At 39.8% G+C, this 144,179-nt stretch overlaps 3 long non-coding RNA genes and 9 other non-coding genes across 13 annotated transcripts; 7 read left to right on the top strand and 5 right to left on the bottom strand.

Moving 5' to 3' along the window:
* Positions 1-34,009: 34,009 nt before the first annotated feature.
* Positions 34,010-34,103, bottom strand: TRNAI-UAU (transfer RNA isoleucine (anticodon UAU)). The gene is made up of 2 exons: positions 34,066-34,103; positions 34,010-34,045 (listed from the first exon to the last, which is right to left on the bottom strand). It is a non-coding gene; the product is annotated as a tRNA-Ile (tRNA).
* A 21,181-nt stretch (positions 34,104-55,284) lies between these two features.
* LOC129038081 (uncharacterized) lies at positions 55,285-91,599 on the top strand. 2 transcript variants are annotated; one of them, XR_010126612.1, is made up of 5 exons: positions 55,285-55,439; positions 79,181-80,984; positions 82,241-82,442; positions 87,455-91,010; positions 91,508-91,599. It is a non-coding gene; the product is annotated as an uncharacterized LOC129038081 (long non-coding RNA). The 2 variants fall into 2 exon arrangements; XR_008503070.2 differs by lacking the exons at positions 79,181-80,984; positions 82,241-82,442; positions 87,455-91,010; positions 91,508-91,599 and adding exons at positions 56,031-56,239; positions 56,989-57,126; positions 57,608-58,457.
* On the top strand, positions 75,463-75,535 carry TRNAM-CAU (transfer RNA methionine (anticodon CAU)). The gene has a single exon. It is a non-coding gene; the product is annotated as a tRNA-Met (tRNA).
* TRNAA-AGC (transfer RNA alanine (anticodon AGC)) lies at positions 79,322-79,394 on the top strand. The gene has a single exon. It is a non-coding gene; the product is annotated as a tRNA-Ala (tRNA).
* A 2,965-nt stretch (positions 91,600-94,564) lies between the features above and the next one.
* On the top strand, positions 94,565-107,117 carry LOC134739698 (uncharacterized). Its single transcript, XR_010126610.1, has 4 exons — positions 94,565-95,436; positions 101,704-101,794; positions 103,939-104,066; positions 106,689-107,117. It is a non-coding gene; the product is annotated as an uncharacterized LOC134739698 (long non-coding RNA).
* On the bottom strand, positions 94,887-94,960 carry TRNAI-AAU (transfer RNA isoleucine (anticodon AAU)). Its single transcript has one exon. It is a non-coding gene; the product is annotated as a tRNA-Ile (tRNA).
* On the top strand, positions 104,387-104,459 carry TRNAA-AGC (transfer RNA alanine (anticodon AGC)). Its single transcript has one exon. It is a non-coding gene; the product is annotated as a tRNA-Ala (tRNA).
* A 2,289-nt stretch (positions 107,118-109,406) lies between the features above and the next one.
* Positions 109,407-109,479, bottom strand: TRNAM-CAU (transfer RNA methionine (anticodon CAU)). The gene has a single exon. It is a non-coding gene; the product is annotated as a tRNA-Met (tRNA).
* A 10,561-nt stretch (positions 109,480-120,040) lies between these two features.
* On the top strand, positions 120,041-120,113 carry TRNAM-CAU (transfer RNA methionine (anticodon CAU)). The gene has a single exon. It is a non-coding gene; the product is annotated as a tRNA-Met (tRNA).
* Positions 120,114-122,404: 2,291 nt separating this feature from the next.
* Positions 122,405-134,584, bottom strand: LOC134739699 (uncharacterized). The gene is made up of 4 exons (XR_010126611.1): positions 134,092-134,584; positions 127,734-127,824; positions 125,460-125,587; positions 122,405-122,833 (listed from the first exon to the last, which is right to left on the bottom strand). It is a non-coding gene; the product is annotated as an uncharacterized LOC134739699 (long non-coding RNA).
* On the bottom strand, positions 125,067-125,139 carry TRNAA-AGC (transfer RNA alanine (anticodon AGC)). Its single transcript has one exon. It is a non-coding gene; the product is annotated as a tRNA-Ala (tRNA).
* On the top strand, positions 134,568-134,641 carry TRNAI-AAU (transfer RNA isoleucine (anticodon AAU)). Its single transcript has one exon. It is a non-coding gene; the product is annotated as a tRNA-Ile (tRNA).
* The last annotated feature ends 9,538 nt before the right edge of the window (positions 134,642-144,179 follow it).

Genomic DNA, 144,179 nt, shown 5'->3' with positions numbered 1-144,179 from the left:
ATAATTCCAAATTAATTATATTATTACATTGCTTTTTGAATGCTACAGCTTTCACACTGCTTTTGTTTTAATTGAAAAAAAAAACCTTTGAGTGTCATTCCATGTCAATATATTTTGAACTCCACCACTTCTTTTAAGTATGATAAAATCCCTTTGTATGAACGGATACATATCAATATCTTTAAATAGCCAAAAATAGCTCTTTTTGCTAGATATTTTGTTGTATTTTAAAAATAATGTATCATAATGTGTATTTTTCCTACTCTAATTCTTAAATGCGCAAGTATGTCTGAAGGATTAGGCCCTAGACATGGAATTCCCGAGTCAAAAGGTGACTGCACCAGTAATTTTGATAGATTTTACCAGATTGTTCTACTGTTTTTTACTCCTGGAAGCCTGGTGGTGAAAGAGCCATCATAAATACACAGAATTTCAGCTACTTTTTGAAGGGTGGAAGGATAGAGAATAAGAAGAGCGCTGAGTCTCTCTAGGATTTCTATGATCTCTTGCATCTGCTGGCCACCAGGTTTGTTGCATGAGAATTTATCCTTATATGTTTAAGCAATTCTTCTTATTTTTAAAAATACACAGCATAGCAAAACTAGCAAGTTTATTTCAAACTTGCTTACTGAAGAGATCAATAAAACAGACATTTTCTGAAGTCTTACTGAACATGCCAACATTCAGCCACACGTCTATCTCTGTGAATCAGCACAAATGGGCTGAGAGTTGCATAACCAAGAGTTAAACATTCTTGAATATTTGATATTATGAAATTATTCTCTAAGGATAAAGTTAAATATAAAGAAATAATACAATCTGTCCAATAAAAGAAAACAAAACAGATCATCAGAAGTAGAACACTTTGAGCAGCTCTTATCTCGGGGGGAGTTTTGTACAGGAATTTGGAGTTCTGAATGTGAAGAACATGCTTGCGATGCTGGTGGAGAAGAAATACTATGTAGGTGCTGGCCTAGCCCATGAGACCCTGAAACAGGGCATCTTGCAAGACTATCAGTGTGAGAAAAATCCGTCTTATTACGCATCTACCTGCTAGAAAATAACAGTAGTTATCCTTTTCACTAATTTGTGATCTGTTCATGTTGCTATTTGTGATGGAATGAAGTAAGTTCATGGTTATCAAGGAACTGAATGTCCAAAAAAAGAGAAACAAGGGAAGGACTTGCCATGCAGACCTCAGCTTGAGCCTCCCCCTCATGGAGGCTCTGGGACTGATGGTGATGGCATGGACCACAGTGAGGAGACTGCTGGTGCAGATGGAAAGGTCTCGAGCCACCCTCTCCAGATAAGCAACAATTTTACAGCCTATATCATCTAGGAAGTTTCTCAAACCAAAAGCTGCTATCGTCTTGGGCATTCCTTTGGAAAATAGAAGTATGATACTTGTAAAAGCTAAGTGGATAAGAATAAAGTGTAAAGACTTCTTCTCAGTCCCCCAAAAGAAAATGCACATATAGTTTACAAAAACAAAAACATTCCCCACAATGCCAAGTCCAGTTAGAAACAGGAATATTGTTCCCTTGATAATATTCAAAGCCATTTCTAACTTCATGGGCAGAAAATGTTTAGATCAAGGAAACACTGTATGAAGAAAGTGCCAGTTATGATGATATATATGTATCTGCAAAAAAAAAATCATATCATAGCACATTTCTAGTGGATAAAGGAAATCATAATATATGTAACAGAGCAGATTTTTGTCCAAAGAACTGTAATCCTTTCCCTGTGACACTCTTTGATGAACATTCCATGTGACCTTAAATGTCATCTTGGAAGAGGATAGAAAAATCTAAATTTGGGAAACAGATTTTGTTTTCCTGATCTCCATAGCTGCAAGACCAACTTGCTTGTTCAAATTCTGATATATCACACATATTTTAAGTCTCAGCATATGCTGAATTGAACTAAAAAAATTCCCCCAACCTGGATGTCTCCATTTTCTACTTAATTCTTCATATTCCTATCAGCCAATTTCAAAAACCTGGTGCTCACCCTTAACCCCTCTACCTCTTCCACATTCAACAGACAGACACTCATAAAATCATGTTGCTTCAAGATCTTTAACATTTCTAAAGTTTAACAATGTTTTATCTTCTGTGATACTTCTTTTATTCATTATGCCTATATGTCTATCATTTTGATTAGTATAACAATTTCTGGTTTATCTCTTCTAATTTTCATATCTTTGATTTACATTCCTTAATATTTCAGAGTTGTCTTTCAAGATCCCGAACTGAATCTGTGATTTCAGTACTTACAAGTTTTCAGTGGGTTTTCCAAGTACTCCGTATAAAGTCAAATTGCATAGCATTTCACTGTAGGACCTCAACTGTTAATGGTTAATCAGCCAAAGACCTTCAGGAACAAGCCTGTTGGCTGAAAAACAATGAGATACGTGGACTGGATGTAGCCAGAGAAGGTGCTCTAGAGGAACCATGGAATGTCACTCTACGAGGGCATTTAGGAGAGGTCTGAGTTCCCACTGATGGATCTGAGGGGCCCGTAAGGGGAGTTGTTGATGTGTTGATGTTTCTCAAAGGGGATTAGGAGAGGTAGATTAATTAGCTATTGCATACTGTCACGAGATGAAGGCAGTTTATAAATTAGAGATCTCTGATGTCTGGATATACAAAGCAGGTTGGGGCTACATTGGTAAGAAAAGAGTCATCACTCAAATGGTGCAATTATGGCAGTTTACAACTGCTGTGTAACCAATGAGTTGACTCTGTAACCAGATCTACCTGTGTCTGTTCTCCCAAACATTGGTAACAGGAGAGCTACTTTGATCTTTACCAATCCAAGCTGATTTTTACTCTTTTCGTCTGAACAGGATTTTACTCTTTCACAATTAACCTCTCCAGTCTCACTTCTTATCCAGAACTTACATCAAACTACAAATAAATCCCCCAAAACAAAAGAAACCAGGATGTTTGATCTCACCAGGATTGACCTCTATCTATATATGTGGAATGCCTTTCTATAAGCCTTGTCCCCTTTCATTTTCTACTAATCACTAAGAGATGCCTTAGATTTATCTTAATTTGTCTTAAAGATCTCTGGCAGTGTGAACTGCCTGAATTTAGGCTTGTACTCAGGTCTTATACCAGGAAACTTTATAACTTTTGGAATATTAGTTATTGCCTTTCTGCCTCAGTTTCCTCCTCTGCCAAATGAAGAGACTAACATCTATATCAATGCATTAAACAAAGCATTACATGATCTGAACTGGATAGCCTATAGTGAAATGAACTACAGGCTTTAATAACAAACAGAGCAGTATGGACTAATAGGTTTGGAGTAAGAACTGGTTACATATTTAGTCAGAAACCTGGAATTTGTCAAAAATGAATGTCCTGCACACACTTCACCACCCTGATGCCCTTATCAAATATTTTTATGTTTGTTTCTTCCTATCTTTTTCTAGGGTTTCAGTTTTCTGGCCCTCTCTTCATCTTCCCAAGGTTCCAAAACTCTGATTCAGATTAGAGATTAGCTTCTGTAATACTAATAAGACATTTCCATTTTTTTGACTGAATAATAAGAAAAATATCAGAGGAGGGAAGGGTGACTGGTCTTCCAAGCTGTTTTTGGAATCATGATTGAAAACTATTTGAAAAAACATGCTTCACATTCAGATAGATGTGTAGTGCTCCATCCGGGTCTAATACCTAATAGCTTAGGCAGGTAAGGAAGTGCACCCATTTCAGCTCCAGTTTTCTCAACTAAAAATGAGATTAGTGCTCCCTGCTACATAATGCCAGGGTAAATTTACAGGGTTAAATCAGGTTATACTTACTTATAGCCTGGCCAAAAATAAAAGTGGAAAATTTCTGAAGAGCAACTATAATTTTTAATCATAATGATTGTTAATAGATGCTTCCATTAAACTGGCATATGGTTAATGAAGTTGACTTCTGTATATGATACAATATTACATATTGGATTAGGAGACTTTAAGGATGGATGCAGAAAGAAAACCTTCAAGATACACACACACTCTCTCTCTCTCTCTCTTTCTTAATGAATTAACAACTTAATAGGTAAAGACAAAGTTGGCCCACATGCAAATCACAGAAGTGCACCAAAAACGATATGAAGAAATTTTATGAAAGCTAATAATGCTGATAGAGTTATAATGCAGGTGAAAATGGAAGCTTAAAAAGAGTTTTTTCTAGAAACCTGAAAAGCTTTTTTATCTTTCTGATTTTTGGATGAAACCAAAGAGGGAATCTTATAGGAAGACCCACCCCAGACCTCTCTTACAGTACAAGATCCTGAACATAGGGATAAAGATGCTCAAGCATTTCTAGGGTCACCTCCTGGAAATGGTCCCCTTCATGTTTATGACCCCAGGTAAAGATTAGATGCAGAGTCAAGGTCCTCTGGCTCACATAAACTCCCTTGCTTGGTCAAAGAACAAAGCAAGATGCATACTTCTGAGGGAAATTTTATATGGCATATGTGAATAAATAAAAGAATTGTCAGGTCTACTCACCTTGGTAGCTATGGTGTAGTAAAGCTCTGGGTTAGTCCTTCTGGCAAGGTAAGGCTCCCCAAGCCATATTTGTGCCTTCTGGATTTGTACAGTTCTTGGTTAACAAACTATTACCAGGACTCAAATTTTCAAAGTTGTTGTTCTGTCAGGAAGACGGAAACCCTCTGCAGGATCTTAGTCCCTGAAGTACATTTTCCCCTCTCTCTCCACAATTACGTTTCTTTGCCTCAGGAGTTATTTCAATCTTAATTGGGGTTTAACTATTGAAGTAGAAAGATGTACAGTGAAAAAGTAAACAGCTAGCCAAGTTTCTGTATCTAGGGTTTCCCATTTTTCTGGTCTTCTCTTCATCTTCCCAAGGTTCTAATGTTATGAATAAAAATGAGAACCAGCTTAGAAGACGCATAATAAGTCACTTCTTTTCTTTCTCAAGGCCTTCTTTATACACAGGGTTATGATAGATGATGACCAGCCCTGGAGACTCTGCTTTCTGAGCTTATTCCAACCACAGGCCTGGACAGGACTAGCGTCACCTTGCTCTACCGATGGACATTGGCAGTTTGCGGTCTTTGCCATCAGTGGTTGTTTTATTCTTTGTCTGTGGAACAACAAATGGGACTGGAAAAGCAAAAGAATCCTCCATTTTTATGAGCTAATCCTGCCTTATAAAGCTTCATAATACTTCTTTAATTCATTATACCCAAGAATGACCCTTCTATAGGTTATTCATTCTGCCCTCAAAAATGACCTTTCCAGACACTAATGCAAAGGACTATACATAAATGGTGACACAGGGTTAAGATTAGAGGTGAGAATGGAATTATTTTTCTCACCGAGCTGGGCTGTGAGGCAGGCTTCTGGTCACTGGTCTTCACTTCATTCAATGTGACAGTATCCTCATCTAGAGGTGCACCTGGTACATATCAGATGCCAAATTACTTGTGCAATAAGTGAGCAAATAGCCCTTTGAGATAAGTACTCTTTTCATCCCTGATTTTGAATGAGGATATTCAGGCACAGAGAGATTGAGTAAATTGCCCAGTGATACACAGATAATGAAGAGCAAAATCAGGATTTGAACCCAGATAATCTAATTCAGGTCATGTGTTCTACTGCCCACTGTTTTGTATGTGTCTTTCTGGGTCAGCCTCTCTTGCAATCTGTCTCACTGTCTAGGAGAGGTGGCTAACCCAGTCTCAGTATCAATCCCATCTCGCACAGCCTCTGTCTCCGTCTTTTTCTCTGCATCCCTGGTTGTGTGTCCTTCAGCCTCTCCTTCTATTTGGAGTAATTGCCACATGGTGGCAGTGTTGTAGGACTTTCTCCTTAGTTCAGCTAAAAATCGGGTTCTTGTCACATAATCAGGAAAGATTAGGCTTGAGGATGCATAGAAGGGTGAGAAAAATGGAATTTATTGCGCTAAAAAGGAAAAAGAAAAACTTTCAGCGGAGTGAGAGGGAGGCCTGTTAACCTGCTCCTGCCCCACCACACAGGAACACAAGAGGCTGGGCTCCTCTCCTCTGCAAACCATGCTAACTTCGTGGCTCCACCCCCTTTTCCCAGTGCACAGGTGGGTCGGAGGTTCTCCGGGAGCCCTTTTTACAAGACTGTCTCAACAGTTTTGGGGTTTACACGTGAACTTTAATGATTTCTGGCTGGGTTACATTGGATGGGCAATGTTTGATGAATTACTTGGCCTCTCCATTGCTATACTTTCTCTTATGTAAAATGACAATGAAAACAAGATGCAAGATGAGCCTAGAGAATTTTGTTGTGTCAAAAAGTAAGGAAGTGCTCAAAGAATGGTGAGAATCTGTCAAATAGGGAGCCAGCTTGAAGGGACTCCCTCCAACCAAATTTGAGAAAATTTGAGAATCAAACTGAATAATGATTTTAAATGATTGTTACCTATTGAATACTATAAGAATCCATTAGTCCACAATTAAAATGAATAAATGAGGGAGAAGGAAAAGACCTAACTTTCAATGAAAAAGCAACTAGTAAATGTAAAAGAAATAATGAAATTAGAATATCACCACTTGATGACTATCATAATAATAATTTCTTCAGGAAGGAATCATCAATGGGTGCTAAAACTAATAGGTGGAAGTTTAGGTGAGCAGGTATCAATATTGCCTCAAAGTGTCTTTCCCAAAGATTTACTAATGACAAAGGTTAAAACAGTAACATTACATTGGACACCAAATAGATACCAGTAGACACCAAGTGATGGCAGCTAACACTGCCTGGAATGAGACACACCAACAGCATGTGAGCCTTGACATCATGCACTGAGAACTCATAATCAGTTCTACCGTATTCCTGCCAAAGGGGTCAACCTGAATCTAATTACAAGGAAAAATCAGAAAAACTCAAATTGAAGCACATTGTAGAAATGTCTCAAGCTTTTATGACATCAACATCATAAAATACAAAGACTCAGGAACTTTTACTGGATGAAGGAAGCCACAGAGAGATGACAACTGCATATTAATGTACCATTTGACCTTGGATTATCTTTTACCATAAATTGTATCACTGGGACAATTGTTGAATCTAAACATGTTCTATCAAGTGAATAGTACCATTGTATTAATATTAATTTCCTGATTTTAATCATTGCACTGTAGTCATGTAAAAGAATATTCTGCTTTTAAGAAATAAACCCTAGGGTATTTATGATTAAAACATCAACAACCATGACAAATGTTAATAATTTCAAGAAAAAAATATTTGGCCAAAAATGTGAATTGCTTAGTAAGATACCATTCACTGAATATATTAAATCCTGTAAAACAACGCTATTTATTATTTTTAATATTTCCATAAGTAGTAAAACTAGAAAACTCTGAATGGGGGAGAAAAGTAGTAAAATTAGAAAACCGAATTGGGGAGAGAGTGAATATGACTGAGGAGAAAGAAAAGATAGTAGAGTTAGGGACTACTATATCTTTTTTAATTATTTCAATTTTTTTTTTTTTTTTTTTTTTTGAGATGGAGTTTCACTCTTGTTGCCCAGGCTGGAGTGCAATGGTGCAATCTCGGCTCACCGCAACCTCCATTTCCCAGGTTCAAGCAATTCTCCTGCCTCAGCCTCCTGAATAGCTGGGATTACAGGCATGAGCCAACATGCCCTGCTAATTTTGTATTTTTAGTAGAAACGGGGTTTCTCCATGTTGGTCAGGCTGCTCTTGAACTCCCGGCCTCGGGTGATCCACCCGCCTCGGCCCCCCAAAGTGCTGGGATTAAAGGCGTGAGCCACCGCGCCCGGCCTATTTCAATTTTTTAAAACAAGAAACAGGTGTGGTAGACTATAGAAATTTGGAAAGGCTGTTGGCTGTTCATGGGTTTCCAATATCATTTCAGGTGAATGGATAAACAAACTGTGGTATATGCATACAGTGGAATATTATTCATCAATAAAAGGAAATGAGGCATGAAGACACAGAAAACACGGGGAAACTTAAATGCATATTGCTAAGTGAAAGAAGCTAGTCTGAAAAGGCTGCATACTATATGATTCCTACTATATGACATTTTGGAAAATGCTAAACTATAAAGATAGTGGAAAGATAAGTGGTTACCAGGATCTAGGGTGGCAGGAAGAAGAGAAGGATGAACAGGTAGAACACAGAGGACTTTCAGGGTTATGAAACTATTCAGTATGATCCTGTAATGATCATTGTATATTTGTCAAGACCTTTATAATGTACAATACAAAAAGTGAACACTAATATAACTATGAACTTTAGTTAATAAAAATGCATCAATATTTTCTCATCAACTGTTGCAAATGTATCACACTATAAGGACATATATGGGAACTGTCTGTACTTTCTGATCAATTTTTTTTGTAAATGTAGAACTCTAAAAATAGTCCAGAAAATTAAAAAAAGATAAAATGGAAGGTATTATGTAGAAAGTAGCACAGATGTGAAAACAATGGAAAACATTTTTAAAACACTGAGAACTTGCAGGATAGGAAGAGGCAATATTTACAAAGATAATGGCTGATAATTTCTCTTAACAAAGGAAAGATATGATTTCACATACACAGAAAGCACAACATATTCCAGCAGATCAAATAGAAAGCAATCTCACCAGACACACTGTAGCGCAATTAACAATACTAAAGACTAAAGGAAGATTTTTAAAGCAACAGGAAAGAAAAAAAAAGATTGCTGAAGAAATAACATTCAGATTGCCATAGGTTTTTGAAACCACAAAGTGAAAGTCCAATCTGAGAAAAAGTGTACCTTCAAACTGTTAGAGAAACATGTCAACTCAAAAGTTTATACAAAGAAAATGTCTTGGTTCATTTTCTGTTGCTATAACAGAATACCTTAGACTGGGTAATTTGTAAAGAAAAGAAGTTTATTCTGGAGGCTGGGAAGTCCAAGGTCATGGGACTGGCTTCTGGCAAGGGTTTTTGTTCTGCATCACGACATGGTGGAAAAGCAACTCGACAAGAGAATGTGGATGAAAGAGGGAAAAAGAAGCAGGCTGACTGGTTTCACCACAACTCACTCTCATGAGAACTAACCCAGTTAGCCAGAACTGCACGAATCTCTTCATGAGGGCAGAGATAACCCAAATACCTTCCACCAGGCCCTATCTCCCAATCCTTCCACTTTAAGTAATTAAGGTTCCAACATGTGAACTTTTGGGGGATACACTTAAACCATCGTTTCAATAATGAGGATAAAATACAGTTTAAGGGTGAGGGAAAGCAGAGCAATATTGCCACTAAAAAACTTTACTATGGAATCTTTAAGTTTGTACTTGAACAACAAAAACATAACCCTAGAAGGGACAAGCTGTAAGAAAAAAATTAAAGAAAATAAATTGGGAAACAGATAAGCCTAAGAAAATATTGCCCGTATAAAATAATAATAATAATAATCATCATCATCATCATAATCATAATCATAATAATAATGTCAAGTTTGTTTCGGGGGTTGAAAAAAGCCAGAACTAAAATAACAGATAAGAATAGTTTAACAGATGAGAGTAATTAGATTTAAGCTATTTAAAAATATTGTTGCTGGGAATGATGGCTACAATAGCAGGACTTTGGGAAGCTGAGGCAGGAGGATCGCTTAAGCCCAGGAGTTTGAGACCAGCCTGGGCAACATGGTGAGATCTTGTCACTACCAATTTTTTTTAATTAGCCAGGTGGTCTAAAATTAGCCTAAAAAAATTAGGATCATTAGGATCATTTAAGTCCAGGAGGTCAAGGTTGCAGTGAATCCTGATAGCACCACTGCACTCCAGCCTGGGTGACAGAGAAAGATCCTGTCTCAAAATATGTGTGTGTAAACATATGTTAATGGTTGGAATATGTTATAGATTAACTTTACACTTTGTAAAGTTAACTATTAATAATAAAATTTTGATAGTAAGCACACAAAGAATAGATAAATATATAGATTAGTAGAAGAAAAAATTATTCACATGAGTAGAGCAATAAGGGGAAAAAATAGCAAAATAAAAAATCCAATTAAAAAGACAGTAAAGAAAAAAGATAATAAAAAAGAAATAAACTCAAATGTGGGAAAAATACAAACCAAAGAGATGTTAGAAAAAAGTCCAAGTATATCAGTGCTGGTATAATAACAGGTTGCAGCCTAAGCAGCTTTAACCAGGAGCCACTAAACCACTAGAAACAAACCTGTAATCTGACAAAATCAGATTAATGAGTCAAGTAATGGAAGGAAGATGTTTGAGAGGAATCTTGAAATGGTAGCTCTACAGAAGAGAAGAGAGAAGTACTTTTTATAAGGTTTGAGTTACTGCTGAAAGATTCTGAAGAGAGACAAGGAGAAGCAGGTATTCTTCAACCTTGGTTCTGATTGGTTGATGTTTCTAGGACAGGACTAGAAAGTAGAAGAAGGATTAACTAAAGATTTAGTGCAGTAATGAGTTGGGGGTGCTTTAGTAGCTGGGTATCCCCTGTAATAAATGGATATAGCAAGGCAGGCCTGGGGCATCACTGGAATGAAAGCAGAAACCTTTCAAAGAGGAGGCTGTTAGGGAGTTTTACAGTTATTCCACGATCTTGGTAGAAAAACAATGTTTCCTCTAAACTTTCAGCCTTCTTTAATCTGTGTATGTTTTCCTAGTGAGAAAAATCACAATGCTGCTTTTTTTCTTTTACAATGTGAGCTGATTTTTATTCTTTCATTCCTGGACAGATTTTTACTCTTTCAAACATCAAAAATGTATATAATCCTTCCTAAATATTTAATTTTACTATTATTAATTTACTGATGAAAAAACACCAAGAAACTAAATAACTTTTCCAAGATTTCAAAGCTAGCAATTGATGGGCATAGACACCAAATTCAGGAAAAGTAACTCCAGAAGCCATAGATCAAATTATTATTCTTGGTCATCTATGAATATTGTATTAGATGAAACTAAATACTAACTACTATTTTTCCTTTTCAAGAGACCTATCCAATACATAATGACCACTTTGAAAGGAAAATTATGAAATAAGTTATCTTAGCTAATATTAAGCAAAAAGTATTTTGGAGAACCCATATTAATATAAGACTAATTGTTGTTAAGACAAAAAGCATTATTACCACTAAAGAGGGTTTCTACATGTATTAGTCCAGGGTTCTCCAGAGAGATAGAACAAATAAGAAATAAATAGGTAGATAGATAGATAGATAGATAGATAGATAGATAGATAGATAGATAATAGGTAGATAGAAAGGGATTTAATAAGGAAATTGGCTTGCATGATTATGGGGGTGGAGAAGTCCCATGAGAGGCTGGCTGCAGGCTGGAGACCATAGAATGCTGGTAGTGTGGCTCAGTCCATGTCTGAAAGTGTCAAAACCCAGAAAAACCAACGGTATAGCTTTCAATCTGTGACCAAAGCTTTGAGAATCTGGGGGCCTCTAGTCCTGGAGTCTCAGGCTGAGAGAGTCTGCGCAGGAGAAGAAGAGTGTTCCAGCTCCAGGAGAAAGATACAACAACTTGCCTTTCCTCTGCCCTTCTGTTCTCTCCAAGCAACAGCCAATTCAATGGTGCGCATCCACATTGAGGGCAGAACTGCCCTACTAGGTCCACCCACTCGCACACCAATCTCCTCTGGAAACACCTTCACAGACCAGAAATAATGCTTTACCAGTTCTCTAGATATTACTTAATCTAGTCAACATCTAAAATTAGCCATCACGCTACATGATAAAAGTTCCAACTTGTATAGTAAAACAATTCTCAATTTTATGCAATTTGAAAAGCCTCAGATATGTAAAGCAAGTGATAGAACTATAAGGGGAAATACAGATATCCAGCATCATAAAATTTTAATATATCTTTTCATTTAGTGATAGATGATACTGATCTTTTCATTTTCTGATGTCAGAAATAAAGATGATTAGAACAATATAACTAATAACTGAACATATATAGAATTTTATGTTCCTCAAATTTAAAATATGTATATTATTAAGAAAGTTTACAAAACATCACAGACCATAAACTAAGTCTCAAAATGTGTTTTAAAAGCATAATTAAAACTACATTATAGGACTGGGTGCCGTGGCTCACACCTGTAATCTCAGCACTTTGGGAGGCCAAGGTGGGGGGTGGATCACCTGAGGTCAGGAGTTCGAGACCAGGCTGACCAACATGGCAAAACCCTGTCTCAACAAAAAACACAAAAATTACCCGGGAGTAGTGGTGCATGCCTGTAGTCCCAGCTACTCGGGAGGCTGAGACAGGAGAATCTCTTGAACCTAGGAGGCAGAAGTTGCAGTGACCCAGGATCGTACCACCGCACTTCAGCCTGGGCGAAAGAGCAAGACTCCATCTCAAAAACAAAAAACAAAAAACAACAACAAAAAAACTTTACGTTAAAATACCATTAAATAAGAAATAAATATTAAAATAATTTAAAAATTAGCATTTCTCTGCTTTATTTTCGTTTTATCACATATGCATGCATTTCAAAACAATGTTTATTTTAGTTTTGCTTGAAACTCTTAAAATAGTATCATAACTTATATAACTCTGCCATTTGATCCAACCATGTTGTGGTTGCAGATGCAATTAATTGTTTTAAGTGCCATAAATACTATGTCTTTATTCATTCTCTTATCAACTTAAATTTCAGTTAATTATAGTTTTTTGTTCTTGTTGTTCTTTGTGCTCTAAAAGCAATTCTATTAATTCTTTGTCTCCTGTGCAAATATGCAAGAGGAATATTTTCAACTTCTGTGTGCATCAGAATTACCTGGAGGGCCTGTTCAACACAGATTGCTGGGCGCCACCTGCAGAGTCTTGAAATTCAGTAGGTCTGGGGTGGGTCATAGCATTTTCATTTCTAACATGTTCCCAGGTGATGCTAGTGACTCCGGACTCAGGACCACATTTTGAAAGCTAATATTCTAAAGTATACATAGTATAGTCATGCGTCGTATAACAACATTTTGGTCAATGATGGACTGCATACACAAGGGTGGTCCCATAAAATTATAATATCATATTTTTACTGTATCTTTTCTATATTTAGATACGTTTAAATACACAAATACTTACCATTGTGTTTCAGTTGCCTACTGTATTCAGTGCACTAACGTATTTGTAGCCTAGGAGCAACAGGCTATACCAGACAGCCTAGGTATGTAGTAGGGTATACCATCTAGGTTTGTGTGAGTATACTCTATGATGTTCCCACTAAACGACAAAATTGCCTAATGACACGTTTCTCAGAACATATATCCTTCATTGAGTGATACATAAGTGTAATAGTAAAGTATATATGTAGTAATTTGTTGCATAGTCATAAGATATGAGTTGTTCAAACATACTAGTTAATAATTAGTCAGATTATTTCCCCTGATGTTCCAAATAACACTATCAGCCATAAGTCCCTATTGTTCTATATGCTCACCAACACCTGGTATTCTGTCTGTTTAAATTTGAGAAAAGGTATTTATTTTGGTTTTAATTCACATTGCCATAAAATTATTGAAATTGAGTGTATCTGTGTTTTTTTATATTCCATTCATTTTTTTATCCTTCTATGAAATGGCCATGTTTTTTGCACTTTTTTAGTTTTCTTCTTTTCTGGTCTATTTTAAGCCAGTTTTAATATATATTCTGAATACTAATTCAGAATACTTTGTTGTAAATATATTTTGTCAGTTTGTGGCTTGTTGTTTTACTAATTTAGGGAGACTTCGATGAACATAAGTCATGAGATCTAGGTTGGCGTCTTATTTATGCATCCTTGAGGAAGCAATTTAGCCCACCTGGCCTCAGCATCTTATTTCCGTGGTTATCATGAAGTTCAAATAATTTACATGAAATTCTCTAGATGTATAATACGTTATTAAATATTTGTGTTCATCTTCTCACATGCACTTAGCAGAAAATTTGAAAAATCTGTTGTGCATCTAATGGAATTACTTATGCCTAGATTTTTTTATATACTGATACAAGAGCTCTGCAAATAGTAGATAATGTGTGGTTGTGATACACACACACACACACACACACACACTTGAGTTTGGAGGTAGCTCAAATATCACATTGAGAGGTTGTAAGAATTGAATAAAAATGTAAGTGAGGGAAATTATGTCTCTTCAGGCTGCAATAGCAGAGGAGACTGCAGTGATCATGCTGCATCATTTAGGATTGTGAAAGAAACCGCACCCCCGCCCTGACCCCAGCCTCTGCTACCAGGTCAATTCCATTCCTTTGGAGTCCTCCTCTCTTACCTGTTTTTTTTTTTCTTTGGTTTGTTTGTTATTGTTGTTTTTTTAAACTACCACTTACCTAACTCAGCTGACATAAGCACAGGTGCTCTTGTGTCTAGAAAAATATTTACCTGAACTTTAGGTCTCAGCTGGAATTCACTTTAGTGCATTCCTTCGCATCAAGAACTACACTGGCCACTCAAAAGGGAAGGGTATGCGTGAAGAACAGAGAAAGATTATTTAGGCTAAGCCGTATTGCTAGATGGTGGATATCAAAATCAGCTGTCTTCCTCTCCTTGAATCCCTTTATTGTCTAATGGAACCATTTCTGGAAAAGCTATTAGGGACCCAGCATGAAGGTTTAACTCTGATAGCCAGGGCTACACACATCCTACTCAGCTAGTCTGGGCGGTGACTCCAGGGCATGAGCTTCCAGAGCCAGTGGCAGTACATTTTATTTGGCAGTAAACTTTTAAGTGAAATATACATACAAAGAAGTGCAGAAATCATTAATGAATATCTCAGTGAATTGTATAAACTAATTTATATGCATAAAACTAGCACCTAGATCAAGAAACAGACAATACCAGCAACCAGAGGCCCCATTTCGGCCGTGTTTTAGACACTGTACTCCAAGAGAAGCCCCTGGTTCTGGCAATCAAGGATCTTTCATTATCAACGTAGAATACATTTGTAAAATGTTCGGAAAGTGACCACTCTAGATTCTCAGGTTTTTTTTTTTTTTTTCCAAATTGGTTCCTGAGCTTTGGTGGTGAATGGAGGAGATGGGATGAGAATATAGTAAAAATGAAGAAACCCAGATTCCTTAGTAAACTGTTCCTCATTACAGTGCCTTCTACTCGTTACAGTACATTTACTATAATTAGGATCAAGATGTTTCTGGGCTCAGCAAATTATGGAGCTGCAGGGAGAGGGCAGAGTTGTACCCAGGGATTGACATTGTGCAGAAGGACCCCTTTTCCCTTGGCAAAGTCAGAAATTATGATGTTGACATTGTGACACCAGTGGGAGTTGCCCATGAGCATTGGGACTTGGGGAAATATAAACAGGCCCTGGTTGGTGCTGCTCTGCCGGAACAGCCACCCAGAGGCATGCTGCATAGACTCCCCAGGTGAGTGTACCTGACAACTGTGGATTGGGGCTGCCTTTGGCTTTGGAAGGGGGCTGTCCAGGGCAGAGCTGGTCAGGGGTAGGCAGTGAAAGAGAAGAGTCTGAGGTCCTTTGTCACTTGTGGAAGAGGAAGGTGCCAGGGCCCAGGAAGAAGGTGGCTGATCATTTCCCAACTCCCATCCAGAAACATCTGCTTCTTTCTGGTCCACAAGGGAGCCAGAGCCATTGTACAGCAGTGTTTGATGCACTGTGCCTGGAGCTGCCCCTTCTTATACAAGGAAGAGAGGTACAGGTGACATCAGACATCAGTGACATGTCAGCCTGGATGTGTGGGAGCACTTATCCTCTGTATTCTTCCCTCAGCATTTGTGCAGTTTCTCTCCTAGCAGGGGGAATTTTTACTTAAGCTGTGTATCTAATTTCTCCTGTCCTTCAGTCTTTTCAAGATGGAGTACTCTTGCCTTCTTTATTAAGATTTCATTTTTTTCTGAATTTTTCCTTTTTCATCTCCAAAATATAACATAATATGTCATTATAGAGAATTGGAAAAATAAAGCTGGCATGGGGACACATAATAACATTAACAGTTGCTTTTAGAAAATGGTTCTTTGAATACTTGCTAGGCACTGACACAGCATTACCTATATCAGCTCATTTAATCCTCACAATAGGCCTGTATAGCACAAAGCACCATTTCTATTTTAGAGAGCATTGGGCCTCAGAGAGGTCAAGGTCATACAGATAGGAATTGAGAATTGGGAAAGCCAGGATTTGAAACACAGAGTGGCTGATTCCAAAGCTTATTCCTATGAATCCTGAACTGTTTTACTTTTCAGATTTAATGATACTGCTCAAGCATCTGGAATATCTGCCCCTCCCCACCATTTTCTAGAGAAAACAATGATGTGATTAGATTCACACAGATGACATTTTTTTAATCCTTAAATGCTGAAAATAAGCTTGTGAAAGCTTTCTAAAATGTATATAAATATATTTTAATATACATAACATTATATATGTTATATATAATATATAATACATATTATATAATGTTATATATAATATATAATATATGAATATTATATTATAATTTAAAATATAAAATATATTGATATATTTAGGCAGCTTTCACAAATTTCTAAATTTTCAGCATTTAAGGATCAACAAAATGTCATCTGTGTGAAAAGATTTAAAATATATTTATATATACTTTTTAAAAGATTATATATAATATATATTATATATAAATATATTTTAAATATTTTATATATAAAGGAATCTCTCTCTCTCTCTCTCTCCCTTTCTCTCTCACCAGTAGCTCCCAGAGTAAATATAAGCATGTAGCTTTTCCCATCTGGGTATGATGCTCTTCAGGAAAGCAAAGACAATTTCCATATTCCAAAATCTATTATTGGCGTCTAAGATATCAGAAAACTATATCCTAAAAGAAAATTCAGTCAGAAGCAGGTCAATACAGAGATGTAACAAGTGAAAATTGAACATAATTTATGTCTCTTAAATAATGGTCCATGTCATTCTCTGGATTAAGGGAAGTCTTGAATTTTGACTTATTTATACATCTGAGGAGACACTAAAGTTGCTACTGAATGTATCATCCAAAGTGGATTGACTCCTCCATGCATTCAGTTTTGACATTCATAAGGAAACATAAAGCCAACTCAAATCTCTCTCCAAATTGCCTGGTAAATTCATTTCTGTGATTAATGTGCAGTTTTACAACCATAAGCCTCATCTAATAATTCATTCGTAAACAATTTTTTGAGCATTTAATAGCAAGCACCATGATGCTGGGTGACTTAGATACTAGACAGACAGGCAGTATCACTGAAGTGTTCCCACTATCAAGTGGAGGAAGGAAACAAACAAAGCAACACAGACTGATAGGCTCCAGGAAAGTGTACTGGACAACACAATTCTAAGCTGCTTTGTGACAGATGGGTTGCAATTAGCTATGTGAAGGGCAGTGGTTGGGCAAGAGATCAGTTTAGGGAGCTTATGCATATTCTTCTGGCAAGATAAGTTCCAATCTTATTCTTGTTTGAGGAGAGTTGAAAGTAATTCAAAAATAAGCTTGATAAGGAAAGGATGTCAAATTGTGAAGGACAAATAGAGTTAAGGTTGACATGTGAAGCTATATGGAAGCAAAGCAGGCCAGGCACAGTGGCTCACACCTGTAATTCCACCACTTTGGGAGGCCAAGGCAAGCAGATCACTTGAGGTCAGGAATTCGAGACTAGCCTGGCCAACATGGTGAAACCTGTCTCTACTAAAAATACAAAAATTAGCCAGTGTGGTGGTGCGTGCCTGTAACTCCAGCTGCTTAAAAGGCTGAGACAGGAGAATGGCTTGAACCTGGGAGCCGGAGATTGCAGTGAGCCGAGATCCTGCTACTGCACTCCAGCCTGGGCAACAGAGCAAGACTCCGTCACAATGTCTACCATTGTGGAAGACAGTGTGGTGATTCCTCAAGGATCTAGAACCAGAAATATCATTTGACCCAGTAATCCCATTACTGGGTATATACCCGAAGGATTATAAATCATTCTACTATAAAGACACGTGCACACGTATGTTTATTGCAGCACTATTCACAATAGCAAAGACTTGGAACCAACCCAAATGCCCATCAATGATAGACTGGATAAAGAAAATGTGGCACATATACACCATGGAATTCTATGCAGCCATAAAAAAGAATGAGTTCATATCCTTTGCAGGGACATGGATGAAGGTGGAAATCATCATTCTTAGCAAACTAACACAGGAACAGAAATCCAAACACCGCATGTTCTCACTCATAAGTAGGAGTTGAAAAATGAGAATATATGGGCACAAGGAGGGGAACATCACAACCGGGGCCTGTTGGGGGGTCAGGGGCAAGGGGAGGAGTAGCATTAGGAGAAATACCTAATGTAGATGACAGGTTAATGGGTGCAGCAAACCACCATGGCACATGTATACCTATGTAGCAAAACTGCACGTTCTGCACATGTATCCCAGAACTTAGAGTATTAGAAAAAACAAAACAAAACAAAACAAAAAACAAAAAAAAAAGAAGAAAGCAAAAGGAATAGATTTCTATTTCAAAAACTCATTCTGACTATAACATAGGAGAATAAACAGAAAAGGAGATACCATTTATAAAGTGGTTATACAAATCACAATGTGAGTTATTAGAGTGGTTTGACCTACAGGATGGGGCATTTCTAATTGAGAAATTTGCTAGGTTTGACAACAGTCAGAAGATAGAATCAGTAAGACATGTGTCTTTGCCTGGAGTCCATAGAACCAGAGCCTGAGATGGGGACTCTTTCTGATGATTTATTGGAGGAGTGCTTTTTTGAATGAAACCCTTAGAGTTTCTCCATCAACTTAGCTGGTAGCCACTGTCCCCAGCAGCCACTAGAAGCCTGGACAAAAGAGCACCAGCAGGTGATCCACCTGCATGGGTCCCTTTCGGCAGCCTTCCTGTCAGGAGTCAGATTGCAGGCATGGCTTCAATGACACAACCACAATGTGAAAGTGTAAGAAGTTTTGGTTCTTATACCTCTGAGGGATACATGGTACACCTGGAGGCCACACACACAAAGATCAGGGAGCAAAGGAAGGGAGAGAGAGAAATGTACCTGTGGACCAATGCCTTTATTGGGTCCAGGGTGTTACCTCAACAGATTTTTTTTTTTTTGGAGAGTTTTAATTGATGGGTTTAAAGCAGGTAGGAAAGAATTCCAGGAGATGAAGTCATAGTGACTGAAAGGTGGTCACTGGGCATATCTGTACAGTCTATGCGAGGTGTGAGGGTCAGTGGTGCCAGTGAAACAGGCTGCATTTAGCTGTCCCATCGGGAGGTGGTCACCGGGCAGCAGTTGTATAAAGCAGATATCTGGAGAAACCACACTGAGGAACTGGGCATGGGGAGGGGATAGATAGAGCTGGAAACTGTGTCAAGGGTGACTAAACCCTGCTAGTATAAGAAGGTCTAACTTATATTTTAAATGGATGGCAAGGCAACATAAAATTATAAGGATTCACTACAAGTGTTCTCAGGAGAAGTGGAGAGTAAAACAGGATAGGCAGGAGAAAAAATAATTAGCTTCCATCTGATCCCATCCACATGGGAGATGGGAGGACAAATGTTACCACGGAGTTAGTCCCACCTTCAGGCAAGGGACTGGACTTTTCTACTCCCCTACTTCTGTGTTAGTTATTGGCCAAGGTCTACCCAAGAGGTTTGGGGAGAAGAGTAAGCCACATGGCCTTTCCTGTGAAACTCCTCTCATTTGGCCAAGTACAATTCTTTGGAGAAGCTGTGATTCTTGGTTTGCTCCTCATTTGAGGGATGACTGTCTTCAGGCTGGTGAAGAGGATCTAGGTGGGGCAGAAATGCAGTCCACTAGAGCAAGGTAATTTATCAAATGTACGTAATGAAAGGGAGGCGACATGGAAGATGATACCCAGGATCATGGCTTAGAAATGGACAAAGTGATGTTGCCCTTTGCTTAGCTCTTGTCTGGGAAAAAGTTGTGTAAATTTTAGACATGAGGAATACATAGAAGGATCTCTTGGAAAGGCAGGTGAATGTGTACGAGTATGGAGTTTATGTTTAAATTGTAGTTATCTCTGTATCAATGGCAGCAAGAAGAAAAGAAGAAAGAGATCAAAAAATGAGATGAGGGGTTTGCTAGGACAGAATCATGTACACCTATATATTTCATGATTGAAACTGTTCTTTTCACTGAAATTAACACAGAGAAAAGCCACAGACCTGAAATACGTCATCTTTATTTATTTGTGTTTCTCAAAAGGTTTTTTTCTGGCTCTGTCCATGATGTCAGAAGATGATTTAGAGTAACCTCATCCAGGGAATAGTCTTCCTTTTCCTTACTGGACCTGGATTTGTGGGAAACCTCCTTATATTTGTAAGACATGTATATACTTTTGTCATGGGTTCTGAGAAAAAACACGTAGAACTTATCCTTCTTCATTTGGTTTTCTCAAATGTAATCATTGTTTATAGTATAAGTAGCAGAAATATAACTGCAGTTTTTAATTTCGGAAACTTCCTAGGTAATGTTGGTTGTAAAACTTCAATTTATTTAGGCAGGGTCGCTTGGGGCCTTTCCATCTGCACCACCTGTCTCCTCAGCATGGTCCAGGCCATCACCATCAGTCCCAGGACCACCTTGTGGAGAAAGCTCAAACTACGGACTGCATGGCAAGTTCTTCCTTATCTCTTCCTCTTTTGGATCTTTAATGTTCTGATAAGCTCCAACTTGCTCTACTACATTAGAGCAGTTAATAGCATGAATAGGTCTGAAATTAGACCACATATTAGTTATTGCTATATGCTACCATCTAAGCAAATAGTTAGGTGGTTTTTCTCACTCTTATAGCTCTTCGGGATATCATCTTTCAGAGTCTCATGGGCTGGAGCAGTGGGTACATGGCTTATCATCTGTATAAATATCACAAGTGTGTCTCCTACCTTCAGAGCTCCAGGTTTGCAAATAATTCCAGCCCAGAGGTCAGAACTACTTAAAGTACTTTCATTCTCATGACCTGTTTCCTTTTCTTTTATTGGGCTGATTTTATTTTCTCCTTCTACATAGGTTCCATCTTGACAAATGATTCTGCTGTATTAATTATTAAACCATTTCTAATGTTTGGTTATGCCAGTCTCAGCCCCTTTGTGCTGATCAGCAGAGATGTCTGCATTGCTAAATGCTGGAGTGCTCACCTAGGAAACTGGGGGAAATTACTTTCTGCAATGATTCCTCCAGGAACTAAGGGTGTATACTTTAGGGATTGCTTTTGTCTGCGTATGTCAGAGTATTAACTTAATCAAGGTTTTAAAAATAGATTTACTTTTTATTTTAAGAAGAATCCTGGTACTAGGCAATCTAAGGCTTGTTCAGGGGTTCCAGGAAATTGTAAAGACAGATTCTTTCTGGCCTCCCATTCCGTCATTCCTGTCATATGGCTTTTATCTTCTGGCTGGCACAATTATTGCTCAGTTATTTAAACAGCATTCTAAGTACAGAGAAAAAGGGTGAAGTAACAAAGAAAAAGAGATTATAAAGAGGGACTACAAACATACATAATTTAGGAAAACAAAACTTTTGCAGACATCCCCGTAAAATATTTGAATAGATTGGTAAAATTATATTACTTGGCCATCTCTAAATGCAAAGTTGACTAGGGAATATTACTTTTACTGGGACACATTCCTTTCCGCAAGATAATTTAATCAGGTAACTAGCTGTTTACATGGAGAATTATGTGATGGATAAGTCTCATTTGATCAGTCACTTCAGAATGAATAAGACTTTGAGAGAAAATACAAGGGTAAAGACTGTTCTCCATCTGTGTTCCTGGAATACAAAAACCTGTCCTCAAAAGCTTTTCTTTATCTGAGTTCTGTCTAAAAAAAAAAAAAAAAAAAAAAAAAAAAAAAAAAAAAAAAAATCTAAATTTTCTGGCAGAGTGACTGATCTATCATGATACTGAATTAATTATTTAGTCATTAATACGGACTCAAGTTAGACACGAAGGATAAGGAAATGAAGCTTAGCTGCAATAAATACTTACATCAAAAGCCATGATGAAGGTGTGTGTAGACAGGAAGGTATGAGGTGAGTTGGGGAATGTTGCTTGAGTTGAGACAGGAGCAAGTGAAGTATTGCCATGGACTTGAATCCTCAGGGCTGAGCAGGCATTGTGAAGTTATGGTTTTCTACTACTTCTACAGGGTACTACTTCTTTTGGCACAGTTGGGGTAGACCTGGGGTTTCTGGGCACTGTGCTCTCTGGACATTGAAGGAATGTCAGTATCAGATGGAAATTACTGACTTTAGGCCAGTATCTCAGTGCTCATAAAACATTCCCAGCCAACTTTCTTTAGTCAGAGCACTATAGCAATAATAAATGACCCTGCATTTTATTAGTTTAATTTTCAATCTCTTAGGACAATAATTTCCTTGAGGAAAGGACAGTTGTTCCACAATGATATGACATTGCTTCTAATGACACTATGATTAATTCTTCATAAATTAGGGCAAAGATAGGTGTGACCCTTGGCATGAAGCATATCATGAACTTGTGGCAGAAAACAACCATAAGAAAAGACATAAATGCAGACTCTTTCATCTTTACGAATCAAGATAATGCTGACAGGAAAGAAAATACACAAAAGGTCCCACTTTTGTTTCTGTATATGAAGAATAGTGTAATTCTGCACTGTTCCTCTTTGTGTTAAACTCAAACTGCAACCTTAGGAAAATTTCAATATAATAATACATGTGCCCTGATCATTTACAAAAAATATTTTAAAAATAATATTCTTTAAGTTCATTACTAAATTTTACCCACTATTACTTTTAGTCTATAAAATTAAAGGCCTGTCAGTTGAAGAAGGCTAAAAACATATTTATTCCTTTTTTCCCCTCATAATCCACATTAAAATGGTAGTAATGGAACTAAAAAGCAATCAACAGTAAAAGGTAAGGATAATGGAGTAGCAGTAGGGTAGGTAAGATATTTCAGTAATTCTTTTGAAAACAGAGAGCAGGTGCATCTAATAGAGTGAGATGGAAAACATAGCAGCAATCTGAAGTGTGAGAATAAGAGAGTACTGATAAGCGGAAAGCGTGTAGTCACATCTCAATGCCTGTGGAGGCTCAGGAATTGCAATGTAAGCAATGATAGACAGTCAAATGAACAATTATGAGTCATTGAGGGAATTCCCTACTTATTCTCCAGATTGGTAGGGAAGCCTGCATTAGATGCTTATTTCAGGATTCTATGAAAACAATAAGAATTAGTATTTCTGTGCTTGCAAGGAGATGGATTATATCCTGTTTACCATCCTCTATATTGTGCTCACCAAAATTTTGGGTTAAATTAAATGAAATTCTTTTATAAGTTTAGATATTTCTTGATGTTTTGTGGAATAAATACTGTAGACAATCCCCAAATTGAAACAGCCTAATTTTGGATAAAAATGTAAGTTTTTTTGCATACTTTTTTGGCTTTGTATAGAAGAGATAATCCTTAGGACCCACAAAAGAAGTAAAATCAGAAAGTTTGGAAGAAAATGAGGGCAAAAGACAAGTGTTACCCTGAAGGTTTCTACCTAACACTGTAGTCCCATGAAGTCTGTGTTTTGGGAACTACATAGTGTATAGTCGAATGAAGATAAATTAGGGAACACTAAAGAAAGAGAATTTAAAAGGGGAATCCCACAAAAATCTGCAACTTCAAAGGGATATTATTGTAGAATAAGAATGAATAAAGATAACCTATTGTACAGAAGGGGATATAAAGGAAACTTTATCTTGACTCATTTGCTTGTTTGAGAAGAAAAATCTCCCCCCTAAGTTTTTGTATGCATAAGCTAGCTATTACAGGCTGAATTGTGTTCCCCAAAATTCACATGTTGAAGTCCTAATGCCCAGTACCTCAGAATGTGACTATACTTGGAGATAGGTAGGGTCTTTAAAGAGATAATTAAGGGCTGGATGCGGTGCTTCATGCCTGTAATCCCAGCACTTTGGGAGGCTGAGGCGGGAGGATCATCTTAGGTCAGGAGTTCAAGACCAGCCTGGCCAACATGGTGAAACCCCATCTCTACTAAAACACACAAAAAATTACCTGGGCATGGTGTGGGGGCCTGCAATCCCAGATACTTGGGAGGCTGAGGCAAGAAAATTGCTTGAACCCGGGAGGCGGAGGTTGCAGTGAGCAGAGATCATACCACTGCACTACAGCCTGGGTGACACAGTAAGACTTTGACTCAGAAAAAAAAAAATAGTAATTAAGGCAAAATGAGGTTATTAAGGTGGGCTCTAATCCAATATAAATGATGTCCCCTTATAAAAGAGATTACGACACAGACACCCAAAGAGGGAAAACCACATGAAGATACAGGAAGGAGGGGACAACCATCCATAAATCAGAGAGACGCTTGAAAAGAAACCAATCCTGATCCCAGACTTCTAGCCTCCAGAATTGTGAGAAAATAATTTCTATTGTTTAAGCCACCCAGACTGTGGTACTTTGTTATGGCAACCCTAGTAAACCAATACACTGGCCTTAATCGGATTTCATGATTTTTGTTTTTTATTTTAAATTTTGTTTTATTTTTATTTTTTGTATGGTGTACAATACCTTAAGCAAAGGAAATCCTTTTTGAAGCATGAAACTTCAACCCAGGTATTAGAGAATTTCCACAGATATAGTGCAATGGTAGATGCTCACATTCAAAAATTCAAAATACACAAGGAAATAGAGAAGCCAGAGTAAAAGTGAAGAGAAAGAGTGTCAATAGGAAATCCATAAATATTCATATATTTATGCATTTAGAATACAAAATATTTATATTAAATATGGAAAAGCTCGCTGGGCACATTGGCTTATGCCTGTAATCCCAGCACTTTGGGAGGCCAAGGCGGACAGATCACCTGAGGTCAGGAGTTAGAAATCAGCCTGGCCAACACGGTGAAAGCCCTTCTCTACTAAAACACACAAAAACGATCTGGGTGTGGTGGCAGACACTTGTAATCCCAGCTACTCAGGAGGCTGAGGCAGAAGAATCACTTGAACCCAGAAGGCGGAGCTTGCAGTGAGCCGAGATCACGCCACTGCACTCCAGCCTGGGCGACAGAGTGAGACTCTGTCTCAAACAAACAAACATATATATACATATATATGTACACACACATATATGTATATATACACATATATACGCACATATATATACACATACACACACACACACACACACATATATATATGGAAAAGCCACAAAGACCTAATTAAAAAAAAAACTACAGGCTAATATTCTTCATGAAGATAAGTGCAGTAACTATCAACTGAACATTAACAAAATCCAGAAATATATAAAAAGTATTATACACCACGATTAAGTGGAACATGTTTAAGTGGAATTTATTCCAGGAATGTAAAGTTGGTTTAATATCTGAAAATAAAGCACCATATTAATAGAAAGCTAAAAAAAATCACTGATCATCTCAACAGATACAAAGCACTTAGCAAAATCCAATCTCTATTCCTTGTAAAAAATCTCATTAAACTTGGAATATAAGGAAATTCTATAACCTAATAAAGGGCTTGTATGAAAAACCTGAAGTTAATGTCATACTTAATAATAAGAGACTGAATGCTTTCTCCCTAAGATTGAGAACAAATCAAGTATGTCTCCTCTTGCCACTTTTGTTCACTATGCACTGTATATTCTAGCTTGTACAATCAGGAGAGAAAAAGAAATGAAAGCATACATACTTGAGAGAAAGAAATTAAGTCAACTATATTCACAGATGACATGATCCTATATGCCAAAAATTTCAGGAAATACACACATACACACACACACTCACACATGCACACACACACATACATTGAACAAATAAAATAGTTTTAGCAAGGTTGAAAGATACAAGATCAATATCTAAAAATCAACTGTATTTCTATATACTATCAATGAACAACCTAAAAATGAAATTAAGATAACAATTCTATTCACAATAGCATTAAAAAGAATATAATTCTTAAGAATGAATATAACAAAATATGTATAAAGCCCTTTGCTGAAAACTATAAAATATTGCTGAGAGAAATTATGAAAGATCTAAATAAATGAAGAGGTAGTCCATGTTCATGGAACATGAACACAGATTAAAGGACTCAGTATGACCCATATTGTTAAGGTGGCAATTCTCCTTAAATTATCCTATAGATTCAATGCAATTCTTATAGAAATCCTGCAAAAACTGGCAAGTGTATCTTAAAATTTACTTAAAACTGTGGAGGATCCAGAAGAGTAGAAGCAGCTTGCAAAAAGAAGAACAAAAGCTAAGAACTTAAACTTCCAGGTTTTAAAATGGAAGGTCATCTGCTGAGGGAATCAAGACAGTATAGTCCTAGCATAAAGGTAGATAAATGGAACAGAATTGAGAGTCTAGAAGTAAACTCTTACCTTTGTGTTCCATTCATTTTCAACAAAGTTGCCAAGGCAGTTGGGAAAAAACAAAACAAAATAAAAACAGTTGTTTTGTTTTGTTTTGTTTTAACGAACACTGCTGGGATAATTGGATATTCACATGCAACAACAACAACAAAAAAGATAAATTTAGACCCTTAACTCACACCACATAAAACATTAACTCAAAATGGATAGAAGACCTAACTATAAGAGTTTATGAAACATTTAGAAGAAAGAATAGGAGAAAATCATCATGATGTTAAATTAGGCAGAAAGGTCTTAGATATATACTAAAATCACAATTCATAAAAAACCAAAAATTGATAAATTGGACTTCATCAAAATTAAAACCATTTGCACTTTTAAAAGCACCATTAAGAAAATGAAAAGCCATGCCACAGACTAAAGGAAAACATTTAAAAATCATATATCTGATAAAGAACTTGCATCCTGAATATATAGGGAACTCTTATAACTCTATAAGAAAAACGCTAAATTTAAAACTGGGAAAAATATTCTAATAGCTCACCAAAGAAGACATACGAATGGGTATTAAGCACATAAAAAAAAAATCTCAACATCATTAGTCATTAGGGCAATGCAGTTCACAACCACAATGAGTACCACTTCATACCCACCTGCATGGCTATTTTTTAAAAAACACAAGACAGACAATAACAAGGTTGGTGAGAATGTGGAAAAGCTGGAACCCTCATCTAGTGCTTGTGGAAATGTAAAATGGAGCAGCCTATTTGGAAAGCAGTTCCTTTAAGATAATCATAAATTTATCATATGACTCTGCAATTCTATTCCCAGGTATCCAAGAGAAATGAAAACATGTCATACAAAAATTTGTATGCAAATGTTCATAGCAATATTATTCATATAAACCAAAATATGGATGGATGCAATCCAAATGTCCATCAACTGGTAAATGGATAGGTAAAAGGGGTATATCCATATAATGAAATACTGCCTAGCAATAAAAAGTAACAAATTACTAATACCTGCTACAACATTGACGAACTTCAAAAACATTATGTTAAGTGAAAGAGTCCAGATGCAAAAGACCACATATTACTTATTTCATTTACACAAAATGTCCAGAAAATGCAAATCTATAGAGACAGAAAGTAGATTAAAGCTTGCCTGGGGTTGGAGGTAAAATTGACTGTAAATGGGCATGAAGGACAGATTGGAAATCTCTCTTTTGGGGAGATGTAAGTGTTCTAAAACTGACTCATAATGATAATTGCACAACTCTGTAAGTTTACTAAAAATCATTAAATTGTACAGTTAAAATTAGTGAATTTTATGGTATGTAAATTATACCTCAATGAAGCTGTTAACAAAATAAGGAGTAGTCAGTAAAGGCCTCTCTAAAGAGGCGACAGTTGAGCTATGACTCAAATGATTAAAAAATTCTGACATGTTAGCACCACCTTTGTAATAGGATAAGGCTTGAAAGCACAGGGGATACCAACACTAAAGGGCCTGAGGCAGGAATGAGCTTGGGGTGTTAGAAAAACAGAAAGAAGGAATGTATGGTGGTGACAAACCTAGGGAGAAAAGAATGGCAGAAGATAACCTCAGACTGGGCGTGGTGTCTCATGCCTGTAATTCCAGCACTTTGAGAGGCTGAGGCAGGAGGATCACTGGAGGCCATGAGTTCAAGATCAGCTTAGGTAACAAAGCAAGACTCCGCCTCTCTGTGGCACAGCTCTGTAGTCCTAGCCATTGGGGAGGCTGAGGCAGGAGGATCATGGGAGCCCAGGAGTTGGGGGTTATAGTGAACTATGATTGTGCCCCTGAACTCCAGCCTGGGTGGCAGAGTGAGACCTTGCCTCTGGGGAAAAAGAAAAAAAAAGATAACCTCAGTGAAGAAAGTAGGAATGACAGAATTTAGTGAACAATTGAATGTAAAGGAAGAGGGCTGTGGAAGGTCTAAGTTTCCATCTTCAGTGGTAGGACTGTGGTAATTTACTGAGGAAATGAATAGTGGAGAAGAGCAGGTTTCAGGGAGAATATTATAGGTAAAGTTTAGACATATTAATTTTGAAATACATGTATGTGATGGTTCATTTTACACTTCAACTTGGCTGGGATATGGTACCCAGACATTTGGTTAAATGCTAGTCTAGACGTTGCTGTGAAGACATGTTTTAGATGAGATTAACATTTGAATTAGTACACTTTAAGTAAAGCAGATTACCTTCTATAACATGGGCAGGCTTCATCTAATCAGTTGAAGGCCTTACGAGAAAGAGACCTGAGTTTCCCGAGGAAGAGGGAATTCTGCTTCCAGGATGCCTCCAGGCTCAAGCTGCAACATTAACGCTTTCCTGAGTCTTCAGTCTGCTGGCCTACCCTGCAGATTTTGTACTTGCCAGCTCCCACAATCATGTGAGCCACTATCTTGAAATAAATGCCAATCTATCTATTTATCTACCTATCTCTCTATACGTATATATAAAATCTCCAGTTGGTTCTGTTTCTCTGGAAAACCCTTAGTAATACAATGTGGAATGTGCAAGTGAAGATATCAAGAAGTGAGTCAGAAATAAGAATTTGGAGCACAGGAAGATGACTCTCCTGAATATTGGTATAGAATGTAACTTAAACAATGAATATTATGTAATATAGATTCATGATTCTTAATCTTGTGCAGTGGTTTACATACATAAAAGAAATACACAAAATTTTAGCAAGTTACATATCTCTGAAATTCATCAGTATAGATTTAATTTAGCTTAAGATGAAAAAGCAGACCAATGACTAAATCTTGGGGGAAAACTCATATTTACAAAGGAAAGGGGAGAGCTGAAAGAACTGGAGAATTGGAGATACCAAGAAGTAAAATCTCACCTACAAAAGATTAGTCAACCATCAAACACAGTTGAGTACAATTTAGAAAAAAAGTCTAAAAATGTCTTGGTGAGGATGTCATCTCAGTAGCCTTAACAAAGCAGTTTGGTAAAATGGTGGGTGGATGCCAGATTGCAGTGGGTTGAAGACTGTAAGGAAAGGAAAGGCATTCACTCAGGTTTCTCTTTCTGGAAGTACATGTTGAAGGGAAGGAGTAAAAAAGAGCAGTCTCTTGAGGGTAGCCATGTAGATCTTTGGATCATGCAAAGTGTGAGTGTGTATGTCCATTTAAAGATGACAGACTGTCTGTTTATACATATTTTATTTTAAGGTTAAGTCATCATGGGGCGTTGGCATTTGGAGGTGCAGATGAAAAGTTTAGTCTTTAATGAGCAGAGAGACATCTCTAAAAAATCAGGCAAGCAATAAAGCTGGTAACCGATGCTGATGAATTATAAATGTATGTAAAGAAGGGGGAAATAATGTAAATCAGAGGAGGTTCTAGATTCTTTGTGAAGTAAAAGGTAAGATTATCTGCTGAGAATGAAGCATTACCATGCAGTTTGGCTATTAAAGAGATGGGGAAATTATGCAAAAACAGCCCTGGGTGGATGAGGAAGTTGTTAGGCCTAAGGTTACCCATAGGCTTTGAGGTTACAGACCACAATCTTGCAAAGGACATGAAATTTGCTTGCTTCCCTTTTATTCTCCAGAAAGGGTAGGGTAAATATTGATGGGAAAATATGGATAAAGTGATATTGGTGTGTTGGAAACTTGATCCCCAGTGGGGCAGTATTGGAAAGTGGGACCTTTAAAAAGTGTTTAAATTATGAGGGCTCCACCCTCATGAGTGGATTAATGCCATTATTTTAGGACTGAGTTTCTTATAAAATGAAGAGTTCTGCCCCCTCTTGTTCTCTCCCCTGCCCCCCACAACCCACTCTTTGACCTTCTGCCATAACGTGAGGCAACAAGAAGTCTCTCGCCAGATGCTAGTCCCTTGATTTTGAACTTCCCTGCTTCCAAGACCATGAGCCAATAAATTTATGTTCATTATAAACTTCCCAGTCTTAGGTATTTTGTTATAGCAGCACAAAATGAACTAAAACAGATGCTTTTCATATTCTCTGTTCTATTCCTAATGAGTTTGTGATCATGCCTGAATAACTGAATTGTGAACTCCTATTAAGATGTCTATAATAGTTCAACAAAGACAGGGTGAAAGAATCAACAATTACTGCATAACAAACTATCTTCAAAACTCAAGGTCACATAACAATAAGCATTTATTTCATACATGCTTATTGGAGAAGTCAGCTGGTCTAGGCTGGGCTCAGCTGGATGGATCTTCTTCAATCTGTAGGCAGCAGAGGCAGCCAGACAACTTTTTTTTTTGTCTCTCATCCTCCTCTTCAGACCGGTGGGTGACCTGGGGTCTGCTTTTCTTATGACAATAGCAGAGGTACAAGAAGGCAAGTGGAAATAGGCAAAGCCTTTTAAGGCCCAGGCTGGGAATAAGCACACCATCACTTCTACCCCATTCCATTGGCCAAGCAAGTTGAGTGGCCAAGTCTAAGTCAAGGGACTTGTTTTTTAGTTATCTATTGCTGTATAACAAACCATCTCAAACACAGTGGCTTAAAATACTATGCCCAAATGTAGTAACTTGAAGCAACTGTGATTATTTATTAGCTTATGATTTTACAGTTTTGACAGAGAATGACAGAGAGAGCTTATCTCTACACTGTGTGGCATCTGCTAGAGTTGTTAAGGTATGAGATGGCTTTTTCACTCACAGGTTTGATGTCTTAGAATAGTTGGAGTAGTTGAGGGTTTGCAAGGAATATCTCTCCATGTCTTTCCATGTGGTTAGCTTGAGCCTCTGCACACCATCACAGTCTCTAGGTATTTGAACTTCTTACATGGGAGCTGGCTTCTCCTTAAAGGTAAAAGTGGAAGCTGATATGTTTTCTTACTGCCTGGGCTGAGAAATCACAAAATGTTATTTTTACTGCATTCCATTGCTCAAAGTAGTTACAAACCCAAACCAAATTCAAGGTGAAGGGAAACAGACTCTACTTCTAGCTGAGGAGGTGCCAAGCTCACATTGCAGAAGGGAATGAGGGATACTGTTTCAGTCATTTTCAGGAATCCAGTCTACCACAAGTGAAGACAAACTCTCCACCCACAAAAAGGGTGTGGATATAGAGAAGGAGTAATAATTTAATCAACTGTGCTGTATAATACGAAGGTGTATGTTAAAATGATTTTAAATGATTCTAGAGTCAGTCCCTTGCCCTGGTATCACAATCTGGAGGATTGTCATTTAACATAATAAACAAAACCACACTGCTGAAGTGGCCACCAAAAGTACTTCAGTTTTCTTTATTTTTGATAAACACCAGAGGCTGTCATAATTAGTATAATGGAATATTGGATACTGGTTTTCTTTGATGAAATTTGTCCTTGTTAATTAGTTAATTAATATATTAGAAACAAAGATCCCATGGGGTGAAGGGAAAAAACATTAGAAATATAGTCTCCCTAGGTAAATTAGTGGTTCCCAAAATGAATTAAATATTTAAGAGATACTGTTCAAAGGGAATAAAAATTAAATGAGCTCTAGCCTTTAACTTGAGGGATGGTGCCCTAGGCTGGAGATTTCAGTATTTCTGTGTCCTGCTGTGTCCAGAGGTTTTCTTCTTAGAGATGTTTGGCTGAATCCTCACTCTGAAATATTGTTGCATTTGCCTCAAGCAAAGCTTTCATGAAAGGTAGTTTTGGAGTTAGTAAAACAACAATGACAACATCAAAAACAAATGACAAAACCGTGGGAACTTCATTGAGCTTAGAGAACAGGTTTTATGACTGTTTTTTGCTTGCTTTCTAATAAATGACTATATATGTACAAAATTTTGTTGAAGATCTGCTATCACTATAACTCGTTGGTATGTTGTAGCTAACTATCCCTTTCCTTATACTATAAAGTAAGGTATAGTATAAAGTACTATAAAGTAAGCTGCCTACAGACATCTACCAAAAGCACCCAAAGTTGTGTATCACAAAACTGGCTTAAGACAGTTCACAAAAATTCTTTATGGCAAAGGTCACCATTTTTTAAACACTGTCTGCAGATACTCAATAATACCTTCAACTGATCAGGAACAGAGATAAAATAATTGAATTAAGGTGCTAAATCTATTCAGAAAAAATATCCAGAAGTTAATATAAGACAAAAAAAAAAGATATTAGTACTCTTTCAAACTAATACTAGAGCATTGTCTAACAAGCCCACTGAAGGGCCAAGTAATCCTCTGAGTTAATGCAACTTTTGGACGTCACTATTTACTAATGATTAGAAAATAGATTACAAGGTTAAATGTCATTATGTAGAAGATTAAGTTTTGAATGATTTTTACCCAGTAAAGATGCAACTAGTTTCTGTCTTTTAGATAAAAATAATCCCAAAGGCCATAGTTTTCACTGCCCCGTAGGACATTAGCTAGTTTTTTACTTAAACTTGCAATCTCATGTCAGCATTATTTTTCCCCCACTGACTATATACCTTTACCAGCCTTTTCTATTGCCATTGCAATCAGTTTACCATACTCCTCCTTTTCTCATTAGTGACTTAAATAAATATTTGATGATGAGTTACTATATATATATTTGAAGATTATGCTTTGATAGCTTTTAAGGTACTCCAGTGGCTTAGCAAGAACTACAAAGTGAGAAGGTGTTCACTTTATTATCATCTGGTGCATTCCTGAATGGGACCTCCCTAACCTTTCTCAGGAGATACTCTGTGAGTGGACAATGTCCAGATCCATGCAAGACCCATTTAGGAATACAGACCTCAAGAGAGAGTTATCTGTGCTCAGCTTAATTCCACTCAACTCCGTATCCCAAGTGGGACACATGTGCTTTCAGGTTTGTGGCAATCTTTATAGCTAGGAAAACAACTCCCAATTACTCAGTTCAATTCCCTCTCTTGGTGAAGAGTTGGGAAGCATATGATAAAAGCTATGTCCAGGCAAACTGCAGGTGTCATAGGGAGAGGAAGCATATTTTAAAGTCAAAATCCCTATCTACTTCCTACCCACCTCAGCCACAACAATATGCTTATTCTTGTAATGCTGTTCTAAAGATTTCAGGCTTCTGGGTCTATTATCACTCATCCTTTTCCAAGTCCAGGTAGTTGAATGCCTGAGGACACCAGGTGCTGTTTCTCAGTTGATAAAAGCTGCTAGATCTTCTATGACTGTTGATTTTTATCAGGGTAAAATTAAGTGGGGGAAAAATACTGGAGGGGACACTGTCGTCAGAAATCAGTCCCCCCACACCCCTCCCAATCAGAGCTTTAATCAGACAGGAACCTTTTACTATTTCCCACTTTTGAGTTTCCTTAAATGGAGTTCAATGCTTATCACCTGATGGGAGTTTCTTAGCACTAAGTATGTGCCAGGGGCTCCCCGAGAAACGATGATCGATGATCCTAAGAGCAAAGTGGAAAGAAGGATGTAAAGAGATGATGGTCTTTACCTGAGATCGACATGCAGGACAAAGTGGAGATAGACGGTAGCTAACTCACTGTGGCGCAACGGATTTTGTTGGTAATTGGCGTTGCTTGGTTCTAAAAGGGCTAAGGAAACCAATAGCAATAAACTGTGTACACAATTCCAAACACGTTAAAGACGGTGGAGTCGGATTACAGGGGGAAAGGCACTTCAAGTGATGCTATTTTGGGTTGGAAAACAATGCTCCAGGTGAGGCTCGAACTCACAACCTCGGCATCACTCGCACACATACTGCCATATAAGTACCGCGCGCTAACCGATTGCGCCACTGGAGCACCCAGCTCCTACTTCCGGTCACTCGTTACACTGCCTACACAGGAACATCCGGCGTGTTTGCTCTGGTCGTCACAGCACCGGTTCCTCGGGCGCGCGCCCTGAGTCCCGGGGCCGCCTCTCCCCCGGACGCGTGCGAAGGCGGACTGGGTTCCGCTGCTGTCTCCACGAGAGCCACCGGTCCTGAAAGAGCGGAGCATGCTTTGTTTGCGGAAACGAAAGCGAATACTTCTTTCCAAGGAGACTTGGGAAAGGGCGGACGCTCCTACTGCCTCAGGCTTCCCTGGAGGACCTTCTAGTGGCCGCCGTGTGGGCGGGCTAGCGTCCCGCTGCTGCGCTGGTTCCGGAGCCCTTCCCTTGCCTCTCCCAGGGTCCTTCTCCCAGCGTCGGAGGAAGGCCCGCCGTCTGCGAGTGGAGTGCGGGTGGTGGGAATCCCTGGGAGGATTACGAAATCCTTCAAGTGGGATTTACCAAAAGCGTTCCTTTCCGCTCGCTTCCGTTCCCGCTTAACAAACGTGTTGGAAACGTGTTGCTACTGAAAGGAAGTGGCGCTGGGCTGCATTTTCTGTGGCTGGTCTGCGAGAAACAGCCCTGGAATAGGGCCTCTATTTCTTCCTTGGAGCATCCCTCCGCGGGACCTGGGAGTTGAAACTCTCTAGGCTAAAGCAACTGAAGCAGGCCCAGGACTGGGTCTCTGAAATTCTGGGTGTCTCTACGCTGGGTTAAACTAAGTTTTTCAGAAAATGTCTAACTAGGCTAAAGACCTTGTGCTTCAGAGTGTTTTGAGAGGAGAGTTTGGGGAAAAGGGCTCTCTCTAGAAGGTAAATTTGTATGGGAGATGGGGAGTATGTGTTTACACGGAGTATCGGGCGTCTTTCTTATGGGTGGACATTGTGGATGAGAATGAGAGATTAAGGCAGAATTAGCTGGGCTTTTAATCCCAAACAGTGTTTTAAAAATAAAAACTATATATTTAAGGTGTACAACATGATGTTTTGATACATGTACACAGTGAAATGATTTCTACAGTCAAGCTAATTAACATAATACATCTCTTCACAGTTATTTTGTGTAAGTGGTGAGAGCACATAAAATGTACTCTCCGCAAGTTTCCAATGCACAATGCAGTATTAACTATAGTTATGCTATGCATTACATCTCTAGACTTATTCATCCTACAGAACTGCAACTTTGTATCCTTTGATCAACATCTCAACCATTTCCATACATCTCCACCTCTGGTAACCACTGTTCTACTCTGCTTCTATGTATTTGACTTTTTTAGAATCCACATAAGAGATCGTGCAGTATTGTTCTTTCTGTGTCTGGCTTGTTTCACTTAGCATAATGACATCGAGGTTCATCCATGTTGCAAACAGCAGGATCTTCTTTATTAAGGATGAATAATATTCTATTGTGTATATAAACCATATGTGCTTTATCCATTCATTGGTGGACAGACACTTAGGTTGATTCCATATCTTAGTTATTGTGAATAATGTTTCAACGAAGATGGGCATGCAGTTATTGCTTTGAGATCCTGATTTCATTTCCTTTGGGGATGTGAACCCTGAAAATCTGAGACATGTCTCAGTTAATTTAGAAAGTTGATTTTGCCAAGGTTGAGGACACACCCCTGTGACACAGCCTCAGGGAGTTCTGACTACCTGTGCCCAACGTGATCAGGGCACAGCTTAGTTTTATACATTTTAGGGAGACATGAGACATCAATCAATATATGTAAGAAGTACATTGGTTCCATCCAGAAAGGCGGGGACAAAGCAGGGAGGGGGCTGCCAGGTCTCACTTTTGAGTTTCTGATAAACCTTTCCAAAGGAGGCAATCAGAGTATGCATCTATCTCAGTGAGCAGAGGGATGACTTTGAATAGAATGGGAGGCAAGTTTGCGATGAGCAGTTTCCAGCTTGAATTTTCCTTTTAGCTAGGATTTTGGGGGTGCAAGATATTTTACTTTCACAGTATATACCCAGAAAAGGTACTGCTGGATCATGTGGTAGTTCTATTTGTAATTTTCTGAGGAACAGCCATACTGCTGTTTTCCGTAAAGGCTGTACTAATTTGCATTCCCACCCACAATGTAAAAGGGTTCCCTTTTCTCTACATTGCCAACACTTGTTATTTTTTATATTTTTAAATTGGTTATTATAACAGGTGTGAGATGATGTCTCATTGTGGGTTTGATTTGCATTTCCATGATGATTAGAGATGTTGAGCATTTTTTCTATTGGCCATTTTTTATGTCATCCTTGGGAAAATATCTGTTCAGATTCTTTACCTATTTTTTAATTAGATTTGGTTTTCTTGCTATTGAGTTGTATGTGTATATATATATATATATACCTTATATATTTTGGATATTAACTCCTTATCAGATACATGGTTTACAAATATTTTCTCCCAACCAATAGTTGCCTTTTCGTTTTGCCCATTGTTTTCTTCTCTGTGCAGATTTTTCGTTTGATGTAGTCTCACTTATTTACTTTTGCTTTTGTTTCCTGAGCTTTTGGTGTCCTGCCCAAGAAATCATTACAAAGGCCAGTGTCAAGGAGGTTTTCCCTTACATTTTCTTCTAGGAGTTTTACAATTTCAGGTCTTCTGTTTAAGTCTTTAACCTATTTCTAGTTGAATTTTATGTAAGGTGTAAGATAAGGGTGTAATTTTTTTATTTTGTATGTGGGTTCCCAGTTTTCCCAACACCATTTATTGAAGAGGCTGTCTTTTCCCCAATGTGTATTTTTGTCACCCTTGTCAAAAATCAGTTGACTCTAAATGTGTAGATTTATTTCTGGGCTCTCTATTTTGTCCCATCGGTCTATGTGTCTGGTTTCATGTCAGTGCCATGCTGTTTTGATTGTATGGCTTTGTATAGTATATTTTGAAGTCAGGTAGTGTGATGCCTCCAACTTTGTTCTTTCTCAAGATTGCTTTGGCTATTTAAGGTCTTTTTTGGTTTTATACAAATCTTAGAATGTTTTTATTTCTGTGAAAAATGTTGGAATTTTGATATTGTGTTGAATCTGTATATTGCTTTGAGTATTATGGACATTTTAACAATATTAATTATTTTGATCCATAAACCTTTTCATTTACTTTGTCTTCTTCAGTTTCGTTCATCAGCGTTTTATAGTTTTCAGTGTACAAATCTTTTACCTCCTTGGTTAAATTTATTCCTAAGTATTTAAATTTTTGTACCAATCGTAGTATTTTTAAAACTTTCTTTTTAGATAGAGTGTTGTTTGTGTAAAGAAACACACCTGATTTTGTATGTTAATTTTATATCTTACAACTTTATTTAATTATTAATTTTAATAGCTTTTTGGGTGGAGTTTTTAGAAATTTCTACATATAGACTCATGCCATCTGCAAACAGTTTTACTTCTTCTTTTCCAATTTGGATGCCTTTTATTTCTTTTTCTTGTCTAATTGCTTTTGCTAGTATTTCCAGTGCTATGTTGAATAGAAATGGAGATAGTGGTAATCTATACCTTGCACCAGATCTTAGAGGAAAAGCTTTTAGTTTTTCCCTATTGATTATGTTAGTTGTGGGATATTAATAAATGGCCCTCAATGTGTTGAGGTTGTTTTCTTCTGTACCTATTTTGTTGAGAGTTTTTATCTTGAGTGGATGTTGAATTTTGTCAAATGCTTTTTATGCATCTATGGTGATGTGGTTTTTATCTTTCACTCTGTTAACGTGATATATTGCATTGATTGATTTGGGTATTTTAAGCCACCCTTGTATCCCAGGGATAAACCCCACCTGGTCACAGTGTATAGTCTTTTTGATGTGTTGTTAAATTCAGTTTGCTATTATTTTATTGAGGATTTTTGCATCTATGTTCACCCAGAGATATTGGCCTGTAGTTTAGTTTTCTTGTGGAGTCTTTGTCTGGCCTTGATATCAGAGTGATGCTAGCTAGCCTCATAAAATGAGTTTGGAAATATTACCTCTACTTCTATTTTTGGAAGGGTTTAAGAAGGATTGGTATTAATTTTTCTTTAGATATATGTTAGATATATGTGCTCAGCTGTGAAGCCATCTGGTCTTGGACTTCTCTTTTTTGGGAGGTGCTATATGGTTTGTATGTGGTTTGTCCCCACAAAAACTCACACTCAAATTTAATTGCCAATGTAATGGTGCTAAGAGGTGGGACTTTTAAAAGGCATTGGATCATGTAGGGATTAATGCAGTCATGAAGGGTTTAATGCAGTCTCAGTTCTCATGAGAGCAGGTTATTATAAAGTGAGGCTGCCTCTTGTGTTTCATCTCTTTGTACACACCCATTTCCCCTTTTTTCTGCTTTACACCATTAGTTGAAGCAGCACAAGGCAGATGGGATGCTTGATTTTGAATTTCCCAGCCTGCCAAACTGAGCTACATAAACCTCTTTTTTTGTCTTAAAATAAATTACTCACCCTCAAGTATTCTGTTATAGCAACACAAAACAGACTATGACAGGAGGTTTTTAAATTATTATTACTTCAATCTCCATATTTGTTATTAAAATGTTTAGGCTTTGTATTCTTGATTCAGTCTTGGTAAGCTATTTATTCTAGGAATTCATCCATTCGCTCTAGGTTATTTAATTGGTTGACATATAATTGTTCATAATAATCCCTTATGATGTTTTCTGTTTCTGAGGCATCTATTGTAATGCCCTCTTTCATTTTTTAATTTTATTTATGAGTTTCTCTTTTTTTCCTTAGTTATCTAGCTAAGGGTTTGTCAATTTTGTTTATATTAAAAAAAACCTTTTGGTTTTTTTTCTTATTTTTCTATTGTTTTCTAGTCTCTGATTTATTTCTGTACTAATCTTTATTATTTTCTTTCTTCTGCTAACTTTGGGTTTAGTTTGTTCTTCTTTCTAGTCCCTTGAAATATAGTTTATTTATTTAAGAGCTTTCTTGTTTTGTAATGTGGTATTTGTCACTATAAACTTCCCTCTTAATATTGCTTTTGCTATATCTGATAAGTTTTGATAAGTTGTATTTTCATTTTTATTTGTCTGGAGTTTTTTTTTTTTTTTTAAATTTTGTTTTGATCTGCTACTGAGCCCAGTGGTTGTTCAAGATTATGTTATTTAGTTTCTACGTGTTTGTAAATTTTCCCATTTTCTTGCTGTTAATGATTTCTGGCTTCATTCCATTGTGATTGGAAAAGGCACTTGGTATGATTTCTATCTTTTTGAATTTGTTAAAGACTTGTTTTGTGACTTAGCATATGATCTATCCTGGAGAATGTTGCATGTGTGCTTCTGAAATATTCTCCTGCTATTGAGTGAAAAGTTCTAAATATGTCTGTTAGGTCTATTTGGTGTATAGTGCTTTCCAAGTTAGCTGTTCATTGATTTTTCTGTCCACATGCCACATGTTCTATCCATTATTCAAAGTGCGGTATTGAAATCTATTGCTATTGTATTGCTGTCAGTTGGTCCACTTGCTGGTATATCATAAGTCCCTTAAGCTATGTTGACTCTTTTTCAGTTTTTCTTTTTTTTCCCTCTGATTGTATGATTTCTAATGACCTGTCTTCAAGTTCACTGATCCTTTTCTTCTGCTAGATCTAGTCTGCTGTTGAACCCTGCTATTGAATTTTTTAGTTCCATTATTGTATACTTTAGCGCTGTGATTTCTGTTTGTTATTATTTAATTTTTAAATCTCTTTGTTGAAATTCTCATTCTGTTCATGAATTTATCTCTTGACCCCAGTGAACATCTTTTTTTTTTTTGGATTGTCCATCATTTCTTATTGTTTCGTAAGAGTTTTTCTTTCTTTCTTTCTTTTTATTATACTTTAAGTTCTAGGGTACATGTGCACAATGTGCAGGTTTGTTACATATGTATACATGTGCCATGTTGGTGTGCTGCATCTATCAACTCATCATTTACATTAGGTATTTCTCCTAATGCTATACCTCCCCCTCCCCCAACCCCATGACAGGCCCCAGTGTGTGATGTTCCCCATTCTGTGTCTAGGTGTTCTCGTTCAATTCCCACCTATGAGTGAGAACACACGGTGTTTGGTTTTCTGTCCTTGCGATAGTTTGCTCAGAATGATGGTTTCTAGCTTCATCCATGTCCCTACAAGGGACATGAACTCATCCTTTTTTATGGCTGCATAGTATTCCATGGTGTATATGTGCCACATTTTCTTAATCCAGTCTATCACTGATGGACATTTGGGTTGGTTCCAAGTCTTTGCTATTGTGAATAGTGCCGCAATAAACATACATGTGCATGTGTCTTTATAGTAGCGTGATTTTTAATCCTGGTATATACCCAGTAATGGGATCGCTGGGTCAAATAGTATTTCTAGTTCTAGATCCTTGAGGAATCACCACACTGTCTTCCACAATGGTTGAACTAGTTTACACTCCCACCAACAGTGTAAAAGTGTTTCTATTTCTCCACATCCTCTCCACACCTATTGTTTCCTGACTTTTTAATGATCGCCGTTCTAACTGGTGTGAGATGGTATCTCATTGTGGTTTTGATTTGCATTTCTCTGATGGCCAGTGATGATGAGCATTTTTTCATGTGTCTGTTGTCTGCATAAATGTCTTCTTTTGAGAAGTGTATGTTCATATCCTTTGCCCACTTTTTGATGGGGTTGTTTGATTTTTTCTTGTAAATTTGTTTAAGTTCTTTGTAGATTCTGGATAATAGCCCTTCAGCAGATGGGTAGATTGCAAAAATCTTCTCTCATTCTGTAGGTTGCCTGTTCACTCTGATGGTAGTTTCTTTTGCTGTGCAGAAGCTCTTTAGGTTAATTAGATCCTATTTGTCAATTTTGGCTTTTGTTGCCATTGCTTTTGGTGTTTTAGACATGAAGTCCTTGCCCATGCCTGTGTCCTGAATGGTATTGCCTAGGTTTTCTTCTAGGGTTTTTATGGTTTTAGGTCTAACATTTAAGTCTTTAATCCATCTTGAATTAATTTTTGTATAAGGTGTAAGGAAGGGGTCAAGTTTCAGCTTTCTACATATTGGTAGCCAGCTTTCCCAATACCATTTATTAAATAGGAAATCCTTTCCCCATTTCTTGTTTTTGTCAGGTTTGTCAAAGATCAGATGGTTGCAGATGTGTGGTATTATTTCTGAGTGCTCTATTCTGTTCCATTGGTGTATATCTCTGTTTTGGTACCAGTACCAAGCTGTTTTGGTTACTGTAGCCTTGTAGTATAGTTTGAAGTCAGGTAGCATGATGCCTCCAGCTTTGTCTTTTTTGCTTAGGATTGTCTTGGCAATGCAGACTCTTTTTTGGTTCCATATGAGCTTTAAAGTAGTTTTCTCCAATTCTGTGAAGAAAGTCATTGGTAGCTTGATGGGGATGGCATTGAATCTATAAATTACCTTGGGCAGTATGGCCATTTTCACGATATTGATTCTTCCTGTCCATGAGCATGGAGTGTTCTTCCATTTGTTTGTGTCCTCTTTTATTTCATTGAGTAGTGGTTTGTAGTTCTCCTTGAAGAGGTCCTCTACATCCCTTGTAAGCTGGATTCCTAGGTATTTTATTTTCTTTGAAGCAATCGTGAATGGGAGTTCAGTCATGATTTGGCTCTCTGTTTGTCTGTTATTGGTGTATAGAATGCTTGTGATTTTTGCACATTGATTTTGTATCCTGAGATTTGCTGAAGTTGCTTATCAGCTTAAGGAGATTGTGGGCTGAGATGATGGGGTTTTCTAAATACACAATCATGTCATCTGCAAACAGGGACAATTTGACTTCCTCTTTTCCTAATTGAATACCTTTTATTTCCTTCTCCTGCCTGATTACCCTGGCCAGACCTTCCAACACTATGTTGAATAGGAGTGGTGAGAGAGGGCATCCCTGTCTTGTGCCAGTTTTCAAAGGGAATGCTTCCAGTTTTTGCCCATTCAGTATGATATTGGCTGTGGGTGTGTCATAAATAGCTATTATTATTTTGAGATACGTCCCATCAATACCTAGTTTATTTAGAGTTTTTAGCATGAAGGGCTGTTGAATTTTGTCAAAGGCCTTTTCTGCATCTATTTATCATGTGGTTTTTCTCTTTGGTTCTGTTTATTTGATGGATTATGTTTATTGATTTGCATATGTTGAACCAGTCTTGCATCCCAGGGATGAAGCCAACTTGATCATGGTGGATAAGCTTTTTGATGTGCTGCTGGATTCAGTTTGCCAATATTTTATTGAGGATTTTTGCATTGATGTTCATCAGGGATATTGGTCTAAAATTCTCTTTTTTTGTTGTGTCCCTGCCAGGCTTTGGTATCAGGATGATGCTGGCCTCATAAAATGAGTTAGGGAGGATTCCCTCTTTTTCTATTGATTGGAAAAGTTTCAGAAAGAATGGTACCAGCTCCTCTTTGTACCTCTGGTAGAATTCGGCTGTGAATCCGTCTGGTCCTGGACTTTTTTTGGTTGGTAGGCTATTAATTATTGCCTCAATTTTAGAGCCTATTATTGGGCTATTCAGGGATTCAGCTTCTTCCTGGTTTAGTCTTGGGAGGGTGTATGTGTCCAGGAATTTATCCATTTCTTCTAGATTTTCTAGTTTATTTGTGTAGAGGTGTTTATAGTATTCTCTGATGGTAGTTTGTAATTCTGTGGGATCGGTGGTGATATCCCCTTTATCATTTTTTATTTCGTCTATTTGATTCTTCTCTCTTTTTTTCTTTATTAGTCTTGCTAGCGGTCTATCAATTTTGTTGATCTTTTCAAAAAACCAGCTCCTGGATTCATTGATTTTTTTGAAAGGTTTTTTGTGTCTCTATCTTCTTCAGTTCTGCTCTGAACTTAGTTATTTCTTGCCTTCTGCTAGCTTTTGAATGTGTTTGCTCTTGCTTCTCTAGTTCTTTTAATTGTGTCGTTAGAGTGTCGATTTTAGATCTTTCCTGCTTTCTCTTCTGGGCATTTAGTGCTATAAATTTCCCTATACACACTGCTTTAAATGTGTCCCAGAGATTCTGGTATGTTGTGTCTTTGTTTCCTTGGTTTCATAGAAAATCTTTATTTCTGCATTCATTTCGTTATGTACCTAGTAATCATTCAGGAGCAGGTTGTTCAGTTTCCATGTAGTTGAGCGGTTTTGAGTGAATTTCTTAATCCTGAGTTCTAATTTGATTGCACTGTGGTCGGAGAGACGTTTGTTATAATTTCTGTTCTTTTACATTCGCTGAGGAGTGCTTTGCTTCCAACTATGTGATCAATTTTGGAAAAGTGCGATTTGGTGCTGAGAAGAATGTATATTCTGTTGATTTGGGGTGGAGAGTTCTGTAGATGTCTAGTAGGTCCGCTTGGTGCAGAGCTGTGTTGAAGTCCTGGATATCCTTGTTAACTTTCTGTCTGGTTGATCTGTCTAATGTTGACAGTGGGGTGTTAAAGTCTCCCATTATTATTGTGTGGGAGTCTAAGTCTCTTTGTAGGTCTCTAAAGACTTGCTTTATGAATCTGGGTGCTCCTGTATTGGGTGCATATATATTTAGGATAGTTAGCTCTTCTTGTTGAGTTGATCCCTTTACCATTATATAATGGCATTCTTTGTCTCTTTTGATCTTTGTTGGTTTAAAGTCTGTTTTATCAGAGACTAGGATTGCAACCCCTGCTTTTTTTTATTTTCCATTTGCTTGGTAGATCTTCCTCCATCCTTTTATTTTGAGCCTATGTGTGTCTCTGCACGTGAGATGGGTTTCCTGAATATAGCACACTGATGGGTCTTGACTTTTTATCAAATTTGCCAGTCTGTGTCTTTTAATTGGGGCATTTAGCCCATTTACATTTAAGGTTAATATTGTTATGTGTGAATTTGATCCTGTTATTATGATGTTAGCTGGTTATTTTGCGCGTTAGTTGATGCAGTTTCTTCCTAGCATCGATGGTCTTTACAATTTGGCATGTTTTTGCAGTTGCTGGTACTGGTTGTTCCTTTCCATGTTTAGTGCTTCCTTCAGGAGCTCTTGTAAGGCAGGCCTGGTGGTGACAAAATCTCTCAGCATTTGCTTGTCTGTAAAGGATTTTATTTCTCTTTCACTTGTGAAGCTTAGTTTGGCTGGATATGAAATTCTGGGTTGAAAATTCTTTCCTTTAAGAATGTTGAATATTGGCTCCCACTCTCTTCTGGCTTGTAGAGTTTCTGCTGAGAGATCCGCTGTTAGTCTGATGGGCTTCCCTTTGTGGGTAACCTGACCTTTCTCTCTGCTGCCCTTAACATTTTTTCCTTCATTTCAACTTTGGTGAATCTGACAATTATGTATCTTGGGGTTGCTCTTCTCGAGGAGTATCTTTGTGGTGTTCTCTGTATTTCCTGAATTTGAATGTTGGCCTGCCTTGCTAGGTTGGGGAAGTTCTCCTGGATAATATCCTGAAGAGTGTTTTCCAACTTGGTTCCATTCTCCCCATCACTTTCAGGTACACCAATTGGACATAGATTTGGTCTTTTCACATAGTCCCATATTTCTTGGAGGCTTTGTTAGTTTCTTTTTATTCTTCTTTCTCTAAACTTCTCGCTTCATTTCATTCATTTGATCTTCAATCACTGATACCCTTTCTTCCACTTGATCGAGTCGGCTACTAAAGTTTGTGCATGTGTCACGTAGTTCTCGTGCCATAGTTTTCAGCTCCATCAGATCATTTAAGGTATTCTCTGTGCTGTTTGTTCTAGTTAGCCATTCGTCTAATCTTTTTTCAAGGTTTTCAGCTTCTTTGCAATGGGTTCGAACATCCTCCTTTAGCTCGGAGAAGTTTGTTATTACCAATCTTGTGAAGCCTACCTCTGCCAGCTCGTCAAAGTCATTCTCCGTTTAGCTTTGTTCTGTTGCTGGCGAGGAGCTGCGATCCTTTGGAGGGGAAGAGGCGCTCTGATTTTTAGAATTTTCAGCTTTTCTCCTCTGATTTCTCCCCATCTTTGTGGTTTTATCTACCTTTGGTCTTTGATAATGGTGACCTACAGATGGGGTTTTGGTGTGGATGTCCTTTTTGTTGATGTTGATGCTCTTCCTTTCTGTTTGGTAGTTTTCCTTCTAACAATCAGGACCCTCAGCTGCAGGTCTGTTGGAGTTTGCTGGAGGTCCACTCTAGACCCTGTTTGCCTGGGTATCACCAGCAGTGGAGGCTGCAGAACAGCAAATATTGCAGAACAGCAAATGTTGCTGCCTGATCCTTCCTCTGGAAGCTTCATCTCAGAGGGGCACCCGGTTGTATGAGGTGTCAGTCGGCCCCTACTGGGAGGTGTTTCCCAGTTAGGCTACTCGAGGGTCAGGGACCCACTTGAGGAGGCAGTCTGTCCATTCTCAGATCTCAAACTCTGTGCTGGGAGAACCACTGCTCTCTTCAAAGCTGTCAGACAGGGACGTTTAAGTCTTGCAGAAGTTTCTGCTGCCTTTTGTTCAGTTGTGCGCTGCCCCCAGAGGTGGAGTCTACAGAGGCAGATAGGCCTCCTTGAGCTGTGGTGGGCTCCACCCAGTTTGAGCTTCCCATCCGCATTGTTTACCTAGTCAAGCCTCAGCAATGGTGGATGCCCCTCCCCCAGCCTCGCTGCTGCTTCGCAGTTCGATCTCTGACGGCTGTGGTAGCAGTGAGCAAGGCTCCGTGGGCATGGGACCTGCCAAGCCAGGCACAGGATATAATCTCCTGGTGTGCCATTTGCTAAGATTGTTGGAAAAGTGCAGTATTAGGGCGGGAGTGTCCCGATTTTCCAGGTACTGTCATGGCTTCCCTTGGCTAGGAAAGGGAATTCCCCGACCCCTCGTGCTTCCTGGGTGAGGCGATGCCCACCCTGCTTTGGCTCACACTCTGTGGGCTGCACCCATTGTCCAACAAGTCCCAGTGAGACGAACCCGGTACCTCAGTTGGAAATGCAGAAATCACCCATCTTTTGCGTCGCTCACACTAGGAGCTATAGACTGGAGCTGTTCCTATTTGGCCATCTTGGAATGAAGTTTTTTTTTGTTTGATTTTCTTTTTTAGACAGAGTCTTGCTCTGTTGCCCAGGCTGGAGTGCAGCGGCGCAATCTCAGCTCACTGCAAGCGATTCTCATGCCTCAGCCTCCCAAGTAGCTGGGATTACACGTGTGTGCCACCATGCCTAGCTAATTTTTTTTGTATTTTTAGTAGAGACAGGGTTTTACCATGTTGGTCAGGCTGGTCTTGAGCTCCTGACCTCAGGTATCCACCTGCCTCAGCTTCCAAAAGTGCTAGGATTGCAGGCATGAGCCAATGCGCCTGGCCCAGTGAGCATCTTTATGACCATTATTTTGAATTCTCCCTGTGGTAAATCATTTGTCTCCATTTCATTAGGGTCAATCTCTGGAGATTTGTCTTTTTCTTTTGTTTAGAACACATTTTTATATTTCTTTAGTTTTCTTGACTCTGTATTGGTTTCCGCACATTAAACAACCACCTCTCCGAGTCTTCACAGACTGGCCTAATATAGAAGAAACTCACCAGTCAGTCCAGCCATAGGTACTGAATGCCTCTCAAATCTTTTTTTTTTTTTTTTGGAGATGGAGCCTTGCTATGTTGCTCAGGCTGGAGTGCAGTGGCGCAATCTCAGCTCATTGCAATCTCCGCCTCCTGGGTTCAAGCAATTCTTCAGCCTCAGCCTCCCAAGTAGCTGGGACTACAGGTACACGCCACCACACCTGGCTAACTTTTTTGTATTTTAGTAGAGATGGGGTTTCACCATGTTACCCAGGCTGGTCTCGAACTCCTGAGCTCAGGCAATCCACCTGCCTCAGCCTCCCAAGCCTCTCAAATCTTTATGGTCATACAGACCGTCATCTTTGTTCTTAGTGACCCCCAGAAGACTAGAGTATGCCAAGTCCCATTAGTGTCCTGAAACAGTCAAGACAGGAGCCAGTCCCTCCTGTAGCAGCTGGAAAAGTTGGGATGTTAGGTGTGTAGTCCAATCCTTTCTCTCCTCAAGTAGAAGCTGTGACCTGGACTTTATCATCATTTGCTCAGCACTGAGCCAGGAAGGGCAGCTGGGGAAAATTCCTGCACTCTCAAAGTGGACACTTTTCAAACCATTTCTTTGCTGTCTGTCACCTCCAAGGGCCTAGCAAATGCTGTCAGATAACTCTGAGAGACAGGCAGTTTAGCTGGAGGCTTGTTTCTGTCTCTGGAGTGAGCCCTGGGAAGGAACTGCAGGAGGTACCCACACACCTATTCAGGCTTCCAGAAGACTACTGATTGCCTGCCCTGTCACCTCCTAGATGCAGGCTGGTTAGAAGTTAGACCCTCAGCTAACTTCTCCAGGCAGCAGCTGGAAAAGTCTGGATGTTAGATGTGTAGTCTAACTCTTTCCATGAAAAAACTGGGAGCTGGGCATTATTGCCTGCTCTGTCTGCACTGAGCCAGAGGGAATAGCCTGTGGAAATATTCGTGTACCCATTTAAAACCATCTTTTTGTTTTCTGTGGTCCCTAGGGACTTGAGAATGGTGAGCCTCATCATCTCTCAGAGCTAGGTGATTTAGGAGCTAGCCCCTCAGGTGCTAACTGTAAAAGTTAGGGGAGTACATTTGTAATCCAAATTCTTTGCTCTTTATCGAGAAGTTGGGAGTTGGGGGTTCCCTACCAATTATAAGGCACTGTGCCCAGGGTTAGATTTATGGCACTAGTGTGTCTCAGCTGCAATGTGGTTATTATCTCAGTTGCCCACTAGGTAGGAGTCTCTCAACTAGTTTCTGGATTTCTCTCAAAGGGAATTAATTCATGTCTTGGTGTTTATTCTGTGTGTTTGTGGGAGGAAGGAAAGTTAGGAGCCTCCTATTCCACTGTCTTACTGGTGTCCTGTTTGTTTTGTTTTCTAATTACCATTTGCCATGTATATGTGGGTATGATGTGTCAAAAAAATAACTGTTGGTTGTGCATAGTGGTTCATGCCTATAATCCCAGCACTTTGGGAGGCTGAGGTGGGTGGATCACTTGTGGACAGGAGTTCGAGACCAGCCTGGCCAACATGGCAAAACCCTGTCTCTACTAAAAATACAAAAAAAAATACAAAATTAGCTGGGTGTGGTGGAGCGCGTCTGTAATCCCAGCTACTCGGGAGGCTGAGGCAGGAGAATTGCTTGAACCCAGGAGGCTGAGGTTGCAGTGGGCTGGAGATCGCACCACTGCATTCCAGCCTGGGTGACAGAGCAAGACTCCATCTGGGGAAAAAAAAAAAAAAGAAAGTGAACTTGGATTGATTGTAAGTATCTATTGCAAACACAAGAACAATCACCAAAAAGGTTTAAAAAGGGAAGTATAATTGATATGTTAAGAAAGGATAAAAATGGAATCTTACAAAATAAAACCAGAAAAGAGAGGAAAAAGTGGAAGACAAAAAAAAAAAAAAAAAAGAAGAAGAAGAAACAAAGGACAAGGACGATGAATAGAAAAAGTAACAAATATGGTAGATATCAATCCAGCTATATAATCACTAACAAAAAACCAAACACCGCATGTTCTCACTCATAGATGGGAATTGAACAATGAGAACACATGGACACAGGAAGGGGAACATCACACTCTGGGGACTGTTGTGGGGTGGGGGGATGGGGGAGGGATAGCATTAGGAGATATACCTAATGCTAAATGGCGAGTTAATGGGTGCAGCACACCAGCATGGGACATGTATACATATGTAACAAACCTGCACATTGTGCACATGTACCCTAAAACTTAAAGTATAATAATAATAAAAATATATATATAGCGAATTAGCTGGGCATGGTGGCATGTTCCTAAAGGCCCAGCAACTCAGGCGAGGCAGGGAGGGACTGAGGCAGGAGGATCTCCTGAGCGAGCCCAAGAGGTCGAGGCTGCAGTGAGCCAGGACACTCACCCTGGGCGACAGAGTGAGACCCTGTCTCAAAAACAGAAACAGAAAAAGAGACTCAATCAGAAAACAAGATCCAACCACCTATATGTTGTCTACCAAAAACCCACTTTAAATTTAAGACACGTATAAATTAAAAGTAAAGTGATGGAGAAACATATAACATGTTAACACTAATCAAAAGAAGCTGCAGTAGCTAAATTGTATTAGACAAAGTTGACTTCAGATCAAGGATAAAGAGCAGCATTACATTACATTGTAGCATTATAATGATGGAAGTGTCAGTCATCCCAGAAGACATACAAACCTTAATGTGTATGCACCTAACAAGACAGTGTCAAAATATGAGACTAAAACCAATAGAACTGTAATGAAAAATAGTGTATTAGAGATGGAGACTTCAACACCCATGTAACAGTAATTGACAGATCCAGCAGGCAGAAAATTAGTAAGGATATAGCAGAACTGAACAGCATCATCATTCCACTGGATCTAATTGACATCTATAAACTATTTCATTCAAAACAAAATTCCATTCTCAAGCTCACATAAAATATTCATCAAGATAGACTACATTCTGGATCATAAAACACACTTTAACGAATTATAAGACTAGAAATCATACAAAATATGCTATCAGACCACAATAGAATTAAATGAGAAATCAATAACAGAAAGCTAGAAAACTTCAGAATACTTGTAGAATAAACAATACACTTCTAAATAACACATAGATCAGAGAAGAAGTTTTAAGAGAAATTTAAAATTTAAAAATAGCTCAAACTAAATAAAAATTAAGATACAGCTTATAAATTTATAGGATACAGTGAAAGCAGTGCTTAGAGGGAAATTTATAGTACTGAATGCATATATTAGAAAAGAAAAATCTAAAATCAGTAATTTAAGTTTCCACTTAGAACACTAGAAAAAGAAGAATACATTTCAACCCAAAGCAAGCAGAAGAAAAGAAATAAAAATTAGAATTGAACAATGAGAACCCATGGACACAGGAAGGGGAACATCACACTTCGGGGACTGTTGTGGGGTGGGGGGAGGGGGGAGGGATAGCATTGGGAGATATACCTAATGCTAGATGACGAGTTGATGGGTGCAGCACACCAGCATGGCACATGTATACATATGTAACTTACCTGCACGTTGCGCACATGTACCATAGAGCCTAAAGTATGATAATAATAATAATAATAATAATAATAATAATAAAGAAAAAAAAATTAGAGCAAAAGCCAATGAAATTGAAAAGAGGAAATAGAGAAAAATCAACAAAACCAAAAGCTAATTCTTTGAGGAGATCAAAAAACTTGAAAAAACTCTAACCAGGTTAACTAAGAGAAAAAGAAGACACAAATTACTAATCAGAAATGAAAGAGGGGTCATCACTATTTATTCCATGGATATTAAAGGGATAGTAGAGAAATATGAGCAACTGTGGTTACGAATTTGATAACCTAGATGAAATGATCTAATTCTATGAAAGACACAATCTATCAAAACTCACACAAGGAGAAGTAGGCCTATGTCTATTTAAAAATGGAATTAATAATATCTAGGCAATTAGAACAGGCCTGTAGCTATTTAAAAATGGAATTAATAATATCTTCCCCAAAGAGAAAAACTAGGCCCAGATGGATTCACTGGTGAATTCTACCAAACATTTAAGGAAGAAATTATACCAATTTTCTATATCCTCTTCCAGAAAATAGATGCACTGTAAATATTTCCTAACTCATTCTAGGAGGCCAACATTGCCCTAATACCAAAACCAGACACAGATGTTACAAGAAAGGAAAACAACAGACCAGTGTCTTTCATAACACAGATGCAAAAATTCTGAATAAAATATTAGCAAATTGAATCCAACAATGTATTAAAAAAAATACACTATGACCAAGTGGAATTTATTCCAGGTATATAAGGTTGATTCCACATCCAGAATCAATATATCACACCAATAGGCTAAAGAAGAAAAATTATGTAATCATATTAATAGATACAGAAAAGTATTTGACAAATTTGAGATAATTATAGTCTCTCAATTTTTTTTATTTTTATTATTATTCTTTTTTGAGACAGAGTGTCACTCTGTCACCCAGATTGCGATCATGGCTTACTACTACAGCCTTCCCCTTCCAGTTCAAGTGATTCACGTGCCTCAACCTCCCGAGTACCTGGGATTACAGGCATGCGCCACCCACGCCCGGCTAATTTTTGTATTTTTATTAAAGATGGGGTTTCACTCTGTTGGCCAGGCTGGTCTGAAACTCCTGGCCTCAAGTGATCCGCTGGCCTTGGTCTTCCAAAGTGTTGGGATTACAGGCGTGAGCCACTGTGCCTGGCCTCATTTCATCTTAATCTTGATAAAAACTTATAATTTTTCTAGCAATGTAGATGAAATAGAACTGTGATTTATTATGCATGATTTACACAAGTGAATGATCCATGTGTTTGTTGTTTTCTTTTTCCAATTTTTATCCTTTCTTCACTCTGCATATACATCCCAGAATGCCTTTCCCCTCAGTGCTGTGTTTATGTCATCAGTGTTTGACAGAAGAGAGTGTCTTGGGTAAGGGTGTCCAGTCATCATTCTTATCAGGCTAACTGTCCTGAAGAACTGTTGTTCTATTGTTTGGGTTTTCTTGCTATGAATTTATACTCATCATTTTATTTACATTTGATTTTGTTGGTAGATAACATATAGAAAGAATGAACTCTTGATCTGCTTGACAGTTTTATATTTTGCTATAAATTAACAAAATGCCATTCTTATTACAGTTTGACTTTTAGTGCAGCTTCCCTGTGAGCAAAGAATGTATAGACCTGCAACTCTAGTGTTGCAAACACCTTGACAATTTTATTTCACAATGAAAATTTATGGATTTGTAATCTACTTGGTATCTGTGTGGTTGGTTAATGTACTCTTGAGAGATAGCCTCACTCAGTTTGTTGATAAAATCATATATCAGAGCTTATGAGAGAGAACCAGAAGTGACAAAGTGACATCACTAAGGAAACTGCCTATGCAGCCATTGCCCTTCTCCAAGAGGCATCACCTCTGTCTCATTGAGCAAGACCTGGAAATTTCTATCTCAAGAGAGTGCTATAAGGCATAAATGAGATGATTTATATAAAATGCCCAGAATAATACTTATTAAGTAACATTTTATTATTATTATTCATATATTTCCTTCCTTGTAAGCTAGCCATCAAAGCCTGCCAGAGATTGTATATTGAGCACAAAACGATAGCAAGGGGAGTCCTATAACTCATGGCACTAGGTTTCAATAATGGAAAACATCAATCCCTAGAAAGACATCTTCATGCAAGTAATACATGATTTTATTTCCATAATCTGAGAAATTTAGTCTGTTGGCAGTCATCTGTCTTACTCACTTAGCATTTTGTCTATGGGGAAGACAAAATTGTCCTTTCAGGTTAAATGTTTTATGTTTGTTTTGATACATTTTGTGTTGACTGTATTCTCTGAGAAAAATATTTTTCCAAGTTTTTGTTTTTCCTGTGTATTGCCTAGGAAACTTTGGTGCATCCTTTGCTTATGAAATGAAATTTATTTCTTATTGAATGTCTTGAAAGTTCCTTAAATGTACTATTTGGATAACTTTAGAAAACAATATTTGAATCAAAAATGCATTTGTATCATTGGTCAGCTGTAATGCAGTTGACTTTGAAATATTCTGAATCTGGGCAATAAATATAGTTTCAAATATATATACAGTGATAACTCATCCTAGCCTATGTGCAGCTAGTTTTAAAATTTGGGTAAGAATAGAAACTTAGTGTATAAATTTTTAAATTTTCCTAAGTGATTCTTTTAAAAACTCATTCTAGTTAGAATGAGACAAGAGGGCCCTCCATAGAGTGATGCATAATATCCAATTTTGGTGTGATGTTTAAAAATAAGGCAAAGGATTTAAATTTCCAATAATAATTATGATGAAGAAGCATTTATATGGAGGCTCATTTTTAAAAATACTTTTACATTTATTTTCTAAATATAGTTTTATAGCAATTCTATAGGGGTAGGTATTATTTTTGTTGAAATAATGCATAGTCAAACAACAGTCTTTGATCACTTATGTGATTAATAAAATGAGTATACATAAACAAAACAGTCAGCCTCTTGCAGAGTTTATATCTGAGAGACCCAGAAAAGTTATACCATCTAAAATGAAACATATCAGTGAGCACAACTGAATGTAATAGAGAGCAGGTGGCATTTTCAATCTGGTGACAATGTTTTTCAATCTGGCATTTTCAATCTGGTGAGAAAGAGAAATTAGCTTTTAGCCCTTTGGGTGACTGAGATGTCAAATTTATATTTTTTAAACTTCTTATGATGGAAAATTTTAAACATAAAAGTTGATATAATTAGGTAACAAACTCCCCTGTACTCACTTTTGCCAATCCTGTTTTCTCTGTTTCCCCACCACATTTTTTGTGGAGAGAGGGTGAGGTGGAGGGAGTGTTTTAAAGTGAAATCCAGACATAGCATTTCACTTTAAACATCTCAGTTTGTATGTCTTAGAGATAAGGACTATTTTATTTTATTTATATAGGTGCATACTGTTATCACATTCAGCAAATTTAGCAGTAATCCCTTACTATAAGCAGTGGCTTGGCCAAATAGTAAGTGGAAAACTAGGATTTGAATACAGGTTTTCTGGTTCCAGCTTTTGCTATTTGATTCTTTTATATACCATTTTAAGCAAAGAACAGTTTTTTCATTTTAAAAGAGTATATGCTTTAAAGGGAGTATGGATTGAAGAGTTATGATTTTAATATATTGATTGAGACTTCATAAATAAGGGAAAGAGTAGGTGACTGCTGTAGACAGTGAACAGTTTGCTTGCTAAATATATTTATAGTTTTCCTTTATTTCTCTTCTGACATCAGTAAAAATATATTTGCCCATCATCTTTGTTTTCCTGGGTCAATTCATAGCTCAGGAGAAAATAGGCGCTCTTCTCAATGAGGTCCTCACCAACCTTAAGATTTAAAGATATTGCCTTATCTGTTCTTTGTAAGTCTCAGGGCTGAGTTTCCATGAGCACATTATTGGCAAAAGCAATCTTTACCTAGGTGAATTACTTCTGATTTTCTGCTGTAAATATCCCTTCCCTCCCCCAGCGAATGGCATTAATATGGTACCCTCTTTTGTCAGCCAGTGTCCAACATAGTTTCAAATATGTATACAATGATAACTCATCCTAACCTGTGTGCTGCTAGTTTTAAAATCTGGTTAAGAATACAAACTATTTAGTGTGTAAATTTTTACATTGTCCTAAGTGATTCTTTTAAACACTCATTCTAGTTAGTTTTTAAAATTTAATGAGACATGTATTGCTGTTGCACACTCTAAATCCTAGTTAATCCTATAAATATGTTAGCATAATACATATCCAACAGAAACAGTCGACTGGGGAAAACTGGCAGATATGCCAACTCTGTCTTCTGAGGATGAGCCTTTTATTCCTGGATCAGTCATTCATTCATTGCACAAATATTTATATAGGACTTGCCTTGTGCCAGACAGTATTTTAGATGCTCAGAACACGTAAGTGAATAAAATAGACAAAAATCGGCTGGGTGTGGTGGCTCACGCCTGTAATCCCAGCACTTTGGGAAGCTGAGGCAGGGGGATCATGAGATCGAGAGATTGAGACCATCTTGGCCAACATGGTGAAACCCTGTCTCTACTAAAAATAAAAAAAATTAGCTGGGCGTGGTGGTGTGTGCCTGTAGTCCCAGCTACTCAGGAGGCTGAGGCAGGAGGATCACTTGAACCCAGGAGGCGGAGGTTGCAGTGGGCCGAGATAGCGCCACTAAAAATCATCCCACTTTCCTAGAGCTTACATTTAGTAAACTTCAACGGAGGATTTTAGCAATGGTCTTCTTTTTCAGCTTATGTTCATTTACCCACTTATTTGCTAATTCCTACATCGGCATTACATATCTTAACATCATTCTGGTGGAGTGGAAAGGATGTAGTATATCCCGTTGTTCTTTAACACATAGTTGGTTTCCACTTACATCTTCCCAGATATTGCCCAGATTATTCTGTATCCTCTCTCAAGTATCCTTCATTCTTATATGGGAATACAGTATTCCTGCCTAGTCAGTATTAGAAGTTAGAACTAAGGGCACAAGCTGTAGTTTTGGGGGCATGCATGTGCCAAGAGAAACAGAGCCATGCTACATTGAAGGGTATGGGAGGTGTTTTAAAAAACAAGGGGAGCAAGGTAGGATCTCACACTTTGGGGGCAGAGTTCACATACTTATGATGTCACAAAATTTCCTGCCAATAGGGAGGCAGGAAGGGGTCACAGGGTTCTATTCTTGAGGAGAAGGCTAGGATAGCCCTCAGTGTAAAAAAGCTCTATCGAAAACAGAGTAACCAAACGATGAAAGCTGAAGGAGAACACTCCCGGCAGGCAGAAACAGAAAGAAGGTGAAGAGAAGAAATAAAAGAGAAGGTAAGCTGGGAACATAAGCAGTAGAAGTGAAAAAAAGGTTGTGATTTGAGGGGAGAAGTCAGGAGGGGAATGTTGAGCATACAAAGCACCAGAAAAAATTTTTACTTCTCTTGACATCACCAAGGAATGTATTTGACATGTGGTGTGGCTTTTTATTTTTCCTTGCTGTTAACAGATACTCACTGAGATCCTGCTACATGTAAAGAAAGCATTGTGATAAATGTGGTGGGAAATGAAGGATTCAGGGTGATTGTCCTCTAGGGACTTTTAATCTAGATAGAGAGACAAGATATATGCCCAGGAAAAGCTTAGTAACAATACAAGGCTGTGTATGATTGTGTGCACGTAAGTGATTCAGATAAGAAGTTGAGATTAAAGAGAAAGATCTCAGTTCTTGCTGGTGAGGGACACAGGGTCAGTCTGTGGCCCCAAGAGGATTTGGTTGGGGTATGAGAAGGAGGAAGAGTCCCGGAAACTAAGTAGGAGTCAAGACAAGGAGACTGGCCTTGATGGGTGTTTAAGAATGGGAAGAAATCCCAAAGGGACTGAGGAAATCTAATTCATTTGACTCCTTTTGTTTTTTTCACTCAGTGCTTGTTTGTGTGAAACCTGGGATAATTAGACTATATGGCATTCTAATCCTCATCTATACTCTCACTGGTTCTGCCCTTCTGTGGTTGGCCTTCAACCTCTTGACCTGGGTGAATATAGAAATCCCAGGCAGTTCTGAAGTCTGCTCAGTGTTCTCTTTGCAATCTGCAGTGGTGAGGTCACATGTTGGATTCCTCTATCAAAATCAAGTAAGTTCTGTTCTTGAAAGGGAGGGTCCAGCTCCAATCCAGTCCCTTCCAGAGATTGTCAGCCTCTTTTTCTGTCCTAGTATACCTGAAGGAAACATTCCTGCCAGTAATAGTGGCTCATTTCAAAGCATATCTTATCCAGGGGCCCTCTAGGGATACCAGGTCAGGTTGACTCATGATTCTAGATATTTTTGCAGCATCCTTCTCCCTCTACCCCTACGCTTCCCCTGAGCTGCCATTTGTTCCTGCCTTAAAGTCCCTGAACTGCATCTTTTAGCTATCTGGGCACTTAGACTCAGGAAGGGGGCCCTAGAAAGCTGTTAACCTTTCTTCTCTCTCCTTCGCTAATTCAGACTACTTCATATTTGATTGAATTTTCATGATCAGCACCCTTCTTCTCTCCTTCCTGAGCTTCATACTCCTGGCCTTCCCTCATTTCTTTCATGATACCTGAAAATGCACCTTAACTGTGCAATCACCTTCATCATTATAAGTAAGGAATAGGAGGAAGGAGATTTCCTCAATAATCCTGATTCTGGGTGGGGTGGTGTTCCATTAGACATAGTCTCTTGGAAACTGCTCAGGGACTGCTAAGGAAAAGCAAGATCCAGTGGGAGAAAAAGGAAAAAAAAACCCAGAGTAGGGAGAGCTAAAATGACATCTTAAGGTTCTGGGAATTAGCCCTTAGGCAGTAGACTAAGCTAACTGGTGATGGGTCATCACTTTTTTTTCTTTTTTTTGAGTAACAGGTATCTGTGTGTTCCTTGCATTACTGCTGCACTCTTTGCATGCTTTGAAAGTAAATAAGTTATACAAGGAAGTGAAAATCACTCTTCTCTACCCATTTTTCATCCTTTGATGCAGTGCCACACTATTTCCCTTACCTGGTAAGTATTCTTGGGGCTTTGCGAGTGGAAGTTGGGATAGGTCCTGAATCTAGGACCATCATATCTATCAGTTTCAACTGTTTCCCTTGCTACTTTCTAGGCATTATTTGGTACAATGGCTTCTCATTTGCTCGTCGCAGCTGTTCTTACTCTGTTAGAATTCTGCCTTCATAGAAGGCAAAGAATCTCTTTCTCTTATAAATTCTGTTAGAACCATGTCTTGAAGATAAGAGAATTTGTAAAATAAATTGTAGTAGGGCAAGGCTGGGATAAATAAATGGGATTAATAGAGTAACCCACACTTATTTTTTAGTTTTTTAATTTTTATTTTTTTCCTGATCTCCTACCACCAGCGTAACCTGTACTTTAAGCTCCTAAGCAACATTCTCATTTGTTAAACCTGTTTAAAAACTGTAATTTTTAAGTAAATATTAATAGTTGTAGTCATTTTCATCTTCTATGTCATCATTTCTTTTCTCAGGAATTCTCTGCTTCTTCAGCTTTCTTCCTTGTTGGCTTCGATGTGCTTTACTGCAACCAATCCAAGTGCAACCCATGCAAATATCAGTAACCAATGTTAATGCAATATCAAACAGAGAGGAAACTGGGTAGAGATGGCTAGGCCAACCTTGGTAGTGGTGACAAGGCTAACTTCTGAAAGTTCATATCTAGCCTGTCGTTCAAGACTTCACAGCCAAACACACACACCCTTCTTTAATAACTGTGTAAGACTGGAAAGAGTTGGCCTTTTACTAATCATTGTTCAAATATGGATTAGGAGTCTAGGAACCTGGGTTTTCACGGGAGAGGACACAGTTTGGTGTGAGAAGATGAATGAATCTTTGGCTCTTGGAGACTGATAATGAAAACCTTTCTCCTCACCTTGAAGACTCCCTAGGCCATCCCACCCCCTCACTGTTATTTGTGGTCCCTGGCAGGAGTTTCTAACAGTGACAAAGCTTTTTCTTCACCTATGAAGCCTGAGTTTTGATAAAAATTCTCTGCCCTCTGGGAGTTTCATGACTGGGATCTTTTCACAATGTGAGAGAAAATCTACTGGAGATCATATAGGACAAGTTTTCCTCAACAAGAGATACAAGGAAGAGGTCGGTTTGTTTGTTTTTCTAAAATTTATCAAGAGATTGTTAGTTTGTGGCACTGCAGGGAAACCAGCCAAAGTATGAGACCCATATGTTGAGAGTGACAGAGTGCAAAGTTCAAAAACATCAAAATATCTAAACATGTATCATGGGTCTTGATGACATACATGATGGAACCTCTCTACTCCCTGGACTTATTATGTGTGGTAATAAATCTACTTTGTTTAAGCCAGTTGAGTGTTTTTAATGTTGTGGAGCTATTGCTGAGAGTTTCCTGAGTTTTTTCTAGTAATGTAGAGATCTTTGTGCTAAATATCTCATAAACAAGTTTGGTGGGTATTGTGTTCTAAATCCTAATCACTAGCATTAACTCAAACCAGCCATATAAACAGTATGAAAAATGTCTGTCTGGCGCGCACTTGGTTCGCTAAGCTTTTGCTTTCCTATCAACAAATCAGACATTCTCTTCACTTAGGAGGCCAACTTCTCAGCCACTGGCTCCAGCCTAGCCATATGGTCTGTCAGTGTCTTTAGGTTTAATCGACACATGCCCAGCCCCAACTCTCTCCTGCCTTAAGGATTTAAAAGCCACTGTGAGCCTCAAAGTTATTATATCCAAGAAACCCAGAAAACCACTTTTGTATATAGCAATCCACTGTTTTTTCATTTAAATATGTGAGTTGGAATAGTATAGGATCATACACCTGTGAGCCTATCTGTTTTACAGGTTCAACCTTTTTCATGATGCTTGGAAGCATTTTTTCTCACTCAACCCTTCATGCATGTGTGCAGACTTTTTTAAAATTATTATTTATTATTATTTTTGAGACAGAGTCTCGCTCTGTCACCCAGTCTGGAGTGCAGTGGCGTGATCTCGGCTCACTGCAAGCTCCATCTCCCGGGTTCACGCCATTCTTCTGCCTCAGCCTCCTGAGTAGCTGGGACTGCAGGCGCCCACCACCACGCCCGGCTAATTTTTTGTATTTTTAGTAGAGACGGGGTTTCACCGTGTTAGCCAGGATGGTCTCAGTCTCCTGATCTTCTGATCCGCCTCCCTCAGCCTCCCAAAGTGCTGGGATTACAGACGTGAGCCACCGCGCCCGGCGTGTGCAGACTTTTAATGTAAAATTACTTTTTGTAGACGCTGAATGTGCTGCCCTCAAGGAATATTACAATGGAGTAGGGAAGACAGTTGAGCAAACAGCTGTTTATAATTCTGATAAAAGTCACCATTGAGATGCGTACTGTGAACACTAGAAGTGCAGAAAGGAACACCACTCTCAAGAATTAGTAGCCTGATTGGGTTTGCCAGTATTTCTGTTATTTCATTTGTTCATACCGGTCCCTGACACTTGGTTTCCTTTTCCAAAAACAAAATCCTAAAATCTGCATCATCTGCTGCTTTCAGGTTCCTCACCACTGAGGTCAAGGACCTGAGGCTGGCAGGAAATTGAACTAATGACACTTCAAGTAGACCGTGAATCTTTACATTTTTTCAGCTGGAAAGCTGAGAGCAGACAAATGGGAGCGAGGCCAAGTGCTATCAACCACATTTAGAAATTTTATTCAATCTGCACATCTTTATTTGGTAGAAAGTTTTACAAATAAAATTTAACACAATTTTTTTGAAAAACGATGTTGACTTAAGTAGGGCCAATGATGCAATGCGTAATGTATCAGAAGATTCCCAATTCAACTGCTAGCTTGAAGTTGCCCCCTCCTTGTGTTCTGGAAAGATGGGGTGTTGTTTATCATCCACATATCAAAAAGTAAACAGAAAACAATATTTCTGAAACCTTTTCTTTCTGAGGAGATCTTCATAAAACTTGCATTATTACTCTTCTTGGATCATCACACACCTGAGAAAGATTGGGTGGGGGAAGGTGAAGAAGGCTGGAAAAGATTTATGACGGAATAAAACAAGAATCTGTTACAAATTGACTAATAGTATCTTCTGCATCAGCCCATTTCGAGTGAAAAGTCCCCCATTTTAGAACTTTTGGCTGTTTGTTTTAATGCTTCCTCCTGAGAATTAACAAAAATTTTGATTACTCTGGGCAAACTACCTGATTAGCTCTGCTCCAAAAGGAGCAGATATATATATATATATATATATCACACACACACACACACACACACACACACACACACACACACACACACATATTTTTCAGGGAATCCTGCCTAATTTCTTCCGAAGTTCAGCTGTCCCAGTTCACACCAAAACAAGTTACGTGATTTCATAACGGATAGAGGACAGAAGCTTAAGGAGGGAGGGCCGAAAGCACCGGGATCCCCAGTCAAGTGTAAGAAATCATCGCGAGCGAGGCGAAGCAGGTCGTGGGCGACGAGACCTTCACTCAGGAACGGGGACGAAGCGAATCGTGTTTCTATCGAGTGGCTGGGGGCAGGGTTGGGATCACCCAGGAGGAGGTAGCCGCACAAGGCTTATCTGGGTCTCCCGCGCAGACATCTGCTGGACAGCGACCAGCGTCGCGCAGGCGCTGAGGGCCCGGCTCCAGGGCTGCGGGTGGCGAGTCCCTGCCGCTGTCCCGCGCTCGTCCTCAGGGAAGGACGGACGCCTCGCGACGGTCGCAGACGCACCAGCGGGCCGGTCGGTTAGCAGAAGAGAAGCAGGAGACAAACCCCAGGCAGTGAATGGTCGGGTTTTTCTATCCTGTTCGAATGAGGGCGACGCTGAAAGCGTGCGGGAGGCGGCTGAAAAAATTCCGGCGACGGAGAAAAGAAAAGGAGTCGGGGCCAGGGAGGGAGACCCGGGTTCTCTGAACAGGGCCCTATCTCCCGACTCTGTCGTGGCCTTGTAGGTTAATATAGCTCAAGTGTTCTTTTTAAACGTTTAGGAGGTAAGATATACTTCAGGGGTCAAAAGACAGACGCCACTAATACCACCGCCCAGGTTGCCCCATCACTGACAACCACTTTCAATAGCACTGTGTGGCCCGTGCAGGAGAAAAGTATTTACGAATTTGCTTTCACATTCTCTTCCTGCTTGCAAACTCATTGGTACCAGATCTCCTGTTATAGTTATGCTTCACTTTGTCTTGGGATTTTTAACAAGGTAATATTACTCCCTAGGCGCTGATGACAGCATATGATAAACAACTGAGCTCCAAGAATACTAACAGCTTTGATCAGGTCTCTAAAGCGTTTCCCTGAATGGTCAATAATAATATGCAATTCAGATTTACTTTTCCCCTCCTCCAGTTCATTACCAAGACAAAAGTTTATCCTCTCCTCTATTTCTAACCCGAAATTTTGGTCACTATGAAACTCTGCAGTGGGAAACTTCAGATGTCACCTGCTTAGTGTGATGGCCCTTGTTATAATGCAACGTACCCTGCTACCCCCATAACCTGGTCTGTCTCTAGACGTTCTTCCTGCTTTGTGTCCATAGTACCTTGATGATCCTCAGACGCTGACTGAAGATAAAATTTCTTCCTTTTCCCAACGTGTCAAGTGGAGCGAAGTTGCAAAGGTGCAAAGGCAAAGAAACACACATTCAGTCTCTCTGCTCCTGGATTCTCTCCCAATTTCCACTCTTAACTCTACCCATTTTTCTGAAAGGGAAATATTTTGATTCTCCTGAAATTTGCACCAACTTCTGGTTGCAGACCTAACCTGCTTCTGTAAAAGGAATTAGGAAGTGCAGATGCTCCATGATTTACAGTGGGGTTTACATTCCAATAAATGCATCATAAATTGAAAATGCATTGAATACACCTAGCCAAACATCATAGCTTAGCCTAGCCTACCTTAAATGTGCCCAGAACACTTTAGCCTACAGTCGGGCAAAGTCATCTGGCAACACATTACACTGTAGTGTATCAGCTTTTTACCTTTATGATCACGTGGCTGACTGGAAGCTGTGACATACTGCCACTGCCCAGCATCAAAAGAGAGTATCACACCACATATCACTAGTCCAAGAAAATATTAAAATGTAAAATTTGAAGTATGGTTTCTACTGAATGCATATCGCATTTGCACCATTGTAACATTGAAAAATTCTAAGTTGAACCATCCTAAATCAGGGACTATATATGTTTGCTTAACATCTGTGTTGGTTGGATTCATATTCTTCTTGATCAGATAAGTCAACTGACATTTTATGCACAGAAAAATGAAGTTACTTTAAACTCCCACACTAGGGTCTTCAGATTAAGAAAGGAAAGTTCTACCAATTCCCTCAATCAATCAACAGATGAGGTTGTCGCATTCAACTTCGAAACTTAGACCTAATTTCTCCTCCCATGAACCATATACTGTTTTACAGAATGCTATTTCTACATGTAGAGAAACAGTGGTTCCTTGGAATCGCCCCATATAATTCCACATGAGATTAAATTTTGAAAGAGCCTCATACTCGTGACCCATGGGTCAATGCCATCTAGCAACCATTCAGTGTCTGAATCCTCAGACAGGCACTCAGCATCCCCAAAGCCTAGGGGCATGCCATATGCCCCCACATAAAGATTTGTTGAATGAATGAAGGTGTCTAACTCCATTGTCTTGCCCTATTAAAGATGTATACTTTCTCTGCCTAGACCATTATGGTAATGCCCTGACCTTCCTCATGATCTTTGCACTCAACTCTCAACTCTGTGCCCTATTGGAATAGTACTAAAATGCAAATTCAGTTACAGTCTCTCCTAAATTCATTTACCAGCAAACTTTGCTTACAGTGTTTAAACCTCCATTTTATCCTGACATGCAAAGCCCTTCATAAAAAGCTGGCCTCTCTTGAAGCTTTACTCTGGAATTCAATCCTATGCACACTCTCAGAAACCAAAATCACTGTTAATTCACCTTCAAAACCTGTTGTTTTATTCTTCTGAGACTTTGCAAATACCTTTGAGCAAGGCATCTGGATAGCTCCTCATTTTTAAATGTAACTGTGGATACTACCTTGAGTGGAGATGGAAAGAAAAGGGAAGCTGAAGGATAATAGATTGTAAAAATTCATGCTTTCTCGTTCTTGTCTGGTTTGATAATCAGTGCCTAGAAAGGAGTCAAAGAAGGTTTTCTTTATACATCTTCTAAATAACACAAAACCTAGCTCCCCATTAAAGCCTTAGAATTAGTTTCTGGGATTTAAAAAAAAGCGGTAGATTTCAGACTGTCATATTCAGATTCCCACAGATGTTGCAGCCACAATGCAGAATACTAACCACTATAGGATCATGACAGGCCACTGGGAAAAGCTGATGACTTCTATTTATTACAAATTTGTCATGCCAATTGCCTTTTCATCAAACCAGTAAGAGCTCAAAAGGGCATACTTTATTATTACAAAGTAGAAATAACTTTGCAAAATCTTCATGGGTAGATTAATCTTGCTTATTTATAAACCTGTGGCCAATTAGCTTGCTCATTCCAGAAAACCAGAAAGGCTCACAGCTTGCCATCTTATCTTGGTTTAAGAATTCTTTTTGAACTTACCCTGTGAAAGAAAACACACAGAAGAAAGCTTTCCCTCTGCATGTCGCTGATTTCTCAACAGGAAAATACAAGAAAAGAATGATCATAACTGTAGACACTGGGTATAAACTGGGGGATCTAGATTGTCAGTTTTTCAAGAAGTTTATATTCTAGGCGAGAGATAGAAAATAAAACAATAATATGTTTTCCAATTTATTAAAAATTTTATTTTAAAAGATGGAGAGAGAGGCAGGACATTGATTCAGCTAGAAAGGTCAAAAAAGGGCTCTCTGAGACAGTAACATTTGAGTTGTGGCCTCAGTGATGAAAATGAGTCCACTGTTCTGGGTCTGGAGCAAAAGTGGCGGAGTTCAGAGGCTGACAGCTGGGGTCTGGGCCTCTGTGGGCAGCCAGAAGATGAGCCAATGGAGGACCGCACTTACCAGACTGACAGCAGAGCCAAATATGAAAATGTTCTTTTTTCTCAAGCCTTGAGACTGCACACCAAAGTCCCAAGCAATCAAGGAAACTCCATTTCCAGTTCCTTGGTGACTCTAAGGCATAGGCTCAAAGTGAAGCAGACTTTTCCTGAGGTGAAATACAGGGACAGTCCCACTGCTCAGCTCAGTGTGGATCATGACCTTCCTGCCCTTCCCTTCTAGCTCATCCTCACCAGACTGTGAGGACTGATGAGGAAGGAATTGCTTTACAGCATTTTCTGCTGAGCATTTACTGCATGATTAGGTCAATCTCCAGCTCACTGTGCACCTACAGAAAAAAAAATCTACCAGGTTTCATGTGTGACCCTGAAAAATGTTCTCATTTGTCCTGTTTGTAATTTAGTAGGTTATCCAGAGGAAATTTCCCTGGATGTTATTACATTAAACAGTAGACAGAGTACTGCAATGGTGAGGCCCAAGGCAGATGGAAATAACCACAGTTAACTGCCTGCTGCCACATACACCCTATTCCTGATCTGCCTGTGAGACTTTTTTCTAAGGATTTAGTTTATGCCAAATGTTTCATTCCCTGACTCTGGCTTTCTCTCTGTCTGTCATCTCCAGTGTCAGATATCGGCCTTTCTTGTTTTTGAGGCTAAATCTCCAAGTAAATCTCAATCTCAATTAGCAAAAAGCTCTTCCCATCACCACTAAAATAACCTTATTTTGGGCCCAGAGTACAGGGAATGCATGTCTGCTCCCACCCTCTGTAATGCAGCACACATTCTCTTGGTTTTCTTTACCTTTTACAGTCCTTTACTTGGAGTGTTAGTGAAATAATTGCCAAGCCCAACTTGTACATGCCCAGTGAAGAAAGAACCAAAAACCCGAACATCTGCTACTATCTATATTTGAACCTCTGAAAAAGTGGAATAGTTCTTCTATTTATGGGACATCAATTCAGAATCTTTTTTGTGTCTGCCACCCAGGTTCAAAACTCCCAATTGCCCTTGACTTCTCCTCCCTCAAATCTTTATACTTAGGGTTTTTATAGATACTGTAGAGCCTTCTTATACAACCTCTCCAGAATATTCTTTTCTCATTTGTCTGTTCCTTCATCCATTCTACAACATTTATTTAGAGTGTATTTTGAATTAGGTGCTGATGATGCAGAAAGACTCATTCTGTTGACCTCAGGACTGACAGAATAAATGATGAACCTGGATCCTTAAATTTTTTAATAATTTATTTCTCTTTCTCTCCAATTCCAGCCTCTTTAAAATTCACAACTAAAATCCTTTTCCTAAAATGTTACTTCGATTACATAAGCCATCCTCCTGGAGTTAATCCTCTCCTCAATATATCTCCAAATGTCTAGGCTTTCCCAACACTGTTTCCATCAATACGCATTTTACAAACATACACACATATCCCCACCAATTAAATAGGTATGTCCCACATACACACGAAAATATTTCTATACCATCACTGTTCTTTCTGTCCTGTGTGCCATCTTCATCTTCATTTCTCAGCTATATCCATTTTTATTTCTTCACTTTAATATGGCCTTACCTCTTAGCCGCCTTTCCATAATACATTTCTGGTTTCTTGCTATTCACTCGTATGGTATGGTTATGTGACTACATATGAAATACATTAACAGGGATTGAAATTTAAGTTGTTATAAATTGAAAATAGCCAGTTATAATTATAAAATGTTTTAGGTAAACCTTACGATAACCACAAGACAAAAACCTATAGTAAATCCACAAAAGATAAAGAGAAACAAGTAACAGCATACTACCACATAAAATAATTGAATCACCAATCCAAACAGCAAGAGAGGAAGAAAGGAACAAAAAACCTAAAAAACAACCAGAAAATATTTAATAAAATGTCTATAGTAAGTCCTTAACTGTCAATAATTGCTATCATGTAAATGGATTAAATTCTTCAATATAAAGACATAGAGTGGCTAACTGGATTTTTAAAACTATACCCCAAAAAATACCCAACTATATGCTGCCTACAAGAAATTCACCTCACCTTTAAGGACACACAGATTGAAAGTGAAGACATGGGAAAAGACATTCTGTGCAATGGAAACTGAAAGAGAGCAGATATACTTATATCAGATACAGTAGACTTAAAGTCAAAAACTGTAAAAAGAGAGAAAGGGGTCTTTACATTATGATAAAAAGGGTCAATTCGTCAACAAGATATAGCAATTATAAATTTATATGCACCTAACATTAGAGCACCTAAATATAGAAAGCAAATATTCATAGATATAAAGAAAGAGCTAGCCTGCAATAGAATAATATGAGGGGACTTCAGTCCCCCACTTTCAACAATGAACAGATCATCCAGAGAGAAAATCAATAGAAAATATTGGACTTGATATATACATTAGACCAAATGGACCTAACAGACATATACAGAATATTCCATCCAACAGCAGTAGAATGTCACTTCTATTTAACATGGTGCTGGAAGTCCTAACCAGAATACACATTCTGGTCAAGTGCACATGAAACACTCTCCAGGATAGGCCATATATAAGGCCACAAAACAAGTCTTAATAAATTTGAGAAGACTGAAATCATATCACGTATCCTTTCTGACCACGATGGCATGAAACAAGAAATCAACAACAAGAGGAATTTTTGAAAATTCACAACTATGTGGAAATTAAACAACATGCTTCTGAACGACCAATGGGTCAAAGAAGAAATCATAAGGGAAATTGAAAAAATATTTTGGGACAAATGAAAATGGAAATACAATATACCAAAACTTATAGGATACAAGAGCAGTTCTAAGAGAGTTTTCATCAAAAAAGATGAAAGATCACAAATAGACAACCTAGCATCCATTACACTTCAAGGACTGGAAAAACAATCAACTAAGCTAGTTACAAAGTTAGTAGGAAGACGGAAATGATAAAGATCAGAACAGAAATAAACAGAAGATAGAAAAAATGGAGAGATCAACCAAACTAAGAATTGGTTTTTTAAAAAGATAAATAAAATTTACAAACCTTTAGCTAGACTGATTAAGAAAAAAAATGCAAAGACTCAAATAAAATCAGAAATGTAATCAGAAATGAAATGAAGAGGTAACAACTGTTACCACAGAAATACAAAGGATTATTTAAAAACTACTATGAACAATTATATGCCAACAAATTGGATAACCTAAAAACAGGATAAATTCCTAGACACATGCAATCTGCAAGACAGAATCAGAAACTCTGAACAGACCAAAAACAAGTAAGGAGATTAAATCAGTGATAAGTCTACTATCAGAGAAAAGCCTAGGACCTGACAACTTCACTGCTGAGTTTGATGAAACCTTTAAAGAGGCAATACCAGTTCTTCTCAATCTCTTTCAAAAAACTGAAGCAGAGGAAATACTCCCAAATACATTTTACAAGGTCAGTATTACCGTGAACCCATTGCCTGAGGAGAGCACTACAAAGAAAAAAAATTACAAACCAATATCCCCTATGAACATATATGCAAATGTACTCAACAAAATACTAGCAAATTGAATTCAACAGCACATTTAAACAATTATTTACCATGATCAGGCAGGATTTATCACAGGGATACAAAGAGGGTTCAACTTATACAAATCTGTAAATGTGTGATCCACCTTATTAACAGAATGAAAGACAAAAACCGTCTCATCTCCATAGATGCAGAGAAAGCATTTGACAAAATTTAACATTCTTTCATGATTAAAAACTCTCAAAAATTAGGTATAGAAGGAATGTGCCTTAACACAATAGAGGCCTTTATAGGACAAACCCACATCTAACATGATACTCAATGGTAAAAAAATTGAAAGCTTTCCTTTTAAGATCAGGAACAAGACAAGGATATCCACTCGTGCCACTTCTATTTAACGTGGTACTGGAAGTCCTAGCCAGAGCAATTAGGCAAGAGAAAGAGATAAAAGACATCCAAATTAGAAAGGAAGAAGTTAAATTGTCCCTGTTTGTAGATGATGGCATAATCCTATATATAGAAAACCCTAAAAAATTCACCAAAAATCAAAACTGTTAGAAATAAAAAACAATTTCAGTACAGCTGCAGATTAGAAAACAACATACAAAAATCAGCACACAAAAGCTAGCATTTCTATACACTAACAGCAAACTAACCAAAATAGAAATTTTTAAAGATCCCATTTACAATAGCTACAAAAAATATTTAGAAATACATTTAACCAAGGAGGTGAAAGGTCTGTATACTGAAAACTATTAAACACTGATGAAAGAAATTGAGGAAGACACAAATGGAAAGATATCCTGTGTTTATAGATTGGAAGAATTAATATTATTAAAATGCCCATACCCCTCCAAAGTGATCTAGAGATTCAGTGCAATCTCTATCAAAATCCCAATGACATTTTTCACAGAAATAGAAAAAAAAACCTTAAAATTCCTATGGAAGCACAAAAGGCCCCAAATAGCCAAAGCAATCTTGAGCAAAAACAAAACTGGAGGCATCTATCTGCTCTTTGACAAACCTGAGAAAAACAAGCAATGGGGAAAGGATTCCCTATTTAATACATGGTGCTGGGAAAACTGGCTAGCCATATGTAGAAAGCTGAAACTGGATCCCTTCCTTACACCTTATGCAAAAATCAATTCAAGATGGATTAAACACTTAAACGTTAGACCTAAAACCATAAAAACCCTAGAAGAAAACCTAGGCATTACCATTCAGGACACAGGCATGGTCAAGGACTTCATGTCTAAAACACCAAAAGCAATGGCAACAAAAGCCAAAATTGACAAATGGGATCTAATTAAACTCAAGAGCTTCTGCACAGCAAAAGAAACTACCGTCAGAGTGAACAGGCAACCTACAAAATGGGAGAAAATTTTCGCAACCTACTCCTCTGACAAAGGGCTAATATCCAGAATCTACAATGAACTCAAACAAATTTACAAGAAAAAGACAAACAACCCCATCAAGAAGTGGGCGAAGGACATGAACAGACACTTCTCAAAAGAAGACATTTATGCAGCCAAAAAACACATGAAAAAATGCTCACCATCACTGGCCATCAGAGAAATGCAAATCAAAACCACAATGAGATACCATCTCACACCAGTTAGAATGGCAATCATTAAAAAATCAGGAAACAACAGGTGCTGGAGAGGATGTGGAGAAATAGGAACACTTTTACACTGTTGGTGGGACTGTAAACTAGTTCAACCATTGTGGAAGTTAGTGTGGCGATTCCTCAGGGATCTAGAACTAGAAATACCATTTGACCCAGCCATCCCATTACTGGGTATATACCCAAAGAAGTATAAATCATGCTGCTATAAAGACACATGCACACGTATGTTTTTTGCAGCACTATTCACAATAGCAAAGACTTGGAACCAACCCAAATGTCCAACCATGGTAGACTGGATTAAGAAAATGTGGCACATATACACCATGGAATACTATGCAGCCATAAAAAATGATGAGTTCATGTCCTTTGTAGGGCACATGGAAGAAATTGAAAATCATCATTCTCAGTAAACTATCGCAAGAACAAAAAACCAAACACCGCATATTCTCACTCATAGGTGGGAATTGAACAATGAGAACACATGGACACAGGAAGGGGAACATCACACTCTGGAGACTGTTGTGGGGTGAGGGAAGGGAGGAGGGATAGCATTGGGAGATATACCTAATGCTAGATGACGAGTTAGTGGGTGCAGCACACCAGCACGGCACATGTATACATATGTAACTAACCTGCACATTGTGCACGTGTACCCTAAAACTTAAAGTATAATAATAATAAATAAAAAAAATCTGGAGGCATCATACTACCTGACTTTAAAAATATACTACAAATCTATAGTAATCAAAACAGCATAGTACAGGTGGAAAAACAGACATATAAACCAGTGGAACAGAACACAGAGGGCAGAAATAAATCCACACATTTATAGTCGATTAATTTTTGACAAAGGTGCCAAGAACACATAATGAGGAAAGGACAATCTCTTCAATAAATGGTGTTGGGACAACTGGATATCTACATGCAGAAAAATGATAGGAGACCCTTATCTCATACCATATACAAAAATCAACTAAAAATTGATTGAAGACATAAACATAAGATGTGAGACTCTAAAACTTCTAGAAGAAAACATAAGGGTAATGCTCCATAACATTGGTCTGCGCAATGATTTTTTGGATATGAACCCCCCCAAAAGCAAAAAAACAAAAATAGATAAATAAGATTACATTAAACTAAAGAGCTTCCGCACCCCCCCCCCCCCCCACAAAAAAATCAACAGTGAAGAGACAACCGATAGATTGGGAGAAAATATTTACAAACCATACTTCTGTAAGTGGTTGATATAGAAAATACATCAGGAACTCAACTCAATAGCAAGAAAACAAATAAGCCAATTAAAACATGGAGAAAGGACCTTAATAGACATTTCTGAAAAGAAGACATATTGCCAACAGGCATATGAAAAGTTGCTTAATGTCATTAATCATCAGGGACATGCAAATCAAAACCACACCTGTTAGAATGACTGCTATCAAAAAGGCAAAAGATAAAAGGTGTTGGCAAGAATGTGGAGAAAAGAGAATCCTTGTACATTGTTGGTAGGAATGTAAATTAGTGCAGCTGTTTTGTACAGCACTTCCTCAAAAAACCAAAAAGAGCACTATCATGTGATCCGCAATCCCACTTCTGGGTATATGTTCAAAAATCGGTCTATTGAAGAGATATCTGCACTCTCATGTTCATTGCAGAATTACTCCTAAAGGAGCTGAATCAACCTAAGCGTCTATCAACAGATGAATGGATAAAGAAAATATTACAACTGCACAATGAAATACTATTCAGTCTTTAAAAAAACAGAAATCCTGTCATTTTCGATGTCGATGAACCTGGAGGGCATTGTGTTAAGTGAAATAAGCCAGGCGCAGAAAGACAAATACTGCACGATCTCACTTAAATGTGAAATCTAAAAAAGTCAAACTCATCAAAGCAGAGAGTAGAATGGTAGTTACCAGAGTCTGGGGGAGGAGATGGGAGGTAGGAATGGAATTAGAGAGATGTTTGTCAAAGGACACAAAATTTCACTTAAACAGGAGGAGTAAGTTCAGATCTACTGCGCCGTATGGTGACTACAGTTAATAATAGTGTATTCTATACTTGATAATTGCTAAAAGAGTAGATTTAAGTGTTCCCATCACACACACACACTAAGTAATAGATATGTTAATTAGCTCGAGTTAACCATTCCACAATGTATGCATATATCAAAACATCATGTTGTACATCATAAATATATACATTTTGTATTTGTCAACTAAAAAAATTGTAAAAACAGGTATTTAATGCTCATCTCAAAATATAAAAAGCCTGCGATGCAAAGGGTTTCTGTGGTGTAGTAGTTACCACGCTGGCCTAACACATGGAAGGTCTTCTATTTGAAACCCAACGGAAACAACAGGTTTCTCAGGTGTCCCAGAATCCGACCGGGGGTGGCCGCTTCTTCCCGGGAGTCCAGAGCTGCAAGGAACAAGTGATAATCCCGCCTCTTTTAAAAAAAAGATTGTCATCCTGGGATAGCTGTGCCAAATTAGCAGGCCGCTCCGGGCGGGCGCTCCCCAGCTGGGACGTGTTCTCTTCTCTCCCTGAAAATCTGGAACGTGAGATCTTACAGCACCAGACTTTTCCAGTGTCCACTTTCTCCTGGTTATGTTTTCCCCTCTCCATCGCAGAGGAATAGCCATCATGCCCTTGCCCTTGGCCATTTTTGAGTAGACTCGCCTTAGGTCGCGTCGTGGTTCCCCATTAATAATCGAGACATTTCCTTTGTTCCAAGCCGCAAGAAATGGTGGGTAATCGCGCACACCTGCTCCTGAATAAAGGAAAGGGCAGAAAGTTTTGCAGTAGGTGACGAATGAGCTCAAGTGGTAGAGTACTCGCTTAGCATGTGAGAGGTAGTGGGATCGATGCTGTCACTTGGGGCCGCATGTCCATACAGTACAACGTGGAGAACGGCTTCATTAGTTACCTGTCGAAGAAAAGGAGGAAGTACCAGCGATCTTGAATGCTTCACTGGTAAAAGACCTGTGAGCATAAAGAAACAGTGCTAATAATAGCCCCTAAAACGTTCAATGCACAGTACCCATTTTCTAAGTTGTTTTCTCTTTATTCAGAGGATAGAAGAGATCCCAAGAGGGTGGGACATACCCAATTGTTCCTTTTCTCTCCTTCCTGCAGCTTGACCCAAAATGCAGCACAGCTCTGGAAAGTGCAGGGCAGAGCAGGATCAGTAAAACCCCAGCTTTCTTTCTGGTCAGGGCACTGTAAAGTGGAGTTCCAAGTAACCGGAAAGTCCTGCTGATAGTGTGGAAAGCAAACCCACAAGTGGTTTGTCAACTCACCGAGTGCACCCCTGAGTTGCGAATATGTAGCTGTAAGGAGCAAAACCAAATATAGAAAGCTTATTTTTTCCCAATTTAAAAACCTGTTTTGTGATTCTACTTTAGATATCTTGTATAGGCAAATTCACGTAGACAGAAAGAATAGAGGTTGTTGGGGAGAGGGAAATGTGGAGTTATTGTTTAATGGGTACAGAGTTGCTGTTTGGGATGATGAGAAACTTCTGGAAATGGGTAGTGGTGATAGTTGCTCACGTTGTAAATGTACTTAATGCCACTAAATTGAACACTTAGAATTTTAAATGTAAAATGGGTTGTGTATATTTTACCACAATAAGAAAACACAAACTCTTGTTCATTCTTTAATTTAGCACAGTCTCATCATCTGTTTTTCTCCACACCAGCTCATCTATTCATCCTTCTATTCATTTGACAAATACTTAGAAATGTCTAGATTTGTTGTTCCATTCATCAGACATTAATTCAGGATCTCTTGTGTGCCACACGGTTTCAAGACTTCTCCCTCAAATGTGTACACCAATGTCTTGACAAATACCATAGACCTTTCCTGCACACCCTCTCCAGAATCTTTTTCTTACCTTTCACTCATGTTTCTCTTGCCCATTCTACCACGTTTATGGAGGATGTAGTCTGCACCACAAAGTATAATGGGCACTGGAGCTACGGAAAGACTCATGCTGTTCACTTCAGAAGCTGATGGAACAAATGTGAATAAACCTCAATTCTTTAATCTATTTATAACTTCTTTCCATTTCTCTTCAATTACAGTCTTCCTATTCCCAAGCTCTTTGACATCCAACACTAAACACCTTTTTCTTAAATGTTAATTTGATTATGTAAGCTGTCTGGAATTTTTTCAAGGGTTCTTAAGTCTCAATGTTTTCCCAATCATTATCTCCATGTGCACAGGCATTTCAATCACTACTTCCTTTCATTTTATAAACAGGCACACACACAAGCAGGCACACATGCACTTGTGCACTACACATCCCAAGTGAATAGGCATGTTTCCTCACATAGGAATTCCTACATCTATGCCTATTCCTTCAAACTCATGTGCATTCTTCCTCATCTGCATCCTTCAAGGTTCATATTTATCCTTTTACTACAAGCTGATCTTTTCATCCCCGTGGTTCTTGTCTGTAATACTTTTGTGATCTTTGCTGTTTCCTTATATGATGTGAATATGTGAGTTCTGTATGATGTACCTTAAAAAGACTTGAATATATGTATGTGTATATATATATAAATCTAACACAAATATATCTTATATATCTTATAAATCTAAGATATATACATATCTTAAATATCTTAGATATATCTGTCTTAGATTTAGGAAGTCTGAGGGTTTCCATAGTGTAGAGGTTATCTCACTCACTTGCCTAACACGGGATGAGGCCCTCAGATAGAAAGACAGATGTTATATAAGTATAAAGCGTCTATTCACCGAAGGGACGCAACTGTCCTAAATATGTCTGTTTCTGGCCACAGAGCTTCAAAACTTGTGAACAAAATGGATAAGCCAGAAAGAAAATAGAAAAATCCAATTACAGTTGCAGACATTAACACTCCTCTCTCAGTAATTGATAGATTCAGGAGAAAACAAATCAGCAAACATATTAGAGAATAGAACAACACCATCCACCAATGGATCTAATAGACTTTATAAAGCAAAATCACAATTTATGTAGAAAGATGAGCCAAAAAAAATCAAAGAAAAGCAAGATCATATTATAACTAGGAAATCAAGAATGGTCAGAGTGCAGAAAAGTGACATTATTGAAACTGATATTTCTGAAAGAGTTACTTAAATAGCAGGAAGACTGATAACGGCGAATGTGTAAGTGAATCTTTCCTTGTCCATATTTATCCTGCCTTTTCTTGAGGTCTGGGCTGGCCAAATTTCTCCTGAAATTCCTGGGCCTATTACAGGGTCTGGCACAGAGCATCTCTCCAGCAAATATGTACTGAATGAGTAGAAAGGAACTGACGGATTCAAAAGAGACCTGCAAGAATAATGTTCAGTATTTGGCAAATCACTGAATGTGGTGTTTGAAGGAGGACAATGAGTCAAAGTTGACTTGGAAATCTAGGCCCAGGAGGAGGTTGAGAATTAGATATTTGATATACGAATGAATGGACTACTGTGGAGAAAAACAGGCAGAGAGATAATGAGCAGGAGCAGAGAAAAGACTCACCTTTTGGAATCTAAAATAAATCTGCTTCTCAGTTCAGGCTTTGCCACCTAGCATCTCTGGCACCTTAGAAACAATAATTATCTGAGCCTGCATTACATCTAGAAAGTGCACATTAGGATACATCGTTTTGTTAGCGAAATTCAATTGGACTACATAAACGCAAGAAATCTCGTAGTATACTTAATAGCACACAAGAAAAAACAAAGGGGTAAAAAACAAAGAGGGTACCATTATAAGTATTTTGTGTTTTTTTGTAGCGGCAATGTCTTCAGTCATGTAGATGCAAGTGGAGATATGAAGGAAGACAGTAGTATGATCAAGAGACAGGTTTGATGACTGTTTCTTCATTCATTTATCCAGGTGGTCAGTGAACTATCAGGAACTGAGAACCTCCTGTCTCTTTTCAACAGAGGAGACCATGGAAAGTGTAAGAGTGACTAAGGTTTCTGAGGGAAGGAAAAGGGAAAAAGAGCAGCAAAAGACAGGTACAATTGATCCTGGTAACGCAGAACCCAGACGGTCCTATGAAATACTGGAAAGGCGTAGACTCCCCTGGTCGTGGGTATGGAATCTTCCTAGTGCAGCACTGATTGATACAGAGTAATTTTCAAGTAGGATTGATTGTAGTTTTTGAAAGCTGAAACCGTAAAGCAGGTGGAAAATACACTTCGACAAAGTGGATGTTGCCCAAGTTCAACCGTGAGCCCTCTTAGCGCAGCTGGCAGCGCGTCAGTCTCATAATCTGAAGGTCCTGAGTTCAAACCTCAGAGAGGGCACCACTTTTTGCCATAGAAGTTGGATACACTAAATAGCGGAACGCAAATGCTATAGCAGATAGGGATTTGAAGACTGACCCAATATTTGTAGAAAATGGAAACATAATTTAAGTTTGCTTGTTTTTTCGACTTTCCAGTGGTTTGAGTAAAATGAGTGGTGAAAACAGAAGAGTAGATTACACCAGAATCTACAAGCTATGTCATATAATTGGTCTTTCTAGCTGACACAGGAAGCAGGGGAAATTTCTCTTCCAACCTCCCGCTCTCAGGGTCACCTAACACTAATTATTGGGTGGATGGGTGAAGTCATTTATTCTTTTAATCATCCAACAAATATTTCTTGAACACATATCTTGTTAAGAGACTGTTTGGGGTCAAGAGTGAATACAACGCAAACATTCCTACCTCTGTGAAACTACATCCTAGTTGGGAAGAGTGGGGAGAAAGTGTATACAGCACAAATATTCCTACTATTGCGAAACTACATCATACTTGGGAGGAGTGGGGAGAAACAGACAGGAAACAATCAAAAATATGTAAGAAGTGATTTGACGATGTCTACTGTGAGGGAATCGCTAGCCAGTAAAGGGTTTAGGAATGTGGAGGTGGCACATTCAGCTTTCAGGAGGACAATCAGGGACTCTGTCACCTTGACAACTTTAGCCTCGCCTTCTTCTAGTAATCTTGCCGGAACACTTGTGCCCATGTTTTTCTAACACTGTCATAAGCGTACTTTTACCTACTAAGGCAATTGGGGGTTAGGAGAGCTTTTTGCACGGACGGCCAGTTGGCTTCGTTAGAAAACTGATGATACATGAGGACTGGGGTTGTCAATCCCTCACATGTTTCTTCATGTGAAAAATGAGGACTGTGGGATTCTCTGGCTGGATCTCAGCACCTAGAGATGGATCTGGGCAATAGGAACTGCTCACTATTAGCTGCTGCTTTCGTTGCCTTCTCCTGTGGAAAGCTGGCCTCTCACACTGAATTCATATCACAGGCACTCATGAGCGTCTTGACTGTATCAATATCTGATGAGAGATTTTAGTGCAGTTCTGTTGTCGTGGCTGATTTGCTCATTTGGTAGCTAGCATCCAGCTTCTTGTGAACATTAAAATAAAATAAAATAAAATAAAATAGATTATGGAGGAATAGAATACAGATACATAGTAAGGTATTATTTTCCAGACAAAATGGATTTGGATAAAAGAATCTAATTAAGAATTTGTGCATGGTTCTTTTAAAATTCTTTTGAATTTTTTTTTTTTGGCCTGTTTTTCAAGTCTCCAATTTTTATCACCCTTCTCCCATCAGGTCAGAGAGATAGCCAATGGTCAGAAGGAATCGTCCAGCAACTACAACTACCATAGGGCTTTCTCCTGCCTGCAGATGCCTCTTTTTATTCAGCCTTTATGGGAAGTAGCAGCGCCATCCGTTCTCAGAGAGCAAGCTCTGAAGTAGCTGAGCTAACCCTAGTTGCTAATCTGAGCTAACCCCAGTTACCCCAGCGGATTTACAGATTGAGGTTAGAACCCAGCAGGGTTCTCGTCTTGGAAAGAATAGGCTTCCCTCTAAAGTTTCACATAGATACTGGGTGAGGAAAGAGCCCTAAATGGCTTCAGAAATTGAATGCTCTTTGGGTAAAGCAGGAAGCCCTGCTATGGAAGAGCATCATTTGAACATAAATCAGTGTCTCAGTACAAACAGAGTGCTCAGGAGGTCAAGACGGTTAAGCAGAGAGCCTGACCAGAATATCCGTGGTGAAGAGAAACAATCTTGTTGGGAGAAGGATAACCACAATTGGGGACTTAGCATAAAGGCTAAAAATGATTCAAAGAGAATGCAGAAAGAATCAGGCACGAATCTTTACTATATTCTGTTGTGCAAATCTCACCTCACTATGTGTTTATATTCTATTCCTCCACAATCTTTATTTTATTTTTATGTTCACAGAGACTTGTTGGTGCCAACCAAATGAGCACAACAGCCAGTGACAACAGAACAGCACTAAAATAGTCCCTCATCAGCTCTTGAGAGCAGATTCCTTAAAGGTGAACAATATTCCACATACAAGGACTTTTCAGCACCATGCATTAAAAATGAAACTGAATGTTTATTATTCTTCATATACATTGGTTGATATGACTTTTCAGCTTCCCTCAGTAACATTATCCAAATTTTGTAGATGACAGTAACGCTAAGAGGAGTTAAACCATTTTCCTCAAATCACGTAGCTTTAACAGGAAAACCAGATATGAAAAGCAGATTTCTTTCTAAATTAAAAAAAAAAAACAAACAAAAAAACTTGAGCTCTTGCTTTACCCTAGCACATAGTCTCGCCATCTGTTTTCTCCACACCAGGTCACTTCTGTAACATTCATTCACATAACAAATACAAATAAATGAGTGGATTCATTCATCAGCTATTAATTCAGAATCTCTTTGTGTTTACCACACTAGGCTCAAGACTTCCCGGTGTCTTTGTCTCCTCTCCCTCAAATCTCTCCACCCAATGTCTTGACAAATACTGTAGATCCTTCCTGCACCATGTCCCCAGAATCTTTTTCTTCCTTTTCATTCACCTCTGTCATCATCCATGCTATGGTGTTTATGGAGGATGTATTCTGCAGCATGAAGTGTGATGGGCACTGGTGCTGCAGAAAGACTCCTGCTGTCCACCTCAGGAGCTGACACGATACATGTGGGTAAACCTCAATCTTTTAATGCCTTTATGACTTCTTTCCCTTTCTCCCCAGTTCCTGTTTTCTCGTGTTCAAGCTCTGACATTCAAAACTAAACACCTTTCTCTAACATGTTGTTTTAATTATTTAAGCATTCCGCCTGGGATTTTTTTCAATTACTCTTGGGAGTTTTCATAAAACTCTCCCAACATATCTCCAAGTGGCCAGGCTTTTCAATCACTGCTTCCCTCCACGTGTATTTCACACACACACTCCACTTAAATTGGACAGGTTTATTTCTTTACACAGAAATTCCTACAAACAGCCCGGTTTCCTCCACCACATGTCCACTGCTTCTCTGTATAGCTCAATTTTGATTCTTACACTATGATATTTTACATATTCTTACACTCTGATGTGAACTTGTCTCTTATTCTTTATGGCTCTGCTCTGTAATTTTGTTGTTGTTGTTCTGAGATATAGTTGGACATGTAACTTGTACATGACACACCTTAGCAAGGAGGCAACCCATATCTCAGATGTAAGTGAAAGAAGCACTCTCCAGGGGTTTCCTAGGGGAGTGGTCAGCACACTGGCCTCATTGGTGAAACAGCCTAGTTATGAAAACAGCAGGAGCTTTTTGCCTTCCAGAAACCTGGACCATCTCACAACCCCCAGATAGTCTCAGCTACAAGGAAAAAGTGATAATTCCATCCCACTTTTATAAACACACACACACAACACACACACACACACACACATAAAATCATTTAATCATTTTTAATCATTTAATCATTTTTTAAAAATCTGTGACACTTTAGCTGGGCAGGTCTAGGCAGGGCCTCCTTTGCTGGGATGTGCCTTTTTCTGTCCCGGAATACTCTAAACTTGACATTTTGGCAGCATTTTGGCAGTTTTCCCTTTGTGACTTTCTCATTGTTCCCTTTCTCCTCCTTCTTTGCAGAGAATGAGTAGCCACTGCACCTTGCCCTGGGCCATCAATGAGAAGATCTGCTCTTAGTAGAGCCCTGCTTTCCCGCTGAAGGCCCTGAATTCACCTGTGTTCCAGGACACACACTAAGGATCAGTAAAGCTCCTGCGATGTGGGGAATTAGCTCAAGTGGTAGAGTGCTTGCTTAGCATGCAAGAGGTAGTGGGATCGATGCCCACATTCTCCAAGCTTTATTATTTGGACCTTGGGTCTCCAAACACTCAAGTATCCAAACTCAAGTTAGTGACTGAGAGCAGGATGCTGCTTTAGTTCAAGACATAGAAGCAGCAACAATACAGGGCTGGTGATGGCTCCCTCCTGGCATTCAGTATAGTGTAGATCTACTGTGTAATTCATTCGCTGTTTCTTCAAAGAGCTGTGAAACCAAGGGACATATACAACTGCTCTTTTCTCCCTGTTTTTGCCTGCAGCTTGGTCCTAAACGTCAGACAGTTGTGAAAAGTGCAGGGCAGAGCCACCTGGGTAAATACAGCCTCGGCTTTCCGCTCAGGGGACTGAAACCAGGATGTGTCAAGTAACTAGAACGTGCCTGGACAGATACTGTAGAAAGCAAACCCATAAAGTTGTTCATGAGCTTGTGGACACACCCGCCAGCTGTGAACAAGTGGCTCTAATCCCAAACAACTTACCTACAAAGAGCCTGAGAGCTGAACTGCACAATGGCCCACTTTCCAGTCCTCACTGAAGTTGCACACACTCCGGAAATCTCTGAACAGTAGTGTCGAGGCTTTGCAAATAGAGTTATCTTTGAAACAGTAACACATGGAAGGCTGGTTGGTACTTGGAACTTGAATGCAAGGCAATTTTGTGCCTGCAAAAATAAAAATAGCAATATTATTCTTAAGATTTCAACAAAACACAGTGTCTCATCACATAATCCAAAGAAGTCCAGGTTACAAGCCCCAAAGTATTCAGCATTATGAAAAAAACAGGGAATCTTAATTCACATGGCAAAGAGACTCCTCGAATAACAATACTGAGAGGACACAGATGTCAAAATCATCTGGCGCATACAGAAGCACAGTTACGATAACAATGCTCCTAGAATTAGGGATAACATTTGTGAAGAGAATGGAGAGTTGGAAAGTCTCAGCAAATATCTGGAATATATAAACATCAATTTTAAGCTTAAGAATTAAAAAAAAATGTATTAACCAAAACTCTTAGGGGAAATAAAAAGCTTAACTGCATGATCTCAGTAACAGAATTCAGATGACTAAGAAAAAGTCAACGAACTTGAAAACAGAACAAGAATACCTACATAATCTGAACTATAGAGAGAAAGGAGTAGTTCTGTAAATGAACAGAGGCTCAGGGACAAATAAAAAATAGCAAATCTAACATTCACATTATTGTAATCTGAAAAGAAGAGGACAAAGAGGTCTTTGTGGGATAAAACTTTGAAGAATTAATGGCTGAAAACGTATCAAATTTGTCAAAAGATATAAACCAGGGTTTTAAAGTTCAGCAAAGGTCAAGCAGGATAAACCCAAAGAAACCCATTTCAAGACATATCATAATCAAACTGCTGAAAACGAGGAAAGTACAAAACAATCTTGAAAGCAGTCAAAGGAAAATGAAAAAGAAACTACCATATGAATGAGTGTAGATTTCTCATCAGGAACCATAGCGGCCAGAAAAAAATGTCATAATATTCAATAAGTAACAAAAGAAAAAGACCTATCAACCCAGAATGCTATGTGGAGCAAAAGTATCTTTCAGACATAAAGGGAAATAAATGCATTCTCATTGGAAGGTAAGTCAATACATTCTCATTCTTAGCAAGAATGCTGGAAAAGAACTAGCAAAGATTTGAGATAAGAAAAGTGATACCAGAAGGAAACTTAGAACATCATCAATGAAGGAACAAAAGCAGAAATAGAAAATGTCTGGGTAGACATAACAGACTATTATTCTTCCCTTGAGTTCCTTAAGGTATGTTTGATGATCGAAAGCCAAAATTGTAACTTTATCAGAAGCAGTTGTCATTGTATCTAGATGTACTACATAGATAAGATAAAAGGGTAAGTGTAATGGGCCTAACTCTTGATGAAGTTTCTATATTCAACTTGAATGGCAAAATATTGATTCTAAGTATACTGTGAAAAGTTACGTATGTATATGGCAATCCCTAGACCACTTACTAACCAGATTGAAATAAACCAAAACAAGATAGAAAGAGGAACATAGAAGAATTAAAACAAAGGGAACAAAGGTTAATAAATTATTAAATAGTAGATCTATCTAAAAACTTGTCTATATTAACATTACATGTCAATGATCTAAATCGTTAATTAAAAACTAGAGATCATAAGAATGTATTGAAAGTAAATATGCTGACTCTAAGAAAGCCACCTGCAATACACTTGTAGACAAGAATAAAAGTTATATAGCAGATTGAAGGAAAAGAGTGGAAAAGATACCTCATGCAAGCATTAATCAAAGACAGCTGTGGTGTATACATTAAAATCAGACAAAGTAGATTTGACAGCAGAGAAACTTTTCAGGAATAATGAAGGCTGCTAAATAATTACGATTGTCCATTCTCCAGGGAATACTGTTCCAAATGTATATGAGGACACAGATTTTCAAAACTCATAAACAAAATTAGATAAGCCAGGTAAAAATAGAAATATCCAATTTTAGTTGAAGACACTAAAACTCCTCTCTCAGTCGTTGGTAGACTTAGTAGACAACAAATCAGCCAACATATTGGAGAACTGAACCACACCATCCACCAATGGATCTAATCAACTTCATAACGCAGAATAAAAATTTAGCCAGAAAGCAAAGACAAAAATTAAAAGAAAAGTAAGATCATGTTATAACCAGGAAATTAAGAGTGGTCCAGCATATAGAAGGGTGCTATTATTGAAAGAGTTTGAAATAGTGACTTAGTTATTTTGAAACAGTCTTGAAGGCATTATTTAGCTGGAAATGACAGAAAGACTGAAAATGATGAATCTGGAGGTGGATCTTCCCTCATCTATATTTATCTTGTCTTCTTTTGAGGTCTAGGGTGTCTATACTTCCTCTGAATTACCTGATCCTACTACAGTGTCCGGCACAGAGCATCTCCCCAGTGAATATGTACTAAATGAGTGGAAAGTAATTGATAGATTCAAAAGAGTTTTGCAAGAATAATGTTCATTATTTGGCAAATCATTGAATGTGGTGTTTGATGGAAGACAATGAATCAAAGTTGACTTGAAAGGTAAGCCCAAGGCCATACGTTGTGGCTCATTTCTGTAATCCCAGCACTTTGGGAGGCCGAGGTGGGCAGATCCCTTGTCGCCAGGAGTTTGAGACCAGCCTGGGCAACCCAGTGAAATCCTGTCTCTACAAAAACAACAAAAATTAGCCAGGTGTGGTGGTATGCATCTGTAGTTCCAGCTACTCAGGAGGCTGAGGTGGGAGGATCGCTGGAACCCGGGAGGCAGAGGTTGCAGTGAACAGAGATCACACCAGTGCCCTGGCAGTAAAGTGATACCTTGTCTAAAATAAAATAAAATAAAATAAAATAAAATAAAATAAAATAAAATAAAATATAAAAGTTAAGCCCAGGCCGGGTGCAGTGGCTCGAACGTGTAATCCCAGCACTTTGGGAGACCAAGGCAGGTGGATCACCTGAGGTCAGGAGTTTGAGACCAGCCTGGCCAACATGGTGGAACCCTGTCTCTACTAAAAACTCAAAAATTAGCAGGGCACCTGTAGTCCTAGCTACTCGGGAGGCTGAGGCAGAAGAATCACTTGAACCCACGAGGCAGAGGTCGCAGTGAGCCAAGATTGCACCACTACACTGCAGCCTGGGCAACAGAGTGAGACTCCAACTCAAAAAAAGTTTTAAAAAAAATTTAAAAAAAGTTAAGCCCAAAAGTTAAGTAAAGAGGAGGTCTGGAATTAGATATTTGGTGTATGAATGAATGAGCTAAAGTGCAAAAGAATGGGCAGAATAACTGTGAGCTGGAGCAGAGGGAAAAAAATCACATGTAAAATCTAAAAATATCTGCTTCTCAATTCGGGCTTTCCCACTTAGCAGCTTTGGCACCTTAAAAAAACAAAACAAAACAAAACAAAAAAACACTTGGCCGGGCGCGGTGGCTCACGCCTGTAATCCCAGCACTTTGAGAGGCCGAGGTGGGCGGATCAGGAGGTCAAGAGATAGAGACCATCCTGGCTAACACGGTGAAACCCCGTCTCTACTGAAAAAATACAAAAAAATTAGCCGGGCGTGGTGGCGGGCGCCTGTAGTCCCAGCTACTCGGGAGGCTGAGGCAGGAGAATGGCCTGAACCTGGGAGGCAGAGCTTGCAGTGAGCCCAGATCGGGCCACTGCACTCCAGCCTGGGCGACAGAGTGAGACTCCGTCTCACAAAACAAACAGACAACAAACAACAACAAAAACTCACTTAGCTTATTTGATTCTCTATTACTTCTAAAAAGTGCATACTAAGGCATAATTTTGTTGGCAAAAGTCAATCAGACTACATTAAGTAAACTCCCTAAGTCTCCTAGTATAATTCATGGCACAAAAATATGAGGGAAAAACAGGGAGGATATGATTATAAGTTCAGTTTGTGTTTTTTGTTGAGTGAATGTCTCCAGTCCTATAGATGCAAGTGTAGATAGTAAGAGTAGTATGAACGGGAGACACCGTGGAAGGCTATTTCTTCCTTCATTCATTCAGTTGGTCACTCAATGAACTATCATGAATTGAGCACCGCCTCTGTTTCTTATCAACAAAGGAGACTATGGAAAGGAAGAGTGACTAAGATCTCTGAAGAAGGGAAAAGCTAGATGACTGGGCCACAAGAGGAAAAAAAGCAGCAAGATAGGTACATTTGTTTCTGGTCCCTCAAGCCAGAAGGCCCTATCATTATGTGAATACTGGAAACAGGTGGACTCCACCCGTCCTGAGTGGGGAATTCTTCCAGTGCAGCACTGGCTGATAAGGAGTGATTTCCAAGCAGCATTGATTGTGTTCTTTAAAAGCTAGGAATTGATAAAGCAGCGTGGGAAATGAGATTTGATAATCTGGATCTCAGCTCTTAGGAACAGTTGCTCTCTTAGAGCAGCAGGCCGCCTGCCAATCTCATATTCTGAAGGTCCTGAGTTTGAACATCAGACAAGGCACAGCTTATGCCGCTATTTCCATTAAGGGAAATGAAATAGGTGCGATAAATAATGGAACACAAATGCTATGAGATAATGATTTCAAGACAGACCAAATATTAGCTTAAAATTCAAAAGTGAGCTTTCTTTTCTTTCCTTCTTTCTTTCTTTCTTTCCCTCTTTCTTTCTTTCTTTCCCTCTTTCTTTCTTTCTTTCTTTCTTTCTTTCTTTCTTTCCCTCTTTCTTTCTTTCTTTCTTTCTTTCTTTCTTTCTTTCTTTCTTTCTTTCTTTCTTCCTTCCTTCCTTCCTTCCTTTCCTTTCTCTTTCTGTCTTTATTTATTTTTTCCTTCTTTTGGCTTCTCAGTCGCTCGGTGAAGGCATATAAATTACACAAGAAACTGCAAGCTATGTCATATGTCTACCTCTCTAGCTGACAGGGGAAGCAGGGGAAATTTCTCTTCCAATTGCCTGCTCTGAAGGTCATCCAGCCATAATTATGGGTTGGGGTGGGTGAAGTCTTTTATTCTTTTAATCATCCGACAGATAGTTCTCAACACATATCTTGTTAAGAGACTGTTTTGGGTATAGCAATTCACAGTGAATAAAATACGGATATTCTCGCCTTTGTGATACTATGTCAATAGTGGGGGGAGTGGGAAGAAACAGACAGGAAGCAAAAAAGAAAAATAAACAAGAAGTCATGTGATGTTATCTACTGGGAGGGACTCATTAGGCAGTAAAGCACTCAGCAGTGTGGAGGTGACACATTCACTTTTCAGGAGAAGAATCAGGGAAGTTGTCACCTTGAAGATATCATTTAGCTTCCCTTTCTTCCAATAGTCTTTCTTTACATGGGAAATGAGGACTCTGGGATTCTCTGGCTGGATCTCAGCACCTAGAGATGGATCTGGGCAATAGGAACTGCTCAGTAAGCATTACCTACTGCTTTGGTTGCCTTCTCCCTGGCCTCTTGGATTGAGCTTGCATCATACGTGTTCAGTAGGAGCTTGCTTAGTGGATTCACAGGTTGAGGTTAGAACCCACCAGGATTCTCTTCCTGGAAAGAACAGGCTTCCCTCTAAGGTTTCATATAGACCCCGGGTGAGGAAAGAGCCCTAAATGGCTTGAAAAATTAAATGCTCTTTGGGCAAAGCAAGAAGCACCACTATGGAAGGGCATCATTTGGGCATATATCAGGGTCTCAGTACAAAGATGAGTGCTCATGTGGTCAAGACGGTTAAGCAGAGAATCTGACCCGAATGTTCACGGTGCAAAGAAATAATCTTGTTGGGAGAAGGATCACAACAATTGGGGAATCAGAATACAGGCTAAATGAGATTCAAAAATAATACAACAAGAATCAGGCACAAATCCTTTACTACTACATTCTTTTGTACAAATCCATTTTGCCTAGAAAATCATACCTTACTATGCATCCCTATTGTGTTTCTCCACCATCTATTTTACTTTTTAAACTTTATTTCATTTTTGTCATCACAGAAGCTTGTTGCTACAAAATAAATGAGCAAATCAGCCAATGGCAACAAAACTGCACTGATATCTCTCCTTAGACCTTGAGAGCATTTTCCTTAAAGGTGAACAATACTCCACGTTTGAGAATTTTTCAGCTCTATGTGCTAGAAAGTATACTGACTGTTTATTAATTTTTATGTAAGTTGGTTGATACAGTTTTTCAGCTTCTCCAAGTATTATTACCCTAGTGTTACAGATGACACTGAAGCTCAGAGCAGTTAAACCATTTTCCTTAGATCACATAACTTTAAAGAGGGAAACCAGATATGAAAAGCAGATTTCTTTCTCAATGAAAAAATCACAAGCTCTTGCTTTAGTCTAGCACATAGTCTTATCATCTGTTTTCTTCACACCAGCTCACTAATGTAACATTCATTCATTTACCAAATACAGATAAATGAGTGGATTTATTCTTGCATCGATCAGATATGAATTCAAAATCTCTTCTGTGTCTGCCACACTGGGCTCAAGACTTGCCAGTGCCTTTGTCTCCTCTCCCTCAAATCTCTCCACCCAATGTCTTGACAAATACTGTAGATCCTTCCTGCATAAACTCTGCAGAATCTTTTTCTTCTGTTTTACTCACCTCCCTCTTTATCCGTGCTATGGTGTTCATGGAGGATGTTTTCTTCACCATGAAGTGTGAAGGGGATTGAAGCTGCAGAAAGACTCATGCTGTTCACCTCAGGAACTGACACAGTCAGTGTGGATAAATCTCAATCCTTTAATATCTTTATGACTTCTTTCTCTTTCTCCCCAGATCCAGTTTTTCCGTTTTCAAGTTCTTTGACATTTAAAACTAAAAACCTTTCCCTAAAATGCTGCTTTTCTACCCGGAATTTTTTCAATGAGTCTTTAGCTTTCATAATATTCTCCCAACATATCTCCAAGCATCCAGGCTTTTCAATCACTACTTCCCTCCGTATATATTTTACACACACACACACACACACACACACACGCACTCCACTTAAATTGAACAGGCATATTTCTTTACACAGGAATTCCTACAAACTTTCCACCCTATACCTACCCAAGGTTTTCTCCACCTTATGTCCACTCTTTCTCTGCATTGCTGAATGTATATTTTTTTATTCTTTCACTCTGATATGATCTTGGTCTCTTATTCTTTATGCCTCTTATCTGCATTTTTTTGTTATTATTGTTCTGCCATGCAGTTGGATATGTAACTTTTACATGACACACCTTAGCAAGAAGACAACACATGTCTCAGATGTAAGTAAGAAAAACACTCTCCAGGGATTTCCTAGTGTAGTGCTCAGCACACTGGCCTCATTCCTGAAAGTCCCTCGGTGTGAAAAAAGCAGGAGCTCTTTGCCTTCCAGAAATCTGCACCATCCCACAGCCTCAGCTACAGGAAACAAGTGGCAACGCCATCCCTTTTCTTTTAAAAAAATCGTTTAAGCATCCTGAGATATCTGTGACACATTAGCTGGGCAGGGTCCTTCCGTGGGTCATGTCATTTTCCGTCTCGGAATGTGTGAAACTTGACATTTTGGCAACACCAGAGTTTTCCCTTTGTGACTTTCTCCTTGTTCCCTTTTCTCCTCCTTCCTCACAGAGAATAAGTACCCACTGAACTCTTGCCCTGGGCCATCAATGAGAAGATCTGTTCTTGGTGGAGCCCTGCTTTCGCGGTGAAGGCCTTGAAGTCGCGTGTGTTCTAGACTGCCCACTAAGGATGAAAAAAGATGCTGTGAGATGAAGAAGTAGCTCAAGTGGTCGAGTGCTCGCTTAGCATGTGAGAGGTAGTGGGATTGATGCCCACATTCTCCAGGTTTCACTAGTCGGACCTCAGGTCTTCAGGTTACAGTGGAAAAAAATATGTATTAGACACTGATCTCAGAAAACAATATGTTAGACACTGATCTCAGTAGCAGCCAGGACACTTCTTTGGCTCATTATGTAAGGGCAGCAACAATACGGGCTTGACTAAGATTCTACTGGTGTGTGGTATAGTATAGATCTATCGATGTGTAATTAGTTTTCTGTTTCTTTGAGGAGCTGTGATACAAAGGGACATATCCAGTTGCGCTTATTCGCCCTGTTTCCTCCTGCAGCTTGGTCCTAAATGCAGCATAATTATGGAAAGTGCAGGGCGGAGCCACTCAGGTAAATACAGCCCCAGCTTTCTGATCAGGAGACCAAAACTAGGAGTTGCCAAGTAACCAGGAAAGACACTGTAGAGAGCAAACCTGTCAAGTTGTATGTGAACTCCTGGATGCGCCTGTGAGCTGTGAATAAGTGGCTCTGATCAAAGACAACTTATCTAAAAAGAGTCTGAGAATCGAACTAAGTGAGAGCCTACTTTCCAGTCCTCACTGGCCACTGGGTTGCACACACTCCAGAGTCTCTGAATAGCAGTGTTAAGGCTCTGAAAATAGACTTGACTTTGAAACTACAACACACAAGGCTGGCTGGTTATTGGAACTTGAACACAAGGCAATCATGTGCCTGCAAAAACAAAAATAGCAATATTATCCTTAAGATTTCAACAAGACACAGTGTCTCATCACATAATGCAAAGTACAACCCCAAAATATTCAGCATATGAAGAACCAGGACAATCTTAATTCACTTGGCAAAGAGAATCCTGGAATAACAATACTGAGAAGACACAGATGTTACAATCATCTGACACATACTTTTAAACAGTTATTATAACAATGCTCCATGAATGAAGGGATAACACTCTTGAAGTGAATGGAAAGTTGGGAAGTCTTAGCAAGTATCTGGAAGCTCTAAACACTGATTTTAAACTTAAAAATTAAAAAATGTATTCATCGAAACTATTAGGAGAAAAAAGCTTCAATGGGTTATTTCAATAACAAAATTGAGACACTCAGAATAAAGTCAATGAACTCGAAAACAGAACAAAAATACCAACCTAACCTGAACAATAGAGAAAAAGGAGTGTTTTTGCAAATGAACAGAGCCTCCGCGACAAACAGAAAAATAAGAAAAATCTAACACATCATTGTGATCCTGCAGGAAGAAGAGAAAGAGGTCCCCCAGAAAGAAAACTTTGAAGAATTAATGGCTGAAAACATATCAAATTTATCAAAAGACTTTAGAAGTTCAATAAATGTCAAGCAGGTTAAACCCAAAGAAATCCATACCCAGACACATCATAATCAAACTGCTGAAAACTAAGGAAAACCATAAAAATCTTGAAGGCAGCCAGATGAAAATAAAAGGGAAACTGCCACTTGAATGACTGTGGACTTCTCATCAGAAACCATAGGGGCCCAAGAGGAACATTTACTAAATACCAAAAGAAAAGACCTGTCAACCCAGAATGCTATGTGGAGCAAAAATATCTTTCAGACTAAAGGTAAATAAATACATTCTCACAGGAAGGTAAACTGAGAGAATTCATTGCTAGTAGAACTGCTGGACAAGAATTAGCAAAGATTTAAGATGAGAAAAATGATACCAGAAGGAAACACGACACCATCAGTGCAGGAACGAAAGCAGAAATAGAAAATGTCTGGGTAGACATTACAGACTATTATTCTTCTCTTGAGTTCCTTAAGGTATGTTCATGATTGAAAGCAAAAGTTGTAACTTTATCTGATGCAGTTGTCATTGTATCTAGATGTACTACATACATAACATAAAAGGGTAAAGGTAAAGGGCCTAACTGCTGATGAAGTTTCTATATTCAACTTGAATGGTAAAATATTGATTCTACGTATACTGTGAAAGGTTATATATGTATATGGTGATCCCTAGACCACTTAGGAACCAGATTTAAATAAACCAAAATAAACTAGGAAGAAGAACATGGAAGAATTAAGACAAGAGGAACAAATGATTAATAAATTATTAAAAAGTAGATCTATCGGCTGGGCCCGGGGTCTCACGCCTGTAATCCCAGCACTTTGGGAGGCCGAGGCGGGTGGATCACCTGAGGTCAGGAGTTTGAGACCAGCCTGGCCAGCATGGTGAAACCCTGTCTCTACCAAAAATACAAAAAATTAGCCAGGCTTGGAGCCGGGTGCCTGTAATCCGGGCTACTTGGGAGGCTGAGACAGGAGAATCACTTGAACCTGGGAGGCAGAGGTTGCAGTGAGGGGAGATTGCACCATTGCACTCCAGCCTGGGTGACAAGAGCAAGACTCCATCTCAAAAAGAAAAACAATAGATCTATCTAAAAACTTATTTATAAAAACATTAAATGTAAATGATCTAAAACAATGAATTGAAAACCGGAAATTGTCAGAATGTATTATAAATGAATATGCTGACTATAGGAAAGTCACTAGTAATATACTTATATGTGAGATTAAAAGTTATATAGCATATTGAAAGTAAAGAATGGGAAAAGATATGTCATTTGGGCATTACTCAAAGAAAGCTGTGGTGGATATATTCAAATCAGACAAACCAGATTTTAAATTGTAGAAAACTTCCAGGGATAAAGGGGGCTGTTACATAATTAGAGGTGTCAACACACCAGAGAAATAATGTCCCAAATGCATATAAGGACACAGGGCTTCAAAACTCATAAGCAAAATTGGATAATCCAGATAAAAATAGAAAAATCCAATTACATTTGCAGACGTTAACACTCCCCTCTCAGTAACTGATAGATCCAGTAGACAATAAATCAGTAAACACATTTGAGAACTGAACAACATCCATACAGCAACGGATCTAATCAATCAACTTTCTAAAGCAAAATCACAATTTGGGTAGAAAGAAGAGAAAAAAATTAAAAGAAAAACAAGATCGTGTTATCACTAGGAAATCAGGAATGTTCAGAGTGCAAAAGAGTGATATATTGAAACTGACATTTTTGAAAGGGTTATTTAGCTGTAAATGACATGACACGGAGACTGAAATTGTAAAACTGGACGTGGATCTTCCCTTCTCCATATTTGTCCTGCCTTCTCCTGAGGTCTGGGCTGCTTGAATCTTTAGAATCTCCTGAACTTACTACAGTGTCTGGCACAGAGCATCTTCCCTGTGAATGTGTACTGAATCAGTGGAAAGGAATTGACAGATTCAAAAGTGTTGTGCAGGAATAATGTTTACTATTTGACAAATCACTGGATGTGGTGTTTGAAGGAGAAAAATGTGTCAAAAGTTGACTTGGAAACAAAGCCCAAAAGGTAAGTGAAGGGGATTTGGGGAATGAGATATTTGGTGTGTGAATGAATGGGGTGCTGTGGAGAGGAGTAGGGAGTAAGATTGTGAACTGGAGCAGAGAAAGAATCACGTTTTAAAATCTAGAACATCTTCTCAGTTCAAGCTTTGAGACTTAGCAGCTCTGGCACCTTGGAAACAAAACGAAACTTATCTGAGGTTCCATTACTTCTAGAAAGTGCAGATTAGGACACATAGTTTTGTTGGTGAAACTCTATTGGACTATATGAAGTAAATTCAATAAATCTCTTAGTATAATTAATGGCATACAAGATTTGCTTTACGCTTTTTGTAGCAGGATTGTCTCCAGTCATGTAGATGCAAGTGGAGACAGAGAGTAAGTACACAGTAGTATGGACAGGAGACACCTTTAAAGACTATTTTTTCATTCCTTCATTCGTTCAGTTGGTCAGTCTGTGAACTATTATGGACTGAACATGTCCTGTGTGTCTTTTCAAAAAAGGAGACCAGAGGAGGTGTAAGAGTGACTAAGATCTCTGAAGGAGGGAGAAGTCAGATCACTGGGCCACAAGAGGGAAAAAGTCAGCAAAACAGGTACAATTGTTCTTGGCCTCTTGCCTCAAGATGGTCGTCTCGTTAGGTGAATACTAGAAATGGGTAGATTCCACCCGTCCTGAGGATACAATTCTTTGGGTGCACGACTGGCTGATAAAGAGTGATTTCCAAGCACCGTTGATTGTGTTCTTTGAAAGTTAGGAACTGATAAAGCAGCAGTGCTTGGGAAAATAGCATGGGGGATGTCAACTCTTGGGTGATAACTGCCCTCTTTCTGCAGCAGGCCACACATCAATCTCATAATCTGAAGGTTTTGAGTTTGAACATCAGAGAGGATACAGTTTTTGCTGCTATTTCAGTTGAGGGAAACAAAATGGGTGCACTAAATAATGAAATGCAAATGCTATGAGATAACAGTTTGAAGACTGACTCAACATTAGCTTAGAATGGAAAAGTGATTTAGGTTTTTTGTTTTTTCTTGTTTTTTTTTTTTTTTTGGCTTATCAGTGGTTTGAGTAAAATGAGTGGCAAAGGGATACAGATTACAGAAGAAACTGCAAGCTATATCATATAGTTGGTCTTTCTCACTAGCTGATGGAAGAAATGGGAAATTTTTCGTCGAGCTTCCTGCTCTCAAGGTTACCCAATTGTAATTATGAGGTGACTGGGTGAAATCATTTATTCTTTTATCCTACATGTATTTCTGGAGCACATATCTTGTTAAGAGACTGTTCGGGGTACAGCCGTTCAACAGTGAAAAAACACATATATTCTTCACCTTTATGAAACTACTTTCTAGTTGATAGGGGTAAGGAGAAACAGATCAGAAGCAAACAAGAAAAATACATAAGATGTTATGTGACAATGTCTACTGGGAAGGAATCCATAGGCAGTAAGGGACTTGGGAGTGTGGAGATGGCCCATTCAGAAGCTTTTAGGAGTGGAATCTGAGAAGTTGTCACCTTGAAGACATCCTTTACCCACCCTCCACCACCTCCCCACTCCCCACTCCTGCTCCTTCCTTCAATCATCTTTCTTCACGTGGGAAATGAGGACTGTGGGATTCTCTGGCTGGATCCCAGCACCTAGAGAGGGATCTGATCAATAAGAACTGCTCAGTAAGCATTACCTATTGCTTTGGTTGCCTTCCCCCTGCGGAGTGCTGACCTCTTGGACTGAGCTTGCAACATAGGTGTTCAGTAGGAGCTTGCTTAGTGGATTTACAGGTCGAGGTTAGAACCCACCAGGATTCTTTTCCTGGAAAGAACAGGCTTCCCTCTAAGGTTTCACATAGACCCTGGGTGAGGAAAGAGCTCTAAATTGCTTGAAAAATTGATTGCTCTTTGGGCAAAACAAGAAACCTTCCTATGGAAGGGCATCATTGGGGCATATATCGGGGTCTCAGTACAAAGATGAGTGCTCAAGAGGTCAAGATGCTTAAGCAGAGAATCTGACCAGAATGTTCGTGGTACAGAGAAACAGTCTTGTTGGGAGAAGGATGACGATTGAGGCCTTGGAATATAAGCTAAATAAGCTTCAAAGGGAATACAAAAAAAGAATCAGGCACAAATCCTTTACTACATTCTTTTGCACAACTCAATTTTTGCCTAGAAAATCATACCTTACTATGCATCCCTATTGTGTTCTTCCACCATCTATTTTATTTTTTTAAGCGTTGTTTCATTTTTATGTTCACAGAAGCTTGTTGCTACAACTAAATGAGCAAAACAGCCAGTAGCAACAGAAATGCGTTAATATCCCTCCTCAGACCTTGAAAGCATTTTCCTTAAAGGTGAACAATATTCCACATACAAGGAGGATTTCAGCACTATGTGCTAGAAATTATACTGAATGTTTCTTAATTTTTACGTAAGTCGGTCAATATAGTTTTTCAGCTTCCCCAAGTATTATTACCTCAGTGTTATAAATGACACTGAAGCAAAGGGCATATCACTCTCTTTATTCTGTGTATGTATGTCTGCTTACAGCTAAGGATTTCCTAAATTAAAGTTTTGTAAACATTAGTTCTATATCATTCTGATCACTTGAATTTTGAAAATGTCAAAACCAATCACATTAATGTAATAGAAAATACAGGTTTGAGGTGCATTGGCTCACTGTTTTATTTACTATGGATCAGTGGAGTGGAAATTCCCATCGCGGAAGAGGGTTCATTCCTGTCTCTCAGCCTCAGCAAAGTTAAACATTGCAGACCTTTCCTGACTTTGGATCTATTGCGCATGCTCTGTCCTTTACCACTATCCAATCCTAGGGGCATATAGAGCCACTCAGAGCCTTAGAGGTACGTTCAGTGAAATGGAACCAATCAGCAGATAGTGTAGCCTATTGTTCATCTGACCAAAATGCACTATGTTGAGATAGCATGGATTCTACAGACCCGTGAAGCCCATTTGGACCACAAGACACTCTTTCTTTCCATCATGCCTGCACACCTATCCTTCACTCTTCATTGGCTCATGCAGACTTTTAAAAGTATTTAGCAATAAGCATCCTACCCCCAAGAAGCTTATGATCTCATGGAGAAGATGGCCAAGCAACAGACAATCCCAACATGGTGAATGCCGCTGAAACAAATGTGTACCTGGATCTCCGTGAGTGCTAGGAGGAAAGCAACCCAAACTCAGAAAACTAGGAGAGGTGTCAGGGAAGACATTTTCCAGAAGATGGTTTCGTGTCTAACAGAGCCGTGAGACGAGCAAAGAGGAGATGAAAGGCTCAGCGTTCTATGGGGACATTTCCTTAAGTCCAGTATCTCTAGAGTTGAGTGTGAGAAGCTAAAAGAGAGGAAATAGAAACGAAAAATGGGAATTCTTGAGAGGCTTTACTTACCCTGCACAAGCCAAGGACAGGTCTGCGGGAAGTAAGCAGATGCACAGTTAGGAAAGCCCATGTCAGGAGTTAGTCACGACAGAGAAAGATTTGTATACTTTGGAAATCGTAAAAGAATGAAAAACCCAGGTCCTTATTTCCGTGTTTTCGCCTCTGTTTTTCACATTCCTCCCGGATTTCAATTTCCTTCTGGAATCTCAGCTCTTTTCATCATCTGCTCTTGCAGGAACACTAAACTGCAAACGCAACCTTACGATTCAGCGGACTACGTCCCATGAAGATTACTGGGTACATATACATTTAGTTTCGTGTTCCCTTGTGACTTTCTGTATCACTGCACACAGTTGTTACTGTGAAACAAGCATTAAAAGTCTGGGTAGATTACTGGGTTCATACACATTTACTTTCTTGTTCTCTTGGGAGTTTTGATATGGCTGCACCAATTGTTGCTGTGAAATAAACGTTAAAGGAGCCCGTGGCCCGTACGGGGATCGAACCCGCGACCTTGGCGTTATTAGCACCACGCTCTAACCGACTGAGCTAACCGGCCCCGCCGGCAGCAGGGGGCCCTACCCCTCTTGAGAAGTTTAAAGGCGAACGTTATTCCAATCACCAAAGAAACTTTTCTGAAGTTCTCGGAGCTGGAAAGAACCTACGATCTTTGCTAACTTCTTTAGGTTCCTCGGCAAATTTCTTCTAACCCTGAAATTTCGGTTAAAATACAACGCTGCGGAAGGAAAGTTCAAATGTCACCTGCTTCAGTGTTTCATGACAAGGGGTTTTAGTGACCACCCTTTTAAACGCAACGCCATCACCGTCCGCCGGTACTGTGGCCTGTCCCTATCACTCCTTTCTACTTTGCTTCGGTAGCTTCTGAGCGACCCGTGAAGAAATTGACGGAAAACGGAAGGAATTACCGCCAGTTCCTTTCCACGGGCCGTCAAGGCCAGTATAAGTCCCCACCCAGGCTCCTCTGCTCGTAACTTCTAGCACGATTCCCACTGTATTCGCCCATGTTTCCCAAAAGTGAGTATTTGATCCCTACCCCACCCCATTTTTAGCAAACTCAGGAAAACACTCTCATATTTCTATGTGAAAAGGACACTTTAGAGAAATACGTTCCATTACAGTCTTTGTGTTCGCATTGTATTTCTTCTCGATGAAACAGGTATAAGTCCATTGGTATTTTACGCACGACAAGACAACTTTGAAGCCCGACTCGTGACCTTTAGCTTAAGAAACACTCTCCGGGAGCTCTGCTGATCGCTGGGTCTTACGAGGTTGATGCCTTCTGTCCCAAAGAGAACTATTTCCCTGCGTGTTTCCGCCTGGCTGCCCACTTCTCCAGTAGAGAAACAGCTGTTCCTCGGGATTCATTTTTGGAAGTTCTTTGGGTCCTGGGTAATGGGGCCGCATCCTGTAGCGTCGACAAGGGTGGTTGAATACGCAGGAACACCCACAGTACCCAGGGACTAATAAATAGCTCAATAGATACGTTTCGAATAACTGAATAAAGGAAGTCTCAACCAACCCCCTTGCCGTATTACAGATGGTCCACCTCTCTGCCTAGACTATTGTGCTAATGTCCTGTTCCTTCTCCCGGCTTTTGAACTAGATTCTCACCTCTCTCTAATCCATCTTTCGCGGGGCTGGCCTGTCTTTCCGCCTCATTTCTGAAATTCTATCCATTGCCGCCTCTGTGCAAACCGACTCCGGTTAATACTTCACTCGGTATGGCTCCCCTCTTCCGCACTTTGCACTGCGAGAAATGCCCTTCCTTGAGGCAGCTGGAGGCCTCCTCCTCCCGAGAGCTTAATTGTGGACACAGCCTTCAGTAGAGGCGAAAAGGAAAGAAGGCTGGGAGACAATCGGGGAAAAACACACATCTTTTGTCTGGTTTGAAAGCTGGAGCCCGAAAACGGGAGCGAAAGGAACAAGAAAAAAACACGCTCCGGAAGTGTCTGAGATTGCCGCGGCCATAAAGCAGAGCACTAACCGCGGTATTCATAGGGGAGGGGAGCAAGGCTCCACCCCCGGGCCTGTGCCCACGGACCTAGGTGAGGACGCGCACTCCTTCCTCCGCGCCGAAATGTTGCATTTCCCAAGACCACCCTGCCCCGCCACGCCCCCATCCTGTGCCTATAAAAACTCCCGAGACCCTAGTGGGCACTGACACAAGCGGCTGCACGTGAAGAGGGACACACCGGCGGGAGAACACAGAACACCCACCCTCTCTTTAGTCACCCTGGAGGCCTCGGAGGAGGCGGTTTCAGTGATCCGTGAAGAGACCCTGAGTCTTTTACATCCCGGAGAATGACAAGAGAGCACGTACCTGGGCGACGTTTACTTTCTGGGATTTCGGGAGATGCGGTTTTCTGCACGCCAGGGGGCCAAGCCTGAGACGTAGATGGACGGCAGGGATAGGAGCTCTCTCCGCGCCACAAACGCCCCTGCTCATACCTGGGTTCCTTGATTTTCCTGCCTATATAACCGAGCCTCCCATGGCCGGGCTCTGAGCTCTCATTCTGCGGACTGGGACAAAGGGGTTAACTGTGATGCGCTTTGTATAACCCCAGGATTCTGCACTTGCCCAAGGGCGAGGCGCAAATCCAAAACCACGCACAACTGAACACCGACATCAGCTGAGTCCTGAGTGTCTCACGACATAAAATCCCTACGATTTTAACAAGAGTTGTATTTGTGCTAGCACTGTTACTGACAAACGCATGTCAGATCCCATCTGTCTTTAGCTCAATGTGTGACGTTAGACACGTCGTTTTGCTCGTCAACTTTCTTATTTGGAAAGAAAACAAGTGTTCTAGATTTGCAGAGGGCCTTTTCAGAGCTAGGTTCCAGTAGCTATACTGTAAGTTGATCTCTTGGGCAGTCCTGTTGGAGAGGAAAGAGGGCAAATTGAGAAATGAACAAACAGAGAAGTTGCAAAAGCCCTGTGACTTACAGCACAGGACAAGTCTACAAACCCTGCCATGCCACACTAAGCTCAAATTGTTTTAACACCAGCTTACTCAGACCCGATGATCCAAGATAAGACCAAAGCCAAACGGATCCAGCAACTCTGCGCAGATCTTCATGTTCCAGCAGCTAAGTTCCACTGAATAAACCTATGATTCGCCTAGTTTAGAAATTCTGGCCGTGCGCGGTGGCTCACGTCTGTAATCCCAGCACTTTCGGAGGCCGAGGCGGGCGGATCACAAGGTCAGGAGATCGAGACCATCCTGGCTAACACGGTGAAACTCCGTCTCTACTAAAAATACAAAAAAAATTAGCCGGGCGTGGTGGCGGGCGCCTGTAGTCCCAGCTACTCGGGAGGCTGAGGCAGGAGAATGGCGTGAACCCGGGAGGCGGAGCTTGCAGTGAGCCGAGATCGCGCCACTGCACTCCAGCCGGGACTCCGTCTCAAAAAAAAAAAAAAAAAAAAAAAAGAAAAAGAAAAAGAAAAGAAATTCTGTCCAGTCCCTCCTGAGAAGGACCTTACTAACTTTCCCCCTAAAACTGTCCTATGAGTAGCTCCAGTCCCCAAACCCTTTAAATTCTGGTCTCTGACTCACCCTTGTTTTAGTCGGTACTGGGGCTCCATAGAGGTGGGGCTCTTTGCTCAGCAAGTTTAATAAATCCAAGGTAGTAGAATCAGTTTGTTTTCTTGGTCGTCTTTTTTTTGAGGGAGTGGGTCTTCTAAATGTTGATTCCGATCTCTGCCTATGGATATTTATAAATAAATAGATATTTGCACTCCATCATTATGTGGAGCTAAAAGTGTTAAATTTAACTATCTAATTACCTCTAAAATAACCACTGAATTCAACGATCTGAAACTTATCTAATTAGTTCCACATCCTGGAATGAAGGGATGTAATAGGTAGTAACAGGTCTCAGTCTCTAATGGAGACATAATCACACAGACACCAGATGAAAGATGAGTAAAGTGGAAAGCAATAAGTAGAACAATAATTTGCCCTATGCTATGATTTTTGGAGTGAAGCAAGAAAATTAATCAAGGAAACAAAGAAGAAATCCAAGACGTAGTAGTGTTGGATTTGCATTTTTGTCATATGACACTACTTCTATTCTACAGGATTCACTTGGTCTCCATCTGACCTCCTCAGAGTAGACTGCTCTTTCCCAATCACTCCTGCAATTACCCTAGGAGATCTGTGATCCTAACGTAAGGAAGAGTTTTAAATTTACTTCTAAGTACACCTGCATGATGCCATTAGTCAGGGCAGGGTAGCTGAACAAACTCAGCTCTGAATCCTTTAAGCAGAGGTAATAATTACTGATACTCTATTTAATCGGATTCTGAACATGATGTGCCACTTTTCCTTTTGAGTCTGAAGTGACACCAGCCATTTTCACAGTTTCTTCCACTAAGAGGTCCTGGGAGAAAAGTGATAAAGGTAGATTCAAGAATGGTTAGTTCGATAAGAGAAATATAAAGGCAAGTATCTTTTTCACTCAGTTCACCTTGGTTCTAAGAGTGGGTCTATATAAAGAAATGGAACATGCTTCTGCTAATTAATATTCAGGCAGAAAAAGTCATGAATTCCACTACAAACCCATGTCCCTTCTTCCGAAGACATGACAAATTGATGAGGGTATTCTTTCTTCTGTCGGTAAAACGAAGTCTGGGATATAGTTTGCAATATTAGCAGTGCCATAGTGCAGAATTTCTCATAATTAACACTTTTTACTTGAATACATAAGAAAATAGAATTGGAATGTAAAGTTAATAAATTAATCATGTTATAAACAATATGAACATAGAAGCAAAAATTGCATGGTCTTTGGCATGCAGTCTTTGATTTGGGGGATGCATTTTTTTTTTCTATTGCTATCAGGAAGAAAGAACAGAAACAGTTCATATTCACATGGAATAGACAAAAGTATGCATTTATGTTCTTACTCCAGAGGTATATCAAGTCCCCTGATTTTTCATAATCTACTCCAAAGAGAATTGAACTGTCTAGACTATCAGCAAAACATTAGTACACTGTATTGATAGTATCATTTAAATCTTCAATGAGCAAGAAAGTGTCAAGTAAGTTATAGATTTTGTTAAGCCCCGCCTGCTCCAGAGGGTGGGAGAGAAACACAGAAACCATTCATCGACCTGGTTCGTGAATGAAAGTTTTTAGGATCTGTGAAATTCTGAGACATTTCCTCCAAAGTAAAGACTCACTGTTGCATCTCAAAGCTCCCGTCACTTAGAAGAGAGCACTGTGCTCACCATATTTCTTTGAGCTGTGAAAGCGGCGCGTCCCACACTTGGAGACCCTTCTCTGACACATTTACCAACAGATACTGAATTAAAATATTAACAAATTGAATCCAGCATTATCTATAAAGCATAATGCACCACGAGTTAGGGGAGATTGCCTCGGGAATAAAAAATTAGTTAAGCATTGAAAAGTCAAGTAAATGTAATATACCACATTAACAAAACAAAAAATACATGTAATCATCTCACTAGATGCAGAAGAAATATTGGACCAAATTTGCCATTCATTCGTGGTGTTTAAAAAATATCTCAGTAAACTAAGAATAGAAGGAAAATTCCTCAGATGAATAATGGGCATTTAAGAAATTCCTACAACTAGCAACATAGTTAATAGTGGAAGAATAAATATGTACCCTTTAATATTGGAGAAAAGTGCAAAATATCTGTTCTTACTACTTCTACATTTTACTGAAAGTCCTAGCTAGTGCCAGAAAGTAAGGAACGCATGAATGAAGAATAAATGGCATACTCACTTTAGAATAAGAAAAATATATTCATTTGCAAACAACATGATCAGATACACAAAAAATCCTAATGCATCTACAAAAATAAGCATTATAAGTAAATGCAGCTATGTCACAGATTACAATATACAAAAATTAATTGTATTTCTATGTACTAGCATCAACAAAAATGGAAAATTAAATTACCATTTTCAATAGGTTTAAAACAAATGAAATATTTAGAGATAAACTTGTCAACGTGCACAAGACTTGTACCTAGAAATCTACAAAAGATGGCTGAGAAAGACTCAGGAAAACCTGAATAATTGGTGTTGTTTGCCATATTTACAGATTGAAAAATGTAATATTATTAAGATATCATTTTTTTTTCCTCTGAGTTGGTCTATAGATTTACTACAATCCCAACAAATATCCCAGCAGGAGATTCTGTTTTGTTTTGTTTTGTTTGTTTGTTTGTTTGTTTGTTGTTACAGAAATTGACAAGCTTATTCTGAAGGACCTAGAGTAACCTAAATAATTAGGAAAAGAAAAACAAAGTTAGAGGACTTACACCAAGTGATGTCAAGACTTATTATAAAGCTAAGGTAATCAAAATAATGTGGTATTGTCTCAAGGATACTTACACAGATTGATGGAATAGAATAGATAGTCCAGAAATAGACCAACGTATGTGGTCAACTGATTTATGACAGAGGTAAAATGTTATTTAATGAGTTTTTTAAACAAATGGTCCCAGGCAACTGAGTATGGAGAAAATGATTCCCTACCCTTACTTCACATCCTATACAACAATTAAATCAAAATGGTTTATATACGTAAAGCTTAACATTAAAGATATCAAACTTGTAGAAGAAAAGAAGTCTGCACATATTTGACGTAGGCAAAGCTTTTTCAGAAGGGGCCAGAAAAGCATGAGCCCTTACAAAAAAAGATACACTGAATTTCATAAAATATTAAAATGCTGTTTCTTTGAAAGACAATATTAAGAAAATGAAAAGGCAAGACATAGACTTGAAATTTAATATATGTTATATGCCCACATAGTTGTTATAAAACATATGTGTTATAGGTACACATATAACAAAGGACTTTTATGGAGAATATAAAACACATTTTAGAACTCAGTGATACAAACACTCAGTAAGGATAAGGGCAAAAAACTTGAGCAGGCATTTCACAGAATAAGATGCTTATATGGCCAATAGGCACACTAAAAGATGTTCAACAACATTCATCAGTACAAAAATGCAAATTAAACCTATCAAGGATTAATAGGTAACAACAGATCTCAACTCCCCTGAACGGAGAAACAATTAGTAATACAGATATTAGATAAGTTACTTGAAGGATCAATCGATGAAAAGATACTTGGGCTTATTTCCAGGTTTGTGTTCTTAAAAAGTGATGCATTCAACAGAGCATTTGAGGTAACTGCTAATTAGGGACGCTACTTCCTTCTCTTTCATCTAATGGGAGAGTGAAATCAGATTAGAACTAGAGCTTTCCTAATGAGATCTTTTCTCTCTTTCTCAGGATCCCGACTCAGATTGAAAAAGCAGAGGATGGTCACTGCCTTCCAGGTCTGAGGCTGTCTCCCAGAAACTTCGTTCCTGGCTTCGCCTTGGTAGGGAAGTTCCCGGAGGTGTTTGAAAACCTGGAAACTTAAGTGGGACATGGAACGATATTTGTGTCCCGGTTATAAAAACAGGCAGAAAAGACAAACGTGATGTGGGGGAATTAGCTCAAGCGGTAGAGCGCTTGCTTAGCATGCAAGGGGTAGCAGGATCGACGCCTGCATTCTCCAGCTTCCTTTAATCCCTAGGCTACCAATGGTATGTGGTAAATACTTTCAGCGGACTTACCGCTCTTTGTTTAACTCAGTGTCATCTTGTTATGTACATCTTTTTTTTTTTTTTTTTTTTTTTTAAGGAAATGATACATAGTATTCCATGCAAAAGCGAAAAAGGAAGCGATTAGTCACAAACGAGTTTCGCCAATATAGGTTTTGGGGCTTCAGCTCGAAGTTAATACAATGTATTTTCGTGGGGAAATGAAACTTTAGCCTTTTGGGTACAAAATACGAGAAGCAGCCTGGAAATAGTGTCAGGAGGCAAAAGCAGGAGACTTGAATGTGCCAACCTTTTGCTTTTATTCACATTGACAACACATGGTCAGGTAGAGGATGAAAACGTGTCTTCTGTCAGATTACCTGAGAATTGGCCAGGTTCCCACCTGCACTTATACTCCTTCCTTACCTCTCTCCTGTGTAGGTAAGAGAGGTAAGGAAGGAGTATAAGTGAAGGTGGGAGCTAGCATATTAACTCTAGTGGTCGGATACACTCTCACTAAGAAAAGTGACCTTTATTCCTTCTATTCATCTCTCTGAAAGCTCGTTCTGACAAAAATGTGCTCAAAATAAATTGGGACCTAGGTCTTCCTCTAATTTCCAAGATGAGCCAAAATGTAAAAAAATGTATTTTTGAAATTGCAACACTATCCCCTATTTAAAGAAACTACATGAGGCTCTGTATTAACAACACATATGTTGACTAGCTCAACTGGCCCAAGCAGAGCTCAGAATGCTGGAGAGAGTGGTCTTTGGATAGATGACTCCAGGAAGCTCTTGTAGGTCCCTGGGACGTGCCCCTCTTTCCATCCTTCTTTCTTTCCCATCACTCAAATCTCTCTCTGACACCATTTGACTTCTCAGCATTGCCCTTTGTTAATCGTAATAGAAAGACAATGTTATTGATTACATGTTTTTCTATTTTATTTTCTTATTCATAAATGATCTCAAAAATGAATGTCGTAAATAATAAACATGTTGTTGAATTTTTGTCCCATAGGAGCAGCCTCTTTCATTCTCAGGATGTGCACTCCTAATAAACTGGGACCGTGAAGGAGGGACCTGAAGCTGCCCCAAACCACCTGCAGTTCCATGAAGGCCATGCCTCCACCCACTAATCACTCTGAAAGTAGTGCCCCTCCACTCTTCCCCAACCACATTTCCTTTCCAGGCAAAAACATTTCTATGGGTTTGTTAGACCCTAGCTTCTAATCCTTTCTTCAGTCTTTACTGATCTGAAGCCACTCTCTCCTTTGAGGCGTCTAAATTATCTGCATAGCCTTTCTCCATTCAGCAAATTTTCATTAGGCAAAAATCCTACTCGATGCTAGTTATACTCAGAGTAAAATGACTATGTTCCTGTCTTAAATGAGAATTCTTCACAGGTGGAAAGCAGATTCGGAATCCACTACAACTCCAAGGCAGTGGAGCTAATGTAGCCTCCCCTGGGCTACAGGGGAAGGCTTCTTCTGTGGGCCTGGGAATTGAAGAACTAGACAGGCAGAAGAAGGGCAAGTGTGGTGCCCAATGGAGCAAGAGAAAGGGGGAGGAAGGTGACAGGGAAGGGAAATGGCAGGAGAAGCACCTACACAGCAGACACTGTATAGCCTGCATCTGTTTTTCCTTTTGGCTGAGAGATCCCTGAGCTCTGTGGTGACAATTTTCCATAATTTTTCATATAAAAAATGAAGATTATAAGCTATTTCTAGGCATTTTACCTGCATGACTATTAATATGTGTACAGCATCTAAAATAGGGCCTAGACGACAATTGCACAGTACTATTACTTGTTATTGTTGTGGCACTTTCTATGTGGATCACTGGCCTCATCCACTGTGCCTGGTGCTGAAGAAGTGCTTCAGGAATGAATCCACAGATTGAGATGAAAATTCTCAAGCTTTCTCTTTCTCAACTCTTCCAAGGTTCTCCATCACTTTCGGAGTCCTACAGGAGGAAAGTGCTATTGAAGATGCGGCGCGTATGGCGTGAAGTTCTGGGGCTGGGAGAAGCTGCCCCACTACTTCCGGGCGGCCTTGCCTGCGGGGAGCAGGTGAGGATCACAACTCTAGAGTGGGCTGGAATAGCTGTGCCCGCAAGCCAGGCAGCTCCGGGTGGTGCTTCTCCAACTGGAACGTGCTCTCTACTTCCGAGAGATGAAGAAGGCGAAATTGGGAAGTGGGGAGAGAGGTCTCCCTCATGACCTATTTTGGAAATCCCTATTCTTCACACTCTCAGGCTCATAGAACTTTGCCCAAGGCAGTATCTGAGAAGCTCCGCCCTCAATCTTGTCCTGCCAGGGGTTTGGCGACCCAAAGTACCGGCAGGCTCCTGATAACCAGGAAAATAGGTGGGGTGCGGCGTGGCCCCAGTGGGGAATTAGCTCAGGCGGTAGAGCGCTCGCTTAGCATGCGAGAGGTAGCGGGATCGACGCCCGCATTCTCCAGTTCCTTGGCTGGTTTATGTCTCTTGGTTTGTATACCCCGTTCTTTCTCCTGTTGGCAACGTCGGTGCTTTTTACCTGGGAGAAGATCAGAGGAACCTGCCCCCTCCCTGGAGCACGTGTTTTACTGCTCCCCATATAAGAGTCTTGTTGCCCCTGCTTCCACCCTCCCTTCTTTTCCACTCCTGCCACAGGTTTGGCACTTCTAGCTACTCAGGTCTCAATGCAAATTTCCCGTCTTTAGACAAGTACAGCTAGAAGTGATGCCCACACGATCTCTCAGTTCCTACTACATCTTCACAAATATCGTCTCCTCCAGAAAGTATGTCTTTAAGTTATTGGTTTGTTTTTCTCTCCCCTAGAGTGGGAGCTTCCTGAGTACCGAAACGCTGTCTATGTACACTGTGTTCAACTCACTTCATCCCCAAATGTAGAGTTAAAGTTCTGTAAAATACGGTTACTGCCTTGAACAGATAAGGAAACAGGGAGATCAAACACAGAGCAATACTTAAAAACATTATCCTGCCACATTTCTCAAATCTTAATAATAGCATTCACTAATGTTTTTGGTTTTTCTTTGTGCTTTCTCCATATCCTCTTATTATTATTACTTTTTAACATTTGACTGACCATTTTACACTTTTTTTTCAAATGACCAATCAGATTTTGCAATTTTCTAGTTAATTCCTGTGTTTCCTTCACCATTCTATTTTCTGTTTTTTTGTTTTGTTTTGTTTTGTTTTTTTCGGGCTGCTGATGCTTCTTCTTCTTCTTCTTCTTCTTCTTCTTCTTCTTCTTCCTCCTCTTCTCCTCCTCCTCCTCCTCCTCCTCCTCCTCCTCCTCCTCCTCCTCCTCCTCCTCCTCCTCCTCCTCCTCCTCCTCCTCCTCCTCCTCCTCCTCCTCCTCCTCCTCCTCCTCCTCCTCCTCCTCCTCCTCCTCCTCCTCCTCCTCCTCCTCCTCTTCCTCTTCTTCTTCTTCTTACTTCTTATATTTAATGCACTGATTTATTCTAATGTTTTGTAACTTGGGTATTAAAAGGTATACTTTAAAATTAGAAAGCAGTTTCTACAGAATCCTTAGAAATATGTCATTATAAGTCCCCATTTTCATTATATTCTAAGGAGTTTGAAGATATACTTTTGATTCTTTTCTAAACTGTGCATTCGAGAATTAATCTCTTCTTGTTTACTTTTATGTTCATTCTTTCAATGTTATTTTCTAATTTTTGTGTATCATTTTATTTATCAACACATAAATATATACATTCACATAAGTATACGAGTTATATACACACGTATTTATGAATGGCAGCTGAACCACACATTAGTGCTAATACTGGTGACTAAAAGTTGGAGAACCAGATATTATGTACCTCATAAAGCGAAGCAATGGAAAGTGCACAAACCCACCCATCAGATTGTCTTGTTAAAAGATTTGAAGCTGAATCTAAGTGAGCCTCTACTTGTAACTACCAGTCTACAAGAAATAGAGTAGATTAAGAAACATGTCAAGGGGCAGGAAATAGATACAATGAAATAAATACAACATAGAGGTGTTTCTAAGGATAAAAGGCCCAGTTCCTTCAACAATTAATGGCATTAACTCTTTATGATACTATAATGGTAAATATATGTCATTATACATTTGTTAAAAAAAAAAAAAACCAGTATGTATAACACAAAGAGCAAACTGTAATGTAAACTGCGGACTTCAGTTAACAATAATGTATTAATAATTACTGGTTTACCAGTTGTAACAAGTGTACCATACTGATGCAAGATGTCAATAATAGGGAAAATTTTAAGAGAGGGAGAGTGATGGAGCTTATGGAAATTCTATCTACTCTGATCAATTTTTCTTTAAACCCAGAACTTCTCTAAAAAATAATGTCTATCAATTTTAAAAAATAATATCCATAAAAGAAAGACCAGGGACCTTTTATGGATGAACAGAGTCTTAAAAAACATAAAAATCTGTAGATTTTGCTTTATTATTTATAATCAGCCATTAAGAGAAATTTTTTTTGTATGGGTGACAATCAGAAAAAAAAGTTAATATTAGATCATATTTATGATCTATTACCAATTTGTTAACAAGTACATACACACATGCAAACACGGCCCTAAAATTTCCTAGTTCTCTCAAGCTATTGATTTCATCCTTATCTCTGCTGCTGAGTTCAAGAAAGTGAAATGTGTAATGGGTATCTCTCCTTTCCAATCTTCCTTCCAGTTCACAACCTAGTGTTGTCCACTTGCATGGGATGTTTCTTTTCCATCACAATGCTCTGAGATAACTAAGTCAAGGGAAGTTTGTGCAGCCCTCCAGACCCTCCAGATTTCAAAGGAAAGCCCACCGCTGCTGGTCTGGGGGAGCTGATGGCCTATTCATGGATGAGATGGACTAGGGACAGTGGGAAGCATAATGGACCAACAGCATTGTTGGAGGGGACTGGGTGAGGAAGCAGGAGCCTCAACAACACTCCCCAGTTACTGCGTGAACACTGTCTCCAGAGGGGTCTTGTAGCATCAAAAATTAAAGCTAAATGTTGATTTCTTTCTGGTAATTATTTTGTTCAGCAACCTGGAAAAACGAACAAAAATTATCTCATTCCCGGTCCTATCTAAAGTCTGAAATATTTAATTAAAATGATAAAACTTTAAAAAAGTGCTTTATTAGGCCAGGCTCGGTGGGAGGCCGAGGCGGGGGTGGGGGAAAATCACTGGAGGCCAGGAGTTTGAGACCAGCCTGGCCAAGATGGCGAAACCCCGTCTCTACTAAAAATACAAAATTAGCTGGGCGTGGTAGTGCACGCCTGTAATCCCAGCTACTCGGGAGGCTGAGGCAGGAGAACCGCTTGAACCTGGAAGGTGGAGGTTACAGTGAACCGACATCGCACCACTGCACTCTCAAAAAAAAAAAAAAAAAAAAAAAAAAAAGTCTTTATTGAAAGTTTTAAACTTAAAAGTGCTCTCACATATAAATAAATCATTTTCTCTATATACATGGTTTTTGCCAGTATACATGTCTAGACACCCTAGGGAATGGTGGTGCCGTGGTGTGAACATGGAGTCTGGAATGGCCAGCCCCAAAACCTCCTCTTCATCAACTGTTGACTCATCAACAGTCAGTCAGTAATCATAACTTCCTTAAAATACAAGAGCCGCAGAACATTCCGGGATGTCTGTGCTAATTAATCTGGCAGTTCCTACTGTGTCTTGCCCCAGGTGTGACGTGCTCTCTTCCGTGAAATTAGTAACTACAAACTGTAATGGGAGCAAGGCAATTGATTGCCTCCGCACTCTTGCCCAAAGCGTTCTCTGAGATGTTTGGTAGTTATTTGGGTCCTTACTTGACCTTCGTGGCCTTAAAACAAAGGGAACACGGCATGTGTGAATCTGAAAGACTTGTGATAATTTTCTCATTTCCTCCAGGCTGTGTGCATCACTCTGAGTTTGCGGAGGGAACAGCCCTTTTTCAGAGCCCCCTCATGTCCAGAGTATCATCCTCAGAATGTGGGGCTTGGGCTCAATTTGAAGAGGATGTGAGGGAGAGCCAAAATGCAGGGATTGTCCCACAGTGCAGTCCTGCTTTGTAAATCCCTTCCTCTGACTAGCTTGATTTTAGGCTCTGAGAATGGATGGGGTGGGATTGCTTTTCAGTACTTTCTGCTGAGACATGTTTGTATATCCATTTCTATCTCAAGGAGCCTCTATAACAAAAGAGAAAAAACTGTCTCGGGTTCTGTGTGTGGCACATGAGTTTGAAGGATTTCTGAGGCTATTGTTCGGGACTGGCGTTACAGATGAAATATAGATTCAGGACCAGTGACGATGGGATCCTTGGCAGGCGGATATAACGCCTCGTTAAGGCCAGACTGCCCACCACTCTCCTTCTTTCTCTCTTTCCGAATTCATTTTCTATAAATTCCGCTGGGTATCAGAACCTTCCTTCGGCTGACTGGCGCTTCGCAATCTCCTCTCCAAGCCCGGATCTGTTCCCCAAAATTCTCTCGTTCATGCTTCTAGCTTCTCTTATTAGCTTCTCTAGGTTCGCGTCATCGGCTTTCCTTGTTTCCTAGGTTGAATCCCCAGTTCCAAGGGGCTCCTGTAACAGGGAGCGGGAGCCCACCCTCCCACACGCCGTGTAGCACTCTGCGTCTCTGAGAAGAAAGTGACCACCCCAGCCCAGCACAGATTTTCTTCGTCTTTGAGCACCTGCTCGGAGTTCCCGCCCCTCGTCGCTCCTTGGTTTTTCCTCATCGCCTACATACAGTCTGTTGGATGTCGGTCAAGGTATCGCCAGCCCCTGCCATGGGAACCATTTGGGGAAAAACAGATCCGATTTATTATACTTCAAAGATGCCCAATGATTCCCTGTCGTCTGTGTACCATAAAAATAAAAACAGATAAAAATAAAAAGATCAATGTATTCGACATCTGCACCCAGGCGTACAGCTCTGAGGTGATCAACTGGGAAGCGACTGTTGCCCACCCAGAGGGAAGAAAGGAGCAAAGCCGGAGAATGCGGACGCGGACCCTGCAGGCCGCTGCCTCCCAAGTGAGCGGGTTACAAATTCTGCTAACCCCAGCCCTCACCCCGCTATTGGCTATTTGAGGCATGTGGGGTTTTTTTCCGGACTTGAAGTCTTGTGTTCCACCTGGTTTTTCGGGACCACTCAACATTCCTGAGCTCCACCCCTGCCAAGGTGGAGCCAGCACAGGACTGCAAGCCGAGTCTCCAGACTCATCCAGAAACAGCCACTGCGCGGAGCCGGGAGCGCGTGTCAAAGGAGCACCCACACAGACAGTTACTGTGGGAAAGCTCTGGGCCCGACAAGATTCCACTTGCTTGATATTTCAGAAAAGAAGGAATTATACCCCAGCTGTAAAGGGAATGTGGGTTACAGCTGTAACAAGTACCAGGAAAGTAAGCTTTCCTTGCAAAAGTTGCCCTCTCTGAGGCTCGAACTCAGGACCTTCAGATTATGAGACTGACGCGCTGCCCACTGCGCTAAGAGGGCGACGAAGTGCGGCCGCCCGCCAGATTCCACAGGAATTTCCTAATTTCTTTCCCCAGGCGGGTTATTTTGGGACTTCAGTTTTCTTCGCCCAAGGTCGCTAGTTCTCCAAGATTATTTCCAATAGGCACGCGTAGGCTCCTTTTTAGCCCATCGGAAGAACCTCACAGTCGGAAGCCATAGTGTACTGAACAATTATGCCTGACCTCATTTTCTATTGATCTGGATCTTCGTCCCCTCAGATATATTAGGCAATAATTACTGTCCACAGTTTCCTTAGTTGGAATAGCGGGCTCTCACTAAATGGTAGTTGAATGAATGAAAAGCTCCCAAACATGCCTGCAGTTTACACTTACCTGTCTTAATTTAAATTTGCATTTCCACTTACGTCACCTGAGATAGTCCCCTCAAAATATCACCAACTGATTTTATGATGAGTCTTCATGTTTTCTTCACCTCTATGCTCCAAAAACCCTATTAAAGATTTTATTCCCATAATTTCATTTAGTCCAATTTATTTATTTATTTATTTAGCCATAAATCTATACATCATTATCCCCATCTTACTGATGAAACTGAGGAGCAGCAGAACTAAATCCACAGCTGATAACGGGCAAAACCAGATCTTGAAAGCAGATTTTGTTTTCCAAAAAGTGTGCTGCGCTCTTTCTCCCTCTGGATCGTGTAATCTCCCCTTTTCCTCTCCACACCACCACACTCATTTGTTAAGCAAATAGCTATAGAATTTTAGATTCGTTGGTCCATTCAACAAACTTCAATTCACCACCTGCCATGTACCCGGCATTTATGTTCTAGATTTCCAAGGCATCCTTGGCCCTTTATCCCTAACATCCCTACAAACACCTTAAATCATTAGTTCTCAAAGTGCGGTGCCCAGACCCACCACATAATTCTCGAGGAGACATTCCATTTCAGGTACTGTGCTACCTGAAGGCTTTGAGGATTCAGAGGAAATTGAGCCATCCCTGACCTCAGGAGCTGACAGGACAAACTGTCGTGTCTGGTCCGGTTCCTATACTCTCAAACTTCCGGATTCTTATAAATGTATCTTCCTAAATATTTTATTTTGATACTGTAACTCTTCCGCTCTGTACTAGTTTGCTAGGGCTGCCATAATAAATATCACAGACTGAGTGGCTTAACCAACAGAAAATTTTCTCAGTTCTGGAGGCTAGAAGGGTTGTTAGCTTTGGTTTCTCCTGAGGCCTCTCTCCTTAGCTCGCAGATGGTCACTTACCTTCTTGCTATATTCTCCCACGGTCTCTCTCTCTACACGTATTTCCATCTTTTCTTATAAGAACACCTATTGGGAGTTAGGGTTTTGACATGAATTTGATGACAGGTGGGGCGGGACAAAATTTCACCATAACAGGCTCAAAGTTGTTTACATTTTCACCTTCATATTTGCAGTAGACTTTGTTACTGGAAAGCACTACTTGCTTTTTTTTTTCTTAACAAGTATTTTAAAGCCCCTTAATTAAACAGACCATATACCTTTCCTTATCTAGGAATTCCCACTCCAGTGCCTGGTCCACACATCCATTATTTCTCCTCATCTCCATTCTTCAAGGCCCATTCTTGATTCTTTCATTCTTATTTGAAAGAATGTAGCATGGAGGAATGTAGCATACTAGTTTTTCCCTCTGAGTTGCATGACTCATTGTCGGTAACTATCTTATGGTTTTTGCTGTTATGACATTTAGTATGGATGTGTGGTATCTTTCATTACTATCCTCCATCTAGTAGTCACCGTTTCCATAAGGAAGTGCAGCCAGTGTGAACTACAGTCCAAAACCTCACATATGCATAGACTGGTTATGTAGTCTAAAGAAATTCCTGGCTCTGAGTCCTAATCCTGAAGGTAGTGGTAAACTTCAGCCCTTTGCTGTCTTATTCACTTAGGTTCATGCCAGGATTATGGGGCCCAATGCAGGTCCCAGGAAAAAGAGGGAGGGATGTAATGCTAAAGCTGTTCCTATTTCTACCCGCCAGGTTTGTCGTTGTTGTTGTTTGTTTTTCAGGTGGAAGCTCAACAGCATCCATGCCATGGGTGATTGATGCTGTGTTTCTCTAATGTTAGCAGTATCTTTTTCTAACGAACTCTCTCCTTGTTGATCTCTTGTCATCTGTCTCGGCCAATGTCAGTAAGGGGTCTGCATGTAAAAATGCTCATAGGTACTTGAGATGTTCATCTTTTCCTCCTTGTTTGGGTGAATTGTTTCTTTCTTAATTTAGGGAAGTCCCTTCTCTCCATTTTCATATTCCAAGCCAATATGCTTCTCTTAAAAAACCTCTCCTTCGTGCTACAGCCTCTCCAGACTCTTTTCAGGTCTTGGCTTAGATCTTTGAGGGGAAATTTTTGCAACACAACTACTTTCTACTTTGCTGCACACCTCCATTTAAGCTCAAATACAGACCCAAAATGATAAAAAAATATATATATATATACATTTGCATCTGCAGATATATACCTCAATGCAAATAGAAAACTGTGGACAATAGAGCAGTGATTATCTGCTTTCTGCTCTGGTTTTGTACAGTCTTCATGTGATAATTTGTTGAAAGCAGACAAGCGGGAGCTATAGGCCAGAACAAGACATTATTCTATGAGAATAATTGGGGCACAGGAAATTCATGGTTTATTCATAGAATACATACTTTTTATTTTATTTGCCATTTCTAAACAGAAATTACATCTCATTTGCACTCATACTCAGAAATCGGAAATGTTGGGAGAAAAGCTGAGGCAGGGCTTGCATGTCTGACATAATGTAAAAGAGTCTTGGAACATGTCCTGGGTCCAGGGTCTAAAACCCTTCGTGGCCTTTGGAACACCAAACTCTGTGCTAAAGGGCGGAAGGCTGCCCTGCCACACCACAATCTAAGCCCAGGGCATACAGCCCCTCATGGCTTGGATGGAATCCAGGGCTCAGGGTATAAAACCCCTCCTGGCCTCTGGAATGTGTCTAGACTTGCTGGCTCCTTGCTTCTAGCACTCCCAGGCTCATAAAACGATTGTATCTTAAACTAGAAGAACATGCTCCCCATTATCTCAAGTAGGAGAACATGTTCCGTATGCTGCAAAGGAAATGCTAAACCGTCACAGCTATAGTTCATGCGCTTGATGCGCTGCTTCCTTTCAACCCCCACATCCTCACCACCTGCTTCTTTGTTTGATCACCAATAGATAGTGTGGGCTTCCAGAGCTCAGGGCCTTTGCAGCCTCCACACTAGCTTTGGCCCCTTGGACCCACTTTATGCACTCTTAAACTTGTCTTGTCTCATTCCTTTGACTCTGCCGGACTTCGTAGCCCCCACGGCCTGGTGTTGGGTCTGGCCACCCCAATAGGAAATGCCAAGTGGCTTCTTTATATTATGCACTGCTATGGTTCGAATACCCGCTTCAAACCTCATGCTGAAATTTGATCCCTAATGTTAGAGGTGGGACCTAGTAGAAGGCATTTTGGTCATGAATAGATGAATGCCCTCCTTCTGGGGTGAGTGTGTTCTCACTCTATTAGCTGTTAGAGCTGGTTGTTAAAAAGAGCTTGGCACCTCTCCCCCAACTTGCCTCCTCTCTTGCCATGTGACCTCTGCACAAACTAGCTCCCTTTCAACTTCTGCCATGAATGGAAGTAGTCTCCAGGCCCTCACCAGATGTAGATGCCGGTGCCAAGCTTCATGTACGGTCTGCAGAACTGTGAGCCAAATAAACCATTTTTTCTTTATAAATTACCCAGTCTCAGGTGTTCCTTTTAGCAACACAAAATAGACTAAGGTGTGTACATTTTTGTACCTGTCAAATGTGGTTAGAATACCAAATGAGGTACTGCCTCACAGATCCCTGAGATGTCATTACTTGGCATAACAAAATCATAATATAGATATCATAATAATGCATAAGCAGACAGGGAAAAATCATAATAATAACAAAGCTCATTAAGAGACAGCCACATAAGTTTATCAGTTAGTTCTCTCTAAACTCCGTAATATGAATGTGGCTAATCTCCGGGATTTAATAATACGAAAAATATGTTTTGGTCTCCCAGTGTCATTTTAATCTTATTCAGTAGGATACATTCTTTCCCTACCTCCATATGAGGACATACACAGTTTTATGCCTCATCCCAGGCAACACAGTCTCAGTCTCAAAGTTAAGATGCTGAGCTCCATGTGACACTCTAAAATTTGAACTTGACATAAAGATCAGATCTCTTCCTTTACCTACTGGGGCTGTTGAGTCATGACTATTTGGGTAGTTTTCTAGGGAAAACACATACACATGTACACACATGCATGCAGATGTGTGAGCATGTCTATCTGCACATATATCGACACACACACATGCTTGCATACTGTGTACACAATACATGGATACACACACATCCATGCACACACACCCACATGCATTTGCACATACATGTGTACATATCTTTACACACTCACACATGTACACACGTGTATATACACGTATACATACACACATGAATGTGCAGCTACATGTGTACATGCAGGTATATGCATGTATGCATATGCATATGCGTCCGTAAATACACACATACATACACACATACATGCGGTGTACATGCATGTATACATAAACATGTGTGCATGCATGCGTGCATGCATGCATGTATACACATGTATGTGTAGATACCTTTGTGCACATGTGTATGTGCATGTATGCGTACACATGCATACATGTGTACGCATACACACATGCATACATGTGTATGCACATACATTTACACATGCATGTGGTGTACACAGACATGTATACATAAACATGTGTGCAATCACGTCTACATACACACATGCACCTGTAGATACATGTGTACATGTTCTGTGTGGAAGACGTGCAAGGGGAGAAGAAAAGACGCACACATAATACCTTTAAGGGTAAACAACCTTTATCCTATGTAAATGGCAATGCAGATAAAATAAGCAAATGATATAGTAAGCAAATTGAAATAATAAGCAGACTGATATAATAAGCAAATTGCAATGGGAAGGAAAAAGACATGTATATATATATATACACACACACCAGACTATGGAGGATTCACCAACAGACCGGGAAGCAACAGCCTGGGCTCCAGAGTTGGCCACCTGTCTGCACACAGAGGAGGAGAAGTCTCATGAAGCTTCAGCGCAGTCTGGAACCCTAGCTCTTTTTGTAATGAGTTGTTTGGCATGAGGCCCAGTCACGAGGGCCCTTTGCAACTGGGCTCAAGGATCACAAAAAGGTTAACTTGTTTTTGTGATTGTCTGTTGTTTTTCAATAACTAATGTATAGGAATAGATTGAAATGGAGATTTCTCTGAAACAGCACTGGATGAACACCTCAATGGGTTCACACAACCTGCTCCAGACAGATTTCCCTCATGCTGTTCTCATGACAATGAGTGAGTTCTCCTGAGATCTGGTTGTTTAAAAGTGTGTAGCACTTCCCCCTTCGCTCTTTCTCTCTGACTCTGCCATGGTAAGGCATGCTTGCTTCTCCTTCACCTTCTGCCATGATTGTTTCTTGAGGCCTCCCAGCCATGCTTCCTATACAGCCTGTGGAACTGTAGGTCAATGAAACCTCTTTTCTTCAAAAATTACCCAGTCTCCAGTAGTTCTTTAAAGCAGTGTGACAATGGACTAATACAGGTGCCAACAAGTTCAATCACTGGCACCAAAATATGGGAGATACGGTAGTTAGACGCATGAGAAATGTAAAGGGGAGAAATGGGCAGATTGACTGCCTGAAGTTCCTTCTATATTGGAATTGGCCTGTAGTCCCAGGGCGTTTCAGGGACAACCAGATGTAGGCCTTTCCCACAAAACAGGTGTGGGAATCAGGAGAGAGGGAGCATTGGCATGAGGACAACTCTGAGCCAGTCCCAGTGGGCTATGTGGAAGGATGAACGTAGCTAAGGAAAAAGAAGCAGAAGGAAGCTTTGAGTTTTGCAGTGGCTGGAAAAGCAGTCATAAAGAAGGGGGTACAGGAGAGTACATCATCATCAAGGGAAATGCACATGAGAATCCACAATCATGGATCGTATTAAAAAAATTATTCGTATTCAAACAGCTGAATGGAAAGCATGACACTGACTAATGACAACACCATTTAAAAGTAAGAATTTTATTATTCTCCCCACCACCCCTCCCTGGCTTTAACTCATCTTCCATCACAATTGAAACACAGAAGTCTCAGAACAGGGGTTAACAAATGGTAGAATGTTAGGGTAAGAAAAGAGAGATGAAACATTTTCCCTAGAAAACTACCCAAATAATCATGACTCAACAGCCCCAGTAGGTAAAGGAAGAGATCTGATCTTTATGTCAAGTTCAAATTTTAGAGTGTCACATGGAGCTCAGCATCTTAACTTTGAGACTGAGACTGTGTTGCCTGGGATGAGGCATAAAACTGTGTATGTCCTCATATGGAGGTAGGGAAAGAATGTATCCTACTGAATAAGATTAAAATGACACTGGGAGACCAAAACATATTTTTCGTATTATTAAATCCCGGAGATTAGCCACATTCATATTACGGAGTTTAGAGAGAACTAACTGATAAACTTATGTGGCTGTCTCTTAATGAGCTTTGTTATTATTATGATTTTTCCCTGTCTGCTTATGCATTATTATGATATCTATATTATGATTTTGTTATGCCAAGTAATGACATCTCAGGGATCTGTGAGGCAGTACCTCATTTGGTATTCTAACCACATTTGACAGGTACAAAAATGTACACACCTTAGTCTATTTTGTGTTGCTAAAAGGAACACCTGAGACTGGGTAATTTATAAAGAAAAAATGGTTTATTTGGCTCACAGTTCTGCAGACCGTACATGAAGCTTGGCACCGGCATCTACATCTGGTGAGGGCCTGGAGACTACTTCCATTCATGGCAGAAGTTGAAAGGGAGCTAGTTTGTGCAGAGGTCACATGGCAAGAGAGGAGGCAAGTTGGGGGAGAGGTGCCAAGCTCTTTTTAACAACCAGCTCTAACAGCTAATAGAGTGAGAACACACTCACCCCAGAAGGAGGGCATTCATCTATTCATGACCAAAATGCCTTCTACTAGGTCCCACCTCTAACATTAGGGATCAAATTTCAGCATGAGGTTTGAAGCGGGTATTCGAACCATAGCAGTGCATAATATAAAGAAGCCACTTGGCATTTCCTATTGGGGTGGCCAGACCCAACACCAGGCCGTGGGGGCTACGAAGTCCGGCAGAGTCAAAGGAATGAGACAAGACAAGTTTAAGAGTGCATAAAGTGGGTCCAAGGGGCCAAAGCTAGTGTGGAGGCTGCAAAGGCCCTGAGCTCTGGAAGCCCACACTATCTATTGGTGATCAAACAAAGAAGCAGGTGGTGAGGATGTGGGGGTTGAAAGGAAGCAGCGCATCAAGCGCATGAACTATAGCTGTGACGGTTTAGCATTTCCTTTGCAGCATACGGAACATGTTCTCCTACTTGAGATAATGGGGAGCATGTTCTTCTAGTTTAAGATACAATCGTTTTATGAGCCTGGGAGTGCTAGAAGCAAGGAGCCAGCAAGTCTAGACACATTCCAGAGGCCAGGAGGGGTTTTATACCCTGAGCCCTGGATTCCATCCAAGCCATGAGGGGCTGTATGCCCTGGGCTTAGATTGTGGTGTGGCAGGGCAGCCTTCCGCCCTTTAGCACAGAGTTTGGTGTTCCAAAGGCCACGAAGGGTTTTAGACCCTGGACCCAGGACATGTTCCAAGACTCTTTTACATTATGTCAGACATGCAAGCCCTGCCTCAGCTTTTCTCCCAACATTTCCGATTTCTGAGTATGAGTGCAAATGAGATGTAATTTCTGTTTAGAAATGGCAAATAAAATAAAAAGTATGTATTCTATGAATAAACCATGAATTTCCTGTGCCCCAATTATTCTCATAGAATAATGTCTTGTTCTGGCCTATAGCTCCCGCTTGTCTGCTTTCAACAAATTATCACATGAAGACTGTACAAAACCAGAGCAGAAAGCAGATAATCACTGCTCTATTGTCCACAGTTTTCTATTTGCATTGAGGTATATATCTGCAGATGCAAATGTATATATATATATATTTTTTTATCATTTTGGGTCTGTATTTGAGCTTAAATGGAGGTGTGCAGCAAAGTAGAAAGTAGTTGTGTTGCAAAAATTTCCCCTCAAAGATCTAAGCCAAGACCTGAAAAGAGTCTGGAGAGGCTGTAGCACGAAGGAGAGGTTTTTTAAGAGAAGCATATTGGCTTGGAATATGAAAATGGAGAGAAGGGACTTCCCTAAATTAAGAAAGAAACAATTCACCCAAACAAGGAGGAAAAGATGAACATCTCAAGTACCTATGAGCATTTTTACATGCAGACCCCTTACTGACATTGGCCGAGACAGATGACAAGAGATCAACAAGGAGAGAGTTCGTTAGAAAAAGATACTGCTAACATTAGAGAAACACAGCATCAATCACCCATGGCATGGATGCTGTTGAGCTTCCACCTGAAAAACAAACAACAACAACGACAAACCTGGCGGGTAGAAATAGGAACAGCTTTAGCATTACATCCCTCCCTCTTTTTCCTGGGACCTGCATTGGGCCCCATAATCCTGGCATGAACCTAAGTGAATAAGACAGCAAAGGGCTGAAGTTTACCACTACCTTCAGGATTAGGACTCAGAGCCAGGAATTTCTTTAGACTACATAACCAGTCTATGCATATGTGAGGTTTTGGACTGTAGTTCACACTGGCTGCACTTCCTTATGGAAACGGTGACTACTAGATGGAGGATAGTAATGAAAGATACCACACATCCATACTAAATGTCATAACAGCAAAAACCATAAGATAGTTACCGACAATGAGTCATGCAACTCAGAGGGAAAAACTAGTATGCTACATTCCTCCATGCTACATTCTTTCAAATAAGAATGAAAGAATCAAGAATGGGCCTTGAAGAATGGAGATGAGGAGAAATAATGGATGTGTGGACCAGGCACTGGAGTGGGAATTCCTAGATAAGGAAAGGTATATGGTCTGTTTAATTAAGGGGCTTTAAAATACTTGTTAAGAAAAAAAAAAGCAAGTAGTGCTTTCCAGTAACAAAGTCTACTGCAAATATGAAGGTGAAAATGTAAACAACTTTGAGCCTGTTATGGTGAAATTTTGTCCCGCCCCACCTGTCATCAAATTCATGTCAAAACCCTAACTCCCAATAGGTGTTCTTATAAGAAAAGATGGAAATACGTGTAGAGAGAGAGACCGTGGGAGAATATAGCAAGAAGGTAAGTGACCATCTGCGAGCTAAGGAGAGAGGCCTCAGGAGAAACCAAAGCTAACAACCCTTCTAGCCTCCAGAACTGAGAAAATTTTCTGTTGGTTAAGCCACTCAGTCTGTGATATTTATTATGGCAGCCCTAGCAAACTAGTACAGAGCGGAAGAGTTACAGTATCAAAATAAAATATTTAGGAAGATACATTTATAAGAATCCGGAAGTTTGAGAGTATAGGAACCGGACCAGACACGACAGTTTGTCCTGTCAGCTCCTGAGGTCAGGGATGGCTCAATTTCCTCTGAATCCTCAAAGCCTTCAGGTAGCACAGTACCTGAAATGGAATGTCTCCTCGAGAATTATGTGGTGGGTCTGGGCACCGCACTTTGAGAACTAATGATTTAAGGTGTTTGTAGGGATGTTAGGGATAAAGGGCCAAGGATGCCTTGGAAATCTAGAACATAAATGCCGGGTACATGGCAGGTGGTGAATTGAAGTTTGTTGAATGGACCAACGAATCTAAAATTCTATAGCTATTTGCTTAACAAATGAGTGTGGTGGTGTGGAGAGGAAAAGGGGAGATTACACGATCCAGAGGGAGAAAGAGCGCAGCACACTTTTTGGAAAACAAAATCTGCTTTCAAGATCTGGTTTTGCCCGTTATCAGCTGTGGATTTAGTTCTGCTGCTCCTCAGTTTCATCAGTAAGATGGGGATAATGATGTATAGATTTATGGCTAAATAAATAAATAAATAAATTGGACTAAATGAAATTATGGGAATAAAATCTTTAATAGGGTTTTTGGAGCATAGAGGTGAAGAAAACATGAAGACTCATCATAAAATCAGTTGGTGATATTTTGAGGGGACTATCTCAGGTGACGTAAGTGGAAATGCAAATTTAAATTAAGACAGGTAAGTGTAAACTGCAGGCATGTTTGGGAGCTTTTCATTCATTCAACTACCATTTAGTGAGAGCCCGCTATTCCAACTAAGGAAACTGTGGACAGTAATTATTGCCTAATATATCTGAGGGGACGAAGATCCAGATCAATAGAAAATGAGGTCAGGCATAATTGTTCAGTACACTATGGCTTCCGACTGTGAGGTTCTTCCGATGGGCTAAAAAGGAGCCTACGCGTGCCTATTGGAAATAATCTTGGAGAACTAGCGACCTTGGGCGAAGAAAACTGAAGTCCCAAAATAACCCGCCTGGGGAAAGAAATTAGGAAATTCCTGTGGAATCTGGCGGGCGGCCGCACTTCGTCGCCCTCTTAGCGCAGTGGGCAGCGCGTCAGTCTCATAATCTGAAGGTCCTGAGTTCGAGCCTCAGAGAGGGCAACTTTTGCAAGGAAAGCTTACTTTCCTGGTACTTGTTACAGCTGTAACCCACATTCCCTTTACAGCTGGGGTATAATTCCTTCTTTTCTGAAATATCAAGCAAGTGGAATCTTGTCGGGCCCAGAGCTTTCCCACAGTAACTGTCTGTGTGGGTGCTCCTTTGACACGCGCTCCCGGCTCCGCGCAGTGGCTGTTTCTGGATGAGTCTGGAGACTCGGCTTGCAGTCCTGTGCTGGCTCCACCTTGGCAGGGGTGGAGCTCAGGAATGTTGAGTGGTCCCGAAAAACCAGGTGGAACACAAGACTTCAAGTCCGGAAAAAAACCCCACATGCCTCAAATAGCCAATAGCGGGGTGAGGGCTGGGGTTAGCAGAATTTGTAACCCGCTCACTTGGGAGGCAGCGGCCTGCAGGGTCCGCGTCCGCATTCTCCGGCTTTGCTCCTTTCTTCCCTCTGGGTGGGCAACAGTCGCTTCCCAGTTGATCACCTCAGAGCTGTACGCCTGGGTGCAGATGTCGAATACATTGATCTTTTTATTTTTATCTGTTTTTATTTTTATGGTACACAGACGACAGGGAATCATTGGGCATCTTTGAAGTATAATAAATCGGATCTGTTTTTCCCCAAATGGTTCCCATGGCAGGGGCTGGCGATACCTTGACCGACATCCAACAGACTGTATGTAGGCGATGAGGAAAAACCGAGGAGCGACGAGGGGCGGGAACTCCGAGCAGGTGCTCAAAGACGAAGAAAATCTGTGCTGGGCTGGGGTGGTCACTTTCTTCTCAGAGACGCAGAGTGCTACACGGCGTGTGGGAGGGTGGGCTCCCGCTCCCTGTTACAGGAGCCCCTTGGAACTGGGGATTCAACCTAGGAAACAAGGAAAGCCGATGACGCGAACCTAGAGAAGCTAATAAGAGAAGCTAGAAGCATGAACGAGAGAATTTTGGGGAACAGATCCGGGCTTGGAGAGGAGATTGCGAAGCGCCAGTCAGCCGAAGGAAGGTTCTGATACCCAGCGGAATTTATAGAAAATGAATTCGGAAAGAGAGAAAGAAGGAGAGTGGTGGGCAGTCTGGCCTTAACGAGGCGTTATATCCGCCTGCCAAGGATCCCATCGTCACTGGTCCTGAATCTATATTTCATCTGTAACGCCAGTCCCGAACAATAGCCTCAGAAATCCTTCAAACTCATGTGCCACACACAGAACCCGAGACAGTTTTTTCTCTTTTGTTATAGAGGCTCCTTGAGATAGAAATGGATATACAAACATGTCTCAGCAGAAAGTACTGAAAAGCAATCCCACCCCATCCATTCTCAGAGCCTAAAATCAAGCTAGTCAGAGGAAGGGATTTACAAAGCAGGACTGCACTGTGGGACAATCCCTGCATTTTGGCTCTCCCTCACATCCTCTTCAAATTGAGCCCAAGCCCCACATTCTGAGGATGATACTCTGGACATGAGGGGGCTCTGAAAAAGGGCTGTTCCCTCCGCAAACTCAGAGTGATGCACACAGCCTGGAGGAAATGAGAAAATTATCACAAGTCTTTCAGATTCACACATGCCGTGTTCCCTTTGTTTTAAGGCCACGAAGGTCAAGTAAGGACCCAAATAACTACCAAACATCTCAGAGAACGCTTTGGGCAAGAGTGCGGAGGCAATCAATTGCCTTGCTCCCATTACAGTTTGTAGTTACTAATTTCACGGAAGAGAGCACGTCACACCTGGGGCAAGACACAGTAGGAACTGCCAGATTAATTAGCACAGACATCCCGGAATGTTCTGCGGCTCTTGTATTTTAAGGAAGTTATGATTACTGACTGACTGTTGATGAGTCAACAGTTGATGAAGAGGAGGTTTTGGGGCTGGCCATTCCAGACTCCATGTTCACACCACGGCACCACCATTCCCTAGGGTGTCTAGACATGTATACTGGCAAAAACCATGTATATAGAGAAAATGATTTATTTATATGTGAGAGCACTTTTAAGTTTAAAACTTTCAATAAAGACTTTTTTTTTTTTTTTTTTTTTTTTTTTTTTGAGAGTGCAGTGGTGCGATGTCGGTTCACTGTAACCTCCACCTTCCAGGTTCAAGCGGTTCTCCTGCCTCAGCCTCCCGAGTAGCTGGGATTACAGGCGTGCACTACCACGCCCAGCTAATTTTGTATTTTTAGTAGAGACGGGGTTTCGCCATCTTGGCCAGGCTGGTCTCAAACTCCTGGCCTCCAGTGATTTTCCCCCACCCCCGCCTCGGCCTCCCACCGAGCCTGGCCTAATAAAGCACTTTTTTAAAGTTTTATCATTTTAATTAAATATTTCAGACTTTAGATAGGACCGGGAATGAGATAATTTTTGTTCGTTTTTCCAGGTTGCTGAACAAAATAATTACCAGAAAGAAATCAACATTTAGCTTTAATTTTTGATGCTACAAGACCCCTCTGGAGACAGTGTTCACGCAGTAACTGGGGAGTGTTGTTGAGGCTCCTGCTTCCTCACCCAGTCCCCTCCAACAATGCTGTTGGTCCATTATGCTTCCCACTGTCCCTAGTCCATCTCATCCATGAATAGGCCATCAGCTCCCCCAGACCAGCAGCGGTGGGCTTTCCTTTGAAATCTGGAGGGTCTGGAGGGCTGCACAAACTTCCCTTGACTTAGTTATCTCAGAGCATTGTGATGGAAAAGAAACATCCCATGCAAGTGGACAACACTAGGTTGTGAACTGGAAGGAAGATTGGAAAGGAGAGATACCCATTACACATTTCACTTTCTTGAACTCAGCAGCAGAGATAAGGATGAAATCAATAGCTTGAGAGAACTAGGAAATTTTAGGGCCGTGTTTGCATGTGTGTATGTACTTGTTAACAAATTGGTAATAGATCATAAATATGATCTAATATTAACTTTTTTTTCTGATTGTCACCCATACAAAAAAAATTTCTCTTAATGGCTGATTATAAATAATAAAGCAAAATCTACAGATTTTTATGTTTTTTAAGACTCTGTTCATCCATAAAAGGTCCCTGGTCTTTCTTTTATGGATATTATTTTTTAAAATTGATAGACATTATTTTTTAGAGAAGTTCTGGGTTTAAAGAAAAATTGATCAGAGTAGATAGAATTTCCATAAGCTCCATCACTCTCCCTCTCTTAAAATTTTCCCTATTATTGACATCTTGCATCAGTATGGTACACTTGTTACAACTGGTAAACCAGTAATTATTAATACATTATTGTTAACTGAAGTCCGCAGTTTACATTACAGTTTGCTCTTTGTGTTATACATACTGGTTTTTTTTTTTTTTAACAAATGTATAATGACATATATTTACCATTATAGTATCATAAAGAGTTAATGCCATTAATTGTTGAAGGAACTGGGCCTTTTATCCTTAGAAACACCTCTATGTTGTATTTATTTCATTGTATCTATTTCCTGCCCCTTGACATGTTTCTTAATCTACTCTATTTCTTGTAGACTGGTAGTTACAAGTAGAGGCTCACTTAGATTCAGCTTCAAATCTTTTAACAAGACAATCTGATGGGTGGGTTTGTGCACTTTCCATTGCTTCGCTTTATGAGGTACATAATATCTGGTTCTCCAACTTTTAGTCACCAGTATTAGCACTAATGTGTGGTTCAGCTGCCATTCATAAATACGTGTGTATATAACTCGTATACTTATGTGAATGTATATATTTATGTGTTGATAAATAAAATGATACACAAAAATTAGAAAATAACATTGAAAGAATGAACATAAAAGTAAACAAGAAGAGATTAATTCTCGAATGCACAGTTTAGAAAAGAATCAAAAGTATATCTTCAAACTCCTTAGAATATAATGAAAATGGGGACTTATAATGACATATTTCTAAGGATTCTGTAGAAACTGCTTTCTAATTTTAAAGTATACCTTTTAATACCCAAGTTACAAAACATTAGAATAAATCAGTGCATTAAATATAAGAAGTAAGAAGAAGAAGAAGAGGAAGAGGAGGAGGAGGAGGAGGAGGAGGAGGAGGAGGAGGAGGAGGAGGAGGAGGAGGAGGAGGAGGAGGAGGAGGAGGAGGAGGAGGAGGAGGAGGAGGAGGAGGAGGAGGAGGAGGAGGAGGAGGAGGAGGAGGAGGAGGAGGAGGAGGAGGAAGAAGAAGAGGAAGAAGAAGAAGAAGAAGAAGAAGAAGAAGAAGAAGAAGAAGCATCAGCAGCCCGAAAAAAACAAAACAAAACAAAACAAAAAAACAGAAAATAGAATGGTGAAGGAAACACAGGAATTAACTAGAAAATTGCAAAATCTGATTGGTCATTTGAAAAAAAAGTGTAAAATGGTCAGTCAAATGTTAAAAAGTAATAATAATAAGAGGATATGGAGAAAGCACAAAGAAAAACCAAAAACATTAGTGAATGCTATTATTAAGATTTGAGAAATGTGGCAGGATAATGTTTTTAAGTATTGCTCTGTGTTTGATCTCCCTGTTTCCTTATCTGTTCAAGGCAGTAACCGTATTTTACAGAACTTTAACTCTACATTTGGGGATGAAGTGAGTTGAACACAGTGTACATAGACAGCGTTTCGGTACTCAGGAAGCTCCCACTCTAGGGGAGAGAAAAACAAACCAATAACTTAAAGACATACTTTCTGGAGGAGACGATATTTGTGAAGATGTAGTAGGAACTGAGAGATCGTGTGGGCATCACTTCTAGCTGTACTTGTCTAAAGACGGGAAATTTGCATTGAGACCTGAGTAGCTAGAAGTGCCAAACCTGTGGCAGGAGTGGAAAAGAAGGGAGGGTGGAAGCAGGGGCAACAAGACTCTTATATGGGGAGCAGTAAAACACGTGCTCCAGGGAGGGGGCAGGTTCCTCTGATCTTCTCCCAGGTAAAAAGCACCGACGTTGCCAACAGGAGAAAGAACGGGGTATACAAACCAAGAGACATAAACCAGCCAAGGAACTGGAGAATGCGGGCGTCGATCCCGCTACCTCTCGCATGCTAAGCGAGCGCTCTACCGCCTGAGCTAATTCCCCACTGGGGCCACGCCGCACCCCACCTATTTTCCTGGTTATCAGGAGCCTGCCGGTACTTTGGGTCGCCAAACCCCTGGCAGGACAAGATTGAGGGCGGAGCTTCTCAGATACTGCCTTGGGCAAAGTTCTATGAGCCTGAGAGTGTGAAGAATAGGGATTTCCAAAATAGGTCATGAGGGAGACCTCTCTCCCCACTTCCCAATTTCGCCTTCTTCATCTCTCGGAAGTAGAGAGCACGTTCCAGTTGGAGAAGCACCACCCGGAGCTGCCTGGCTTGCGGGCACAGCTATTCCAGCCCACTCTAGAGTTGTGATCCTCACCTGCTCCCCGCAGGCAAGGCCGCCCGGAAGTAGTGGGGCAGCTTCTCCCAGCCCCAGAACTTCACGCCATACGCGCCGCATCTTCAATAGCACTTTCCTCCTGTAGGACTCCGAAAGTGATGGAGAACCTTGGAAGAGTTGAGAAAGAGAAAGCTTGAGAATTTTCATCTCAATCTGTGGATTCATTCCTGAAGCACTTCTTCAGCACCAGGCACAGTGGATGAGGCCAGTGATCCACATAGAAAGTGCCACAACAATAACAAGTAATAGTACTGTGCAATTGTCGTCTAGGCCCTATTTTAGATGCTGTACACATATTAATAGTCATGCAGGTAAAATGCCTAGAAATAGCTTATAATCTTCATTTTTTATATGAAAAATTATGGAAAATTGTCACCACAGAGCTCAGGGATCTCTCAGCCAAAAGGAAAAACAGATGCAGGCTATACAGTGTCTGCTGTGTAGGTGCTTCTCCTGCCATTTCCCTTCCCTGTCACCTTCCTCCCCCTTTCTCTTGCTCCATTGGGCACCACACTTGCCCTTCTTCTGCCTGTCTAGTTCTTCAATTCCCAGGCCCACAGAAGAAGCCTTCCCCTGTAGCCCAGGGGAGGCTACATTAGCTCCACTGCCTTGGAGTTGTAGTGGATTCCGAATCTGCTTTCCACCTGTGAAGAATTCTCATTTAAGACAGGAACATAGTCATTTTACTCTGAGTATAACTAGCATCGAGTAGGATTTTTGCCTAATGAAAATTTGCTGAATGGAGAAAGGCTATGCAGATAATTTAGACGCCTCAAAGGAGAGAGTGGCTTCAGATCAGTAAAGACTGAAGAAAGGATTAGAAGCTAGGGTCTAACAAACCCATAGAAATGTTTTTGCCTGGAAAGGAAATGTGGTTGGGGAAGAGTGGAGGGGCACTACTTTCAGAGTGATTAGTGGGTGGAGGCATGGCCTTCATGGAACTGCAGGTGGTTTGGGGCAGCTTCAGGTCCCTCCTTCACGGTCCCAGTTTATTAGGAGTGCACATCCTGAGAATGAAAGAGGCTGCTCCTATGGGACAAAAATTCAACAACATGTTTATTATTTACGACATTCATTTTTGAGATCATTTATGAATAAGAAAATAAAATAGAAAAACATGTAATCAATAACATTGTCTTTCTATTACGATTAACAAAGGGCAATGCTGAGAAGTCAAATGGTGTCAGAGAGAGATTTGAGTGATGGGAAAGAAAGAAGGATGGAAAGAGGGGCACGTCCCAGGGACCTACAAGAGCTTCCTGGAGTCATCTATCCAAAGACCACTCTCTCCAGCATTCTGAGCTCTGCTTGGGCCAGTTGAGCTAGTCAACATATGTGTTGTTAATACAGAGCCTCATGTAGTTTCTTTAAATAGGGGATAGTGTTGCAATTTCAAAAATACATTTTTTTACATTTTGGCTCATCTTGGAAATTAGAGGAAGACCTAGGTCCCAATTTATTTTGAGCACATTTTTGTCAGAACGAGCTTTCAGAGAGATGAATAGAAGGAATAAAGGTCACTTTTCTTAGTGAGAGTGTATCCGACCACTAGAGTTAATATGCTAGCTCCCACCTTCACTTATACTCCTTCCTTACCTCTCTTACCTACACAGGAGAGAGGTAAGGAAGGAGTATAAGTGCAGGTGGGAACCTGGCCAATTCTCAGGTAATCTGACAGAAGACACGTTTTCATCCTCTACCTGACCATGTGTTGTCAATGTGAATAAAAGCAAAAGGTTGGCACATTCAAGTCTCCTGCTTTTGCCTCCTGACACTATTTCCAGGCTGCTTCTCGTATTTTGTACCCAAAAGGCTAAAGTTTCATTTCCCCACGAAAATACATTGTATTAACTTCGAGCTGAAGCCCCAAAACCTATATTGGCGAAACTCGTTTGTGACTAATCGCTTCCTTTTTCGCTTTTGCATGGAATACTATGTATCATTTCCTTAAAAAAAAAAAAAAAAAAAAAAAAAAGATGTACATAACAAGATGACACTGAGTTAAACAAAGAGCGGTAAGTCCGCTGAAAGTATTTACCACATACCATTGGTAGCCTAGGGATTAAAGGAAGCTGGAGAATGCAGGCGTCGATCCTGCTACCCCTTGCATGCTAAGCAAGCGCTCTACCGCTTGAGCTAATTCCCCCACATCACGTTTGTCTTTTCTGCCTGTTTTTATAACCGGGACACAAATATCGTTCCATGTCCCACTTAAGTTTCCAGGTTTTCAAACACCTCCGGGAACTTCCCTACCAAGGCGAAGCCAGGAACGAAGTTTCTGGGAGACAGCCTCAGACCTGGAAGGCAGTGACCATCCTCTGCTTTTTCAATCTGAGTCGGGATCCTGAGAAAGAGAGAAAAGATCTCATTAGGAAAGCTCTAGTTCTAATCTGATTTCACTCTCCCATTAGATGAAAGAGAAGGAAGTAGCGTCCCTAATTAGCAGTTACCTCAAATGCTCTGTTGAATGCATCACTTTTTAAGAACACAAACCTGGAAATAAGCCCAAGTATCTTTTCATCGATTGATCCTTCAAGTAACTTATCTAATATCTGTATTACTAATTGTTTCTCCGTTCAGGGGAGTTGAGATCTGTTGTTACCTATTAATCCTTGATAGGTTTAATTTGCATTTTTGTACTGATGAATGTTGTTGAACATCTTTTAGTGTGCCTATTGGCCATATAAGCATCTTATTCTGTGAAATGCCTGCTCAAGTTTTTTGCCCTTATCCTTACTGAGTGTTTGTATCACTGAGTTCTAAAATGTGTTTTATATTCTCCATAAAAGTCCTTTGTTATATGTGTACCTATAACACATATGTTTTATAACAACTATGTGGGCATATAACATATATTAAATTTCAAGTCTATGTCTTGCCTTTTCATTTTCTTAATATTGTCTTTCAAAGAAACAGCATTTTAATATTTTATGAAATTCAGTGTATCTTTTTTTGTAAGGGCTCATGCTTTTCTGGCCCCTTCTGAAAAAGCTTTGCCTACGTCAAATATGTGCAGACTTCTTTTCTTCTACAAGTTTGATATCTTTAATGTTAAGCTTTACGTATATAAACCATTTTGATTTAATTGTTGTATAGGATGTGAAGTAAGGGTAGGGAATCATTTTCTCCATACTCAGTTGCCTGGGACCATTTGTTTAAAAAACTCATTAAATAACATTTTACCTCTGTCATAAATCAGTTGACCACATACGTTGGTCTATTTCTGGACTATCTATTCTATTCCATCAATCTGTGTAAGTATCCTTGAGACAATACCACATTATTTTGATTACCTTAGCTTTATAATAAGTCTTGACATCACTTGGTGTAAGTCCTCTAACTTTGTTTTTCTTTTCCTAATTATTTAGGTTACTCTAGGTCCTTCAGAATAAGCTTGTCAATTTCTGTAACAACAAACAAACAAACAAACAAACAAAACAAAACAAAACAGAATCTCCTGCTGGGATATTTGTTGGGATTGTAGTAAATCTATAGACCAACTCAGAGGAAAAAAAAATGATATCTTAATAATATTACATTTTTCAATCTGTAAATATGGCAAACAACACCAATTATTCAGGTTTTCCTGAGTCTTTCTCAGCCATCTTTTGTAGATTTCTAGGTACAAGTCTTGTGCACGTTGACAAGTTTATCTCTAAATATTTCATTTGTTTTAAACCTATTGAAAATGGTAATTTAATTTTCCATTTTTGTTGATGCTAGTACATAGAAATACAATTAATTTTTGTATATTGTAATCTGTGACATAGCTGCATTTACTTATAATGCTTATTTTTGTAGATGCATTAGGATTTTTTGTGTATCTGATCATGTTGTTTGCAAATGAATATATTTTTCTTATTCTAAAGTGAGTATGCCATTTATTCTTCATTCATGCGTTCCTTACTTTCTGGCACTAGCTAGGACTTTCAGTAAAATGTAGAAGTAGTAAGAACAGATATTTTGCACTTTTCTCCAATATTAAAGGGTACATATTTATTCTTCCACTATTAACTATGTTGCTAGTTGTAGGAATTTCTTAAATGCCCATTATTCATCTGAGGAATTTTCCTTCTATTCTTAGTTTACTGAGATATTTTTTAAACACCACGAATGAATGGCAAATTTGGTCCAATATTTCTTCTGCATCTAGTGAGATGATTACATGTATTTTTTGTTTTGTTAATGTGGTATATTACATTTACTTGACTTTTCAATGCTTAACTAATTTTTTATTCCCGAGGCAATCTCCCCTAACTCGTGGTGCATTATGCTTTATAGATAATGCTGGATTCAATTTGTTAATATTTTAATTCAGTATCTGTTGGTAAATGTGTCAGAGAAGGGTCTCCAAGTGTGGGACGCGCCGCTTTCACAGCTCAAAGAAATATGGTGAGCACAGTGCTCTCTTCTAAGTGACGGGAGCTTTGAGATGCAACAGTGAGTCTTTACTTTGGAGGAAATGTCTCAGAATTTCACAGATCCTAAAAACTTTCATTCACGAACCAGGTCGATGAATGGTTTCTGTGTTTCTCTCCCACCCTCTGGAGCAGGCGGGGCTTAACAAAATCTATAACTTACTTGACACTTTCTTGCTCATTGAAGATTTAAATGATACTATCAATACAGTGTACTAATGTTTTGCTGATAGTCTAGACAGTTCAATTCTCTTTGGAGTAGATTATGAAAAATCAGGGGACTTGATATACCTCTGGAGTAAGAACATAAATGCATACTTTTGTCTATTCCATGTGAATATGAACTGTTTCTGTTCTTTCTTCCTGATAGCAATAGAAAAAAAAAATGCATCCCCCAAATCAAAGACTGCATGCCAAAGACCATGCAATTTTTGCTTCTATGTTCATATTGTTTATAACATGATTAATTTATTAACTTTACATTCCAATTCTATTTTCTTATGTATTCAAGTAAAAAGTGTTAATTATGAGAAATTCTGCACTATGGCACTGCTAATATTGCAAACTATATCCCAGACTTCGTTTTACCGACAGAAGAAAGAATACCCTCATCAATTTGTCATGTCTTCGGAAGAAGGGACATGGGTTTGTAGTGGAATTCATGACTTTTTCTGCCTGAATATTAATTAGCAGAAGCATGTTCCATTTCTTTATATAGACCCACTCTTAGAACCAAGGTGAACTGAGTGAAAAAGATACTTGCCTTTATATTTCTCTTATCGAACTAACCATTCTTGAATCTACCTTTATCACTTTTCTCCCAGGACCTCTTAGTGGAAGAAACTGTGAAAATGGCTGGTGTCACTTCAGACTCAAAAGGAAAAGTGGCACATCATGTTCAGAATCCGATTAAATAGAGTATCAGTAATTATTACCTCTGCTTAAAGGATTCAGAGCTGAGTTTGTTCAGCTACCCTGCCCTGACTAATGGCATCATGCAGGTGTACTTAGAAGTAAATTTAAAACTCTTCCTTACGTTAGGATCACAGATCTCCTAGGGTAATTGCAGGAGTGATTGGGAAAGAGCAGTCTACTCTGAGGAGGTCAGATGGAGACCAAGTGAATCCTGTAGAATAGAAGTAGTGTCATATGACAAAAATGCAAATCCAACACTACTACGTCTTGGATTTCTTCTTTGTTTCCTTGATTAATTTTCTTGCTTCACTCCAAAAATCATAGCATAGGGCAAATTATTGTTCTACTTATTGCTTTCCACTTTACTCATCTTTCATCTGGTGTCTGTGTGATTATGTCTCCATTAGAGACTGAGACCTGTTACTACCTATTACATCCCTTCATTCCAGGATGTGGAACTAATTAGATAAGTTTCAGATCGTTGAATTCAGTGGTTATTTTAGAGGTAATTAGATAGTTAAATTTAACACTTTTAGCTCCACATAATGATGGAGTGCAAATATCTATTTATTTATAAATATCCATAGGCAGAGATCGGAATCAACATTTAGAAGACCCACTCCCTCAAAAAAAAGACGACCAAGAAAACAAACTGATTCTACTACCTTGGATTTATTAAACTTGCTGAGCAAAGAGCCCCACCTCTATGGAGCCCCAGTACCGACTAAAACAAGGGTGAGTCAGAGACCAGAATTTAAAGGGTTTGGGGACTGGAGCTACTCATAGGACAGTTTTAGGGGGAAAGTTAGTAAGGTCCTTCTCAGGAGGGACTGGACAGAATTTCTTTTCTTTTTCTTTTTCTTTTTTTTTTTTTTTTTTTTTTTTGAGACGGAGTCCCGGCTGGAGTGCAGTGGCGCGATCTCGGCTCACTGCAAGCTCCGCCTCCCGGGTTCACGCCATTCTCCTGCCTCAGCCTCCCGAGTAGCTGGGACTACAGGCGCCCGCCACCACGCCCGGCTAATTTTTTTTGTATTTTTAGTAGAGACGGAGTTTCACCGTGTTAGCCAGGATGGTCTCGATCTCCTGACCTTGTGATCCGCCCGCCTCGGCCTCCGAAAGTGCTGGGATTACAGACGTGAGCCACCGCGCACGGCCAGAATTTCTAAACTAGGCGAATCATAGGTTTATTCAGTGGAACTTAGCTGCTGGAACATGAAGATCTGCGCAGAGTTGCTGGATCCGTTTGGCTTTGGTCTTATCTTGGATCATCGGGTCTGAGTAAGCTGGTGTTAAAACAATTTGAGCTTAGTGTGGCATGGCAGGGTTTGTAGACTTGTCCTGTGCTGTAAGTCACAGGGCTTTTGCAACTTCTCTGTTTGTTCATTTCTCAATTTGCCCTCTTTCCTCTCCAACAGGACTGCCCAAGAGATCAACTTACAGTATAGCTACTGGAACCTAGCTCTGAAAAGGCCCTCTGCAAATCTAGAACACTTGTTTTCTTTCCAAATAAGAAAGTTGACGAGCAAAACGACGTGTCTAACGTCACACATTGAGCTAAAGACAGATGGGATCTGACATGCGTTTGTCAGTAACAGTGCTAGCACAAATACAACTCTTGTTAAAATCGTAGGGATTTTATGTCGTGAGACACTCAGGACTCAGCTGATGTCGGTGTTCAGTTGTGCGTGGTTTTGGATTTGCGCCTCGCCCTTGGGCAAGTGCAGAATCCTGGGGTTATACAAAGCGCATCACAGTTAACCCCTTTGTCCCAGTCCGCAGAATGAGAGCTCAGAGCCCGGCCATGGGAGGCTCGGTTATATAGGCAGGAAAATCAAGGAACCCAGGTATGAGCAGGGGCGTTTGTGGCGCGGAGAGAGCTCCTATCCCTGCCGTCCATCTACGTCTCAGGCTTGGCCCCCTGGCGTGCAGAAAACCGCATCTCCCGAAATCCCAGAAAGTAAACGTCGCCCAGGTACGTGCTCTCTTGTCATTCTCCGGGATGTAAAAGACTCAGGGTCTCTTCACGGATCACTGAAACCGCCTCCTCCGAGGCCTCCAGGGTGACTAAAGAGAGGGTGGGTGTTCTGTGTTCTCCCGCCGGTGTGTCCCTCTTCACGTGCAGCCGCTTGTGTCAGTGCCCACTAGGGTCTCGGGAGTTTTTATAGGCACAGGATGGGGGCGTGGCGGGGCAGGGTGGTCTTGGGAAATGCAACATTTCGGCGCGGAGGAAGGAGTGCGCGTCCTCACCTAGGTCCGTGGGCACAGGCCCGGGGGTGGAGCCTTGCTCCCCTCCCCTATGAATACCGCGGTTAGTGCTCTGCTTTATGGCCGCGGCAATCTCAGACACTTCCGGAGCGTGTTTTTTTCTTGTTCCTTTCGCTCCCGTTTTCGGGCTCCAGCTTTCAAACCAGACAAAAGATGTGTGTTTTTCCCCGATTGTCTCCCAGCCTTCTTTCCTTTTCGCCTCTACTGAAGGCTGTGTCCACAATTAAGCTCTCGGGAGGAGGAGGCCTCCAGCTGCCTCAAGGAAGGGCATTTCTCGCAGTGCAAAGTGCGGAAGAGGGGAGCCATACCGAGTGAAGTATTAACCGGAGTCGGTTTGCACAGAGGCGGCAATGGATAGAATTTCAGAAATGAGGCGGAAAGACAGGCCAGCCCCGCGAAAGATGGATTAGAGAGAGGTGAGAATCTAGTTCAAAAGCCGGGAGAAGGAACAGGACATTAGCACAATAGTCTAGGCAGAGAGGTGGACCATCTGTAATACGGCAAGGGGGTTGGTTGAGACTTCCTTTATTCAGTTATTCGAAACGTATCTATTGAGCTATTTATTAGTCCCTGGGTACTGTGGGTGTTCCTGCGTATTCAACCACCCTTGTCGACGCTACAGGATGCGGCCCCATTACCCAGGACCCAAAGAACTTCCAAAAATGAATCCCGAGGAACAGCTGTTTCTCTACTGGAGAAGTGGGCAGCCAGGCGGAAACACGCAGGGAAATAGTTCTCTTTGGGACAGAAGGCATCAACCTCGTAAGACCCAGCGATCAGCAGAGCTCCCGGAGAGTGTTTCTTAAGCTAAAGGTCACGAGTCGGGCTTCAAAGTTGTCTTGTCGTGCGTAAAATACCAATGGACTTATACCTGTTTCATCGAGAAGAAATACAATGCGAACACAAAGACTGTAATGGAACGTATTTCTCTAAAGTGTCCTTTTCACATAGAAATATGAGAGTGTTTTCCTGAGTTTGCTAAAAATGGGGTGGGGTAGGGATCAAATACTCACTTTTGGGAAACATGGGCGAATACAGTGGGAATCGTGCTAGAAGTTACGAGCAGAGGAGCCTGGGTGGGGACTTATACTGGCCTTGACGGCCCGTGGAAAGGAACTGGCGGTAATTCCTTCCGTTTTCCGTCAATTTCTTCACGGGTCGCTCAGAAGCTACCGAAGCAAAGTAGAAAGGAGTGATAGGGACAGGCCACAGTACCGGCGGACGGTGATGGCGTTGCGTTTAAAAGGGTGGTCACTAAAACCCCTTGTCATGAAACACTGAAGCAGGTGACATTTGAACTTTCCTTCCGCAGCGTTGTATTTTAACCGAAATTTCAGGGTTAGAAGAAATTTGCCGAGGAACCTAAAGAAGTTAGCAAAGATCGTAGGTTCTTTCCAGCTCCGAGAACTTCAGAAAAGTTTCTTTGGTGATTGGAATAACGTTCGCCTTTAAACTTCTCAAGAGGGGTAGGGCCCCCTGCTGCCGGCGGGGCCGGTTAGCTCAGTCGGTTAGAGCGTGGTGCTAATAACGCCAAGGTCGCGGGTTCGATCCCCGTACGGGCCACGGGCTCCTTTAACGTTTATTTCACAGCAACAATTGGTGCAGCCATATCAAAACTCCCAAGAGAACAAGAAAGTAAATGTGTATGAACCCAGTAATCTACCCAGACTTTTAATGCTTGTTTCACAGTAACAACTGTGTGCAGTGATACAGAAAGTCACAAGGGAACACGAAACTAAATGTATATGTACCCAGTAATCTTCATGGGACGTAGTCCGCTGAATCGTAAGGTTGCGTTTGCAGTTTAGTGTTCCTGCAAGAGCAGATGATGAAAAGAGCTGAGATTCCAGAAGGAAATTGAAATCCGGGAGGAATGTGAAAAACAGAGGCGAAAACACGGAAATAAGGACCTGGGTTTTTCATTCTTTTACGATTTCCAAAGTATACAAATCTTTCTCTGTCGTGACTAACTCCTGACATGGGCTTTCCTAACTGTGCATCTGCTTACTTCCCGCAGACCTGTCCTTGGCTTGTGCAGGGTAAGTAAAGCCTCTCAAGAATTCCCATTTTTCGTTTCTATTTCCTCTCTTTTAGCTTCTCACACTCAACTCTAGAGATACTGGACTTAAGGAAATGTCCCCATAGAACGCTGAGCCTTTCATCTCCTCTTTGCTCGTCTCACGGCTCTGTTAGACACGAAACCATCTTCTGGAAAATGTCTTCCCTGACACCTCTCCTAGTTTTCTGAGTTTGGGTTGCTTTCCTCCTAGCACTCACGGAGATCCAGGTACACATTTGTTTCAGCGGCATTCACCATGTTGGGATTGTCTGTTGCTTGGCCATCTTCTCCATGAGATCATAAGCTTCTTGGGGGTAGGATGCTTATTGCTAAATACTTTTAAAAGTCTGCATGAGCCAATGAAGAGTGAAGGATAGGTGTGCAGGCATGATGGAAAGAAAGAGTGTCTTGTGGTCCAAATGGGCTTCACGGGTCTGTAGAATCCATGCTATCTCAACATAGTGCATTTTGGTCAGATGAACAATAGGCTACACTATCTGCTGATTGGTTCCATTTCACTGAACGTACCTCTAAGGCTCTGAGTGGCTCTATATGCCCCTAGGATTGGATAGTGGTAAAGGACAGAGCATGCGCAATAGATCCAAAGTCAGGAAAGGTCTGCAATGTTTAACTTTGCTGAGGCTGAGAGACAGGAATGAACCCTCTTCCGCGATGGGAATTTCCACTCCACTGATCCATAGTAAATAAAACAGTGAGCCAATGCACCTCAAACCTGTATTTTCTATTACATTAATGTGATTGGTTTTGACATTTTCAAAATTCAAGTGATCAGAATGATATAGAACTAATGTTTACAAAACTTTAATTTAGGAAATCCTTAGCTGTAAGCAGACATACATACACAGAATAAAGAGAGTGATATGCCCTTTGCTTCAGTGTCATTTATAACACTGAGGTAATAATACTTGGGGAAGCTGAAAAACTATATTGACCGACTTACGTAAAAATTAAGAAACATTCAGTATAATTTCTAGCACATAGTGCTGAAATCCTCCTTGTATGTGGAATATTGTTCACCTTTAAGGAAAATGCTTTCAAGGTCTGAGGAGGGATATTAACGCATTTCTGTTGCTACTGGCTGTTTTGCTCATTTAGTTGTAGCAACAAGCTTCTGTGAACATAAAAATGAAACAACGCTTAAAAAAATAAAATAGATGGTGGAAGAACACAATAGGGATGCATAGTAAGGTATGATTTTCTAGGCAAAAATTGAGTTGTGCAAAAGAATGTAGTAAAGGATTTGTGCCTGATTCTTTTTTTGTATTCCCTTTGAAGCTTATTTAGCTTATATTCCAAGGCCTCAATCGTCATCCTTCTCCCAACAAGACTGTTTCTCTGTACCACGAACATTCTGGTCAGATTCTCTGCTTAAGCATCTTGACCTCTTGAGCACTCATCTTTGTACTGAGACCCCGATATATGCCCCAATGATGCCCTTCCATAGGAAGGTTTCTTGTTTTGCCCAAAGAGCAATCAATTTTTCAAGCAATTTAGAGCTCTTTCCTCACCCAGGGTCTATGTGAAACCTTAGAGGGAAGCCTGTTCTTTCCAGGAAAAGAATCCTGGTGGGTTCTAACCTCGACCTGTAAATCCACTAAGCAAGCTCCTACTGAACACCTATGTTGCAAGCTCAGTCCAAGAGGTCAGCACTCCGCAGGGGGAAGGCAACCAAAGCAATAGGTAATGCTTACTGAGCAGTTCTTATTGATCAGATCCCTCTCTAGGTGCTGGGATCCAGCCAGAGAATCCCACAGTCCTCATTTCCCACGTGAAGAAAGATGATTGAAGGAAGGAGCAGGAGTGGGGAGTGGGGAGGTGGTGGAGGGTGGGTAAAGGATGTCTTCAAGGTGACAACTTCTCAGATTCCACTCCTAAAAGCTTCTGAATGGGCCATCTCCACACTCCCAAGTCCCTTACTGCCTATGGATTCCTTCCCAGTAGACATTGTCACATAACATCTTATGTATTTTTCTTGTTTGCTTCTGATCTGTTTCTCCTTACCCCTATCAACTAGAAAGTAGTTTCATAAAGGTGAAGAATATATGTGTTTTTTCACTGTTGAACGGCTGTACCCCGAACAGTCTCTTAACAAGATATGTGCTCCAGAAATACATGTAGGATAAAAGAATAAATGATTTCACCCAGTCACCTCATAATTACAATTGGGTAACCTTGAGAGCAGGAAGCTCGACGAAAAATTTCCCATTTCTTCCATCAGCTAGTGAGAAAGACCAACTATATGATATAGCTTGCAGTTTCTTCTGTAATCTGTATCCCTTTGCCACTCATTTTACTCAAACCACTGATAAGCCAAAAAAAAAAAAAAAACAAGAAAAAACAAAAAACCTAAATCACTTTTCCATTCTAAGCTAATGTTGAGTCAGTCTTCAAACTGTTATCTCATAGCATTTGCATTTCATTATTTAGTGCACCCATTTTGTTTCCCTCAACTGAAATAGCAGCAAAAACTGTATCCTCTCTGATGTTCAAACTCAAAACCTTCAGATTATGAGATTGATGTGTGGCCTGCTGCAGAAAGAGGGCAGTTATCACCCAAGAGTTGACATCCCCCATGCTATTTTCCCAAGCACTGCTGCTTTATCAGTTCCTAACTTTCAAAGAACACAATCAACGGTGCTTGGAAATCACTCTTTATCAGCCAGTCGTGCACCCAAAGAATTGTATCCTCAGGACGGGTGGAATCTACCCATTTCTAGTATTCACCTAACGAGACGACCATCTTGAGGCAAGAGGCCAAGAACAATTGTACCTGTTTTGCTGACTTTTTCCCTCTTGTGGCCCAGTGATCTGACTTCTCCCTCCTTCAGAGATCTTAGTCACTCTTACACCTCCTCTGGTCTCCTTTTTTGAAAAGACACACAGGACATGTTCAGTCCATAATAGTTCACAGACTGACCAACTGAACGAATGAAGGAATGAAAAAATAGTCTTTAAAGGTGTCTCCTGTCCATACTACTGTGTACTTACTCTCTGTCTCCACTTGCATCTACATGACTGGAGACAATCCTGCTACAAAAAGCGTAAAGCAAATCTTGTATGCCATTAATTATACTAAGAGATTTATTGAATTTACTTCATATAGTCCAATAGAGTTTCACCAACAAAACTATGTGTCCTAATCTGCACTTTCTAGAAGTAATGGAACCTCAGATAAGTTTCGTTTTGTTTCCAAGGTGCCAGAGCTGCTAAGTCTCAAAGCTTGAACTGAGAAGATGTTCTAGATTTTAAAACGTGATTCTTTCTCTGCTCCAGTTCACAATCTTACTCCCTACTCCTCTCCACAGCACCCCATTCATTCACACACCAAATATCTCATTCCCCAAATCCCCTTCACTTACCTTTTGGGCTTTGTTTCCAAGTCAACTTTTGACACATTTTTCTCCTTCAAACACCACATCCAGTGATTTGTCAAATAGTAAACATTATTCCTGCACAACACTTTTGAATCTGTCAATTCCTTTCCACTGATTCAGTACACATTCACAGGGAAGATGCTCTGTGCCAGACACTGTAGTAAGTTCAGGAGATTCTAAAGATTCAAGCAGCCCAGACCTCAGGAGAAGGCAGGACAAATATGGAGAAGGGAAGATCCACGTCCAGTTTTACAATTTCAGTCTCCGTGTCATGTCATTTACAGCTAAATAACCCTTTCAAAAATGTCAGTTTCAATATATCACTCTTTTGCACTCTGAACATTCCTGATTTCCTAGTGATAACACGATCTTGTTTTTCTTTTAATTTTTTTCTCTTCTTTCTACCCAAATTGTGATTTTGCTTTAGAAAGTTGATTGATTAGATCCGTTGCTGTATGGATGTTGTTCAGTTCTCAAATGTGTTTACTGATTTATTGTCTACTGGATCTATCAGTTACTGAGAGGGGAGTGTTAACGTCTGCAAATGTAATTGGATTTTTCTATTTTTATCTGGATTATCCAATTTTGCTTATGAGTTTTGAAGCCCTGTGTCCTTATATGCATTTGGGACATTATTTCTCTGGTGTGTTGACACCTCTAATTATGTAACAGCCCCCTTTATCCCTGGAAGTTTTCTACAATTTAAAATCTGGTTTGTCTGATTTGAATATATCCACCACAGCTTTCTTTGAGTAATGCCCAAATGACATATCTTTTCCCATTCTTTACTTTCAATATGCTATATAACTTTTAATCTCACATATAAGTATATTACTAGTGACTTTCCTATAGTCAGCATATTCATTTATAATACATTCTGACAATTTCCGGTTTTCAATTCATTGTTTTAGATCATTTACATTTAATGTTTTTATAAATAAGTTTTTAGATAGATCTATTGTTTTTCTTTTTGAGATGGAGTCTTGCTCTTGTCACCCAGGCTGGAGTGCAATGGTGCAATCTCCCCTCACTGCAACCTCTGCCTCCCAGGTTCAAGTGATTCTCCTGTCTCAGCCTCCCAAGTAGCCCGGATTACAGGCACCCGGCTCCAAGCCTGGCTAATTTTTTGTATTTTTGGTAGAGACAGGGTTTCACCATGCTGGCCAGGCTGGTCTCAAACTCCTGACCTCAGGTGATCCACCCGCCTCGGCCTCCCAAAGTGCTGGGATTACAGGCGTGAGACCCCGGGCCCAGCCGATAGATCTACTTTTTAATAATTTATTAATCATTTGTTCCTCTTGTCTTAATTCTTCCATGTTCTTCTTCCTAGTTTATTTTGGTTTATTTAAATCTGGTTCCTAAGTGGTCTAGGGATCACCATATACATATATAACCTTTCACAGTATACGTAGAATCAATATTTTACCATTCAAGTTGAATATAGAAACTTCATCAGCAGTTAGGCCCTTTACCTTTACCCTTTTATGTTATGTATGTAGTACATCTAGATACAATGACAACTGCATCAGATAAAGTTACAACTTTTGCTTTCAATCATGAACATACCTTAAGGAACTCAAGAGAAGAATAATAGTCTGTAATGTCTACCCAGACATTTTCTATTTCTGCTTTCGTTCCTGCACTGATGGTGTCGTGTTTCCTTCTGGTATCATTTTTCTCATCTTAAATCTTTGCTAATTCTTGTCCAGCAGTTCTACTAGCAATGAATTCTCTCAGTTTACCTTCCTGTGAGAATGTATTTATTTACCTTTAGTCTGAAAGATATTTTTGCTCCACATAGCATTCTGGGTTGACAGGTCTTTTCTTTTGGTATTTAGTAAATGTTCCTCTTGGGCCCCTATGGTTTCTGATGAGAAGTCCACAGTCATTCAAGTGGCAGTTTCCCTTTTATTTTCATCTGGCTGCCTTCAAGATTTTTATGGTTTTCCTTAGTTTTCAGCAGTTTGATTATGATGTGTCTGGGTATGGATTTCTTTGGGTTTAACCTGCTTGACATTTATTGAACTTCTAAAGTCTTTTGATAAATTTGATATGTTTTCAGCCATTAATTCTTCAAAGTTTTCTTTCTGGGGGACCTCTTTCTCTTCTTCCTGCAGGATCACAATGATGTGTTAGATTTTTCTTATTTTTCTGTTTGTCGCGGAGGCTCTGTTCATTTGCAAAAACACTCCTTTTTCTCTATTGTTCAGGTTAGGTTGGTATTTTTGTTCTGTTTTCGAGTTCATTGACTTTATTCTGAGTGTCTCAATTTTGTTATTGAAATAACCCATTGAAGCTTTTTTCTCCTAATAGTTTCGATGAATACATTTTTTAATTTTTAAGTTTAAAATCAGTGTTTAGAGCTTCCAGATACTTGCTAAGACTTCCCAACTTTCCATTCACTTCAAGAGTGTTATCCCTTCATTCATGGAGCATTGTTATAATAACTGTTTAAAAGTATGTGTCAGATGATTGTAACATCTGTGTCTTCTCAGTATTGTTATTCCAGGATTCTCTTTGCCAAGTGAATTAAGATTGTCCTGGTTCTTCATATGCTGAATATTTTGGGGTTGTACTTTGCATTATGTGATGAGACACTGTGTCTTGTTGAAATCTTAAGGATAATATTGCTATTTTTGTTTTTGCAGGCACATGATTGCCTTGTGTTCAAGTTCCAATAACCAGCCAGCCTTGTGTGTTGTAGTTTCAAAGTCAAGTCTATTTTCAGAGCCTTAACACTGCTATTCAGAGACTCTGGAGTGTGTGCAACCCAGTGGCCAGTGAGGACTGGAAAGTAGGCTCTCACTTAGTTCGATTCTCAGACTCTTTTTAGATAAGTTGTCTTTGATCAGAGCCACTTATTCACAGCTCACAGGCGCATCCAGGAGTTCACATACAACTTGACAGGTTTGCTCTCTACAGTGTCTTTCCTGGTTACTTGGCAACTCCTAGTTTTGGTCTCCTGATCAGAAAGCTGGGGCTGTATTTACCTGAGTGGCTCCGCCCTGCACTTTCCATAATTATGCTGCATTTAGGACCAAGCTGCAGGAGGAAACAGGGCGAATAAGCGCAACTGGATATGTCCCTTTGTATCACAGCTCCTCAAAGAAACAGAAAACTAATTACACATCGATAGATCTATACTATACCACACACCAGTAGAATCTTAGTCAAGCCCGTATTGTTGCTGCCCTTACATAATGAGCCAAAGAAGTGTCCTGGCTGCTACTGAGATCAGTGTCTAACATATTGTTTTCTGAGATCAGTGTCTAATACATATTTTTTTCCACTGTAACCTGAAGACCTGAGGTCCGACTAGTGAAACCTGGAGAATGTGGGCATCAATCCCACTACCTCTCACATGCTAAGCGAGCACTCGACCACTTGAGCTACTTCTTCATCTCACAGCATCTTTTTTCATCCTTAGTGGGCAGTCTAGAACACACGCGACTTCAAGGCCTTCACCGCGAAAGCAGGGCTCCACCAAGAACAGATCTTCTCATTGATGGCCCAGGGCAAGAGTTCAGTGGGTACTTATTCTCTGTGAGGAAGGAGGAGAAAAGGGAACAAGGAGAAAGTCACAAAGGGAAAACTCTGGTGTTGCCAAAATGTCAAGTTTCACACATTCCGAGACGGAAAATGACATGACCCACGGAAGGACCCTGCCCAGCTAATGTGTCACAGATATCTCAGGATGCTTAAACGATTTTTTTAAAAGAAAAGGGATGGCGTTGCCACTTGTTTCCTGTAGCTGAGGCTGTGGGATGGTGCAGATTTCTGGAAGGCAAAGAGCTCCTGCTTTTTTCACACCGAGGGACTTTCAGGAATGAGGCCAGTGTGCTGAGCACTACACTAGGAAATCCCTGGAGAGTGTTTTTCTTACTTACATCTGAGACATGTGTTGTCTTCTTGCTAAGGTGTGTCATGTAAAAGTTACATATCCAACTGCATGGCAGAACAATAATAACAAAAAAATGCAGATAAGAGGCATAAAGAATAAGAGACCAAGATCATATCAGAGTGAAAGAATAAAAAAATATACATTCAGCAATGCAGAGAAAGAGTGGACATAAGGTGGAGAAAACCTTGGGTAGGTATAGGGTGGAAAGTTTGTAGGAATTCCTGTGTAAAGAAATATGCCTGTTCAATTTAAGTGGAGTGCGTGTGTGTGTGTGTGTGTGTGTGTGTGTAAAATATATACGGAGGGAAGTAGTGATTGAAAAGCCTGGATGCTTGGAGATATGTTGGGAGAATATTATGAAAGCTAAAGACTCATTGAAAAAATTCCGGGTAGAAAAGCAGCATTTTAGGGAAAGGTTTTTAGTTTTAAATGTCAAAGAACTTGAAAACGGAAAAACTGGATCTGGGGAGAAAGAGAAAGAAGTCATAAAGATATTAAAGGATTGAGATTTATCCACACTGACTGTGTCAGTTCCTGAGGTGAACAGCATGAGTCTTTCTGCAGCTTCAATCCCCTTCACACTTCATGGTGAAGAAAACATCCTCCATGAACACCATAGCACGGATAAAGAGGGAGGTGAGTAAAACAGAAGAAAAAGATTCTGCAGAGTTTATGCAGGAAGGATCTACAGTATTTGTCAAGACATTGGGTGGAGAGATTTGAGGGAGAGGAGACAAAGGCACTGGCAAGTCTTGAGCCCAGTGTGGCAGACACAGAAGAGATTTTGAATTCATATCTGATCGATGCAAGAATAAATCCACTCATTTATCTGTATTTGGTAAATGAATGAATGTTACATTAGTGAGCTGGTGTGAAGAAAACAGATGATAAGACTATGTGCTAGACTAAAGCAAGAGCTTGTGATTTTTTCATTGAGAAAGAAATCTGCTTTTCATATCTGGTTTCCCTCTTTAAAGTTATGTGATCTAAGGAAAATGGTTTAACTGCTCTGAGCTTCAGTGTCATCTGTAACACTAGGGTAATAATACTTGGAGAAGCTGAAAAACTGTATCAACCAACTTACATAAAAATTAATAAACAGTCAGTATACTTTCTAGCACATAGAGCTGAAAAATTCTCAAACGTGGAGTATTGTTCACCTTTAAGGAAAATGCTCTCAAGGTCTAAGGAGAGATATCAGTGCAGTTTTGTTGCCATTGGCTGATTTGCTCATTTATTTTGTAGCAACAAGCTTCTGTGATGACAAAAATGAAATAAAGTTTAAAAAGTAAAATAGATGGTGGAGAAACACAATAGGGATGCATAGTAAGGTATGATTTTCTAGGCAAAATGGATTTGTACAAAAGAATGTAGTAGTAAAGGATTTGTGCCTGATTCTTGTTGTATTATTTTTGAATCTCATTTAGCCTGTATTCTGATTCCCCAATTGTTGTGATCCTTCTCCCAACAAGATTATTTCTTTGCACCGTGAACATTCGGGTCAGATTCTCTGCTTAACCGTCTTGACCACATGAGCACTCATCTTTGTACTGAGACCCTGATATATGCCCAAATGATGCCCTTCCATAGTGGTGCTTCTTGCTTTGCCCAAAGAGCATTTAATTTTTCAAGCCATTTAGGGCTCTTTCCTCACCCGGGGTCTATATGAAACCTTAGAGGGAAGCCTGTTCTTTCCAGGAAGAGAATCCTGGTGGGTTCTAACCTCAACCTGTGAATCCACTAAGC

The sequence above is a fragment of the Pongo pygmaeus genome, chromosome 5 (genome assembly GCF_028885625.2).
Source record: "Pongo pygmaeus isolate AG05252 chromosome 5, NHGRI_mPonPyg2-v2.0_pri, whole genome shotgun sequence".
NCBI classification, from domain to species: domain Eukaryota; kingdom Metazoa; phylum Chordata; class Mammalia; order Primates; family Hominidae; genus Pongo; species Pongo pygmaeus.
The sequence above is the reverse complement of the archived record's forward strand: the minus strand, read 5'-3'. Positions and strand labels throughout refer to the sequence as shown.